Below are 122,525 nucleotides of genomic sequence, written 5' to 3' on the forward strand. Positions count from 1 at the left end.
ATCCTATGATCTCAGTCAAACCTTTAAATGACTGTAGCTATAGCCTTGACTGCAATCTAATGAAAGATCTGAAGCAAAAAAACCTGAAGTTGCTCCCAAATTCCTGGCCCACAGAAATTATGAAATAATTAATGTTCAGAAATTGAAATAAAAACAAAAATAAACAAATGGGACCTAATGAAACTTCAAAGCTTTTGCACAGCAAAGGAAACCATAAACAAGACCAAAAGACAACCCTCAGAATGGGAGAAAATATTTGCAAATGAAGCAACTGACAAAGGATTAATCTCCAAAATTTATAAGCAGCTCATGCAGCTCAATAGCAAAAAACAAACAACCCAATCCAAAAATGGGCAGAAGACCTAAATAGACATTTCTCCAAAGAAGATATACAGACTTCCAACAAACATATGAAAGAATGCTCAACATCATTAATCATCAGAGAAGTGCAAATCAAAACTACAATGAGATATCATCTCACACCAGTCAGAATGGCCATCATCAAAAAATCTAGAAACAATAAATGCTGGAGAGGGTGTGGAGAAAAGGGAACACTCTTGCACTGCTGGTGGGAATGTGAATTGGTACAGCCACTATGGAGAACAGTATGGAGGTTCCTTAAAAAACTACAAATAGAACTACCATATGACCCAGCAATCCCACTACTGGGCATATATCCTGAGAAAACCATAATTGAAAAAGAGTCATGTACCAAAATGTTCATTGCAGCTCTATTTACAATAGCCCGGAGATGGAAACAACCTAAGTGTCCATCATCGGATGAATGGATAAAGAAGATGTGGCACATATATACAATGGAATATTACTCAGCCATAAAAAGAAACGAAATTGAGCTATTTGTAATGACGTGGATAGACCTAGAGTCTGTCATACAGAGTGAAGTAAGTCAGAAAGAGACAAATACCGTATGCTAACACATATATATGGAATTTAAGAAAAAATAATGTCATGAAGAACCTAGGGGTAAAACAGGAATAAAGACACAGACCTACCTGAGAATGGACTTAAGGATATGGGGAGGGGGAAGGGTAAGCTGTGACAAAGCAAGAGAGAGGCGTGGACATATATACACTACCAAACACAAGGTAGAGAGCTAGTGAGAAGCAGCCGCATAGCACAGGGAGATCAGCTTGGTGCTTTGTGACCGACTGGAGGGGTGGGATAGGGAGGGTGGGAGGGAGGGAGACGCAAGAGGGAAGGGATATGGGAACAGATGTATATGTATAACTGATTCACTTTGTTATAAAGCAGAAAGTAATACACCATTGTGAAGCAATTATACTCCAATAAAGTTGTAAAAAAAAAAAAAAAAGCCTGTCAACCTATAAGCCTATATTCAGCAAAAATAATCCGCAAAAATTACAACAAAATAAAGCACTTTTCAGATAAATAAAATCTTAAAGAATTTATAGTCATTATATGCACATTAAAGAAATAAGAGGATACTCTTCAGGTTAATGGAAATGATGGTAGAAGGAAAGGCATTTGTATAAGAAATGCATCTATAAAAAGAAAGTTGTGAATAAATATAAAATACTGTTTTTTTGTTTTTTTTTTTTTGCGGTATGTGGGCCTCTCACTGTTGTGGCCTCTCCCGTTGCGGAGCACAGGCTCCGGACACGCAGGCTCAATGGCCATGGCTCATGGGCCAAGCCGCTCCGCGGCATGTGGGATCCTCCCAGACCGGGGCACGAACCCGTGTCCCCTGCATCGGCAGGCGGACTCTCAACCACTGCGCCACCAGGGAAGCCCTAAAATACTGTTTTTTTAATTAAAGAAATTAAGTCTGTAAATTCTATAAATTTATAAATTCATAAATTCTTTCTTAAGAGAAAATTGTAAATTCTGCTCTTAGTATGAAGTAACAGGGGTTGCATATACCCTCCCATGTGAAATAACAATCAAAAAAGACAAAATACATGAAACATGGCTTTCAGGACACTGGACATGAAAATAATGAAGGACAGTGATTCTTGAAATATGGGAAACAAATGAGGTATACCCAATGATTTCCCCAGCTTACTGCATTGAAAAAATTTCTAGGCTACAGTGCAAGGAGGGGGATTTCAGGCAGAGCCTGGAAGATACCCTAAGTTGAGGACACAGAGCTGAGAGTCCAGGGAGACTGACTCATCTAGAATTCACAAGACAGAGAGAGCACTAGAAAGGAGAAGATGGTACAGAGAAAGAATTCCAGAGATCTGCAGAGATTGCCCCTTGAGTATTCAGCAGAGTACTGATCAGCAAATTCATTTGAGGAAACTACCTGAGGCCGGGATTGGAACCAACCAACATGATTTGAAGGAACAGTGCCTAAATTTCACACAGGGCTGAGATCAGCAACAAGGCAAGTGTGCTCACTTTCACCACTCTAATTCAACATAGTAGTGGAAGTCCTAACCAGAGCAATTAGGAAGAAAGGGAGAAAGAGAGAGAGAGAAAGAGAAAGAAAGGGCATCCAAATCAGAAAGGAAGAAATAAAATTGTCTTTGTTTGCAGATAAATATGATCTTATATACAGAAAATCCTAAAGACTCCACCAAAAAGTGTTAAAAGTAAGCAATGAATTCAGTAAAACTGCAGGTTATAAAATCAACATACAGAAAACAGTTGCATTTCTTTTTTTTTTTTTTTTTTTTTTTTTTTTTTTTTTTTTTTTTTTTGCGGTAGGCGGGCCTCTCACTGTTGTGGCCTCTCCCCTTGCGGAGCACAGGCTCCGGAGCGCAGGCTCCGGAGCGCAGGCTCAGCAGCCATGGCTCACGGGCCTAGCCGCTCTGCGGCATGTGGGATCTTCCCAGACCGGGGCACGAACCCGTGTCTCCTGCATCGGCAGGCGGACTCTCAACCACTGCGCCACCAGGGAAGCCCAACAGTTGCATTTCTGTACACTAACAATGAAGTATCTGAAAAAGAACTAAAGAAAACACTCCCATTCAAAATAGCACCAAAATCAATAAAATACTTAGGACTAAACTTAACCATGGAGTTAAAATCTGTACACTGGAAACTACAAGACTTTGATGAAAGAAATTTAAGAAGACACAAACAAATGGAAAGCTTTCCCATGTTCATGGTTTGGAAGAATTAATATTGTTAAAATGCCCATCTATATATTTAATGCAGTCCCTATCAAAATTCCAATAACATTTTTTCACAGAAATAAGGAAAAGCAATCTAAAATTTGTATGAAATCACAAAAGACCCCAAATAGCCAAAGCAATACTGAGAAAGAACAAGCTGGAGGCATCACATTTCCTGATTTCAAAGAATACTACAAACCTCTAGCAATCAAAACAGTATAGGACAGACATAAAAATAGACACATAGACCAATGGGACAGAATCCCAGAGACCAGAACTAAATCCTCACATATATGGTAAACTAATATCTGAAAAGGGAGCCAAGGATACTCAATGGGGAAAAGACAGTCTCTTCAATAAATGGTGTTGGGAAAACTAGATAACTGCGTGCAGAATAAAATTAGACCCCTATTTATACCACTCACAAAAATTAACTCAAAATGGATTAAGACTTATACAAAAGAACCCAAACTGTAAAACTCCTAGAAGGAAACACAGGGGAAGAGCTCGTCGACATTGGTCTTGGCAATGATTTTTATGATATGAGACCAAAAGCACAAGCAACAAAGCAAAAATTAGTAAGTGAGACTACATTAAATACATCAAACTAAAAAGCTTCTGCACAGCAAAAGAAACAGTCAACAAAATGAAAAGGCAACCTATGAAATGGGAGAAAATATTTGCAAATCATATATCTGACAAGGCGTTAATATCCAAAATTTTAAAAGAACTCATACAACTCAATGGCAAAAAAACAAGCCAATTTTAAAATGGGCAGAGGAACTGAATAGACAATTTTCTTAAGAAGACACACAAATGGCCAATAGGTACATAAAAAGGTTGTCAACATTACTAATTATCAAGGAAATGCAAATCAAAATCGCAATGAGCTATCACCCCACACCTGTTAGAATGGCTATTACCAAAAAGTCAAGATAACAAGTGCTGGCAATGATGTGGAGAAAAGGGAACGCTTGTGCATATATATAATGTAATATTATTCAGTCGTGAGAAAAAAAGGAAATCCTGCCATTTGTGACAATGTGGATGAGTCTTAAGGGTATTATGCTAAGTGAAATAAGTCAGACAAAGACAAATATTGTATGACCTCACTTATATGTGGAAATTAAAAAAGCCGAACTCACAGAAACAAAGTAGAGTGGTGGTTGCTAGGGGCTGCAGGGTGGAGGTAATGGAGAAATGTTGGTCAAAGGGTACAATCTTCCAATTATAAGATGAATAAGTTCTGGGGATCCAATGTACAGCATGGTGATTACAGTTAATGATACAGTATTATATAATTGAAAATTGCTAAGTAGCTCTTAAATGTCCTCACTACAAAAAAGAAATGGTAATTATGTGACATGATGGAGGTGGTAATCATTTTGTAATATATAAGGGTATCAAATCAATATGTTGTACACCTTAAACTTATACAATGTTATATGTCAATTATATCTCAATAAAGCTTGGGGGAAAAAATTATACAGGTTCTAGCCAGTCCAATTAGGCAAGAAGAAATAAAAGGCAACCAAATCGGCAAGCAATAAACAAAACTGTTTATTTGCAGACAACATGATGGTCTATGTAAAAAATCTGATGGAATCTGCAAAAAAGCTAGAAGATTTAATGAGTTTAGCAAGGTTGCAGGATGTAAGGTCAATAATATATTTAAAAATCAGTTGTACTTCTATATATTGGCAATGAACAATTGTAAATTGAAATTTAAAAAAATATCACTTATAATAGTATTAAAAAATAGTATAAAAATATAAAATACTCAGGGATAAATCTGATAAAATATGTGAACACCTGAACATTGAAAACTGCAAAATAATGCCAAGAGAAATTAAAGAAAGGCTAATATTGTTAAGATATAAAATATCCCAAAATTGGTGTGTAGATTCAATGCAATTCTAATCAAAATCCCAGCAGGGTTTTTAGTTGAAATTCACAAGCTGATTCTAAAATTTGTATGGAAATGCAAAGGAGTTAGAATAGTCAAAACTACTTTGAAAAAGATGAACAAAGTTGAAGAGCTAACACTACTTGATTTCAAGACTTACTATAAAGCTAGGGCAATCGAAACAGTGTGGTATTGATATAAAGACAGACAAATAGATTAATGGAACAGAATAAAGAATCCAGAAATAAACCCACACATAGATGGATAACTGATATTTTACTAAAGTACAAAGGCAAATCAAGGGACATGAGTTAGTCTATTCAACAAATGGTGCTAGAAAAACTGTATGTCCATATGCAAAAAGAAAAAAGAAAAAAATGGAGTTGGATCCCTACCTTGTACCATGTACAAAAAAGTAACTCAAAATGACTCATAGACCTAAATGTAAAACCTAAAACTATAAAATTTCTAGAAGAAAACATAGAGAAAATTCTTTGTAAAAAAAAAAAGAGAGATTTCTCTGATACACCACCAAAAACAATCCATAAATGAACAAATTGATAAACTGGATTTCATCAAGATGAAAAACTTCCAATCTTTAAAAGGCACTATTAAGAGACTGAAAAGTCAAGCCACAGACTGGGGGAAAAATTTTTCAAAGTTTATATCTGATAAAGGACTTAATACCCAGAATATCAAATCTAAGTAATAAGAAAAGAAATAACCAACTGAAAAATGGACAAAAGATTTAACCAGATGCTTCATCAAAGAAGATGATACAAAAAGTACATGTAAAGATGCTCAACATCATTAGTCATTAGGCAAATACAAATTAAAACCACAATGACAAATTACTACATACCTATTAGAATGGCTGAAATTCAAAAGACTGACCATGCCAATCATTGGCAAGAATGTGGAGGAACTGGAACCACCATGCACTACTGGTGGGAATGTAAAATGGTGCAACCACTTTGGAAAACTAACAGTTTGTCGGTATCTTAAAGGTTTAAATATACGCCAGTGGTATAATCCAGGTATTCCATTCCTAGATATTTACCCAAGAGAAATGAAAGCATATATCCATATGAAGACTTGGACACAAATGTTCATGGCAAATTTATTTGTAATAGCCCCAAACTGGAAACAACCCGAGTGCTCATCAACAGATGATTGGATAAATAAATTGTGGCAAATCCATACAACATATTACTACTCAGCAATAAAAAGGAATAAGCTATTGATACACTCAACAACATGGATGAATCTCAAAATAAGTGTGCGGAATGAAAGAAAACAGACAAAAGAAGAGTACATATTGTATGATTCCACATTTATAAAACTGTAGAAACTTCACACTAACGTGTAGTGACAGAAAGTAGATCAGTGTTTGCTTGGCAGGGATGGAGAGGACAGGGTGGGGTGGGTGCAAGAGATTACAGAGTCACAAGAGAAAACTTTTAGGAGTGATGGATATGGTCACAACCTTGATTGTAGTGAAGGTTTTACATATATATCTCCAAAATGAATGTTTTTACATGTTAAATATGTGCAGTTTTAAAAATGAAGTTTATTACTTGTCAATTATATTTCAATAAAGCTGTCTAAATTTTTTAAAGTATATGCTATGGTCCATATGTACAATGAATCTAAGTTCATATTGATTTATTTGATAGATTTGTTTGCCTTTTATCTTATTGCTCAAATGTAACCATCTTTTTAATTATCAATTTTGTACTGTAATATGTAAAACAAGTTTTTCTTAACGTATACGAAAAAATTGTTGTTGCCATATTAATATCAGACAGTAGCCTTCAAAACAAAAACTATTACCAGCAATAAAGAGAGAGATTGCATCATGATAAATGGTCAATTCATCAAGAAGACATGATGCTACTAAATGTTTATGTTCTTAATAATGGAGCTTCAAGACACACAAAAGCAAATATTCACAAAATTAAAGGAAGAAGTAGAGAATATTCCAACACTAGTCTTTCAGCATTTGATAGAATAAGTAGGTGAAAACTTCTCTAAGGATAGATTGGAACAAAACTATCAATTTGTTAGTCGTTTTCAACTAACAAACTACCTAATTGACATTTGTAGAATATTACAGTTAACAATTACAGAATGCACATTATTTATGTGTATTTATTATTTACAAATGCACACAGCATATTCATCAAGACAGACCATATATGTTCATCCAGAAAACAAATTCTAATAAATTTTAAAGGATTGAAATCATGAAAAGTTTGCTCTGTGCCCACACTTGAGTAAATTAATTATCAATGACAAAAGGGTATCTGGAAAACACAACATATTTGGAAATTAAACAGCACATTTATAAATAATTCATGGGTCAAAGAATAATCCCATAGGAAATTAGACAGTTTTTTTAACTAAATGAAATTGATTTGAGATCCTTTTCTCTTTTCCAGTGCAATAATTCAGTGTTATAAATTTCCTTCTCACCACTGTTTAAGCTGCATTTCAGAAAATTTGATATATTGTATTTTCATTGTCACCCAATTCTAAGCATTTTTAAAATTTTTTTTGAAACTTCCTGATTGACTCACATATTATGTAATTATTTAATTTCCAAGTGTTAGGAGATTTTTCTGTTTTTTTTGTTTTGTTATTGATTTCCAGTTTGATTCCATTGTGGTCAGAGTACAGACTTTTTATGATTTCAATTCCTTTAATTGAGATTAATTTTATAGTCTAGAGTATGGTATATTTTTGTGACTTTTCCATGAACACTTGAAAGAATGTGTATTTTACTGTTTGGGATGGGGCATTTTATGAATATCAGATCCTATTGGCTGAATGGCATTGCTCTGTTTCTCCATAACCTTGTCGATTTTCTGTCTAATAGTTCCACCAGTTGTTGCAAAAGGGATGTTCAAGTGTCCAACTATAATTGCAGATTTGTCTATTTCTATTTCTCCTTTCAGTTTTATCAGTTTTTGTTTCATATATTTTGAAGTTCTGTTGTTTGGTTCATACACATTTAGGATTTCTATGTTTTCTTGACATTTTGTCTCTTTTCTCAATATTTAATGTCCCTCTTTGTCCATGGTAATTTTCTCTGCTCTGATGTCTACTTTATCTGGTATTAATATAGCCACTCCTGCTTTCTTAAAATTAGTGTTTGCATGGCATATTCCACCCCCCTTTTTTTTTTTTTTTTTTTTTTTTTTGCGGTACGTGGGCCTCTCACTGCTGTGGCCTCTCCCGTTGCAGAGCACGGGCTCCAGACGCGCAGGCCCAGCGGCCATGGCTCACGGGCCTAGCCGCTCCGCGGCATGTGGGATCCTCCCGGACCGGGGCACGAACCCGCGTCCCCCGCATCGGCAGGCGGACTCGCAACCACTGCGCCACCAGGGAAGCCCCCACCCCCCTTTTTACTTTCAATCTACCTGTATTGCTGTATGTGAAATTAGTTTCTTGTAGGCAGCATATAGTCATTTTTTATCCACTATGCTAATCTCTGTCTTTTAATTGATGTATTTAGATTATTTTTATTTAAAGTAATTATTGATATGGTTTCAGTCTGCCATTTTATTGTTTATTCTGTTTCTCATTCCTTTTTTTCCTTTTTTTTTTGCCTTCTTGTAGGTTACTTGAACAAACTAAATGAAATTAAAAACAAAACATATCAAAATTTATGAAATGCAGCTAAAGTGCTACTAAAATACAATTTTAAATGCTTATGTTAGATAGGAATAAAGACTTAATGATCCAAGCATCTACATTAAGAAGTAAGAAAAAGAAGAGCAAGTTTACTCCATACTAAGTAGAAGGAAAGAATTAATAAAGAGTGGAAAACAATGTAGAAAATGGAGAGATAATAGAAAAATTCATCAAAGACAAATTTGGTTGTTTGAAAGATTGACAAAATTGATAAACCCTTAGCTGGATTAAATCAAAAGAGAGAGAGAGCAAGAGGGAACTCAAATTACCAATATCAGAAACAAAAGAAGGGCTATTACTATAAGTTCCACAGACATATTAAAACCATATACAAATAAATATGACAACTTAGACAAAATGGATAAATCCCATCAAAGTACAACTTCCCAAAACTGGCCCAAGAAAAAATAGAAAATATTAAAAGCCCTAAGTGTGTTAAAGAATTGATAATTAAAACCTTCCAACAAAGAAAACATTAGTCCCAAGCGACTTCACTTGTAAATTCCATCAAATATGTAAGAAAGAAATAATACCAATTTTACACAAACTCTTTTCAAAACTGGAAAACGAGATAGCATTCCCTACTCATTTTGTGATATCAGCAGAACCCTACATCTAAACCTCAAAAAAATATTACAAAAATTAAAGTTATAAACTAATATCCCTCATGAACATCATTGCAAGCATCCTTAACAAAACATTAGCAAATCAAATCCAGAAATATATAAAAAAGATATCATGACTAAGTATTGTTTTTTTCAAGAATAAAGGCTAGTTTCACACTTGAAAATAAATCAACATAATTCACCACATTAAGAGAAAAAGAAGAAAAAATGTATGATCATCTCCATAGATGCAGAAAAAGCATTTGATGAAATCCAATACCCACTCATGATATTAAAAAACAAACAAACAAACAAAAAAACCTCAGCAAAGTAGGAATAGAAGGGAGTTTCCTCAATATGATAACAGATAACTATGAAAATCTGACTGTTAACATTATACTTAAGGGTGAAATATGAATGCTTTCCCCCTAAGATCCAGAAAATGGGAAGAATGTCCATCTCACCACTTCTGTTCAACACTGTACTGTAGATTTTAGCCAGTATAATAAGGCAAGAGAAATAAATACACTTCATAACAATTGGAAAGGAATGAGTAAAATGTTTTTTATTCATAGATAATATGTTTGTGTATGTATAGCATCCAAAGGAATTGAGAATAAAACAACTAGTACTGAGTGAATTTAGTAAGTCACAAGGTCAGTATACAAAGTCAATGATATTTTTATCCAAACAATTAGGAAATGAGCTAAAAATATTTTAATTGCACAAAAACCTATAACATGTATAGAAAGAAATTTAATAAAAATGTACAAAGCCTCTACACTGAAAACTACAAAACAGTGCTGAAAGAAATTAAGAAAATGGAGAGGTATGCCTGTTTGTGGGTTGGAAAAAATATCAAGACATCAATTCTCCCTAAATTGATCTATATATTCAATGCTCTCATCAAAATCCCAATGGTTTTTGTATGGAAATTAACAAGATGATTCTAAAGGAAATGGAAATGCTAATGATCTAGAAGAGCCAAAATCATATTGAAAAAGATGAACAGGGGTAGAGGGCTTAAAAATTAACTATAAACCTATAGTAAGAAAGATGGCGTGGTATTGGGGTAAGGATAGACAAATAGATTAATGAAACAGAATAGAGGATCCAGAAATAGATCCACACTTAACACAGTCCATTGATTTTGATAAAGGGGGCAAAGCAATTCAGTGAGAAAGGGAAAGTCTTTTCAAAAAGATGGTGCTAGAAAACTGGATAATCATATGGGAAAGAAATGAACCTCAACCTCTACCTCACATTATACATTTTTAAAAAATTGGAGACTAAATAAAAAGGCTAATTACTATAAAACTTCCGGAAGGAAACAGACTATCTTTATGACAGAAAATGCAGTAACCATAAAAGAAAAAAAGTATAGAAATGTCTTGATCAATGTAAAACATTGGCTCTTTGAAACACGCTTTACAAAATGAAAAAGCAAACTATGGGAAAAAGTTTTCACAACACATATGTCTGACTAAGGATGTGTATTGAGAATGTTTACGGAACTCCTACAAATCAATAATAAAAAGACAAACATCTCAATAAAAATTGGGCAATAGGTTTGAACAGATCCTTCATGAAAGAAGATATACAAATACTTAATAAGCACATGAAAAAGTGATTAGCACCACTAGTCATCAGGGAAGTGCCAATTAAAACTAAATTGAAATACCACTTCACACCCACTGGCTAACACTAAAAAGACAGGCAATATCAAATGTTGGTGAGGAACAACTGGAACGCTCATCCTTTGAAGATAGGAATATAAAATGTTATAATAACTTTGGAAAACAACTTTGGCAGTTTTGTATAAAATTAAACATATACTTACCTGATGATCCAACAGTTTCACTCCTATACATTTCCTGCTGAAAAATGAAAACATATGTCCACAAAAAAAATTGCTCAAAAATATTTTCAGCAGCTTTATTCATACTAGACTAAAATGGGAAACAATCCAAATGTCCAACATAAGTGAAGGGATAAACAAATTACCCAGTGTTCAAATAATTAATCCTCCCAACAATCTCAAGGAATGAACTTCCATTTTACCACAACAACACAGCACCCTGGAATGAACCTCAGCCATTATGCTGTGAGAAAGAAGCCAGACACAGAAGACTACATGTTATTGGATACCATGTATGAGGCATTCAAGAATAAGCAAAACTAGTTTCTAGTGTTAGAAATCAGACCAGTGGTTGCCCCTGCAGGGTGAGGACTGACTGGGAAGGAACAGGAGGGAATTTTCTAAGATGATGGAACTATTCGAATCTTGATTGGGATCATGGTTACTAGGTGTTTTCCCTTACCAAATGTCATGGAATTTTACGCTTAAGACCTATGCATTTTGCTGTATGTAAATTACACCTCAATCAAATTTTTTTAAAGAGAGAGAGAAGAGGACGCACTGGGCAGGAACATGGGTGTGCTAGTTCTTTAACTGCCTTTCCTCAAACTTGACCTTCTTCACCATTGGGCTTTCCTGGTTCCAGCAGATGACGCCAACCAGGTAACAGCAGTCTTAAGTCCTGATTTCTGCACATCTTTGGGTGATGATGTTCTGGGTAGCAGCCACTGGAATTTTTAATAGCTCTCTTAATTTGGAACTGAAGTTTTCACTTGTTTAAAAGTCTCTCACCTGGGCTTCCCTGGTGGCGCAGTGGTTAAGAATCCGTCTGCCAATGCAGGGGACACGGGTTCGAGCCCTGGTCCGGGAAGATCCCACGTGCCGCAGAGCAGCTAAGCCCGTGCGCCACAACTACTGAGCCTGCGCTCTAGATCCCGCGAGCCACAACTACTGAGCCTGCATGCCACAGCTACTGAAGCCCGCATGCCTAGAGCCTGTGCTCCACAACAAGGAAGCCACTGCAACGAGAAGCCCGTGCACTGAAATGAAAAGTAGCCCCCATTCGTTGCACCTAGAAAAAGCCTATGCACAGCATCGAAGACCCAATGCAGACAAAAATAAATAAAATAAATACATTTATTTAAAAAAATCTCTCACCATACAACTTAACCAAACTACTTGAAAGAAAAGGTAAAACTCTCAAGAAACTTAGCCATGTTAAGACAGAATATGTATATCTATGTAGGCATTCACACTGACAGCCTCAAGTCCTGCTTAAAAGATGCCAGCAATGATAGAATCATCACATATATACACTAATATGTATAAAGTAGATAACTAATGAGAACCTGCTGTATAGCACAGAGAACTCTACTCAGTGCTCTGTGGTGACTAAAATAGGAAGGAAATCCAAAAAAGAGGGGATATATGTATACACATAGCTGATTCACTTCACTGTACAGCAGAAACTAACACAACATTGTAGAGCAACTATACCCCAATTAAAAAAAATGATAAAGAGTCATCAGGAACAGCAGCTCTAGAAGCAAACAATGAAAGCTAAATAGGTCCATATTTGTAGTTCAGAGTGGAGTCGATTTTATAGCAAAGATGCAGAACAAAGAGAACCAGATGAGTTGATGGCTGATACTGCAAGAAAGAGCAGAGGATCAGAGGACCTGACAAGGAATGCTCCCCATAAGGAGAGGTTTTCACTACCCCTCCCCTTATACACACCCTCTCCTATGGGGTTTCTTTCCTTTGCTTCTTCCTGCAATTAAGATCTTTCTTGCTGATGCATCCCAGGGGGCAGAGTTCACAACTCAAGGACCTCTTCTTCCTCCTGGTCCTGTGGAAAGCTTGTATGCTCAACCTCAAGAATCCTTTTCACTGTAGGGTTTCTTTGGTGTGTATCCTGAAAACAATAGTGAGTTATCTGCAGTGTTGACTCAGGCTTCAAAAGAACCTGCTCCTAAAAGTCCACAACCACAAAAGAAACGCGGAAATTTTGCCTCTCTTCCAAATTAATTTTGAATTCTCCCTCAGTCTTAGTTTAAGGAACTGCTGTAACTAAAGTGGTCATACTTTTGCCCAAAAGAAAGCTTTACAGAATTATAATTATCAAGATAGTGTTTTGTAAATAAAGTTGATTTAAGTATTAATCTCAGTGAGTGAATTATGTAGTCGCTGAATAGTTTAAATATTGTGTTTAATTTGATTAACCGTCCTTATTATATGAACAATACTGGAAATGTCACATGAGCAATTCTGAAATTAGACATATTTGGGTTTTTTTATGTTTTAAATTTTTATTGAAGTATAGTCGATTTACAATGTTGTGTTAATTTCTTCTGTACAGTAAAGTGATTCAGTTATACATATATACATTCTTTTTCATATTCTTTTCCATTATGGTTTATCACAGGATATTGAATATAGTTCCCTATGCTATATATAGCAGGATCTTGTTTATTCATCCTATATATAATAGTTTGCATCTGCTAATCCAAACTCCCAATCCTCCCCTCCCCTAACCCCCTCCCCCTTGGCAACCACAAGTCTGTTCTCTATGTCTATGAGTCTGTTTCTGTTTTGTAGATATGTTCATTAGTGTCGTATTTTAGATTCCACATATAAGTGATATCATATGGCATTTATCTTTCTCTTTCTGACTTACATCACTTAATATAATAATCTCTAAGTCCATCCATGTTCCTGCAAATGGCATTATTTCATTCTTTTTTATGGCTGCATAATATCCATTGTATATATATATTCCACATCTTCTTTATCCATTCATCTGTTGTTGGATATTTAGGTTGTTTCCTTGTCTTGGCTATTGTAAATAGTGCTGCTATGAACATAAGGGTGCATGTATCATTTTGAATTATAGTTTTGTCTGGATATATGCCCAGGAGTGGGATTGCTGGATCATATGGCAACTCTATTTTTAGTTTTTTAAAGGAACCTCCATACTGTTTTCCATAGTGGCTGCACCAATTTACATGGCTACCAACAGTGTAGGAGGGTTTCCTTTTCTCCACACCCTCTCCAGCTTTTGTTATTTTTAGACTTTTTGATGATGGCCGTTCTGACTAGTGTGAGGTGATACCTCATTGTAGTTTTGATTTGCATTTCTCTGATAATTAGCGATGTTAAGCATCTTTTCATGTGCCTATTGGCCATCTGTATGTGAAATTAGACATATTTGAAATGGCAAAAGGCATTTCTATATGCCAAGGGCTGTATTCTATAGTTTTAAAACAAATGTGAAGTGCTTTGATGTTTTTATTAGACAAAGTAACTTGATGTTTACCTGAATACATTTAAATTGGAAAGTTTATAACAACAGAGTATGAGAAAGTTTAGAAGGTCCATCTTGCTATTTTATAATCTCCCTATTAGATTGTACCCTCTCCTCTTCCTCTTCCCTGTACATCAATAATTTCCCACTGAATTCCAGAGAGGATCTGGAACTGGTAGTGTGGACTGGTCATAAGAATGTGGGTTTAAAGCTCAGAGTCAGTACTTACCAGCTGATCTTAGGCATGTCCCTTTCCCTCTCCGAGCCCCAGTTTCCATTTTAATGGGCCCATGATTAACGCCTACCTCCAAGAAAAATGGAAATGAACAAAGGGAAATCACATTGTTATGATTTTTAAAAAAAACTACACCCAGGGGATTTGTTGGATGTACAGGCTCTGGAACCAGGCTGCCTGGGTTTGGATCTGACCTCTGTCTCACTAAGTGGGGATAATCATGGGGATAATCATAGCATCAATCTCACTGGTTACCACAGATTGAAGGAGCTAATTCATGCAGAGCCCTTGGCACAGTATTTGGCTTGCTGCAATTGCTTTAGTATACGTTAGCTGGCTTTGTTATTTTTCAAGATGGTGACCACTCCTGTAATCACTGGTCAGTGCTGCCGTCACAGCTGTGTGCTGGGAAGTCCATAGGCACCTCTGACTCACCACGTCAGGACCTGGACCCACTACCCCCAATCACACCAGCCACATTCCTGACCCTAGGCCTTCCTCACAAATGTTCCCTCTGCCTGCAATGCAGTCTTCTTTCATGTTTACAGTTTCCTTCTCACCCCTCCGTCTAGCCCCCAGCGCTTCCCCTTCAGAGCACTAAGTAAGCCCCCTCGACCAATGCAGGCAGGACCAAGCCATGGTGGCCACAGTCTGCAGCCTGTTCCAGCTCTGGCTTCACCTGCCTTTTCTGTGCCCCATAACCCACAAGCAGAACCTACTGCATAATTTATGGGACCCGGCGCAAAATTATTTTGAACAGGGCTCCTTGTTCAAAAATTATTAAGAACTTTAAGATAGACAAATCCCAGCTGAGGGGTATTCTACAAAATACCTTATGAATAATACTCAAAACTGTCAAGATCATCAAAAACAAAGAAAGTCTAAGAAACTGTCACAGCCAAAAGAAGCCCTTAGTGTCCTGACTACTATGTGTAATGTGGGATCCTGGAACAGAAAAAGGACATTAGGTAAAAACTAAGGAAATCTAAATGAATATTAGTTCATAATAATATTTCAATATTGGTCCATTAATTGTAGCAAATCCACCATACTAATGTAAGTTATTAATAATAAGGGAAACGGGTGAGGAGCATATGGGAACTTTCTGTACTATGTAATTTTTTCATAAATCTAAGACAGCTCTAAAATTAAATTTTTTAAAAAAAATTAACAACAGCAAAGAATTTTGAGAAGACAACAGCAGAGTAAATTGTCCAAGACAGAGTCAGGATTTGAACCCGGATCTGCCTGACCCCAGAGCTTTTGTGAATGACTGCTTACACTGCTTGAATTCCAGGGAGAAGGCCCTCCCCTGGAGGTAAGAGAAAAGATGTGTATGGAGTGGGGGAGGAGGTGGAGGGTTGTCACATTATTTAGTAGAGAGGTTAAGAGCCCAATCTTGATGACTCAGGCCACATAGTGTGTGATTCCACTTATATGAAATTCCCAGAATAGGCAAATCCATAGAGACAGAAAGTAGATTTCCTGATTGCCAGGGGCAGGGGGAGGGGTGGGGAGAATGGGGAGTGACTGCTTAATGGTATGTGGTTTCTTTTTGGGGTGATGAAATGTTATTGAATTAGATAGTAGTGATGGTTGCACAACCATGTGAAGATACTAAAAAACACTACATTGTACACTTTAAAATAGTTAAAATTGTAAATTTTATGTTATCTCGATTAAAAAAAAAAAGAGTACAAGCTTGAGATCCATTCTGCCTGGATTTGAATTTCCAGGGTACCCTTTACTAGCTGTATGCGACCTTGGGCAAGCTACCTCTCTCTGCCTCAGTTCTCTCATCTGGTAAATGGGGTAGTAACAGTAGCCATCTCATAAGGTTGCTGTCAGCAAGGTCCAGGCGTTTGGGGTCCATCCTGGCCTTGATGGGTCAGGGGAGGAATTATGAACTCATCCCCAAACCTTCCCACCCAAGATCTTGCAAACCGAGTGGTCTGAGAGCCCCCTCCCCTGTCAACCTGAAGTGGAGACCCACTCCTGGGCGGCCCCACTCCCTTCCAGACCCACTGCTTTGGGATGCAGGCTGAAGCGGCCGCGGAGGAGGTGTGCGCTGCAGCGCGCCTCCTAGTGGAACCTTCGAGCATACCAGTACCGGCCGCAGGGGGAAGCGCCAGCCAAAGGCTCCAGCCACGCCTGCAGGGCACCCCGACAGCTGCTCCTTATTATAAAATAAGTGGCTTGTATTCAGCCAGATTAGGGGCATTCTGTATGTTCTTTTTAATCCCACGAGCTAGTTATTGTTCCCATTTTATAACTGATGGAACTGATGCTTGGAAAGGCTCAGCAGCCAGCCCAAGTTCTCCCAGCAGGTAAGAGCAGCCCCACGTCTGGTTTTCCATCAGCTCAGCTCCAGATTCCAGAACTCTGTCTCCGACGCTCACTTGTGATTTGGGATAAATGAGGGTAGCCCATGGAAGCACTACAGCCCCTGCTAAGTGTCAGAACTAGCTCTGAGACTGATTTCAAAGCTGCTGTATTGCACAAAGGCTGCCCCACTTCCAGCCTCAGGCCCCATAAACCGCCTAGGAAATGGAGGGGAGGTGGGAGGCTCCTTCCAGGGCTCATTTGGCAAGGCTGCAGGCCCTTGAACCAGTAACCCCTCTTTCCCCAGCCTCACTGATGCATCCACTCAACCAATATTTATGTATGCTTACTATGCGCGGGACAGTCTGAGGTGCTGGATATATCATGGTGAGCAAGAAAGGGGAGGCCCGGCCTCCGAGCAGCTCACTGCCTCATCCTTATTCACTCATTCATTCATTCATTCATTTTTAATTAATTTATGTTTTGGCTGTGCAACGCGGCATGTGAGATCTTAGTTCCCTGACCAGGGATGGAACCCACACCCCCTGCATCGGACCACCAGGGAAGTCCCTCATCCTCTTTCTTAACTCACAGCAGGACCTCTTTGCTGTGAGTCTGATGGCACTGGGTTTGGGAACACCCTAGTAAGTCTTAATCCAGCTGCTCCAGTGTGTCATCCCAGGGCCAGGGCCTTGCCCATTCTTCACCCATACTGGGGAAAGGTGTGGGCTCAGGGCAGTCTGACTCCCTCTGAAGTCCTTTCCCTGGCCCCAGCTGAGGGCCAGCACTTGGAGATGCCCAGGCTGGGAAGCAACCACACCTGCAGTGGTTGCTTAGCTGCAGGTGACTGGGGAAGGGGCGTTCTGGACACTGGAACACTGGAACAGCAGGGGAGCGGGTGCAGGGGAGTTATGGAAGGATCCCAATGTGGTAAATCCCCTACCCCAGTATGGGAGCCCTGGAGGGAAAGCAGGGTCTAGGACCTCCCATGGGCATATTTCTATGCTGGGGCTTGGGGGAGATGGGACGAGGGCCAGCAGAAGACAGGGAAATGGCCACTCCCCTTTGGCCTGCACCCCCCTCCCCCATCCCCCTTCTCTCCAGTTAGGAATTAAAGTCATGAAACCTGACATTAGGACTAGAAGGGCCTGCCTGGTGCAATTACTGTCTGAACAGCAAAGTTCTGAGCACTGGAACTTTTTTGAAAAATCTCCAATAACCCACTGTCCTTCTGGTTAAGAGAGAGAATGAGAGAGAGAGAGTGAGCGCGCCTGCCCTGTGGTCCCTGCCTGCTGAGGTTCTACTGAGGTCCCTGCTGAGTTATCCAGCATAAAGCCCTTGACCTTGTGCCTGTGCCAGGTGTTGACAGTCAGATGCTGGGCCTCGGACGTGTCCCTGTATGTGTTGCCTGGTGAAAGTTAAGCATCTAAGTATCTATTTGTCTTTAGCGTCATCTGCCCAAGAGTGTATTTGTGCTTTTGGATGTGCGTGCCTGTGTGTGTGTTCGTGTCTGTGATGAGGTGTAGGTGTGTGCTTTTTAAAAATCCTGTGTCTTAACTATGTGGGTGTCTCTGCGGTTGGGTGCCCCAGTAATGTTTCTGGGAGGGTCATTTTGCACCTGTATATGTTTGCTGTATGTTTGCTTGTGTGTACCTTTCTAGGTGTGCCTGTAACTGTCTAGGGCTGCGTGTGCGTATGTGTGCTTGTACTTCTGTGGCTGGGTGGGGCTGGCTGGGTGTGATGCGCTGTTGACTCCCTCACCCACTGCCCTTGCCTGGGCCAAGCTAAAAATAACCCACCTATCTTTGCCCACGGGTACCTTTCTCAATTGGCCTAAGTTCTTCCCAGGGAGTCCCGCTCACCCATATCCACCCTCCTGGTCCTGGGTGCCTGGCCAGGGAGGGCTAAGGAGGTGGATTGACCATATGCACACTCCCCCACATGTTCCAGACCCCAACCTGTGGGGGGAGTGTGTGTGGAGGGGGGTCCTGGGCAGTCCTGCCTTTCTCTCTTCTCTGGGGAAACAGCTGGGATAGGCCCTTGTTGCTTCTCTGCCCCCTCCAGCAACCCTTCCAACCTGCAGTTCTGGCCCCCAAGTCCTTTCTCCTCCAGTCTAGGAAGCGCCCCTGGGGACACTGACCCTATTCCAGCCTACCCCCCTACTGACTCCTGGGCCTGGCTGGACCTTTCTCTGCCTTCCTTTACCTCTTCCTGAAGCAGCCACTGCCTCTGTATTTGAGGAATGATTCCAGATCCCAGTTCTGGAAACATCTCAAGTAGTGAACAGATCAGGGCTTGGGGAGGAGGCATTGCTGTTGGCTGCCAGTCATTTCTCACCTGCCAGCCCCAGAAGAGGTGTAAGCATCGAGGATCCCCAGCTCAGAGGGTTTCTTTCCAATCCTATCTCTCCTGCCCTTTTCACTCACCCACTCATTCACTCAAAGCTGTGTGATCTTGGGCAAATGGCTTTACATCTCTGTGCCTCAGTTTCTTCATCCATAAAAGGGGGATACAAATGGTACTTACCTCAGAGAGTTGTGAGGATTAACTGAAGTGATGCATATAAAGTGTTTAAAAGTGCTTAACCCCATGCCTGGCACATACAAGGACCCTGCCAGTGTTAGCTGATCCACCCCTTCTAATGTCACTGGGTTTCAATCTCAAGATATCGCCCACCACCCAGCCTCCACCTGACTCCACACGCCCTTTGGCTCACCCTTGGGTGGTCAGGATTTTCCACCAGGAATCAGATTGGCTGAGAGGGGAAATCTTGGAAAGAGAGATTACTGACATTTGTGCTGCAGTTTCTATATATATATATATTTAAAAATTCAGTTCTACATTCCCTTATAAAATTGTTATTATCATTTTTTTCCATTTTGGAGATGATGATGAAGGAAGCATCAGAATGGTTAAGTAACTTGTTCAGGGTCACACAGCAGGTAAGGGGCAGAGCCCAAATTTACACCCACCCGAGCCAAAAATGGCTTCCCTATGCCCCATTGTCACTTGCGGGGGGTGGGGGTGGGGTGGGGGGAGTAACATCCTAGGCCCTGGGTGCTACAGGAGGTTCAGAGGGGACTAGTCAAACAGTTCTGCCCAAGGTCATACCCACAAGTAGGGCCAAACAGGATGATCCAAATCCATACCCAAGTCCACATAGCTGTAAGCCCCTGCTTAACACGGACTTGAATGTTTGAGATTTCCTCATTGAAGGAGCTTTTTTGGGAAAGACCCCCCTCATCCCGCCCGCCCCCTGTAGAAGGCGTAGATTCTACGTAGTACAGACAAGGGAGCCAAAAACGACAGAGTCCTGAGTTTAATCAGAGGAGAAAGCTGACACAGCCTGACACAGCCAAGTCAGAGGAAAGCGCCAAGATACATTTCTTTAGTTTCTGGAAACAAAACTTGGGCAGACTCCGCTTCCAGCTACGATCTAGCGGCCGGGATTTCCAACGCTCCGGGCCCAGAGTTTCGCGCGGACCCCCCTGAAGGGGCCCCAGCTCCGCCGAGGCCGCGCCTAAGGGGCCGTCGTTACCCCCTAGAAAGGCCCTCCGCCGGCTCCGCCCTTGCCCGCCCAGGCCCCGCCCCGGCCGCGCGCTGTCCCCCCCCCTCTGCTCGCGGACTCACTTGGGCGTGAGAGCGGCAGCGCTCGGCCTTGTGGCAGGAGGTGGGGGCCGGCGAGGGCGCCGGAGCCGCGGGCAGCGGCGGGGCGCAGGGAGGCGCGCACGGGGGCTCGGACGGCGCGGCGTTGGCCGCTGCGGGCGCCGCCGAGCGCTCTCACCTTCAGTCGCGCAACTTCGAAGCCAGGACGCGGGAGCCAACGGAGCGCTCGATTCCCGGAGCCTGAGGAGCGCAGAGAGGGGCGCGCCGGAGCCTGGCCGGAGAGTGGGCGCCGGGTACCCATCGCGCTCCGAGCGCCGGGCAGCCCTCTGCGAAGCGTGGCTGCCTCTGCCCCCACGGAGGGCACGGGCTGGCGCGGCCGGGCGCCGGGGAGGACGGCGAGGAAGAGGCGGCGGCGGCGGAGACGGCGGCGGCGAGGCTGGGGCCAGGGAGAGAGCCCCGGGGGAGAGGCGCCCGAGCCGGGCCGCGGGAGCATGTGGGCCCGGAGCGGAGCGCGGGGCGCGCTACTGCTGACACTCCTGCTCTGCTGGGACCTGAGGCTGAGCCAAGCAGGTAGGGAGCGATCGGGCATGGGGGAGGGGAGCGAGGGGACCCTGGCGCCTCACTCTGCCCTGAAGTTGAGGTGGTCCATCGCTCCGTCAGTGCGCACAGGGAAAGCGGTAAGGGCGCCCAAGTTAAAAGGTAGATTTCTCTGCCCCAGCAAAGTGGGCGATGGCGCAGCCATCTCGCGGGGCGGGGCGGGGCGGGGGTGTTGCTCAGGCCCTCCAGCTCCCGCCTGGAAGGGAGAGATCGTTTCTTTTCCCTGGAACGGTGTCCAGGTCGGGGTGTGCGCCTCCCGGAGTACCGGCCTCCGGGGGACCCCTGGCTTCGCGCGCGCCTATCAGCGGCGCCGAAAAACCACAGTCGCTGCACAGGCCAGGTGTGCGCTCGCTTGCCGTTCGCCGGCAACTTCCTAGTCCAGGTCCCTGCTCGCCCAGACTCCTAGCGTGGCACAGACCCGAATCCGCAGATGAGAAGGAGGGAGCGAGAAACCTGGGGAACACGGGAAGCGCGGGTCCGCTCCGCCAGCCAGATGAGGCCAGCTTGCAGGGTTTTGTTATTGAAGGGAATAGGGCTGTCTTGCACGTACAGCTTTCCTCGAGATCTTGGGATCCGCAGGCCTGGAAGAATTTTTTTTCTGGGTGTTGGTGTTGTGTGTTGGGGGGAGGAGTACGTAGTGATCCTGACGAGTTTCCTTTTAAATGAGTCACTGAGACTCTCCCCGTCTGGGCAGCCGACAAGGTGCGCTCTCCACGCTCCTACTCCAGACCCAGCAAGATGCCTTAAGGGAGTCGGTGGGCTCCTAAAATAAAGTCCCTGTTCCCCCTCTCCCGCCGTGGTTGTGTACACGTCTCTCTGGTCTGTAGCTGGGCCGGGTGTAGCTGACTGGGCTGCGTCTTCCCGGGGAGCGGGTGGACACGGGAGCCAACCCATCTCTCTCTCTCTCTCTCTCTCTCTCTCTCTCTCTCTCTCTCTCTCTCTCTCTCTCTCTCTCCTCTCTTCTCTCTCTCTCCTCTCTCCTCTCTCTCTCCCTCCCTCTCCCCAAAAACCAAGCACCGGGCTTCCGAGGTTGGGTGGGCGTGGGCCGCATCCTGCACTGACTCTGTAAACTGGTGCACAAAGTGGACAGATGACGCAGCCCTCCCCGCTCTACCTTCCGCTTGGATGTTGACGTCCGCCGCCCTCCTCGCCCCCGCCCCGAACGTCCCACGCCCGCCTCCCCCACTTATAGTCAGCTATTCCTCACTCTGGAATTGATTCCCATGGCCGGGGAGTGAGGGCTTGGTTTTAGCACATACCCCACTTTTTTTTTTTTTTTTTTTGCCAGCCCTGTGTTGTAAAGTTACGACACAATCATTTGATCCACGTTAATTATGATTTGGGCAGACTCTGTTATTTAAAGCAGTGTTTTGAAGTTGGAAGGTAATGATGGGGGAGGAAGCAGGCTGCTGAGTGACCAACTTTGTTTTAAAGAGTGCAGTTGGGTGTGGGAGGTGCTGGGTTGGGGTGTTGGTTTCTGGTTTGGGGGTGTTTGAGGGGAGGTGATCGGAGGATTGGGTGAAGTCTCTGTAAATGGCATATGGGCAGGATTGGGAAGCTGTGTTTGGACCAGCAGGGCAAGGGTAGCAGGAATAAATACTGGGGTTACTGAGGGTGGGGAGCTGGGGAGGCAGGAGAAAGACAAGACTGGTTGGCCTAGAGTTCTCCAGAGCTGCAGAGTAGGCTCTGCTGGGGAGGCTGGGGGTGGCCTGCCTTGCCTGCTTAACAAAGCCTCTGGCCCCCACTTTCCCCAGAAGAAATGCCAGGCCCAGGGCTTTGATGGATTTGAGCATGATTGGTGCCCAGCCAGAAATGGGTGGCTAATACCGGGCTTTGATTTCTCACTAGCGAGCAGAACTGGCCTTGGAATTGTGCTCATTACTTAGCGCAGCAGGGGTTGCCTGTCCACCAGCCTGGAGAGGGGCCAACTGGTGGGGTCAGCCTGCTGCCTTCCCTTTGCCCTCAGAAACCTGCCTTCAGGAGAGAGAACATGCCCTTTCCTCCTACACAGCCCTTGTACTCTAATGCCACAGGCACAGAACATTTTTCAGAATGTTCTCTAGGTCTTCCCAGTGATTCCTCATGAGCTCCGTTGCACAGATGGGGAAAACAAAGTCCAGGATGTGGCCTTTCCTCAAATCTTGCCTTCACGTGACCGCAGATCCCAGATTTGTATCCAGGGCTCCTGTCCAATAGCGGGCTGATTCAGGCCACTTTGGACTCCTCCTTGTGGTCCCATCCATGGGAGGGGGAAGCTCCTTCTTGGGCGTGTCCAAGCTCTCCTCAAGGGGCAGGCACCTCTCTCTCCTTTCCCCTACCCCCATTCCCAGTGAATATGGGAATGAGTTCCCTTTCCAGCACTGAGAATTTTTTTTTAAGCCATAAAGTTTGATGGTGGAGAAATCAAACCTGGAACCATAAACCCGAGACTCTTAGAAGATTTCAGCAAGTGACTGGCCGGGAGAAGCCACTTCAAAAGCCCAGGCTGGCCCTGGGAATCTCCTCCCACCCACCCCTCAGCCTTTCCTGGAGCTTTTAATGAGCCTTTCCTTGGCCTCCGGCTGGGATGGTTGAGAAGGAACCAAGGTGTCATGATAGCACTTCTTTTTAAGGTGCAATTAAAATCGGAGTTTTCCTAGTGTCTCTGCTGTGTGTGTGTGTGTGTGGTGGTGGCCTGTCCTTGTCTTCCTCTACTCTGTACCAAATGCCCATTTCACTTAAACAAATGGAAAATCAAGAGCTTCTTACTGGGTTTTCTCATTAAAGTGAAAGTACCACTGCAGGGGAGGAATTTTGTATGTAATTTCTCTCCCCACCCCACAAACTGGGAATTCCATAGGACGAAACAATTCCTGTCTCTTCCAATCCACTTATTTAACTGCTGAAGCTTTGGGGCAGGCCCTGACTTGCCCAGGACTACACTGGGACTCAGGGATAGAGCTGACATTTGAACTCAGGCCTCATAAACCTCATTCTAGTTGTGGCTCCTTTATTCCACCTGGGCTGCAGACTGGCCTCATGGGTCTGGGTTTGAGATTCTGAAATCAAGGCCCAGCTAAGGTAGGCAGCTAAAGATGAAGTAGGTTTGTTAGCTGAGTTAGACTGGGACTTGCTGGGGGATGGTGGAAAGAAGTTGGGAGCAGGGACCTGGGAGAGGTGCAACAGGGCTGGACCAAAGGTCAAGGTGAGACCCTGAGACCAGGCAAGTGCCCAAGGGTAGCCTTCCAACACTGATCCTCTCAGCAAAAGCCCCCACCTGCCCCAGGTGAGATAAATCACAAGCCAGCCTCAGAGCTCTGTACCCATTTGTATAGTCGGGGGCAAAATCGGTTTCTACTTTTTTATTTTGAAGCTTTGGGGGCTCATCTCCTGCGCTTACTTTGTTGTTGAGTTTCTCCTGGACTGAGGTACTATGACCTGTTCCTGGCTGTCAGACCACGTCGTCAGGTCTGCCTACCACTTCCCCTTCCCTTTTACCAGCAATGTCTTCTAAGGAGTGTCTGGGCTGCCTGGGACTTTGGGGATGAGGCTGGAGGGAGGTGGATCTCTTACATTCCAAGTGCTTGGTTGGTGATTCTCATTGGCCCATCCTGGAGCCTCCTCCCGGGCCTGCTGGCCAAATATATGGTCATTTGAACCTTATTGCTGGGGTTGGAGTAGCAAGGAGGCACCTTGGAGCACCCTGAGGACTGGAGGAAAGGGAGGAGAGGCAGGGGTCATAGGTTGGGGTTTAGGGGTTGCCCCCGTGGGGCTGGGGAGTAGAGGGAAACTGCTGCCTAGGCAGGCTGGCACCCAGGGGCAGAGAGGAGGAAGTTGGCCACTGAGGCCAGAGCTGGTGATTCTGGCCTCTTCCTCCTCCCCAGTTTTCTAAACAGCTTCCACAAACGGAATCATTAAAGCTGTGAAGGCAAAATGAAACCAAACAAGTGTGTTCTGTGCTTTTCTGTTTCTTTCCTTTTTTTAAAGGAAAATTTAGAATACCATAATTAGGATAATATGAGGAAGGGCAGTTTCAGAAGGGTGGAGGGAATGTGTGCCCTCCATCCTTTTGATTTGCTTCTGAAGTTGGGCCTGGGCCACCACCTCCTGCCCCCCTTGGGCCTGCACTCAGCCGGGTGCTGCTGGAGCCCGGGGAGTTTCTCCCCGACCCGACCTAGTGCATTTTGGCGAGCCGGGGCCAGGTGAGACCCCGTCCTCCGTGCCAGCCGCTGCCCCCCACGACCCTGCAGGGCAGGCAAGCCCTGGCGAGGCCCGACCACCGGTAACCTGTGGCTCCCCTTTCTCTCCTATCCTCAGCTTCGGCGAGGCTAATGGCAGCGAAAATATTTGCCGAAGTGCTGGCATAAATCAGCCGCCTCCCCGCTCCCCCCACCCTGCCCCTTTTGTTTCCTCTTCCTTCTCTCCCAAAGCCCTGGGTTGCGGGAAGCTTCTGAGAATTTACCCTTGCGGACACAGCGGCCCGTTTAGCATCTCCGCCTGGTGGGCTGATTCAGCGTGGGTGCCTGGGGGTTGCACACACCTCGGCACCGCCCACTCCCCCTTCCCTTCCTATCCAGAGCCACCCTGATCCCCCTCGGTCCCCTGGCCAGTCGCCTCCACCCCCTCCCCTGCGGAGCTAAATCAGTCTTCGGGAGTCCGCAGCTCTCAGGGCAAGGTTGGTTAGGGAGTGAGCTCGCAGCAGAGCCTCCCTCCTTCTCACCTCCCAGAGCAGGCTGCCCCCAGTGCCTCACAACTTCCCCGCCGCTGGGCGGCTCTTTTCTCGAGGAAGGCAGGATGTGGGTGTGAGAGCGTGCATGGAGGAGTGAGTGGGGTGAGAATGTGTATGGAGGAGGTGGGCGGGGGCGGGAGTGTGCAGTGGGAGGTGAGGGTAGGTGTGGTGCTGCATTGGGTGCTGGGCGTGGAGGTGAAGTGTGCAGGAGGAATGAGTGTGTGCTGAGTTGTGCCTTTTGCATATGGGATGTGTGGTGTAGGTGGCTGTGTGTGTGTTTGGGTGGGGGAGGTATGCAGTGTACATATGGGTGCAGCTGTGGTGTGTTTGTGTGTAAATAGGAATGTGTTGTGTGGGGACGGTGAGTCACCACCAGGCTTGGGAAGCTCCTCTCTTGTATTCTTAGGGATGCCTGTTTGAGGTGGGACCCAGGTGAGCAGGATTTGGTCCATTTGGTCTGAATGCCGGGTTGTGGAGTTGGAAGGGAGGAAGCTGGCTTCCCCCACTGAGGGCAAGTGGGACAGACTGGCCACAGACAAGTCCTGAAGCCAGTCCAGGAGCTTCATTACCTACCCCCAGGAGGACAGGGGTCCGAGTCCTGGCGTCTCCTGCAGTCAGCTCCCAGCTTCCCTAGAACAGTGACAGGGCCTGTGGTTTGAAGATCTGCTCTGATCTGGGTCCGGTTCATGCTTCAGCCCTCCAGGGGCAGTGGAGTGTCCACTGGAATTTGCCGGAGAAGAGGCAAGCAGAGCTTGGGTGAGTGGCATCCCTCATGGAGAGCGACATGGGCAGGCATGGCTGGGCCTGGGACTCTCGTGGATGCAATTAAGAGGATACATGCACACATGGACACATACATGAGCCCTGGACTCCACTGTTCCTCATTTCCATGGTCACAAAGGGCTCCCCTGCTTTCCCAGTTCCCCTGCCTTCCTTAACTCTAGGATAAGGTGTGCTGTTGTGGACCAGAGAGACCTATAGGAAAATCACAGCTCCACCGACATACATACTGCTTTACAGATTATAAAACCTTCATACGTAAGACCTCAGTTTGTCCTTGTAAGAACCCCACTGGGGAGGTGGGTGCCACTTAGGAAGCCCATCTCAGACCTGGGTCAGAGCCAGAGCAGCCCTGGCCCCAGCCCTCAAGGTGGTCACTGTGTGTGAGGGATGCTGATGTCCACTCCAAAAAATGGTAAATGACATTCCGAGAGCCCCTGTATGTAGCAAATGAGAGCAACGACACTACAGCTGACCTTTGAACAACTCGGAGTTAGGGGCGCTGGCTCCCCAGCAGTTAAAAATCCTCTGTCTGCTATCTCAGCCTCAAAAATAAAGGAATTGATAAGCGACTCACCCAAAGGCAGGAAGCTGAAATGGTTTGGATAGAATCAGGACTCAAACCCTAGTTCTTTTGATTCCACCTATTGTAATCTCTAATTGAACATAAACTCATCCCCACAATTAATTTAAAGATCTGTAAAATGAAAATACAGGTACTATGTTTATTGAAAAAAATCTGCCTATAAGTGGACCCACACAGTTCAAGCCCGTATTGTTCAAGGGTCAACTGTCTATTCAGGGAAGAGAGCCTTGGGGCTTCCTGGAGGAGGTGATGTGAGCCAGACCTCTTGACTCTCTTTTTTGGGTCTTTCTAAGAGCATTTCTGAAGAGGAGACAAGATGGGGGCGGGGTGAAGAAGGCCCGAGACTTCTCCCACTCTTGAGAAGTTGGCCCTGTCAGCATCTGCAAGGCCTCTATCCTGCGTGGACACCAGTCCTTGGTGAGCCGACCATCCTGGCCTTCCCAGGCCCAACTGAAGGCGTGTGCCTTGGGGGACCCGCCCCTCTCAGCTACCTCTTGCACTGGAGATGAAAAGATTTCCTATTCTTTGATTTGCTCTCTGTGGTTCTTGAAGATGGAGTGTGCCCAGAAAATGCTTTTTAAGAAATGGTGGGGATTATGTTGGGGATAGAGGCATAGGGAGGTATACTTCTTTGCCTTCTGCCAGGCCCCCACCAGAGAACACAGAGTGGGTAAGAAGGGAAGCACACACTCCTCAGCCCAGCTACTTCCATGAGCCAGTTGGAGGGGGCAAGCTCACTTCTCATCACCTCCAGGAAGCCCCAGCCCCTCTACCTACGCCTTCTCACAGAGGCCCCTCCCCAGGGCCTCAGCTGTGGGTGCATGGTGTGGCCAACTGGGATTCTGAGGAGTTTAGCATAGCCCCCCAGCATTGCCACTTAATAACTCTGTGGCCTTGGGCAGTTCACATAACTGTGCTCTGCCTCAGTTTCCTCATCTGTAAAATGAGAATGATAATAATACTATTGTCCCCACAGGGTTGTTTTGAGGATCACATGACCTGATATATTATAAAGTACAGGGCCTGGCACACAGTGAGCTCAGGGAGTGCTCAGGCAAAGCCTCCTCAGCAGAGAGCCGTGTGATGCCAGAGATGTCCTCCTCCAGGGGAGTGGGGGGAGGAGAAAGCAGGGAGGCTCAGGGCCTGGAGGCCCAGCAGCTCCTGGCCTGCTTGTTAGGGGACTCTGGTTTTTGCTCTTTCTCTGCTGTGTGACCTTAGGCAAGTGCCTTTCCCTCTCTGGGTCCCATTTGTAAATTTGGGATGGGGGAAACGTGGAAGGATGATCCTTAGGGGCTCTGGGGTTTTTGTCTGGTTCCATGTGAAGAGGCCCCAGCAACCAACAAGAGAGAGGTAACCATGGCCCAGAACCACTGTGTTTACAGAGGCCCCTCCAGAAAGTCAATATATCGACTAGAATGCCCTTGTGAGCATTATGCGGCCCTGGGTCTCTCTCTCCAAAGCTATAAATCACCCTCTGGGACCTCGGTCCCTTTTTCTTGTTTCATGAGCATCTCCTGCCTCACAGACTGAGAGCCCCAGATGCCAAGCAGGGCCCGGGAGGCAGAGAAGGACCCCATCGCCAAAGGCAGCCTGGGCCTGTGAGCAGAGAGGCACTTGCTGCCCCACCCTGCCACCGCCATAAGGCTCAAGGGGGCCCTCTGGAGGGTGTGGCAGGAACATACTATCCAGACCTGGCCATCCCATCCACTGTTTCGTTTCTCAGGGGTGGAGGGTGGTTGAGCACAGGGGTGGGGAATGAGGACTCCTGTCACCACACTGGGTGTTGGAAACACACCAAGCCCTAAAACTTGGTGCACGTGGACATTCATTCAATCTGAGCATGTGCTGGGCTCTGGGGTCAGAGGTGGGCAAAGTGCTGGCCTGACCCTTGAATTGATTTGTGTCTCTTCTTGAAGCATGAGCCACGTGCCAGGCCTGTGATGCTGGGGTGCAACAGGAGTGTATGATGGAGCAACAGAGAGGAGCCCTTTTGAGGACGAGCCAAGATGTGTGTGTACTGGGAGGGGTCTGGCATGGTGCTTAGAGGGTGGACTGTGCAATCAGACTACTTGGGTTCAAATCCTGGCTATTCCAGCATCTGGCTATGTGTCCTAGAGCAAGTTGTCTACCCTCTCTGAGCTTTAGTTTCTTCATTTGTAAAGGGGGAGTGGTAGTAGCACCAATCTCATCAGATCCTTGTGGGGATGAATGAGATAATGTATGCAAATGCTTTGCACATTCTAAATCGCTCAGTAAAACTCACTGTCCTCCTCCTCCTCCTCCTCATTGTTATTGGTGCCAAGTATTGGGTGATAACAACAGGAAATCCTTCAGCTGTTGAGAGAAGCTCCTGTGGGCCTGGGTGGTTGGTCAGGGAAGGCTCCCTGGAGGAGGGGAGGATGGTGCTTGACTGGCTTTGGAAGGATGAGCAGAGCTTGGGTGAACAGAAAGGGCCTTCTTGGTAGGGGGTGTGTATGTGAAGGCGTGGGGTGGGAATGTCTGACACATCCACCCAGGAAACGGATTCTGAGTTCAGCCATCTGATCATCTGGTAAAACAAGACTTCTGGAGCCAGGGGTCCCTTCTTAGTCGAAAGAGCCAAGGCTTTGGAATTAAAAGGATTTGACTCTTACTGAGTGCCTGGGCCAGGTGGTTCAACCTCTGTGTACCCCAGCGTCCCCATCTGTGGGGTGGGGATGACCCCACTGACTTCACTGGATGGTGATGTGATGTGAGATAAACATGCAGTCCTGGCACAGAGTAGGTTCCATTGATTCCCCTTGGCCTCCCTCCTACCTGCCTTTCCCTGCCCCCACTCTGGCTGACCCCTTGGCTGGGCCTGGGCCCTGCTTCTCTCCCTGTACATCTCTGGGAAGGAAAGCAGGGGGACAGAGAGTTCCTGGTGGCAGTGTCCTCGTTGACCAGAGAGCCAGGGAGAGGGGCCAGAAGGAGGAGGCTGCCTTTTCTGGTCCCTGATGCCCACCTGGGCCTGGTGGATATCAGGAGGCATCCCTAGGGTCTGGGAGGAACGTCTTCTGCTGAGATCACCCAGGAGGCTGTAACCCCCAGAGGCCCTGAGTGGTATCTGGAGTCATTACTGGCGTCAGGAGACAGAGCCGAAGGCAAGCAGCTCTGTAATGCAATCAGAGGCGCCCGCCTGCCCAGCCGGGCCTGGGCACCCATGGAGGATGCAGAGCTTATAAGAAGTTGAGTTGGGATTCTGGGAATGTTGTTCCTGGCTCCCCTCCTCCATCCCACCTTTGGTCATTCTGTGAAAAAGCAGGACAGAGACTCAGAGACAGAGGAGTGAGCTGGGGTGGGGTGGGGTATGTCTTATGGGGCAGGTTCCCACCCTTCTGTTTCCTGTCACCCAAGCCAGGGCCCTGGGGGCAAGGAGGCAGGGTCAGCGGGTGGAGACAGGATGGGGTTGAAACAACTAGATGACAGGAGAGCAACTGTGACACGAGGTGCCTAGGGAGCCTGGGTCTGATTTGTCTGATTTTGCTCACTCGCATGTCCCTGGCACTCAGCACAGTTCCTGGAACACAAAGAGTGCCTGATAAACACTTGTAGAACAGATGAATGAGGAACTCACGCAAGAGGTTGCTGTGATTCACTCCCTGCCACGCTTTGGACTTGCTACTGTAGATGCGCAACCAAAGAATTAGAAGATTCTCCTTCCTCTGCTTACAGCCCCACCCCTTCCCCCCGCTCTGCCTACCTCTCTCCCTTCATTCTCTCCTGCTTTCCATCTTTGATCACTTACTATGCACAGGGTACCATGGATGTCAGAGCCAAGTCTTCAGTGGTCAGAGCCCTAGGTAGCAAAGCATTTACTCACTAAATCCAGTGGAACCACAAAGAATTAATTGAGGACTGCCGTCAGGTGCCCTCTGCCCCTTTGTGTGGAGAAAGCAGACTAGCAGACATTTGCTGGGCTGGTAAACTTTGTACTTATCTGCAAGGTGGCCTTCACAAGCCATGGCTGGCTGGTCCAGGCCCTTTAAAGATGTTTGTTTCCTGGGAATTCCCTGGGGGTCCAGTGGTTAGGCCTCTGTGCTCTCACTGCTGAGGGCTCTGGTTCGATCTCTGGTTACGGAACTAAAATCCCACAGGCGATATGGCCAAAGAAACAAACACAAACAGACAAACAAAAAAAAATGTTTGTTTCCTGTTTGCAGTCCCAAGCGCATTGATCATTCCCCTCCACCTTGCCTTCTAGTGGCTCAAGAGAATGTCTATTGCAGGGACACTGGCCCTGGGGCCTGGGAGCAGGTGTGGGCTGAGACAGTATATCTGAAGGTTCATGGGCAGGGTCTGACTGGAGGCCTCAGCCCTCCAGAGCAACTGCCAGCAGCGTCTTGGCAGGAGCTGGTTTTGATACAGGGGAGCAGTTTTGGCTGCAGAGTCTGGCTAAGCCAGGCTCTCCTTGGCACTGCATCCAGTGTTAACATTCAGGGAGCATCCCTGGGAGGTTAAACACCCCCAGGCCCTTAGCCGAGGCAGCAGTAGTCTTGGGCCCACTGCCACGCTCACAGCTGGGCACCCTCCGGACCTTGCCAGGAGCCCCTAACACAGGTTCATCTGGAACTCCTGCCTGGCAGCCTGAGATAGCCGGAGCTGATGGACACAGCAACCCCTGCTGCAAATGTGAGGCCCCACATTTTCCTGCTGGTTCGTCCCACTCTGTACAGACACACACATACAGAAAGAGTCCTAAGCTGAGGAGTGGGGAACCCAGATTCTACTCCTAGCCAGCAGCTAATCTGCTGTGTGGCATTGAGCTAGTCCCTTTCCCTCTCTGGGCTTCAGTGTCCTCATCTGTCCAGTGGAAGAGGGTCTGCCCTAGAATCAGTAAACTGGGTTCAAGTCCTGGCTCCGACACTAGCTGTAATTCCCCTAGCCTGCATCGCCTCACTGTGAAATGGGGGTCCTGAATGGTTGTTGGGGAGATGAAAACGAGATGAGGCATGGTCAGTAAATGTCAGCTCCCTTTTCTTTCTACCTGGGAGGAAATCAATCTGCAAATCGCTGGTTACACCCCTCCTTTCTTTCCAATATTCCCCTCTTGACATGGAGAGTATTAGACATAAAGTTCAGGATGGCCCACAGGGTGACTTGGTGAGCCGCCTGAGGAGAAGTCTGCGTTGTCATAGCATTTGGAAAGAGCACTGGACTAGGAGTCTGGAATCTTCAGCCCTAAGGTCAACTGTGTCTGTACAGAGTGGGATGCACCAGCAGGAAAATGTAGGGCCAGATCTGTCTTTGTGTGACAGGCAAATCACTCACCCTCTCTGAGCCTCAGTTTCCCCATCAGCAAAAGGAATAAAAGAAGCTGAACACTAGGTAGGGCCCAGGGAGAAAAGGCCTGGACAGGTGCTTTGGAAACTTCTCCAAACCCCAGGGGCCACTGATCTGAGGTGGAAGGAGGCCGGCACAGCAGGCTCTGTTCCCCCAGGGGCTGTGCAGAGAGCTGTTCGCTGTGGGGCAGGCAGGAGAGGGCCTGCGTTTCCACTTCCCTGGCTGGAACCTCCCGCTGGCGGGTGGGCCGTGGCTTCTCCCCGTGGCCTAGATGGCCACGGCTATTGAGGTAGATGACAAGAGTTTGGGTCGCTTCCCATCCCTCTCTGCTCCACACCCCAGAGTAGGGGAGGCCGGGGTGCCACGTCAGGGAAGGTTAGTGTCAGTGCTGGGTTTGAGGTGTCCAAGCCAGCACGCCATCTGCTATGCCCACCAGAAGTTACATAATCCCTCGGCCGGCTGCCTGTTCTTAGAAAACAGGACAGTCAGGACCAGCAGGGAGTGGAGGTTAGGGTTTTCTTCCCTCTGCTTTGTTCCCTTACAGCCCAGTACCTCCCTGGACCCGTCTTCATTCTCCGGGTTGTTCCCACACTGTCTGGAGCCTGAGACATAAATGCTGGGACCGATCAAGGCTGAGATTGGAAGGGGACGTGGCAGGCCTTGAGGGCTGCTTGCTGCCTGGCCTTGGGCAGCAGCCCGCATGGTCGGTAGCCCTCACAGCCCATCACAACCTTCCTCTGCTAACCTCGGGCAGGATGGGCTGAGGAGGGCAGCTCAGGGTTCTGGGAAGTAGGGGCAGGCCTCCCCCCAGTACCTCCAGAGGTGTTCCCCTTCTAACACCTTATCAAATAATAAGCATTTTTAATATATCCAAATAACAGCTAAATAATGCTGCCTATGTAGTACTAAGGCCTTTGGAATCACTGAGACCCAAGATCCAGCCCTGTCTCTTATTTGCTAGCTGTGTGATGTTGGCCAGGCTACTTCACCATTGTTTTGTGTTTTTTTTGTGTGTTACGCGGGCCTCTCACTGTTGTGGCCTCCCCCGTTGCGGAGCGCAGGCTCCGGACGCGCAGGCTCAGCGGCCATGGCTCACGGGCCCAGCCGCTCTGCGGCATGTGGGATCTTCCCGGACCGGGGCACGAACCCGTGTCCCCTGCATCGGCAGGCGGACTCTCAACCACTGCGCCACCTGGAAAGCCCCTTCACCATTGTTAATCTCAGTTTCCTCATCAGTGAAATGGGGATGATAAAGCCTGCTTCACATAGGTATCTTGAGGATTGAATCAGACAATAATGCATACAGAGGACAGAGAAATCGTTCAGTAAATCGTAGCTGTCATCATTGGTATCCAATTCCATCCTCCCCTTTTTTTGAAGAAAATAATATATAATGACTAAATCTTACTTATTCTATTTTGTAAATTAATTAATTAATTTATTTTTGGCTGCGTTGGGATCTTTGTTGCTGCGTGCGGGCTTTCTCTAATCGCGGCAAGCGGGGGCTACTCTTCGTTGCGGTGTGGGCTTCTCATTGCGGTGGCTTCTCTTGTCGCGGAGCACAGGCTCTAGGCGCACGGGCTTCAGTAGTTGTGGCACACGGGGTCAGTAGTTGTGGCACGTGGGCTCAGTAGTTGTGGCTCACAGGCTTAGCTGTTCCGCGGCACGTGGGATCTTCCCGGACCAGGGCTGAAGCCCATGTCCCCTGCATTAGCAGGCAGATTCTTAACCATTACACCACCAGGGAAGTCCCCTTATTTATTCTAGGAAAGAAAGGTTTGTTCAAAATTAATCTATTAATATTAATAGCGTGTGCCAAATTAATATCATATACCATATTAATGAATCTAAAGAAACAAAATCATATTATATCTATAAATGCTGAAAAAGCCTTGGACAGAATTCAACACCTATTCATGATATAAACATTCAAGGAAATAGGGATTAAGGGATACTTTTAAGTATAATAAAATACACATACACACACACACACACACACACACACACATATATATATATATATATATATATACACACACACACACACATCCTAGTCCTAAAGCCAGTATCTTATTTAATGAGGAAACGCTAAAGGCACTTCCATTAAGATCAGTAATAAAGCACGGATGCTCACCGTCTCTTTTACCATCCAACACTGTGCTGGAAGTATTATCCAATGTAATTAAACAAGAGAGATCAATTAGAGGCATAAGAATGGGTAAAGAAGAAGTAAAACTATCCCTACCAGATATTAAAACATACTATAACGCCTCTATAATTAAAATAATGTGGAGCTGGTGCCTGAATTGGCAGATAGGCCCCTCAAAGATAAGAGAAAGCCCAGAATTAGACCCAAATGCATGTGGAAATGTGGTATATGCAAGGGTGGTATCCCAGATCACTGGGATAAAGATAGACTTTTAAATAAATGGTGCTGGCCATTGCGTCCCTCTCACCTGCTTCTTAGAATACAGCTACCCTTAGTTATAACTTGTTGATTAGCCAATCACAAAAGTGTTGGGAACAAGATATTGCCCACTCTGTATTCTGCATGATATTAAAATAAATAACACTAGAAAACTCAAAAAAAAAAAAAAGGTGCTGGGACAACTGAGTAGCCATTTAGAAAACGATAAACTTTGATTCATATTTCACACCAAACAGAAAAATAAACTTTAAATGGATTAGGGATCTAAATGTAAACAGTCATACCATACAGGTAGTACTAGATGGAAACTCAGGTGAATTTCTCTTTAATTTGGGGACAGGGAAAGGCATTCTAACTGTGGCTCAAAATCCAGGATGATAAAATTAAAAACTGATAAATTTTATTACATAAAATTAAAAAAAAATTTACAATAAAGCACCCTAAGGAAAGTCAAAGGACAAAATATTTGACAAACTAAGAGAAAATGTTCATAACATATGCCACAGACAAAAGACTAATATCCCTAATACATAAGGCACTCTAAAATATTGAGGGACAGAGGACCCAAAAATCTGATTAAAAAGTGGGAAAAAGACATGAACAGACAATTCACAAAATAAGATGTAACAGTGACCCTCAAACACATGAAAAAAATGTTACAACTCACTCATAATTAGAAAGACGCAAATTAAAACAACTCTGAGATACCACTTCTTACGTACAAGACTAGAAAAAATTAAAAATTGTGACCACACATTCCATTGGGGAGGCTATGCGGAACAGGCACTTCCAGACACTGCTGGAGGAAATGCAAATTGGTAGAATCCTTTGGAGAACTAATATGGCAATACTTAACAAAACTGCATGTACACTTTATTTTCTGGCCCAACAATCCTATTTCTAGAAATCTGCCCTTAAGATATACCTTTATCAATACAAAAATGCTTATGAGGATGGTGATTTATTACAGTGTTATTTATAATGGCAAAATATTGGAAACAACCGAACAACCCAGTAGAGGAGCTGAATAAACTATGGTACAACCACACACTGGAGTACTACGCAGCTCTAAAAAATGATGCTAGAACTCTTCAAGAACTGATATGGAGAGATTCCTAGGACATACTGACAAGTAAAAGAAGCAAACCACAAAATAGTATCTATAGGATGCAACCTTTCATGTAAGAAATGGATATAAGACCAGGCCAGACCCAGACCTCTCTTCTCATTCTTTTTTCATGGCCTCTTGAATACATTCTGCTTCCTCATCAGATGCCCCTTCCCACTGTGCTTATAGATCCAAGCAGTGAGCCCTGTGTGGGGAGACAGATTCTCTGTGCTGTCCCCGAGGAAGATGGAGAGGAGAGGGACAGGACCCCAAGTGCCATCCCTGCCCTGGCTTAAATTGTGACTCCTGGCTTCGTGTGGTCCTACAGCCCTCTGCGCCTTGCTTTCCTCTTCTGTCAAGTGGGGGATAATGAATCCTACACCACTGGCCACACAGACAAAAGGTGGGACCAACATCATAATTAGTTCATGTGTGCAAAGGGCGTTGCATGCTGTGGTATATGTTATTTATTATTTACTTACAGGCTCTGCACGTTGCTCCTTGGGACTCAGATGGGTCTTGGATCCTCTTTTCCAGTCCCTTGGAACACACACATGCATGCACACACATATAAACACACACACACACTGCATTCTATACAGAACTGTGGAAGATGCCGAGGTGGTTGCTTTATTTGCTGTTTCCTTTACCTGTGAGGTTCCCATCCACATATACTCCTTCTGCCCGCCAGGTGTGTTTCAGGCCCTCTGAGCCCCTGGCCTCCCTGCTGCTCTGGGCCTGCTCTCGTGCCCACATTGGCCAGTTCAAACACATTGTGTCATTTAGGCTTTGTAATGACTCTGGGAGGAAGGTCCTAGCAGAGGAGCAAAATGGGGCTCAGGGAAAGTGAAGTGACACCCCCCCCCCGCCAGCCTCCCAGCTTTTGGGTCAGGGTCTAGTCTAGGTCTAACCCGAGCCTCTGGACTCCAAATTCAGTGCTCTTTCCAGGAGCCCACTCTGCATCCACTCTCCAGGGCCGGAATCAGGGCTTATCCCCTGTGTGCCTCCCTGGATGTCCCCGTGAGCGCTAGCTGCTTGATAACTGGTGGAGTGATTGGGTGGTGAGTGAACAGAGCTTGGAGCTGCTTTGTAAAATACAGAATTCCCCACTGATGTGATTCTGGCCTCAATAAAGCGCTGTGGATTGTTGGGCAGAACTGGGCTCTTCCCACAGGCTGGTCACAGCCAGTATGACCAGCCGGCCGCTCTCTCCACGGCCTGTGCCATTTTAAGGATCGGTCCAAGAGGGTGTGTGTTCATGTGGGCGCCTGGGGAGGAGCATTAGCAGCTGCAGGGGGTTGTCTGCACCCCTCAGGCCCCTACAGGTCCAGTGGTCTGGGGGGGAGGGGCCAAGCCAGACCTGAGTCTCCGCAGAGCAGGAGGGGCCTTGGGCAGGCGGTGGAGGGCATAATTGCCGGAAGGTCATACCCCGAGTCCTGAGAACTCTGCTTGCCAGTCAGTAAGTCGCTTATTACACCCTTGACGGCATCCTCCTCTGCCCCACCCTGGGTCCTTGCAGCTTGCAGAAGGAAGGGCAGGGCCAGCTGAGAGTCTGGACTCTCAAGGGAGAGAGGCCACTGGGAGCCTGAAGTAAGCCAACCTCTCCGCCTCCCCATCACGGCCCACTGGACCAGACAGATTGCCCAAGCCCCCAGGGGCCCTGATCACTGATGAAAAGAGCTGGCTACACAGAAGTTCCCAGGTGCTTGGGCATCTCCAACACACTGCCCTGGACTTCCTTTCCAAGGCTCCTTCCGGGGAATTGTAGTGCTTGCCAGGGAGGGTGCAGTCCTTAGAAGGCAGGTAGCAACAAAGCAAGTCCAGAGATGATGTGGGCAAATCAGTCCCCTCCCTCTGCCTCAGAAGCCTGGCAGACCTTATAAAGGGGCACGTGAGGGCCCAATGTCCTCTTTGCTTGAGCAAGAGCTGGTCGTGAGAATCAGCCGCGTGCTGTCTTTGACTCCCCCACCCACCATGCGTCCAGCTGGTGCCCATCGCTCGCAGGTGTGGAGCACTTCATGCAAAAAGCACCTTCACAAGTGAAGCTGAGCTTCTTAACAACCACAGGACATCGTCTGGGTGAGTGCTTGCACCACCACCACCCCGGCCCCTGCTTACAGCTGGGGGGACTGAGGAAGAGGGAGGGGGTTGACTTGCCCACATCATCTCTGGACTTGCTTTGTCGCTACCGGATTTTCCCCACTTACCGGCCCCTCTCCACTCTTAACGTGGCTGAGAAAGATTATGAAGATCCTCCTTCCAGGGCACCCTGTCTTACCTACAGGTTTTACCCAGGAAACTCAGAGGGAGATTGAGAGGAGCTGTCGGGGCTTTAGCTGTGGTTGGTCCGAGAGGGTAGCGGGTACAGCTGTACAGGGAACAGGAGCTCTCACTCCATGGCCCTGTGAGGGAAGGTGCTGACGCAGCCCCTGGCCTTGCCCTCCTGTCCACATCACATTCACGGTGGAAATAAGGGCTGAGCAAGAACAAGCAGTGGCCTCTTTCAGTGGTCTGTCCGCAGAGTGACCTGGTGACCCAGCTTGCCTCTCCTGGGCAGGGATGTTCCAGAGACAGCTAGCCACCTTCTCTCTGCCCACCCTGCCCTCCCCTCGACGTCAGTCCTCTGACCCTGAGTGCCTGGGCCACCCGCCCCCTCCCCGGAATATGCCATACCCTTCCCTTGTATGCTCGCCAGGGGTGGACAGCGGGGACCAGCCTTCCACATAGGGAAATTCCAGCTCCCACTAAGTTCCAAATTCTATGGCCTTATCGCGCACCATTTTTTCTGACCTTTGATGGGCTTCCCAGTGTGGGAGGAAGGACCTCCCCACCCTCAGAGAGACAATGTGGGGAGGCCCCACTTTCCCACCACCCAAGCCCCCTGGGTGTATCATGGCCTTGTACCTGGAACACACAGTTTGTTGATACAGGGAGAAAGAGCAGCAGGGACTTTGGGGGAAGGGTGGACATTGGGCCTGACAGTGACTCACGGTGGAGTCATGGTCCCGTTGAACCCTTTCAGAACTGAGATGCCGCACCAAAGTAAATCACTGCCTCTTGCTGAGCCTCAGTTTCCCCATCTGTTAACTGAGGAAGCTGGACCAGGGAACTCTGAGGTCCCTGACAGATGTACATTTTCTAAAATCCCTTTATTCCAGCCACCTGTTGAATTTCCTGAGAGCCAGAGAGGGCAATTGTGACACCACTGGCCTCTCCTCAGCATTTCCTGTGTAGCCAGGACCTGTAAACAGGGTTTTTGATGAGAGTGTGGGTCTGCAGCTGACAGGAGGCTGCAGCTTCCACGTCAGTAAACATGCCTCTGCACGGGGTGCTCTCACCACGGACCTTGACGTGGCCTGCTCCTTCCTGTGTCTGGGTCCCAGCTTGGACGACCCTTGCTCGGAGAGCCCTTCCCCGATCCCCCCTGCCTCGTTTATTTTTCTTCTAGCGCTATTACCATCGGGAATTACGATTTGTGTATGGACTTACATGCTTGCTGGCTTATTGTCGGTCACCCCTCTAGCATGTCAACTCCACGAGGACGGGGCCACGTCGCTCAGTCCTGTACCCCCCAGGTCCGGGACAGCTCCCGGCACAGACTGGGCCCTCGATGTCCAGGTGCTCCGTGAACAAATAACCAGGGTTGTACCTAAGAATCTCCTAGAGTTTGTTTTTTGGTTTTTTTCAAAATTCGTATGTCTGGTCTTTGCCCCTAGCAGCTCTGGTTTAGGAAGTCTGGGCATATGAATTTTGACAGCACCCCAGGTGATTCAGATGCACACCTCTTGTTAAAAAGAAAAGGGCTTGCTGGTTCTTAGCCTTGGCTGATCAGTGGGATCACCTCTGCCTGGTTCCCGCCCAGAGATTCTAACTTAACTGGGCTTAGGGTCTGGCCTGGCCATTGGGAGCTTTAAAAGTGACTCAAGTGGTTCTGTCGTGCTGCTAATGTAGAGGCCCAAGGATCCAATCATCGCCAAGGCCTCTCTGGTCCAAAGGTCTGCCATTCTTGCAAAGCCCTGCAAAGTTAAGCCACTGTTTCTTCCAAACCTCCAACGGGGGTCAGCTCCTTGCCCTACCCTTCTGCACAGATAAAGAAAGTGACACCCTGCTTGACCCTCGTAGGTGAGTTGGGAGCGTTGCCCAGGGCCCCATAGCCCCTCTGCAGTGACTTCCCAGGAGCGACTGGTGGCTCTCTGCTCTATCCAACCTCCTTTTCCCGGCAAGACGGCTGAGCTGTGTTGGAACCTGTCTCTTCCTCTCCCCTGATAGCACACAGTTTTAAATAAGATCTTCATTTACCAGAAGTTCACACCACAGCTTATGTGTTATATGAGAAGCCGCAGTCTTGTGTTGATGGGGGAAATGCTCTGGGACGCGATCAGGGGGCTGGAGGAGAAGCGACGGCAGAGGGGGTGCAGGAGGAAGGAGGAACCTGGGGAATCCGAGCTGGCGCCTGCCCTGGCCCTGGCAGTGCCATGCTCCTCTGGGCTCTGCATGGTGGCTGGGGGGAGGTGCTACCACTCCGCAAGCTGACCTCACAGCTGCTAGAAGGCTGGGAGCTGGGGGGTAGGGAGGGAATGTGATGTCCACGCCAGCTCTGCCAACTGGTGCCCGCAGTGCTGTTCCAGGTCATTTATGCATCTTCAGTTGGTTAAGCGGGTGCTATTGCTGTTGACGTGTCAGCTGCCTCCCGCCTTGCCTTGGAGGCTAGGATTAAGAAGGGATTTGGTGGCCACGGACAGACACCACTCCTCCCCCATGGCCATCCTGCCTCACTTCTTCCCAGCCCAGCCTGTGCAGCATCTAAATCAATAAACAAATTCCAGTTGTACAGCACTTTACCATTTCCAGTTTTTTTTCCATGCAATCCTCCCAGCCACTCTGTGAGGTGGGTGTGATCACCTTGCTTGTACAGAGGAAAAAACTGAGGCCAGGGGGTGGGGGTGTTGAGTACCTTGTAAAAGGCTCCTGTGGCAAAGCTGACCTTGTGCCAAGATTCCTCTCTGCTTTACCTGCACCTGGCGGGGGACTGGAGGGCAAGGCGCTGTCCCATCTCGCCCTGTGGTCTGTGGTACTTTTACTGCAGCAGTGTTTGTTCTGGGGGCCTGAAAGCCGAGAGATCAGGGATCAGGTACCAGCAGAGTGCCCTGTGACCTTGAGCAAGGCTGCTTCTCCCTCTGGGCCTCAGTTTCCCGAAAGGTGAACCAAAAGAATTGGATTAGGTAGTCTTTTGGGAAGGTGCTGCCCTGCAGCTCTTCTTTGCAGGTGTTCAAGTGCCCTGGCAGGGAGGAGATGTGGGGAGAGGGTCCTGCGGTGGCCCCGTCATGGGGTCCGTGGTACAAGGCCAATGTGCTTGTAATAAATATTGAGCTGACAGATGCTAAGCCACATCCCCAGCCTCTGAATAAATAAAAAGTTGCCCAGAATAACAGCCCGGAAAATGCTGGGGCTCCAGCCAGCTCTTACCTTCGCCCCTCCCACTGGCCACGCCTCTGTGCTTCCTCCTCCCATCCCCCTCCCCATCCCCTGTCCATCATTCACTCCAGCCCCAAAGGCGGGCGCTGTCCCAGACTGGCTTTAATTCACAGCCTGCCCCCAAACCCACATCCCACCCCCCCAGCTGCCACAGCAGCTAATGAGGACCAGGCCTTGCCGATGACAGCTGGGGGACAAGCCAGCCAGGCCCTCATGGGGCTGGGGACGGGTGGGGCACAGGGGAGCATGCCTTTAATCCTCTGTGCCTGCCAGAAGCCTTTCTTCATGGACACTCCCTGGCATTTTTGGCTTCTACCCTGGGAAATGAACTAGCCGAAATCCAACAGGAAGCTGACCCACTCTGACTGCTCCTGGCTGAGGCCACCAGGAAATTAGGACAGGGTGCACATAGGTGGCCCCAGGGTGTTCCCAGATACATGGCTCACACTTAGTTTGATGCTTCTCTGATATGTGTATGATTACGTGTTTCGTGTCCCCCAGCTGCTGGGTCAAGTGTAAAGTCACAGAATGTTAGAGTGAAAGAGACATCTCCCTCATTTTACGGAGGAGGAAACCGAGGCCCCAGGGTGGGGATTGGGGGGTGAGGACACCTGCCCAGGGTCACATAGCCAGACAAGTGACAGAGCCTGGATTTGAACCCACATCTAGGGCCTGTGCCCTTAACACCCACTGACATTGCCCTTCTCCAGGGGCCTTTGTTAGGGCCTCACAAAGTTGACGCCTCACCCTTGGGGTTTAGCCCAGCCCCAGAGGAGAATGTCCAGGCCAGGAGATCATGGCTCCTTGATCCTATTCTTGGTTTATGGACCACCCTGAGAAAACACTGCGCCATCAGAAAACCTGCTTTCTGCTTTGTGAGAGGGACCGCTGCATGTGGGGAGCCAGTGCCGAGAAGCAGAACCCCCTGCCGACTTCTTTTGGGCTCCCAAGCTGTGTGAGAACCGGCAGGGAAGCCTCCTGGGTGGGGAGCACCAGGCAGAGCACAGCCCCCACCTTTGCACGGCCCTTGCTGGTTTCCACAGACATCTCTGTGGAGGATCCCAGTAGTGCAGTGCAAGAGGCAGCGGGGGTTTTAATCCCCATTCTACACGTGAGAGCGCTGAGGCATGGCCAGTCAGGAACTTGGCCAGAGTCTTGTGGCCCAGCCAGTTTTGGGCCACAGGGTCCGGGGACTCACCTCAACCCACCTCCCTGGTTCTCTTGGGGAGGTTCCAGGGCCAGTCTGAACAAGTAGGGCCTGAGAGCTGGGCTGGTGAGGGGAAGATTTGGTGTCTAGACCCCCTCCTAGGCAAGGCCAGATTCCCTTTGGTCCTCAGGCTCTGCTGGCCCAGAACAGACCATGCCGGCCCCCTCCCTCCCCAGTGCCCAGGGCGGGTCTGCCCTCCCCCTCCCCGGCTGCAGCTGCAGGGCCTCCTCTGCTGCAGGACTCCTGCCCTGCTGCTGCTGCCTCTGACATTCCGCCCCAGAAGATAAGGATCCTGTCTGGCGCCTGAGTGCTTTTTTTCCTCCTACTTTCCGAATCTGTTCCTTGATTATCTGCAGACAACCCCTCAGTAGGGGGGCCACCTGGGAGGGGGCTCAGAGCACAGAGAAAGGCGTGGGGGAGGGGGACCAGGAGGCATGCAGCCACCCACCTGGGGTCTTAACGGCCATTTACTAAGCCCCCACTGCAGCCTGAGCCCCCAGCTCAGCAAAGAGCCGAGGACTGGTTTCCCTGGGTGGACTGACCCACTTCAGTGGGAAGAAGAGGTATGTGGGCTAGGAGCTGGGATGGGGACAGAGGGTGGGGTCAGTTCCGTGGTCAGCGTTCCTCAGCATTGGGCCTGGACAATGCCCAGAGGGGATGTGGTGGAGGCTGCCGCCAGCCAGACGGCCACATCCTGTGGGAGATGCTGGCCCTTCCCAGGCCAGACAGGGTCTGAGGACACTTAGGGACAGGGGAGGGAGGGTGCTGGAGGGCTCCCAGCCTCCAGCTCTGGGGACTGGTCTCAGAGAACTGCCAGGGCTCGCATGGCCTCCTGGCCTCAGCCTGAAAAGGAGGGGCATCCCCATCCCCTGGGCCTAGGACTAGGCACCATCAGAGAAGCCCAGCCTTAGCAGGCCCGGGCTCCCCCTGGAATGCATCTGGTCACATTCAGGCAGCGTACAGACAAGGAGGTCCGTTCAGAGTGAGAAGGGATCATGCCCACCTCACCCCCCTGGCAGGTCAGATGCTCTTCCGTTTTCCAGGGGTCAGGAGTTTGCATCATGGGCTCCACTTACTGGAAGTTGGGAGTCCACGCCTTACCACTAACATACTGTGTGATCTTGGGCAAGTTTCTTTCGCTCTCTGGGCCTTACATTCTTCAGCTGTACATTGTGGGGTGGGGGGAGGGCAACCTGTGTGAATGAGGACACACAGCCTTCTCTCAGTGGGGGCGGGAGGTGACAGCGGAGACCCAAGCCCGCAGATACCACCTCTCCAAACCTTGTCAGACCTACCAGGGTTGTTGTGAAGATTAAATGAGATGTAGGAGGTGATACCCTGGCTTGGAGTCGGTGCTCCATGAATACAAGTATGGCCAGCTGTTAGCAGCACAGGCTGGGGACCCCAGGACTGGCAAAGCTGCTGCAGGAGCCTGGGCCATGGGGTGTCAGGAGGCTGAGGGGCCAGCCCTCTCTCTCCATGAGTATTTTGGAAAAGGCCCTACACCTTCCCTGCCCCCCAACCTCTGCTCACCGTCCCCTCCCCCACACCCCTAAAACCATCTGGGGGAAGGGAAGCGATGCAAGATCATTTTTTATGGCTTCCTGGCCCCGGAGCCAGAGGGCTGAGGATGGGGTGGTGTGGGCTGGATTCCTGAGCCTCCCCCTCAGAGCCTTCAGCTCGTAAATATGAAGCCGAAGCTGGGGCTGGGAGGAGCTGGCCGTTAAGCTGTCAGCAGAGCGCCCACTTAGAAAGTCGTAAAGTGTTTCTCGGAGATCCTCCGAGCTGGGCCCAGGGCTCTCCCACCCCACCCGGATGGACAGCGGCCTCCTCTCCCATGTGTGCTGGGCTCCCTCTGCCTGAGCCCCCATTTAAACCCACCAGCCACTCGTGCTTCCTCCCCATTCCCACCACTAGCTGTGCCTTGGTTTCTCCTCTGTGCAAGGGAAGTATGGAGGGATGGATAGGGAGGCTTAGGCTCAGGGGTCCCTGGAGCTCTTTGAAGGCCAGTGGAGATTTCAAGAGGCTGTAGAGGGATCTGCTCCAGGATTTCTCCTCCTGAGAACATTGAAGCCCCCATTATTTCTAATTCCCTTCTCTGTGCTTAGCCTAAGGGGACCCAGAACCTGCCCCAAGGAGCTCTCAAAATTGCGGTTAAGGAGAGAGCTCATGTTTTCTGTAGCTCAGAGGAAGAGGGGTCTCCATGGCTGGGATAGAGGAAGGCTTCCTGGAGGAAGCAGGAATGTAGGGGCAAATGGGCTTGCCTGGGGTGGAGCACAGCTCAGGGCCCAGGGTGGGTATGGAGTGGCAGAGGCCAAGTAGCCAGGACCTGAACTTTGGGGCTGTGAGAGCCATGGAGCTTTGTGAACACATCCCCCGAGGACCCCCTGTCTCTTGGTCACCTAGACTCGTGCTTATGTGGACAGGCTCTGGCAACAGACTAGGTTCAAATGCCACCTTCCCCACTCCTTAGCCATGTGTCCTGGGACAAGTTAGCTATCTGAGACTCATCTTCAACCTCGAAATGGAATTAATAGCATCCATCCCATAACGTCCATTGTCATAAAATTTAAATGAGAGCATGTGGAGGGGGAATATTGCTCAGTGGTCAGGGGTCTTTGGAGTCTGGTAGCCTGGATCCCAAACTCAGTTCTACCTCTTAACCAACCGTGTGACCCTGGGTAGTTATTTCACCTCTCAAGGCCCCAGTTCTCCCATCTGTAAAACGGGGGTAAGAGTAGTGAAGATTCCATGCGAGCTGCTACCATGTGCAGCGCGTACACAGTGGCTGGTAGAGTAGGCGTAGGGTCAAGTGTGCGTTGGGAGCCCCCGCCTCCGTCCTCACTCAGCCTGCTGCCTCTATAGGTTTGGGAAGGGACAGCTTTATTGAGAGCAGGAATGATCTTTACCAGGGCTCCTTAAGTCCTTTTTTATGTCTTAAGAAACATTTAATGCTTACCCTAAGGCAAGTAAAAACAGTAAAACACCAGCCAGTCCATTTTCCTTGTTCATGGAGAGGGAGTTGGGGGGTGGTGGTAACCTGAGCTGGGAAGGCTGGGGAAGGTGGGGAGAGGCCCCTGTCGGGCAGGTAATTGGGGATGGAGGGGCCTCCTCTGTCTTCCCACAGTGGGGTGGGAGAGACGTGGCTTCCACTGCGTCGCCTCATTAACTTCACCGCAAACAGCCCAACTGCCTGTAACCCCCTCAGGCAGAAATCAGGGACCGTTCAGAAACTAAATAAATAGGAGTGTGATCATTAAAAATAAGACGGCACTGGTGGCCCCTGCCCCAGGTGGGAAGCTTGCTTCCTGTTGGAAACACCAGTCTCCATTTGGAGTCCTGGGAACGGACTGCTCAGGGAACCCAGGGGTAGACTGTCCTGGAGGGTTCTGACTGCTACTGAAGGGGGCGGACACCCTCCAGACAGGCTTGGTCCCTGCCCAGGGAGTAGGGAGGCAAAACTGATGGGGGATCACTTCTGCAGAGTTGCTGTTGTCTTCCCCAGGCTTCCGGTGACCCCAAGCTTTGCAGCTCCACTCACTCTTGTCCTGAGTCCTCCCCACCTGCCTCGACCTTGCCAGCATGTGAGGCCCCTGCTCCATGCATCTCCCCTCCCCATGGCATCTGCAGTCTCCCACTGGGCCTCCTCCAGCTCAGACTTGGAAACTGAAGCCTGGCAACTTATTTCCCTGCCCTTGAGCCACCCTAGATGGTCGATGGTGGGGGAGAGGGTGGGTTCAGGTTTGAGTGGCCTGTCCTCCAGCCACCCCAAACCCACACTCTCTACTCCTGGGGTGCCTGTGACCCAGGAGAGGCTGAGTTACCACCTCCTCTCACCTCGCAGACACCTAGCAGTCTGGGGTTCACACAGCAGCGATGACTTTGGGGGTAGTAGGGTGGGTTTTAGCAGCAGCCTGGGAAGGGGGACCATCTTCCATAATCTAGGGTCAACAGAGACTCCCTCCCCCAGGAAAGCCTAGTCAAGGGGAAGGAGTGCTGAAGCGGCATCAGGTGCAGGGAATGAATGAGACTGACAGTAGCCATCTCATCTGTGGGGTGGGTGGGACAAGGGAAGGCAGGCTATGGGTCCCTATCCTGCCGAGCAGTTAGGAGCTCCCCCCAACCCCCATGAGTCACCCGGATGCCCGATCACTTCACCTGTGCCCCATTTCCTCCCATCACCCCTGTTGCTACTGCCTAGGAGCCTGGGAGGGTCTATTGAGGATCCCAGAGAAGTGTCTGGCTCAGGGCTGGTAAATTGTTACTGCTGGGAAGTGTACGCTGTGCCTCTCCTGATGCTAATACTAGTATTTGGTGCTAAGCTGGACTCCACCTCCACCCCACCCCACCCCGTTCTCTGTTCATCAGTGCAAGAGCAGGGCTCCCCAGGTGGGCAGTGGGCAGCAGGCTCCTGGGCCGTGAGTGATAGCGAGTGCCAGAGGGTTCCTGGGTGAGCCTGAAGCCCAGATTTCTCAGGTCAGCTTCGCAGGGTTCTCTCCTGTTTCTTCAGGTACACCCTGTACATAGAAACCACCAGACCTGCCCTATGGAAGCTGCTCGCTCCAAGGGGGAGACTGGCCTCCGGCTCCTGAAGAAATAAATAGGTGTCCTGTGTGGGGTGCTTGGAGGTGGGAACGGAGGGGCTCTGGGGGCTTCAGACAGGGCGAGAGGGTGGCATGTTCGATGCTGCGCCTGCTGAGCCTGCCTCCCTGCCCCCACCTCCCCCCCCCATGGTCTCTCCTCCTCCCCCAGAAGCTCTGCCCCACAAAGAGCCCCAGAGCTTGTAAGCCGTACGTCTCACATGCCAACCTCTGCTCCTCATCCCGAGTGGCACTGTCACTCTCCTGCCGGAGGCCTGCTCCATTTGGGGATGACTTGAACGGAACAAGCCTAAATCTGCCTCCTCTGGCTTCCACTGGCTGGAAGCAGGCCAACCACTTGCCACTAAGGAAACAACAATTCCTCTGCTGACGTAACCTCCTGAGTCTTCATTTCACCTTCCCCGAGGACCCCAGTAACCCCAGAAAGGAACGAAGGCTCTCAGGGCATGGGCAGTGCCCACAAGAACCAGTGTCCCAGATGTGGAGGTGACGGTGATGCATGTGGCCTGCCTCTGCTAGGCTCCAGCGTGGGCACAGGGCCAGCAGGGTTGGCGTGGGTGACGAGGTTTGGAAGGTCCAGTCTTCATCCCTCGTCCTGCATTCTCTTCCCTCAGGGTCCAGCCTTCTCCAAGGGGCCCACTCAATCGCTTCCTGTTAGGGTCACAGCTAAGCAGAGGCCAGCAGCAGTGATTTCCTCCCTGCCTGGTGGACGCCTGTCTCCTCTCTGACCAAGATAGAGACCCAGCCCCTCCTGTCCCCCCCATCCATCCCCCACTACTCCTCCAGGGGCAGGGGAAAGCAGAAGGCATATGTGATATTTCTGGCCACTCTTCTAGCCCGAGGACACCTGTGGCTGAGGAAACTGAAGGAGGTTCCTTTGCCAGCCCTTAGAAGTTAAGAGGAGGCCACTAGCTCCTCGGTACCAGTCCCCAAGGGCCAAAGAAGACTTTGGCAGGAATTCCTGCCTGGAGGGGAGTTCAGGATGGTCTGCTTCGCTTCTTTTCACTTAACAGCCTGGGAGTCCAGGACTCTATGATGTTTTTGCTTCAGGGCTTGATGCTTCTAAGAGTCTGTCATCTTGGTAACTTCCATGTATGGCAGGGACAGCTCTGTGCTCTCTGTTTATTTTGACTCCATCACTCCTGAAAGCCTCCGTAGGTGGAAACCCTATCTCCATCTTCCAGAGAAGCCAAGCATCTAGCTGGGGTCTCATACTTTGGTGGCACACCTGCAGACCCCACACCCGTAATCACAGCGCTACCACCGTTGCCTCCATGATGCCTGGCTGCCTTCTACAGCTCTCAGAGCCTGTATCTTGAGGCTCTGGGGAGAGGTTGCCCAGGCAACCCTGAGAAGCCTGAGGGCTCACAGATGCCCAAGGGGCCCCCTAGAGAGACTAATAACCACATGCGTGCAGCAAGAGCTCCCCACGCACGTCCTCGCCATTGCCTTGGCTCGTTGCAAAGACGTTTGAAGGGTCCCTCAAACACTCCACGTCTGTACTGCAGCTCAGCCCTCTGAAGTCAGAGGACCTGCGTCATGGAGCCTGGTGGCTGACCATGTCCAAGGTTAGTGTGGGCCCCAGTGGCCCTGGTCTGCTCAGGGAATGAGCCAGAGGCCACAGTGAGCACATGAGCCCTAGAGCCAAGAGCTGCCCTTGGGAATGGCCTTGCTGTCCTTCCCCACCCGTGCCGCCCCCTGCTGAGCACTGCGCAGGTAGCCCCATATTATCTGAGTAGGCGGAGGGCTGGGAGGAAGGGGAAATGTGCTTATCGGGCATATCTAGCTTTGTCCCTGGGAGCATGGGCTGGACTTGAACAATAACAGTAGTAACTGGGCCCAAGACAGGCCCGTCTTCTTCTTGGCCTGGCACCTCCTCAGGAGATCTCTATCTTTAAATCATAGGCTGTCAGAGCTGGAAGGAGCCTCCCATTACCATTGCCCAAGTCCAGGCCCAGAGCCTCGAAGTGCCGCCCGAGGACACAAGATCATCATGGTGCTCCTGGGCCTGTTAGAGTGGATTAAGGCCAGGTTAATCTTAATAATAAACTTCTAGCCATGAGGCTAATCACAGCCCAGGCCACTGCCCTGTTATCCTGTACATCACCTCCGATGAGGTTACAACCCAGAGAGGATGTGGGGCTGGCCTGGAGTCACAGAGCGAGGAGGTGAGGATTGCCCCGGAGTCCCTGGCACTAGTGAAATGCTCACACATGGCCTGGTGCTCCTAGAGGCTGCAGAGAAGCCCATCTTGCTGATCTGCTTTGCTGAGGCCTCAAGCGCTTCTTCCTGGGCTAACCACAGCCAGCGCCCGCCAGCCGCCATAGAATAGAGTGGGGAGGGGGTGGGGTTCAGGGGGCCACTTTGCTTTCGGCCCTGCCTGTCTCCCTTCCTGTGTAGCCTCCCTGACTGTGTGCCAGGCCCTGTGCTTGGTGCTCACACACATGGGCTCACCTGACCCTGCCGCAGGCGAGAGGATCGCCTTTTGTGCCGCTGAGGGAGCAAAGGCTCTGGGCGCCCCACACGACAAGGCCAGAGAGTAGTGACATTGAGGGCGAGGTGCCGTGAGGTCCCCCAATCTAGTTCAGCCGGAAGAGGAAGCCCGCTGAGGGAGAGGGGACACTGCCCTGGGCTCCTGAGGGGCGGCAGCATCTTTATCTGGTTCCTGCAGCATCCAGTCTGGACTCCCCTCTTCTGCCTGGGGGGCTGGGGGGTGAGTGCAGAGGGGCTACTGTCTGCCTGGCCAGCCCTCTGAGAGTGACAGACACAGCGCGTGGGCACCAACCTTCCAGGACGAACGCTTTGCAGCTGGGATGTGGCGAGGCCACCTCTCAGGCCCTCGTGTGGCCATTACCTCCTGTGAGACCTGACTGTCCCCCGGCGGAGGGTGGGAGCTCTAACCTGCAGGCCAAGGGTGCCCGCTGCCCCCTCATGCCATGTAGACCCCTGGGTCTCAGCTCTTAGGGGCTCCCAGAATCTCACACACACACACATACGCATAGGAGGCACCTCGGTGAGGCCTGGGGGAGGGGGAGCGAGCCATGTGTGCCACCCGCTCTGTCCTGGGCTTGGCCCTGCCAGCAGCAGAGCAGCAGGTGGGATCCTGTCCAGGACGGTAGCACTGCTCCATGTGGCTATTGAGCGCTGGAATTACAGCTGTGCAACTAAGGAACTGGATTTTTCATTTTAATTAATTCAAGATTCAACAGCCACATGTGGCAACTGTCTTAGCACAGCTCTGAAGGTCCTGGGATGATGCCATCCATCAGGTGTCCAGCACCACAGTAGGCACTCAGCCAGGGCTAGTCCCCTTCCCTGCTCCCCCGAGGGGCTCCTCACAGACCACCTCTCCAGGCTGCCCCACCCGAATGGCCAAGGCAAGAGGACCAGAGTCCAGGGTGGGCTGGAATGCTCACTGCTTGTCTCAAAGCCTTCTGCAACGTAGAGGAAAATAATGACTATGGCAATGTTGATCACGCACAGTGGCCACTTATGTGCCTTGTAATAACATTTATTGAGTGCTAATCAGGTACCAGTCACTGTGTGAAGAGCCTGACATTCATGCTCCTTAACCCTTGCAGCTAAGAGTTGCTCTCCCCAGTTCGTAGTTGAGGACACCGAGGCCCAGAGAGGTGAAGCAACTTGCCCAAGGTCACACAGCTAGTGTGACCAGGATCTGCACCTGGGTGTGTCTGTCTCCAGAGTCTGTGCCCTTTTCACAACTCCATGTTTATTTACTGTCCACCTATTCTGCTGTGGCCAGTATTAGGCCAGGCATCTTTGGGGACACAAAATTGCATAGGCAAGGTCCCCACCCTCCAAGTCTCCTTCATACATCACTCCCTGAACAGAAATGGTAAAGGGGGCCCCAGTGCCCCATCAGCAGGAGTCTCTGAGCCCCAGCCTTCACAGGGTGTGACAGGTCTGTCCCTGCAGCCTGGCTTCCCGCCCTGGGACCACTCAGGCACTATGGCTACACCCTAAACCTGGATGCTGAGGTTTGAATCATAATCTCTTAAAATGACACCCAGCACCCGGCAGCTTTCTGGCTCGCAATAAATATCAGCTGGATGGATGTTCTCTAGTGTTCTCTGTCCAGTGAGCCAGGCAGGAGAATAACATCTCTCATTTTTCAGAGGAAACTGAGACCTGGAGGAGCCTTGAGACTCACCCTTGGCCACACCGCTGCTCAGAGCAGAGCAGGGTGGCCCCCCATTCTCCTGATGCCTGCTCCAGGGCTCTCTCTGCCTCCCGTGGCTGCTTTTCTAGGATAACCCGGCAGCAGGTGGAAGGAAAACACTCAGCTTGCATACTCAGAGGGGCAAGTCATAAATATAATAGCATCCAAGAAGGGGGGGAGGGGAGGCGGATGCTGAGAGCAAGGATGTCCGTTTCCGAGAACCTGTGTTCTCAGCCCCGCTGTGAGCAAGGGTCCTGGCGGTCACTGGGACTGCCCCGTGTGCGCGTGTGCATGTGCGTGTGTGCGTGCATGTGTGTGCTCCACGTTGGCCGGCAGGCGCGGGGCTTGCTGCCGTGTCAGCATGCGTCTGTGGGTGACCACGGCACACAGACAGTCTCCAGCTCCCTCTGGCCCTCCCCAACCCCTTCCCTCTTCTCCGGCAGCCAGATGTCTCCCAGATGTTTCTCACTTCCTGCATGGCTCCGTGCAGTGTGTGTGTGTGTTTATTTTGGACAGCCCACTAAATAATAACCATTTTAAGAAAAGCTTTCCATAACCCCGTTCCCACGAGGAGTCAGAGTTCAGGAAATAATCCCAGCTCTATTCACTATTGTCCCCAGGCTCTCTTCTTTCTGACCTCTACTCCCCCCACCCTCAGGGACCACTTTTGAAAAGATTTCTTTTTATTCTGCATGACGTGTCCTCTCTCTGTGATGCTGGCTCTCTGGGAAGCTGGGGCTGTGTGTTTTTGAAGAGTGGGGTGAAGCTGGAGCAGAACAGGGAGCCCATTAGAGCTCTGCTACTCAAAGTGTGGTCCCCGGACCAGCATCCCCTGGGAGTTTGTTAGAAAAGTAGTCTCAGCCCTACCCCAGGCCTTCTTCATCAGGGTCTACATTTCCACAAGGTCTCAGCTGATTCATACCTACTTCAAGTTTGAGAAGTGCTGATCTGGACCCAGGTCTGCCTTGTTGATGAGGAATGGGGGCTGACTCTGAGGGTGGAGGGCCCTGCCGTCAGGCCTTCCTTAGCAGAACCGAGGTAGGGTCTGGTGGTATAGACTGAGAGGCTCTGAGCTCCCAGAGGTTGGAGCCTGGGTGGGCTGAAGGAAGAAGCAGCTCAGCGAGCCCCTGGTGGTGGGAGCCAAGGAGGTAGATTCATCCCCCGAATGTCATCCCAGCCCTGCCAGCCAAGAGGGCAGCAGGCTAAGTGCTGCTCGGGCCTGACCACACATCATGGTAAAGTGGTTTCCAGCCAGCCCAACCTTCTGCTGCTTGGGCTCTGTTAGTCCCTGCTCTGTACCCAGGTGACCTGGGCTCTCAGATGGGGTGCCACAGAGTTTGTGTTCTCCTGTCCCTGTGTGACCCGGCTTGTGGTCCTGCCTTCTGTGAAAACAGAGCAAATAAGGTTGGCTCTGCTCGCCTCACGGGGACCTGAGGAGGCTGGGGCTGTGACTGCCCCATAAACTGTCAGACCCGACACCTGCCCCTCGTTTCTGTCTTCCCTCCACTCCTTCTCTCACTGAGGGTTTGCGGAAGGCGTGGCACGCTTGGCTCAGGGTGGGCACAGTAGATGCCCGGAGAGGCCTGAGACCCAGGCTTGGGCTTGACCACCAGCTTAACCAGGGAAATAAGACTCCCACCTTTGGAAGGTTAAGGAAAAATCAGACCCCAGTGCAGGAGACCACCAGCGAGCAGAGGCTGCCTCTCAAGCAAGGATAGAGCTGACAGGAGTTCCTTCATGGATAAAGTGGGGAGGGGGGTGCTACAGGCTTGGAGGAGAGAGATTCTGAGGAGAGTGAGGGAACGTGGAGGGGTCCCAGCAAGGTGGAGACCCCAGGGGAAGAGGATCCCAGAGGGCTTCTTCCAGAGAAATGGCTTTGTGGATCTCCAAGCCTGGGAAGGCAAGATCCTCATGGGGTGGGGGTCAGGACGGTAGAGGAGTCCTCCCTGAGGGAAGTGGGGACCAGACAGGGAATGCCCTTGTGTGCACTCTGAGCTCCTTCACTACAGAAGGTGACCAAGTCACATGTCAGAGTAGGTACACATTAAATATTTCTTCATAAGAAACAGTAGATGAGTGATTAGGTGAGTGATGGGATGGAGAGAGGGAAGGGAGGGAGAGAGGAATGGATGGAGGGGGGGAGGGAGGGAGGAAGGAAGGGAGGGAGGGGAGAAGAATATAACCGTCCTAGCATACTGCATTTGTCAAAACCCTTTCACATCCACCGTGCTTTTGATCCCACTTGCCCTCTGAGGGAGAAAAGGCCACAGTATTTCTCCATAGACAGGATCTGTAAGACCAGGACCCAGACCCAGGGAGCAGCTGACCAGCAGCTGGCAGCCTTCCGTGAAGACTGCCTCTTTCCTCATGCTCCCCGCAGTGGGGCGGGCTTGGCACCGACGCATCCACACTCCCCTGCCCGTTCCCTCTGCGATCAGGGACCCACCCTGCAGGCTGTCCAGGACCCGTCTGATCATGCTTGGAGCACGCCGATGCCAGCCTTTCCCCAGGTGCCAGCGCAAACCCAATGAAAAAGTCGATGGCCCTGATTGTCCACCAAAGGCATGTCCAGGCCCAGCAGGGCTGTCCAGGAAGCTTGTCACTGAACATTTATTGAGCACCAGCTGTTTGGCGGTGGTTCCTTGAGACAGTAAAGGTGTGTTCCTGCTGCAAAGGTGCTCATGGTATCTGGGAACAGAGAGGTCACACAGAGGTGGCAGCAGCTCAGGCTGTGGCATGAACATCCCAGGCACGTTGGAAAGGCTTCCAGGGCAGGTGCCGTTGGAGCTGGGCCTGAGGGAGGGTGCGGGCCCATGGAGAAGGCGCTGTCCCATGTGGCCAGCCTGTCCAGTGGTTCCCTACCACCCCGACCAGGTACCATGCTGGAGAGGAGCGGGGGGGGCGAATTAACAGGTCTGGCTTGTTTCTCTTTCGTGCACTGAGGGCTCCGCTCTTAGACGAGCTGCCAGACGTCGCCGACACTGTCAGCTGGGGGCCTCGCCCTCTGTGCGCCCCCCAGACCCGACCTCTGCACTTCTAACCTGATGCTCACTCCCCAGCCCAGCGGACCTGTTTCAGGGACCTGAGCCTGGGCCTCTCCTCTGCACCCCCAGCTCCCAGGCCCTGGATAGTGTGAGCAATACCTATATTCTCCTAACTGGAGCCAGTGCAAGGTTGGGAGTTCTGTGCCACAGGGGTCTATGGCAAACCAGGCAGCAGTTTCCATAGACATCAGACAGAGGGCCTGAGGAAAGACATGCTTCCTTTGGTTTGCCCTGGGGTCTGATGCCAGGGGAATTAAGGCTCTCTAGTGATTTGGGGACCGACTTGTATCTGGAGACCCCTCTGGAGACCTCAGGGAATGGAAGGGGGGACAGGGAACACCACACATGCTATTGGCTAGCTATGATCACCCTCCTTCTGTGTGCCTTTATCTTCTTCCTCTGTGAGATGAGGGATGGACTCAGTGGCCCCCGCCCCGAGCCCCTCTTCCAGGGCTGCCTTGCCATGTGTGTGATGTCTCAGGGATAAAGATGCCCTTCACACTGGGGACCTGTCCAAGGGCCCTAGGCCCTTGGACCAGCTCGCATTGTCCTGATGGCAGAGCCTTTGAGAAGCAGAAGACAGGCTCCCCTGGCCACCCTCCCTGGGCAGGCAGCCTTGCTTCTTGCCTCAGCAGTGCTTACCCAAGCAGGAATGCCCTGGGAGGCTGCAGCTGGAGGGGAGGAAGGAAGAGGGGGAGGCAGACAGTACAGACGGAGCCCAGGGAGAGGAGTCCTGGAGCAGGAGGGCCCCCCCTTCCCTGGGCTCCACCTGGGGCTGGCGCATCCTCACCCCCAGCCGGGAGGGATGAACCAGTGGAGGCCCACCCTTCCCTTCTTCCCCTGAATTGGCACTTTTTCCTCTAGGTGTTAAACTCAGCTCTTCCTCCCTTTTTCTCCCATTCCTGACTGCCTGTTAAATAATTTAAATATTTGGGCCTAAAGGGCTTCAATTATGCTTTAATTTACATTAGTAATTTATGTATTAGGCAGAATGGATACGCAGTGAGTGTAACAGCCCCCAGTAGACTGGCTAGTATCTGCTGCACTCGCTGTTCTTAGGAATCTCATCATTTTCCTTTGCAGCCCAGGGTCTTTGTTTTAAAAATGGCTCCTGTACATGCACATTTGCACAGACCTGGACACATGTTCCTGTGTGCACACAGGAGGATGCCTGAACTCACAGTGAACATGGACATGCACCCTCTTACACGCACGCACACTGAGGCAGAGGACACACACACACGCACACGCACAAGCACACACACAAAGATATAAAGCACATGCCCCGTTGACCTACCTTCTCCACTCCCACCTGTATATTCTTCCTTATTCCTCCAGGCAGTGGTGTACACATAGGCCTGTATGTGCATCGGTCGGCCAGGTGGTCCCAAACATAGCTCCTTCTGGCAAAGAGGCTGGGGGGCCCCAGATGGTGTTCAGGTGGGCCATTCTGTGTGCTGGTTTTCTGTCCCTCCTTGTGTAGCCCCACACGGGCGCCTGAGTGACCCCAGGGTGGGACGCACACATGAGAACATGATCTCGGCCACGTCTCCAGCCTGCTCACATGCCAAGGGCTGGCACCAGCTCCAAAGTCCTCCTGGGTGTCTGCGGCGTGCTATCCACCTGGCCTTGGCACCAGAGCCTTGCAGCCTGGGCACCAACAGCCTGAGCTCTTGCTCCGACACAGACAGGCTGCCAAGGGGAGCCCATTCGGGATTGCCAGCTCCTGGCTGCCCTCGAGTCCTGGCCCAGTTGCCCCAGCGCCAGCTTGCAAGGGCTGGGGGCTTCCCAGGAAGTGGGGACAGTAGTGACAGAGAGTGATGTTCCGATGTGTGAGCGTGTGTTTCCTAGCTCAGTGGCAGCTGAGATGGGCCCTTAGCCCTGTGGGAAGGCATCTTATAGCCCTGTGCTGAGACCATGCTCTCCAGAAAGGCTCTTAGGATCCAGAGCTGTCCTTGAGGGTGGCTTCCCAGCTGTCATTCCTAACTCCAGGAGAGCCCCCTGGCATGGTTCCTGGCCTCCCCTCCACATCACCCCTCATGCCTCCCCCATGGCCCCCAAAGCACAAGGTGGCTAAGGAGGCAGGCAGCCCAGTGGGCATTGCAGACATATGGTTGCTGTGATAGCCCATGATAGGCAAAAACCAAGGCCACAGGACAGAATACTTAGGCCTCTAGAAAGGTCCCTTGTAGGATACTGGCCACATATCCCGGTGTCTGTGGGGCCTTTTGGAGCCCAGATTTCTTGCTTACCACTCTGGTACCCAGGCTGTGGCCTTGCTGCTTTGGATGGGGTAGGAAGGTAGTTCCTTCGCCAAGCACATGCTCAGGCCCAGGAGAGCCAGGCAAAAAATGTGTGAGCCACAAGTGCCCATATCCCTGCCCCCTCAGGGGTCTGCCACGGCACAAGTACCTACCACTCCTGAGCAGGGCAGGGCCACTGGGAGCCCGTGGTACACCCCACTGGGTCCAGGCTTCCTGGCTGCTGAAGGCCTTTTACCTGTGGGGGCCCCAGGCCCTGCTCCCCAGGATGCCTTTAATCAGGGGGTGGTGCCAGTGGGGCAGATTTCAGAGCCCCTTTTACCTGGTCTCCAGGGATGACCCTGACCCTCCAGCTCTAGTGCTGGATCCAAACAGGACGCCTCTGCCTTGGTTGGCATGTTCTTGGCTCCTCCTGGGAATCCCTGCCATGGCCCCTCCCCAGCCCCAGCCTCTCTCTCTTCCTTATCTGTCGGTCTTGCTTGGGTGTTTGGGTGCTTCCTCAAGTCCCAGTTTAATTCCTTCCTCTCCCAAGAAGTCTTCCCTGATAACCCCAGCTTCCCCAGGCCTGTATAGCCTGTTTCTCAAAATCTAGGGCAACGGTGGCAAAAAACCCCACAAAAAACAAACAAAAAGAAAAAAAACGGTTCATCTTAGGTGGCTGTTTTTAAAGCCTGAGGGTGACTATGTGGTGTGTTATGTTGAGAAGAATTCTAGGGCCACATCATCTGCTGTGGGCACGGGATTGGAATATGGTAGCACTGACACCAGGTATTTGCAATCACTGATCCAGGGCTAAATCCCAAAGTTTTGTTATTACTCTCTAGTGCTTTCATGAAGGGTATCCCCCTTCTGACTCCCAGCACCCCAATATAGATTATAACTTTTCATGTGAGCAGAATCTGTTTCCCATAGATTCTAACATAAGTCCAGATACATGTAGAAACTGAAGAGGGGAATACTTACAGCATTCTAGAAGTGGAAGGAACTCGAGAGACCATCAAGTTCAGGGTTGGCAAATAGGTTTCCTCTTGCCTACCAACTCTGAACAAGCAATAATGATTTCCAGGAGCTGTGCTGGTTCTGAGACTAAGATCAGGCTCCATCAGAAAGAGTGCCACAATTGATTAGTGATGCCTGTCATGGGCTTAGCCATGACAGCAATCATACCACAGTATTGCTATCTCTGTTTTATTTCAGTCTTCCAAGTATATTGATGTGGAAACTAGGACCCAGGGAGAGGTGATCTGTCAGAGGTCATTCCATTGCTTGGTTGGACGATTAGAGAATCCTGGCTCCTGCTAAGGGAGTCAAGGTAAGGAAAGCAGGAGCTTTTCCAACACTTGCTCATAAATTTCCACTTGTGCTTACATACTCGCACTCTCTGGAAACACATATACTCACGTACACACATACTCCCAAACATATACACGTACACACACGTACATAAAACACATACAGACACACACACTCTCTGCCTTTTCACCTGGCAAGCCTCATCCTTTCTCAGCTGGTGAGCAGGACACAGTGACAGCTCAAGGAAGCCTGGACAGACACACCGATGATGTGTCTGTCTAAGGCTGAGCCCTACATCTGCAGTCTTCATAAGTCTTCATGCAGTTTTTAAACTTTTAAACTTTTACCTTTTCCCCTTTAATATTGTGGGTGGTTGGTGTGATAGAAACATTCTGTAAATGGCATTTAAAGACAAATTGGATTTTCTTCTGGCAACTGCCCTGGACTTCAGACTCACAGGGCACAGAGCCCTTCCCCATGGGCGAGAGCGATTTTCCATTTGCCCTTCAACGGGAAATGAGAATCCATCATGTGCCGGTACATGGCAAGCGTGGCCTGCACTTTAATAAGTTTGCTTTTAAATACTGTGTCTCCAGATTGTTTCGCTTCTGCCTGCAAAGTGATGGAAGTTGCAGAGTGTACACGGTCCCTACATCAGCTCCATCCCCGTCTGAACCCCCTGCCCCACAGTCAGTCCTGAGCAGGTAAAGGAATGAATGAACCAAGAAATAACTCCTGTCCTGGGAGAGTCTCACAGCTGCAGAGTGGTACACAGGCAGGGAAGAAATGGGGATTATTTATTTTTCTTTAAGTTTTTCTTTTCTGAAAAACACAGGCTGAGGTTGTGTATTTCAAGCCAGCCATTTCATTTGCTCTCATAACGACCTTACTTTTCTGGGACTTTGCATCTTTAAGTATACCGGGTGTGCCAGTTTTATAAGTAAACAAAGTGAGATGTGATGCTTTTTTTTTTCCCTCCCTTAATAAAAAGGTAACTTGAGATCTGGGTTAAAATAATTATCGTATATCTTACAGTATTTTCCCAGTGTCTGTACTCTCTGTCCAGTGCTCTCTTCAGTGGTGTCTGAATCTTGAGTTTCATTTCTCTGGGTCTAGTTCCTTCAGAGTTGTGCATTCACTGTGCTGTGTGACTGTAGGCTGGTCTGTTGCCCTCTCTGGGCCTCAGTTTTTTCATCCATCAGATGGGATGACTTAGGGCCAGGGCAGCAGACATGGTGATAGAGCTACAGAGGTGTAGCTACAGAGATGTGGCTACCAGGCTACAGCAGGTGGCTCCCTTTGTGGCTCTGTATCAGGGCAGGGCAAGGTTTGACCTGCTGCCTGCAAGGGGCCCAGCATCAGCCCCAGGGTGCTGATAACAGCAGCCTCATGCCCGAAGCCTCACCCACTTCTGTTTACAGAGTGCATTCATGTCTCTCATCCCTTTCTAATCTCACAATCACCCTGTGAAGGTAGGACTTGTATCACATTGTACGAAAGAGGAAACCAAGGCTCCAAGAGGTTGCTAATAATAAAACCCACTAGCAGTTTTCCAGCTCTTATTATGTGCCAGACACTGTGCTGAGCTTGCATTAACTTGCCTCCATTTAGTCCTCAGAACAATGCAAGGGGTGAGCGCATCTTTCCCATTTTTCAGCGGAGGAAACAGGCTCAAAGTGGTGAAGGGACTTGCCCAAGGCTGGACCCCTTCATGGGAACTTGCCTCAGTAGACAGCACCTGTGGGTGCTAGAGGCATTAAAGTACACCCAGAGGGGGGAGGAGATGGCTGAGAGCTCCGGAGACAACCAGGGCCTGAGTTAGACCCTAGCAATCTATTCTGCCAAGGGAGTAGAGTGCAGGCAGGGAAGGGGCTGGGGGTCAGGGGAGCAGAGAGGTTTTCCTGGAGAAGTCAAAGGGGGGGAGGAGGGCAGGGCATTAGCGCCAGGGCTCCAGGGTCTAAGGGCGGCCCACCCTGTCCCTCTTAGCTCTTTGGCTCTTCGAAGCTCAGAGCCCTAACTCCTCCCCCTCCCCCATCCATTCCCTCATCAACTGTGGGCTCTGGGCCTGTGCCCTCTGCTCCCCACACTTGCTCACTGTAGACCCCAGCCTTAGGGGACCCCCAAAGGCTGAGTATCAGAAGGGCCACACCCCCACCCCAGTACCACCATACTGGGCACCCCACTGCACAAGGTGCAGGTGCCAGAATAGGCAGTTTCCTGAGTTTTGGCATCCTGCCCTTCCCCCAACACTGTGCCCCAGAGATCCTGATGCAAGGAGAAGCAATGGCTGAGCTTCCCAGGAATGAGGTTTTTTTTCACCACCTCCTTTTCCATTGCCCAGGAAATACCTGCAGCAGGTGATCAGGCTCTCAAGGAAGGCCAGGGTGGCAGATGTCGGGAGTGACACTGTTTTGGTCCAGGCTACAGTGGTGGTGGTGGTGGTGGTGGTGGTGGTGGTGGTGTGTGTGTGTGTGTGTGTGTGTGTGCACGTGCAGCAAGTCCTCTCAATCCCTGGATAGCCAGGGGCTTTGCCTCCTTCTTCCTGGGGCCCTGCCAAGCTCCCTGGCACTTGGTTCAGTGCATTTCCAGGGTGTCAGAGCTGTTGCATTCCCAAAGGCTGCCAAGTTGGGGAGGGCCAAGGGAGCTGGGCAGGGCCATGAGCACCCTCCCCTCCCAGGGACCCATCAGCCTGGGGATGGTCTGGGGGCGGCCCAGGAGGCCAGAGCATTGGCTCAGGGATGTCTTTCAGGAGGTGTTCAGAGAGGACCTGTCCTAGGTAGGGGTCCCTACCTGGGAGGGGGAGGTCCCAGGGGCCTCCTGCTTGCTCCATGTGTGTCCTTACTGCCCACCATGCCATGTCAGCTTACAGATCTGTGGTGCCATCCCCAGTTCAACATATGGGAGACTGATGCCTAGAGAGGACAGGATTTGCTCAAGGTCACATTGAGTCAGTAGTAGTGTTGGAACTAGACTCCAGGGTTTCTGACTCTTGGTTCAATGCTCTTTCCACTATAGCAGGTGGTTATGCAAATTAATGTAAATCATATGCAAATGTCCATGGCTCTCTGCACCTAGCATGGGGGGTACATTTCCTAGGGGGGCTGATGGGGATCTCCACCCTTCACAGACTATCAGATCTGATAAGGCCCATGGAGATCATCTTACCCGCCCCAAGGCCTGGGTCCCAGCGGGCTGTGGTGATGGGGGAGGAGTGCAGGTCGGCTCTGAACTGTGGGTGCCTGGCATTCACTGGCTGTGGGGCTGACAACGCCAGGAAACAGCCAGAGGAAGCCTCCAGGATGGGCCCCCAGAGTCTACAAGACGCCGTGGGCTCAGCACAGGGAAGTTTTCTCACGCATCCTGGGATGGCAGCTCGCTCTCCCCAGAGGCCCTGGGTCTCCATCAATAAGCTGGCCTGAACGGAGAGGCCGGGTTGGGGGAGAAGATTTATTTCCTGGCTTTGGAACCAGCCATTCTCCCTGCCCCCCCCCCCACACCTTCTTCCTGGCCAGAGAACAACAGGACATCCCCAGAGAGGCCTTCTTGGGGCAACAGGTGCACAGAGCAGGATAGATGGCCACTGGCCTCCACAAGCTCCCAGCCCCAAGGCTATTAGGCATTTGATGAGCCTAGACTGTTCGATCTGCTTCCAGAACTGCAGCCTGAAGGTCACTTGCCCTGAGGCTCTTTGAAAGAACACCAGGCTCTGGCCCTCTCCCCAGTACCTCTGGGTCTGAGAAGCATTTGTTTGTTTGTTTATAAAGGCCAAATAATGTTACCATATCTCCCCAAATAATGGAAAACAAAGGTCTGAAAAATAATCAGCCATCATCCCACCACCCAGACCCAACTACTGCTTACATATTAGTATGCTTCCTTTTAGGTTCAGGCCCAGGTTTGTTTCATGGTGTAATCCAAGTTTATGCTTCCCTTCACACTCTGGTCTCCTTACTTAACATGGTTACATGGACCTTTCTCTTGCGATTACATAGACTACATACACAGCACTGTTGATACTTGAGAATCATCCACACTCGGGATATACTTTAATTTATTCAATCCATTCCTCCCCCTCTATTTACCCTGGTAAATAACACCACAGTGAACATCTCCACGCACACAGCTTGGTTGAGCTCCTCGGGAGAGCATCCCAGAAGTAGAATTCTAGGTGAGAAGACATGCCCTCCTTGACACATGTGTCTGTATTGTGGATTTGGAGCAAAGTTATTCTCAATTCATCCTAAGTCCCGGCAGATATGCATGGGCATGGGAGGTGGTAAGAAGTGTTTCCCAGACAGTGCAGGCTTGCAGACTTCACCAGGTGCCCCTAATTATGGGGGCAGGGAATGTGAATTGGAGACAAAAGGAGCTCAGGGCTCCTGCTTCCAGAGTCCCTAACACGGGGCCCCCAGGGACCTGTCTTACGGAGGGGGCCACTCCTTGTTGGTAATTAGCGCCATCCATCTGTAGGGAGATCTGCAGCTAGCGGAAGCCCTTTAAAGCAATTTGCTCTTTTAATATCACCCCTGTGATCTCATTTAATTTTCTCAACCAAACTCTGTTTACTGAGGATGCCAAAGACTCCTGTGTTCTCCCAGCCCGGGCTGAGTTCTCACCCTTTCCAAAGGGTGAGTCTGACTCCAGCAGCTCTGCTGAGAATTGTTTTGCCTCTGGCAGTTTGGATTCCAAGCAAAAGAGCTGTCCCTGTCCAGCTTCAGAAGGAAAGAGTATAGTGTAAGAGATGTGGCTTTAAAGGTATGCAGACAGGCCACCACGGCTCCCAACTCTGAGCCCACACAGGGGGAAGGCAAGTGATTATTTACTGAGTCATACTCTGTGGCATTTTGTGTATATGTCGGCAGGTCCCAGGTAATCCTCCCATGAACTCTGTCGGGTTGGTGTATGACCACCCCATTTTACAGACCAGGAAACTGAGGCTCTGGGTCATGATGACTTGCCAAGGAAGGTCCCTACCATGTCCCCTTCCTTGAGTGATCACCAGGTGACACTCTGTAGGGACCTGGGGTGCTGCTATCACAATGTAATACACCAGAGGTTATGGGGTAAGTGGCTGTGTGCCTGCCATACGTTTGTGCCACTGCCCCTCACAGAGCCACTCCGGGCCTGGCCCCAACTCCTCTAGGAAGGGAGACTCAGCTGAGCCAGCAGAGCTTCCAGGCTGTCAGCAGCCAGGCTGGGAGAGAGGGAGCCACTGTGATTTATGGCCACCTCATCCCCCAGTGCCCTGCCCGGGCTGTTGTACGTACTGACTAATGGAAGCCCAGCACAGAGGGAAATAATTCTGCCAGGAGCAGGCTCCAGTGACGGGGCAACCACCATTGCCATGGGGTGAGGACTGGATAGGGAACAGAGGGAATTGAGGCAGAGGCCAGAGACAGAGGCACATTGAAGGCTCTGAGAAAACAGATGGAGCCAGGCAGGGACTCGGGTGCAGAGGGTGGTACCGCCTGGCAGCCCAGTCCCTGGACCAGCTTCTCCAGGGCCCCAGTGGGGAGCCGAGAGGTGAGCCAGGAGCCCAAGGTCCCAGGTGCCCACCAGCACACCAATCTGAACATTTGGTAGTTTTTTTTTTTCCCCTATCTGTCTATTTATATTTGGCTGTGTTGGGTCTTCGTTGCTGTGTGCAGGCTTTCTTTAGTTGCGGTGAGCAGGGCTTCTCGTCTTTGCGGTGCGCGGGCTTTTCATTGTGGTGGCTTCTCTTGTTGCAGAGCACAGGTCTAGGTGCGTGGGCTTCAGTAGTTGTGGCACGTGGGCTCAGTAGTTGTGGCTCGCAGACTCTAGAGCGCAGGCTCAGTAGTTGTGGTGCACGGGCTTAGCTGCTCCGCGGCATATGGGATCTTCTCGGACCAGGGCTCGAACCCATGTCCCCTGCATTGGCAGGCAGATTCTTAACCACTGCACCACCAGGGAAGTCCCATTTGGTAGGTTTTGATATTCAAAGAACCTCAGAACTTCTCACCTAACCCCTCAATGACAGATGGGCAAGCAGGGGCCCAGAGAGAGTCAGGGACTTGTCCAAGGTCACACAGCAGTCAATTACTGAGCTGAGACAAGAGCCCCAGGTTCCCTGCCTCCTTGGGATGTCACAAGAACACTCCAGCCAGCGTGGAGCCTATTGATGTGGAAAGGAAGACCATGAAGAAGGCAGAAAGGTTGAGGCAAAGCAGAGAATGTGGAGTTGGTGGCTGGGGGGCAGTGAGGGTCCAGGGAGAAGGAAAGGCACGGGGATTAAGGAGGTTTACTAAGAAGGAGGACTGAGACAGCCCCAGGAGTGGGAGGGGAAGGGGGTCTAGTGTCCTCTGTCCTGGCAGTGGCAGGTTAAGGAGGGACCCTGGAAGACCACACCCTGATGGAGCTCTCTGTTAATTAGCAGGTGCTCCCTGAGGTTCTTTGTCTAGCACTGAGGGGCGAGCAGGGGGAGAGGCACCCGTAGATCTCGCCTTGTTCTTCTCCACTGGCGTCTGCCAGCCGATGTGCCTGGCCTCACGGTAGGAAGAGAAAAGCCCTGGGGTTGAACCGCAGCTTTGCCACCAACTCAGCCACCAGCTCACCAGGCCCACCATTCACCTCTCTTGAGCCTCTGTTTCCTTATCTGTTAAATGGGATCATTCTGCCCAAAGAGAAAGTGAATCGGGCAATTTGGGCTGAGAGGAAGTCTAAGTGAAGAGGAGGCGCTGGCCTCAGGTCAGGGGTCTAAGGACCCCCGGTGCCCCTTTTGGACCCTTCTCCACTCCGGACTCACCCAGACCAGTCACATAGGTAGCTAGTGCCTCCGTGATGGGCCCCATCTGTGAAATGGGCAGAATCAGGCCACGTCCCCGGGCTCCCGCCTCCTCATGCCAGGTGCTGCACAGAGGGGCCACGTGGGTTTGGAAGGTGTTGCCCCTGGCTGGGGGCCCAGCAGCCATCTGGGGCCTGACAACCAGGGCTGAGCAAACAACCCGCATGTGTTGCAGGGCTGAGATGTGGCTTGGTCCCCTCCCTGGAACCAGGGTGGGCTGTAGCCAGGTGTGTGGGGGAGTCTGCCAGGTCACCTGGCCGCGGCCGCTTCCACAGACACCTAGCAAGCCTGCTACGCACCAGGCCTGTGCCGAAGCCTCTCATACATGTGACCCGTCGGAGGTGAGGTCCTGATGCCCACTTTACAGACAAGAAAACAGAGGCCCAGGGACTTGAAGCAACATGTCCAAGAACAGTACTACTTTACTGGGGAATTGTCATCGTACTAACTATTCTACACATAGTCCCACTCATTCTTCCCAGTTATCCTCTAGGCTAGGGGCTGATACAGGTGAAGAAACCAAGGCCCAGAGAGGTAAAGCCTCATGCCTAAAATCCCACAGCTGTTGATGCTGAGTCTCTCCTGGGTGCATGGGGCTCTTTCTACCTAGAGCGAGGGCCTCACCCTCCCGATGCCTCAGCTCAAGCCGGGGCTCCCTGGTTCTGGGTCTAGGCTGGAGGAATCTGTGCGTTGCCTCATGCTGGCCTCTGGCTGCCAGCAGGGCTGGGGTGCAGCCCTCGTGGTCTCAACCACTTTTGCATCTAGAGTGTTCAGAGGCCACCCCATGTCCCTCCCAACCAGCCCTGCGGCCCCTCCAGGATACCTGGCCTCTCACTGAGCTGTGTGGAGGGGCTGGCTTCCCTTGTGCCTTTCCCAGAACCCTCCACTCCCACCAAGCCAAGAGCAGCAGGATAAGCCATGTACTTGAAGAGTGTCATTTCAGAGGAAGAAGTACTTCCAAAGAGAGGAGGGGACTCGTCCAAGGTTACACAGCTGGGGGCATTCCAGGGAACCTTGCTGGAGTTCCCTTGGAGAAAGGGCAGGAGGAACCAAGGATGGGCTTTGCCCAGCCAGCTCCCACCCATGCTCGTCTGCCCCCAGGGTCCCCTGGGTCCCCACCCCAACATTGCCTTTTCTCTTGGGGTTGATGCCCAGCAGAGGATTCACCTAATAGGTAAAGACTTCTTCCCCAGATAACTAAGCATCCATAGCCCCCCTTTGTCCTCCCTGCCCAAGGACCCTCCAGTCACCCCTCTGTCCAAGAGGCAGCTGGCAGATAACAAAGAATAAGCTGAACCGCAGGGCAGGCGGCCGCATGGGGCCACGTGAGCCAGATGGCACCAGACTCACACAAGTGAGCTGGGTTAGAAATCGGCCAGCCTCACCTCACGGACAGGGTGGAAGAAGGGTAAGTGTAGTTGTTCATTAGAAAAATCACAATGACTAATCTTAGACTTGGACAGCCCTTTATAGGTTATAAAACACTTTTACATCTTTAAGAAGAATGCACTGTTCACCCACCCGAATGTTAAGAAACTGAGGCCCAGAGAGATGAATTTAGTATATGGGCAGGTCTTCAACCCTAACCAAGTCCAGCATGAGTTTTCTGAGCAGCCCAGCCAGGCCCTGTGCTGATTACTTTCCCATTTGTGACTCTGTTTACCTGAACAACAGGCCTGGGAGATTCACATGGGTCTCCCCATTTTATAGAGAAGGAACTCAGGTCACAGAGAAAACCTGTGGGCACAGAGCCTCAGCCACAGCCAAACTCAGCCAGCTCAGTGGGCCTGGGCCCTCTGCCCCACTCCTGACATTTAGGGGCAGACAGCCCTGGGCAGCTCCAAGGCTGCCCATCTGAGATGTGGGAGAACACTGTCTCCTGGGGAGAACGCCTGGAACAACATGGTTTGGGTTTAAGCCAGAGCCTCTAGGAGACAAGCAGACCTTTGTCATTGTCCCTACTGGTGGACAGAGGTAGGGGTACACAGGGTCAGGGGTGGAGTCTCCGGTGCCCAGTCCCTTTCGTGGCCCAGCATAGGGGTGGCCACTGCTCCTGCCTCCTGCCTGAGGATGGCTTCTCCAATTTTGCCAACCATCTTCAGCACCCTTGTTTCCATGCCTGAGAGCCACACCTCAGCTCAAGCAACCACACCTGAGACATCCAGTGTTCCTTTCTAGGGGCCCCACCATGGGGGCAGCGAACAGGGCTGTTCAGGGATCTCCCCTCCCCACAATCCCAGGGAGGAGGTGGTAGTAGGTGGAGGCTAGAGAGGAAGGCTGGGCCTGGTAGTTTGGAGGCCTCTGACGGCTCCGGGTGTGGCCTATAATCCCGCTGGCTGGCCTCCCTGTTCCCTAATTAAAGTGTCCTTTTGAAAATGCCCTCCGGTCCAGGCCTGGCACTGCTGGGTGAGGCAGAGGCACCTCCCAGAAAGCTCAGCGGCTCTCACAGCTTCCCTGGGGGACTTCTGAGCTCAGGACCTTTGGTCATCCTGGTGAGGCTAGGGGTGGGGGATGGGGGGTCACAAGAAGGTGAGGACCTCAGGGTTGTGCCTGTCCTGTCATGGTCACCGTCCTCCCACACCCACCTCTTTCCAACACCCTTTGCTGAAGGCAGAAGGCCGTCCTTGTTTAAGAGGCTGGAGAGCCTGGATCAAAGGCGCTATTGAAGAGGCTTGTCAGAGCGGGGGATGCCGGGGGCAGAAGACATGGGGAGGAGGAGGGGGAGAGGTAACAAGGAGACTGAGTCACCACAGGCCAGTTGTGGTGAGTGGGCAGCGCGTGGCTGGAGCCAGCTTTTTGGGCTGGGAGGAGAGCCCAGCCAAGGGGCCCAGGAAGGGGCATGTGGGCAGCTCGGGGCCATGTGGAGAGGTTTCCGCTGCTGCATCTGGGGCACCTCCACCAGTGAGCAAACCTGTTCCCCCACAGTCCTTTATGAAAGCCACCTTGTGGTCGGAGCAGCAGATCAGCCAGCTGGGTGAGTACTGCAGGGCCTGGAGGGAGCCTTAAGGGAGTCTTTCCCACACAGGAAGCCCCGAGTTGACAAGGCTGGGCTGAGGGTGCAGTGGGAAGTGGCAGGTTGGCATCCACAGAGGATGGGTCATTAAGGAATAAGAGTCACCCCATTACTGGGGCAAGTCACCCCAGATCTCTGGGCTCCATTTTCCCCTCGAGTAACTGAGGGTGAATGGGAACTAATCAGATCAGGGATGGTGGAATCTTCTTCATTGCTTGATTGGTATGGCTGTGTGGTCCTGGGCTGAGAAGGAATCTGAGGCCCTGTCCAGGCCTGCCATGATTGCTGATCAATTAGTGATGTCTGTCACAGCCTTGGGATGGGCCAGGCTGCTGTGTATTTGCCCCTAAACTAGATTTTCTCTATAGCCCTTACATACTAACATCCTGAGATTCTGAGACCAACAAGGTCACCCACATCCTAGCTCTGCCTCTGGATCCTGAGGCACCAGTGGAAATCAGAGTCTCTATTTCTCCATCTCTGAAAGGGAGAGGACTCAGCTAGACCTCTCAAATGATGTGCAAAACTCATCATTCTCAGGACTCACTGAGCCCTTCCTTGTGCCCCACCCCATGCCCAGTGCAGTGAGGGAGCTCAAGATGAAATGTACCTACCCTCTAGAACCTTCTCCCTGTGTGGGCCTGGCTCAAGCCCTGGGTCTGCTTCTTACCGGCTGTGTGATTTGGGGAAAGTTAGTTAAGCACCGAACCTTGGTTAGTAACACAGAGGTGATATTGGCTGTGCCCATGAAATACGACTGTGCGGGGAGCCATTAGCCTGGCCTGGCAGAGAGCTCAGCCCCAAGATGGGGGCGCGGATGAACGCATTGCAAGGGCAGCCTCAGCTGGTTTCTTTGCTCATTCCCAACCTCGGCTTTGGAAGGGCATTTTTGATGAGGGTGGGACCGGGAGAGGTGCAAGGACAGTTTCAAAGCAACACAGGCCAGACTTTGGGCTCTCCTCGGCTTTCCACTCTTCCGAAACCGCAGCTCCAGCCTGAGCTGGCTTCTGTCAACTCCCCGGTCCCTCCCTGTAACCAGCCCCATAAAAAGGGAGCGGGGCAGGAGGGAGTCCGGCTGCAGACTTTGTAATTTGGTTGGCTTGGGGGCGGCTCCTGTTCGCTTTAACCAGGCTGTAATTACGGCTGGCACCCAACACCCCTCATTACTGGAGCCTGGAAGGAGGACTCTAATTATAGCATGCTGGGTCCTGGCTGGGGCAGTAGGGGGCCCGGCAGAGCTGGGGGCTTCAAGGCCAGCAAACAGCCCTTGGGGGTGGGGCCATCCTGGGCCGTGGGTGCCTTCCCCAAGGCGCCTCATTTAGGGTGGGGCATAGGTTGAATCGGGGCTCCTCCCTCAGGGAGAGGAGGAACCAGAGGAGCCCAGAAGGTTCACTCATTCATGTGAGAAGCGTCTATTGAACATCTGCTGTGGGCCAAGCTGGCACTGGGGTCAGCAGTGGGCATACACGTGTCATCCAGCCAGGGGTAGTGTCCAGGCAGAAAGTGCCAGTTAGGCCATCTTGCTGCTGAAAACGGCTGAATAGGTCGACTGTTCTGAGCCTTGAGTGCCCCCAGCCACTCCCCCGGGACCCCCAGTCTCCCCTGGCACGGCGGAGCTCCAGGACCCTGCCCCAGGGCCCACACAGGTGGTTAAATGTTGTATCTGCCCCTGGGACCCCAGAATCTGGTGGGGACTTGGCATTAAATAAGGAAATACACCATGAGTACCTAACTAAGAAAAGGTGATGAGGGCAATAAGGAAAAGAAATACCGGAGGAAGAGCCAGGGCCCCGGTATAGCTGGGAGGGTGCAGTCAGGGCCGGGCTCCCCGAGGAGGTGACCTTCAAGGTGAGACCTGAGGACGGAGGGATTCAACCAGGTGAGGGGGGTGGGGGAAGGGCAGGTGTCTCCACTGGAGGCCAGGAGAAAGAGAGGCCTGCAGTCTGGGGTCTCACAGTCTGAGGTGTCCCCATGCTGGGTGGAAGCTTAGACAGCGGTGGGATTTCTCCTGCACCTGGTGCCAAGAGCACTGGGCTGTGCTTAGGTCGGTCACACCCTCTCTGCGCCTTGCCTTCCCCGGATCTGTCCACAGAGGGCCCCTTCAGGCCACAAGCCCTCCTTCTCTGCCCCCACCCCTGACGAGGTGAGGAGGGTGAGCAGCAAGTCCTGTTGCAGCGACGCATTTTGAGATGCCCTGACTATGAAGCCAGGGGGCCAGGGCGGGGGAAGGGGCCTGAGAGCTCCAGGCTGTCCCCATGAGTTATTAAGAGTCACCCGGAAGCAGACACAAAGGGAATTGTCCTTAGCTGGAGTCAGCCCCTAGCCCCCCGGCCGAGAACAATCGGGGAGGAAAACCTAGGCCATTTGTCTAGCTCACAGTGCGGCAGTGACGGCAGCTGGGAAAATGCCGAGTATTTCTCAGCTAAAATTAGCCACCTACTGAACCTTTACCTCAAGGGCGCCCTGAAGCCTCCATTGTTTTGAACTGGGGATCCCGGTGGGGGGGATGGGGGCAGGGAGTCTCAGGAGAAACAAGTGACCATCCCCTCTCTCCCAGAACCTGGACCAACCAATGCCAAGCCAACCCTCGCACCTCAAGGGTGCCCAATACGGAGGAGCAAGCAGGGGATAGATGGACAGACACAGAGGGCAGGGGTCTGGCCGCCCAAGGTCACTGAGTGTGGGTGGCTGACCCAGCCTCTGGTTCCGTACTGGAGACATTCTCCCTTCACGGGTGACACTGACAGAACCCTGGGCTAAGCTTAGGGGTTTAGAAGGAAGCACAGGAAACATAAGTAAGAAAATAACTCTTCATCCTTTCCGGAGGAAGCAGCCAGAGTGGGCTTCGCTCTTTGCTCGTGGTAGACAGTTTCTACCACTGGAGTCCCAAACCCGGCTCAGAATCTTCCCTCTGCTGCTCAGCGACTGTGTGACTTGGGCCAGTTACTTATCCCCTGAGCGACTGTAGGTAAACAGTGGAGGTGGATAGACATTGTTGGAAAGGTAATACAGATGAATTAGATAGTAACAATGGTAATAATTTTTAAAAAAGTAATGCAGCTTATACTCAATAAGCCCTTTTGATGTGCCAGGCACTGCTCTAAGCAACTTGTGTGTATAGTGTGTTTCCTAGAAATATTATTACTCCCGTTTTGCAGATAAAGGAAACTGAGGCCCAGAGAGGCTAAGTAATTTGCAAGAACACAGGTGCAGGTGATGGGTATCATGATCTTGATTACCACACACCGGGGCCTGATTCAAGCTAAAGCAAGCGGCACCAATGCTGCCATGTAATTCCTCTAGTTCCTCTTGAAAGGTCTCCAGCTGAATCATAGAAGTGCTCAAGGAAAGGAGCTGACCTGCATTAAGCACCATTATGTGTGCTAAGTGTTTTATATTTCTGTTGGGAGGCATGGGCGAGCAGTGGACCAGCGGCAGCACCTGGGAACTTGTTAGACGTGTACGTTCTCAAGCCCCGCCACAGACCTGCTAAGTGGAAACTTCTGGGTGGAGGCGGAGGTTTTACCGAGCCTCCAGCTAATCCTGGGACGTGCTGCAGTTTCAGAACCACGGGCATAGAGGTTAATGAGTATGGTCTTCGAGTCAGGGAGATTCAGATTGAAGTGCTGACAACCCTGTTCTGTGACCTTAGGCAAGTTACTTAACCTCTCTGTTTCTCAGTTTCCTTACCTGCAAATTGGGGATCAGAATAAGAGTACCTGTCCCGAAGGTTGTTGGGAGGATTCAGGTAGGTGACGTACTCCTAGTGATCTGCGCAGCGCCTGGGAGTGGGTTGGCCTATAAACAGTAGCTGTGTTGGCTAAAGGGAAAGATGGGCCTTTGTGGCCAGGGAAGCTCACAAATCCCAGCTGGAGTGCAGCCCCCCATCCAGTGCAACCAAGTAGGACTGAGGGCCCAGTTAGGAAAGGTAACCCCTCTCTCCCAGGCTGAGGAGTTGGGCGCGGCTGAGATGGACATCTCTTCCCCACCTGGCTGGTTCCTGTCTTTTTGCCTTCAGTGTCAACCAAAAAGACACATGAACTATGTGAGGCTGTTTCCTCCTCCACCCTTTCTCAGGGAAAGAGCAAAGGCATCGCCAGGGAAACCAGATTTGAGAATTATGGTCTGGAGACAGGGCAATCCCCAGCCCCTGGGCTCGTGGGGCGGGGAGCCCTCGACTGCATGCAGGTGGTCTTGCAGTTTCCAGGAGTGGGTCCTGGCTCTGGTCCTTGCCACCTGTGTGTTTTTGATGATTCCTTGGAGGCCTCTGGGGAGGTGTGTGCTGCTCTCCATGCCTTTCTCCCCAAGGGGAAGCTCCTGAGGCAAGGCAGAGTGCAGAACTGACAGCCCCACCTCCCTTACCCAGCCTCTGGGAGCCCCAGGTTCCTGGCAAAAACCTCTCCCCAACTGTCCCCAGGTCCCCCGAGATATCCACATGCTTTAGTGTCACGTCACACTTTGACACCTCCGGCCCCAACTCTGTGAGGTGGCCTACAGAGATGTTGTGCCCATTTTATGGATCAACAAGCTTGAGGCCCCAGGAAGTAAGCTGGTGGCCAGCCCAGGACTATTCTGGTGTTTTCTTTCCACAGAACCACGCCTCCATCCTTTCTCTTTTCCTCTCTCAGACTTCCTTATCCACCTTGAGACATCCCTGGAAGACAGTGACAAGTTGAGTGCCTGTTATGTCCAGGCTCAGAGACATGGGACCAGTCCCCTAAAGTGGCACAGTGGCAGAGCTGGGGTTGACCCAGGTCCTACTTACTTCTGAGCTGTGCTCTTATTCATGCTTTTTTTTCTGGCTCTTTCCTCCCCTCTGCCCTCACTGGGGCCCAGTCACCACCCCCCCCACAAGAGAAGAGCCCTTTCGTGGTGCACGTGGCCGTGACCTCACACCCTTCTTCTGGCTCTGAAGGCCGAGGTGAGCAGACCTAGCCCTGAGCCAAGGAGGACCAGCAATTACATCAGCAGGTGCAAACAAGCAGTCAGGGGCCGGCCCGGCATCCCATGGGGCTGGGGGTGGCGCTCCATCCGCCCCACTCAAGTCTGTTTCATTCCCTTCTTCCAGCTTGCATCAGCCTTTTGCAGCTCCATGTTATCACAGAGTGGGCTGGGCAGCAGCTGGAAAGCCGGGGCAGGGTGGGAGATGGGGAGTGGGGCACCTGGCCGGGACCTCAAACCCAGAGGGAGACCCTGGAGCTGTTGGTCGAGATGTCAGCCAGCGCTCCTGCCAGCCCAGCGAAAGTACGCCTACTGTTTCTCACTGCACAAAGCAATAATAAAAATTAGCAAATGCACAGGGCAGCCCAGCTGGCAAAACAGTTTCACACTTCTGACCTTGATGTTCCCAACAACCCTGGAGGGTGAAGCAAATCAAAGTGGCCCCATTTCCCAGAAGGGAAGATTGAGGTCCAGGGGGAAGTGGCTTACCTAAGGTCACCTCATGGGCCAGTGGCAGCACCAGTGTGCTTCAGCCTAAGAAATACGAGGGATTTTAGGAGCCTGAAGAATGAGAAATCCCTACAGTCGTCAAGGCAGAAGTAGTCAAAGCCTACTTCCTGGAGGAGGTGCACTGACTCCTTGATGGAGAAGGAGGGAGCTACAGACAAAGCTGTAGATTTATTTCTGCACCGATGGTGGCTCAGCAGGCAGAAGGACCATCACATGGCTGTGGGGCTAGACTGGAAGCAGACTGAGCATGAGTCTGGGAGTCAGGCTGTCTGGGTCCTTAACCTTGAATCTTCGTTGTGAGCTTCTTGTTGGTGGAACTGAAGCTTGGTTGTTGCTCTCCAGATCCTGCTATAGGCATGATCAAGGGGAAGCACTCAGAAAACGTTTGATGAATGAATGAAGGAATGGGGGTGAATCCCTGCCCTGTTTCCCTCAAGGTGCACCTGCGCGGCCACCTAGGCCTTCCCCTGGGCCAGTGCCACCTGTCTCCCCTCATCTCCACCCATGACAGCTCAGCTGCTCACCCAAGCTCAGGGCAAGGGTCTTCCCCACTGTTGGAACCAGAGAGAGGCAAGGGCAAGAGTGTTGGGCTGAGTGCCCGGATGCCCACATTCCAGTCCTAGCTTTGCTTCCAACCCTCTGTGTGACCTGAGACCAGTTACTCCCTACCTCTGGTCCGCAGGGTATTCCTGGGAGCCTAGTCTGCAAGGTCTGCCTTCCCTGGGGCCCATGGAGCCTTAGGGCTGGTGCCGGCCTTGTGGAAGAGGCAGAGCTGAGTGTGGAGGAAGGCCAGAGACGATGTCACCTTCTTCCCTTGCCTCCAGGGCCCCAAACAGGAACCCAAGCGGGTTCCAGGTTCAGAAAAGTACAAGAGACCCCCACAGAGCCCCTCTCACCCCCCGCCACTGCCAGGTGCTCTCAGATTTCTCTTTCTCTGTCCTTCCTGCTGTGACTCTCCACCTCTCTGTTCACCTCTCCCAGTTTGTCCCATGGCCCATTTCACAGGTTGACAAAGGCCAGAGTCCGGGCACCCCTCTTCCCCTCTCCCTGTTGTGATTCTCTTTATGCCAATGTGATGCCAAGATACCAGGGGTACTGCAGCCACCGACCGGCTGTTTGCACTGGAACAAGGCATTGCTCCTCTCTGGCTTCAGGATCCCCCTCTGGAAGTGAAGGGCTTGGACTTAGTTCTAAGGGCCCCACAGCCCAGGGTCTGAGCCCCCTCCTGGTGCCTGCCAGGGGGCCCACACCAGCGCTGCAGTGGGGTCTGGCCAGGTGTGGTGACGGTGCTGACGGCAGCTCGCAACGATCGCACAGGTTTTCCACTTTGCAGTGTGTTGGCAGCCAGCTCCCCTTTGCGAGGAGGGGTGGCTCAACCCTAGAGCATGACGCTGGGAAGGCAGGGGAAGTTTATGCCTCCGGGCGCTCTAAGAACAGCCCTGACCCTGAACTTCCCAGGGCGGCCTGGGAACACCTCACCTGGAAGGGCAGCGGGGACGTAACTCGTCAGGCAGCCCCTGGGCCAGAGGCTGTACCCATGGGCATTTTGACTTTTCTGGGAGACAGGGATAGGACACTGGCATCTTTCTGCCCTGCGCCCAAATGTGCAAAGAGATCCTGATGTCATTGCCTAGCGGCTCCCACACCAGCTCTGCACCCTGCGGCTCCTCCAACAACCCAGAACGCTATGCAGGAGCAGTCAGCCCAGCTGGCATGTGCCCCTGTGACGTGTGTGACTGTGAGAGAGGGAGAGGGAGATGCCTGGTGCACACTCTGTAGTTTAAAAGTCCTCAGTTAACAACCTTGAAAGAAAGCATAGGATACACAGACTGTGTCTGGCAAGACCCAGTAAGTAACAAAATATGTGCACATCTAAAAAATGTCAAGACCAATGTCCAGTGTTAATTCTGGTCACCTGGGGGTGGGAATGGGTGATTTTTATCGTCATCCTCATTTTTTCCTAAATTGTTATCAAAAGAGGTCAAGAAAAAAATGTAGTTTCACTAGAAAGAAAAGGAGGATTTTAAAAATAAAGTCCTCACTCCCCCTGGAGTCTAGAGGCCAGTTTCTTTTACTCGCTCTGCTGCTCAGGTGCTTTGTGATCTAAGGCTAGCCCACCCCTTCTCTGGTCTCCATCCTAGAGGACAGTAATTAGATGGACCCTGAGGTTCCATCCGTTGGTGGCATCCTACAGGATGGGGTTTCCAAAGCGACTGGTTCCCATGGCCCAGGTCAGCCCAACCTATGCCCACCTCCTCTGGCTGCTCCCTCCCACCCCCACCTGCCACCCCCGGTGTTTCCAGAGAGGCTGGGCGGCACAGATGGAGAAAGTCTTGTGTCCTCAGTGGGCCCAGCTAAACGAGCAAACAGGATTTCCAGGCTCTCAAGGAGCTTGCCTTCCAGAGGGTAGACCTGTCCAGACAGACATCAAACAATCAGGTACATGGAGATGGTAATTCCAGAGAGAGATGAACACTGTCAAGAAAAGCAAACAAACCAGGACAATGTGAAGATAGCATCAAGGATGGTGAATTTACGCTGGGTGGTCAGGGAGGGCCTCGCGGGGGAGGTGGCACTGGTATTTGAGCTGAGATCTCAGTGACAGAGAGTCAGCCCAGGAATATCAGGAGACGGGCGGGGAGGGGTGTATTTCAGAAGGAGAGAGCAGCGAAGGCCCTGGTGTGAGAATAAACCAGGCATGTACAAGGGCAGGAAACACACCTGGGTGGCCTGGAGCCTCTGAAGTCTGGGGGTTCGGTGGTGGCTCGGACTTCATTCCAGTTGCAAATGGAAGCCATTGGAGGGTGTGGGCAAGGAGTGATTTTTTGTATTTTACAAGATCACCCCAGCTGTTGTGAGGAGAGTGCATTTGAGGGGGCAAGAGAGGAAGAAGGGAGCACAGTGAGGGGGTTCTGGGCCGGGCGCCGTGGGCTTGGAGACGGTAGGAGGTGGTGGTGGGCAGTCATGGAGTTTGAAGCACATCTTGAAGGTTTACCTGGCAGCATCCGGGTTCGTCAGCATCATGGGTTGGATGCAGGGGAGGGAAAGGGGTGTCTCCCCATGTGGGGACCTAAGCTATTGGGTGTTTGGTGGAGTCTGATATTGCAACTCAAGCTCACCCCATCCCAACTCTGGATGGGGGAGAGATGACCAAATAAAACAGCAGGTGTCCCACAGGCCAGAGTCACTGCCATTGCCTTAAAGTTGACATCAGCAGCCCTAAGAAAGGAGCCACTGTCCCAGCCTGGTTGGGGCTCTCTGGGTGTCCAGGGGGGTTGGTTGTGGATTGTGACCTTGAGCAGGGCTTAGGTGGGTCTGCTGGTGTGAGCATGTGTGTCTGAGTGTGACGTCTTAGGGGCTGCACCAGGCTACCAGCGGGCCCTCCCCAGGCTAGGATGAATCTCTGTTTGGCTGGGGCATCCCGTACAAGTCCAAGACTTGTCAGGCCCACAGAGGAAGGGGGGCCAAGTGCTGGGGTCGGGAAGCTGAGACCCTCTTCCCCTTCAGCAATCTAGCGAACTCTGGAGAGACTTCATTTGTTCATCTGCAAAATGGGCAAAACAATAGCTGCCACCTGCTGGTCCCTCAGGAGCATCGTGGGCCAAAGGAGGCCTTGTGCTTTGATGGGAAGAGCTTTGTTTCTTGGTAGCTGAGAGCCTGAGCATGTCTTTTCACTTCTTTGAGCCCCAGGTTCCTCATCTGTGAAGTGGAATGCCTACTTCACAGGATTTTTATATTGTCGATGATGTTTATTATCACATTGCGTGCTGGATAAATGGTTATTATCTGGAGGGTGATGGATGAGAGGGTTTTGCGTTCCTTGTCTAAGAGAAGAAGAGGAAGCAGAATGCCCCCTCCTCAGGGCCCAGACCTCCAGGCACAGTGAATAGGACTTGGAAGGGGAACAAAAAATTGGCCCTAGAGGGACCGAGGCCCAGGCCGAGGGAACCCAGTGGCCAGAGGAAGGGTCTGAAGGGAGGGTCTGGGCCCGTGGGAATACAGCTTCCCCAAGTACCACTGAGAGTCTACGGATAGACCCAGGAGCTATAGTGTCCTCTCTCTGTTTTGTAAGCAGTGTGGCCCCTAGACAGTGGGGCCCGGGCTCTGCACCTGCCCTGGGGCCTTGTCCCCAGCCTCGCATCAGATCCTTCACTTGTCCCAAGTCCTTCCAGGGGAAAGATTTCTCAGCGTCAGCCAGACACCCCTTCAGGATGCAGGCTCCTGCCCCAGCTGGCCATCTTGGTTGAGGCTGTTTCCTGTGGCCAGCAGAGGAAGTGACATCATGGGCATGGGCAGGTCTGCAGAGGGTATGGGAAAAGGGCTGTGCAAGGGGCCTCCTTTGTTAGGAAGGAGGCCCCCCAAGCCCACCAACCCCCATTTGTCATCAGTAACGGCCATTGTAACCACCTCTGAGGGGGCCCCAGCCTGAACTCCACAGCCGCCAGAAGCCAGGGCCAGATGGAAGAAGGGCTTTGTGTCCAGGGAGGGGTCCTTCCATGTGGGGTTTGTGTGTTTTTAAAACATAATAATAAGCGGGGGCTCCTCTCCCCGCTCTCTCCCCACTCCCCACTGAGCACATCCACCTCACGGTGAATGGAAGAGATTTTCCATGCAGTGGGAGGTCAAGTCTGGCGAGAATTAGCCGGTGTCCAGGGGCTAGACTGTGATTGCGGATGATAAATGTGCCCAGCGTGGGGCGTTTCTCTCTCCCTCACCTCCCGCCTGCCCCCCATCCTCCCCTCCCAGGCCTGCTCCTCAGTGTGGGCACCGCCTCGCACCAGCCAGCCCTGCTCATCTACAGATGCCCACCCCCTGCAGTTGAGCCCAGGGTGGGGGGTGACCCAGGCCTGGCCTTGTCACCCACCTGGGGACAAAAACCAAGGGGCAGGGGTATCGAGGCCTTCTCTACTAAACCACTGCAGCCTCTGAGGTCTCTGCCCTAGTGGCCGGGGGTGGACCTGGCTGAGATGGATGGTAGTGAGTTTCCATCCCAGGCATGGGAAAATACAGAGCCCAAGCTTTTACCCATAGCCATGCCATGCTGTGCTGTCTCCCACCTCAGCCGTGAACCAGAAATGGGGCTCCGGTCCAGCTTGGCTGTTAGTTTGCTGTGTGATGTTGCATTGGTCACTTCCCCTCTCTGAGCTGGTAGAACAGGGTTCCAGGTGCCTCTGCACTCGACTTGCTGTGCTTCTGGCCTACAGGGGCTCAGGTGTCTATAGGCCGAGGAGGCTGCCCAGTGCGGGGTTTCAGGACTCCCCACACACAGCTCAGCCGGTGAAGCTTTCCTGCCTGGTGCCTCTCCCTGGGGCATGGGCTCTACCCAGTTAACAGGGCACATTTGCATCTGTTTTCTCAGCTGACCTTCACAACAACACCTCAAAATTGACAGGGCAGTACCTATTAGCCCCTTTTTCATAGATGGGGAAACTGAGGCCCTCTCAAGGTCTCAGTGGCAGAGTGAGGATTTGAATTTGAACTGGTCTGCTGGCTCTCAGGCCAGCCCATTCCACCATGCGCCAGTCCAGTCTGGACCCCAGGCTCAGGGTCACCATAAGGGAATCACAACCCCTCTGGCCTCCCCTAGCAACCAGTGACAGTCTCCCATCCAGGGATGTCTGAGCGCTGTAGTTTTAGTCTCCCCCTCCTCTCAGGGGTAGTTCTGGGAAATATGGTTTCTTTACCTTTGTCCTGATCCCACTTCCTTCATCTCCAAGGCCCCTGGCTTCTGCTTATTCTAGTGGCTTAGATTCTGGTACGTCTTAAATAAGCCCGTGACCTTGACTTCCACCCCATCAGGACATCCCACCTGCCAGGTGTGTCTCCGCACTAGGCACTGCCCAGGCCCAGCCCCTGGGAAGGAGCGCGCGGCCTGGCACGGGTCCTGCTGTCGGGTGGCGACCGGGCTCAGACTCCTCGCTCTGTCTTGCAAGCTCCACTCCCGTCCCAGGGGACGGGTACTCTGTCCTGGACCCCATGGGGGACACCAAGAACCATGTGGTGTGCTCCCTGCTTTCTAGAAGCAGCCACCCACAACTGCCAAGGAGCCTTCGAGCTGCCAGAAGCAGGGAGGCGCCACCAGACCCCCACCCTGGTCACCTCCCCTCCCTACATTTTAAGCGGATTGTGAGCAACATGGAACTTGCCCATGAGGAAGCCAGGTGTTGAGGAGATGCCAAACGGTGTCTTGTGAATATTTGAGAGAAAGGCTAGACAGCCAGGGCGGGCAGACTGCAACCTTCAGAGGCTGGGACGCTGTCGTGGGGAAGAGGAAGCACACTGTTTTGTGTAACCTCAGAGGCTGAAATTATAGCGATGGCTGGAGCCTCCGACAGCAAATTTCAGCAGAAAGTAAGGAAAGCTTTTCTGTTAGATCTGTCTAAAGGAGAGCCTGGCTGAGAAAGGCAGTGGTGAGCTCCCTATCCCTGGAGGTATGTGAGTCAAGGTTGGATACGGAGTTGATGGGCATGGGGATGTTGTACGAGATGGCCCTTGCAGTAACCTTTATCCCTGTGATTCAGTGCATCCAAGTGAGCCCCGCTGACAAGACACCCCATACAGGCAGGAATAGGTAAATGAGAAGCGAGGGTTTGAATGGTGCCCACCAGAGAGACTCCAGTGGTCATTTTCATCCAAGGCCGGGGTGGGTGGGCTGCGGCATGGTTGGCAGAGCCCAACAGCAAATAGTTCCTCCTCCGTCCTCCCAGCCCGCCCCCAGCGCTGTGCCTTAGGATCCCATTAGGTGCTGGGTCTTTGCTCCAGGAATAACACTGTCAAGAAAGGTGACCCCACTTTAAGCAAATTTGCTTCGTGCAGAAAAACTTTACCCAACAGCGCCCTGTCCTACATGAAGAGATTCCCCATCAGGCATCTTCAAATCTCAAAGTGTGAGAACCATAGTGGGGCTCAAGAGATGGACTCTGCTAACTTCCCGATTTGACAGATGGAGGCCCCGAGGCCTGAGAGGAAGGCCACACAGCAGTGCCCGTCCCCAGCTGGGGTGAAAACCCAGGGCTCCTGACTTCAGTGGTTCTTTCCCTATGTTTGACCATCTTTAGTTACATCTGTGCAGGGATGTGTTCTCTTTCATACCTTCATTTTGGATTAGCTAGGCCATTCATGTATGCAGCTGTAAAGGCAGGTTGCATTTTTGCAACTATAGTTTCAAATGAATTCTGCTATTGGAAAACCACACTTTATGTGGGCCATTTTCCCACCAGGGGGAAATTCATATCTGGCCTGGCAGTGGCAAAGACTCCTCCTCCTAGGGGACCTCTTCCTAGGTGTTTTATTCTCCTCTGTGAAGATGGGGCAGTGGGGAGAGCAGTAGTGAAGCCAGGGAGACAGGTGACCGAGGGATACGGCTCCAAGCCTGGCTTCCTCCCGCTGATCAGGTGACCTCAGGCAAGTCCCTTGGTGCCCCATGTCTTCATCTGTAACATGGGAAGATAATGCTCACCTTGGGGGTTGTGGGGAGTAAATTAGATGAACTATTTGAAGCATCTGGCAAATAGTGGACATAAATGCCAATTCCCAGTTCACAAGTCAGATTCAGGTTTCTACCTATCTGGATGTGCTCCCCAGCTCTGCTACATACTAGCTTTATAGCCCTGTATCAGCACTTAAAGTCTCTTGGTCTCAGTTTCCTCATCTGTAGTATGGGGTTAATAATAGTACCTAACTTATAGAGATGTGGTTCCCAAAGGGATGTGGTTCCCAAACTGTGTGCCCAGGCACCCTAGGATGCTACAGGGGGTGCTGTGGGATATTTTTAATCTCCATGGAAACACAGCAATACTGGACAGCTGCCAGATACCGCAACAACTACTAGCTCAAGATAGCTTACAATTTCAGCGTCACACACACTTCTTTCCTTTAGATGGCACCATACCTTTGCAAAGCTGGGAATTTGGCATTTGGGAGTACTCTGAGACAAACTGTGAGCGTAGCAATGTCCACTATGATTCCAAGACATCCCCATTATAAGTCACTGTGGCTATATAGGAATGGAATACAAATATTACCTTTCTTTCAATTTACGTGAGTTATTTTTTCTAATGGATACTAAGTTGTTAGGATATACACACACACACACCCACACACATAAGCTGGTTGGGTCTAACTACTTAATAAACAAAACCACTAGGAATTTCTTTTGGCCTTGGGGTAAAATTACTGGGTAAAAATTACCAAGACATTAAAGACCAAAAAAGTTTGGGAACCTCTGTTCAAGGATTGCCGCAGGGCTCAGTGAGTTAATATAAAATAACCCTCTGAAGGCCTCTGGCAGAGGGAGCACCCAGGAACCCCCAACTTCATGATTCTTCCTCCTCCAAGCTGGAGAGGGAAGGCTCAGGTGGTCCCCCTCCAGGACACCTGAAGAACCTTCCTCAGCTGCTAAGGCCCAAGCCAGGGCCAAGGAGGAGGGGACATGTCCACCAGTCAGGGCAGGGGCCCAACTCAGTCACTACCCAGGCCCTGGCAGCACCTCCCACACACCTTTAATTTGTGTTCACTGAGCACCTACTGTGTGCCGGCCAGCACGTAGTCCATGGTGGTCCCTGTGGGGAGGAATCTCAGGTCGGCTCTTGCTGCTGCTTCCTTGTTTCCTGCAGGACGTCTGGGGGATGGGGATGTGGGCAAGCGGGCAGTGGCTGCATAGAGAGCCACCCAGCACTGCCCTGAATGACAGGGAGGCAGTGATGAGGACGCCCAGCCGTCCTCCTGCCAAGACCAGGGCTGAGTCTTCATGCCAGGGCTGAGAGGAGGGGTGGGGTGGCAGGGTGGGGCACGGGGCCGCCAAGACTCGGGCCTGCTGCCCTAATGGATGTCTAATGTTGACTTTCCTCAGTCGAGTCTCCGCCTGCTTTGTAAATGAGCCACATTAGGGTTATAAAACAAAGTCATAAATGCAGCCCACAGTGCCACAGAGAGCAAGGCGGCCGTCACCTGGAGGCTGTGTGGTTAGAAGGTAGGGCAAGCCTGCAGCTGCATCCATGGGTTCCCATATACCTGCTCTCATGGCCACCACCCCCAGAGGGGGGTCCAGTCCCCCCATTTCACAGATGAGGTGCCTGAGGCCAGTCACGACTGGTTCACACCCTGGGGTGCCTGAGTCTGAAGCCTGAGCCCTGCCCTACACTCCTCAGGCCTGAGACTGAAGCAGGGATGCTGGTGGTGGGAGGTGGGCCTGGAGTCCTCTTGGCTCCACCCTGCTTTCCCTAGAACTGCCTGCCTGGCGGGAGGGCCACAGTGAGCAGCTCTCAGGCCACCGGGAGACCCATGTCCAACTCCCTGGGCACTGTGTCATCTCGCCATCAACCGCCCACATTCCCAGACCCTAGCGGCTGCCAGTTTACCTGCAGAGAAGTTGTCTCCCTGTCTGGCAGAGGAAAGCAGGTGTTTGGGAGCCCTGGCCTGGCCTCGGGAATCCTCGGTACTGTTCTTAGTTTAGATGCCCACTAACCAGGTGACCTTGCATCAATTTGATGGACTTCAATTTCCCCAGCTTTGAAACACGAAAAACAGTCCCGGCCTTGCTGGCCCTTTGATGAGCGAGCCCTCATAATTGCAGAGACCCGGCCAGTGTCAGGGTCTATTAGGAATCTCGGGTATGGGGACACCCACAGTGTTATGGAGCTGCTCCAAAGATAGGCAGTGTGGAGCCCTGGGCAACACTGAAGTCTGGTTTCTTGGGTTCAAACCTTGGTTCTGCCTCTTGCCAGCTGTGTGACCTTGGGCAAGTTGCTTAACTGCTCCGAGCCTCAGCTTCCCCATCAGTAAACTGGGGACCAGTATAATATACCTTACAAAGTTGTTGCAAGAATTAGGTAAGTTAACTATGTAAATGGAAACATAGCAGTTAATTCCAGGGAAGCATTAGTTGCTATTTTGATGCAGCAATTTGTACCTAGGCTCCTCCTAGGCACTCATGCATGTTTATCTCATATGATCCTCAAAAGATCCCAGAGAGAGGAAGAGTGCTCACTTCCCAGCCCTCTTCAGAGACAAAGTAACGAGGTCGGAGTTAAGGGCTCTCCATGGGTCACAGGGAACATGCTGAATTCATCCTCTTTCTTGCTGGCTTCCCCTTCGGTCCCCCAGGTCACGCACACATACCCCACCCACAGCCCAGAGCTTGGAGCCAGTGACAAGCCATGCATTTTCTCAGAGCCTCCGTCTTAGCAGAAGCTGTGATCCACAAGGAGATGATACTGATAAAGCATGTTAGGCACGTTTTGTTCATTCTACTCTTGAAGAACCATGTGTCCCTTTGGCCCCTCTGCCCAAAGGGGGGCTCCCGAGGGCAGAGCGTGTCTCACCCGTGGCCTCCTGGGGCCCCAGCTCCACTTGATGGACTGGAGCTCTGAGACAGTGACAGGACTGCGGCAGGCTGGCGAGGGGCTGGGCAGGCACATGCACCCCTGCAGCTTAATTCGTTGTTTCCTCGGGAGCAGTTAGCAGAGGAGGACAAGCCCCCTGCCGCTTGTCCCCAGCCACCTGATTGTTTGGGGCTTGGCATTGGAAAGTCAATTTTCCTACATGGATTGTAAACCAGTAGCCTGGCCCAGCCTGGTTCCCTCCCTCCCCACACTGGTGGTGGCCAGGCCCCTCTCCCTTCCTGTTTGTCTCACCTCCCGAGGTGCTGTTCTTTCCAGGGAGCCGGGCGGGGCCAGGGTTTCCATCTGGCCCCTTTGCAGGAGGAGATGGCCACCTGCACAGCCTCACTGCCTTCCCAGCCTCCCGAGTGCCCTCATCCATAAGGCCGAGGGTGTGGATTTGGCTGAAGTGGGAAAGGCTAAGGGGGTGGATCAGAGCCACAGACCAGAGGAAGGGAGGGTCTGGGGGGAGGCTACAGGGAAGGTGGTCTCCCCTGCATGCTGCTGCCTGCCGTGGGCTTCCTGGAGGAGGCAGCACTCTGGGAACAAGCACCAGGGAGCCCAGGCCTGATGCTGCCACCCCACCTCAGCCCACCCTTGCCCCTGTGGGCCCTGACTTGTCTCCCTGCTTCCATCAGCCTGGCTGGCTGGGGCTGCACAGGGCAGCTGTGGCTTCGGGGCAGAGCTGGCCTGGTTTGAGCTCCAGCCTCAGGCCCATTTCCAGCTCTTCACATACTGTGGTATCGCCGTGGGAAACTGGAGGGAGGCCGGGGAGGGCCGTTGAGGAGGGCTGGACTCTGACAGGTCACCTCACCTCCCTGGGCCACCCTGGCTCCTCCATCTGTAAAAAAGGAGAATCACACAGCATCACAGGGCTGGGACTGGCTCCAAAACACAGCCTCTTAAAAGCAGGTCACAGTGGGGAAACCGAGGCCACAGGAGTGTCAGACCTCGCCCAGGCCACAGAGTGCGTCCCAGCAGGTCTCCTCCAGCTGCCTACCCTTCCTCCTCCCCCGGCCTCCTCTCTCTGCCACAGCCCCCAGGGGTTGGAGGGGACCCGGGCCTCCCAGCCTGTGGCCTCACGGAGCCCTCCCACCCTCCACCCTCTGCAGGCACTGATTCTGGCAGCGAGGTGCTCCCAGACTCCTTCCCGTCGGCGCCGGCAGAGCCGCTGCCCCACTTCCTGCGGGAGCCGCAGGACGCCTACATCGTGAAGAACAAGCCGGTGGAGCTGCGCTGCCGTGCCTTCCCTGCCACGCAGATCTACTTCAAGTGCAACGGCGAGTGGGTCAGCCAGAACGACCACGTCACGCAGGAGAGCCTGGACGAGGCCACCGGTGAGCCCACCCCACTCGCCGGGCACCCCCGGGTCACCCCAGACCCAGAGGGTCCTGGGCCTGGCTCCACCCTGGCTCCACGTGAGACCTCATACAGCCACGGCGCCCCCAGGCCTCAGTGTCCCCTCTGAGGTTCACCCTGGACCAGTATTTCCCCAAGGCTTGGCGCTTGCCCTGTCTGACTAGGTGACCAGGTGAAATAGCACCAAATCCCTTGCTGAGAGCTAGCTCCCTTTTCCAGTTTCCTTCCGTCCTCGGCTTACATTAGAGAGCAGGTCCAGTTGGGGACTAGGGCTCTTCCCCACTCCCCCAGCACCTGCTGTGCTCCCTGTTTAAGGAAGAGGAGCCGGCTCTGTCTTGCAGCCCTGCCCCCAACACCCAACCAGAATTCTAGACCATTGCTAGTTCCACAGGTCCTCTGTGTTGGTGAGAAGTGATACTGTTTTTGTTCACAATAATGATGCAACGCTTCCTTCATAGAAATCAGTTGGCTTCGGTTTTTTTAAAAAAGGCCTGTAATATTAAGTAAATAATCATAGAGGTGGTGCTAGGATGTAGCCCAAGTCCTGCAGGAGAGGAGAGTGGCAGAAACGTGGGAAACTAGGAGGAAGCGTGGGATGTGTGCAGGTCCCTGGGCACCCCCCACCCCGGGCAGGAGGCAGAGCCTGGGGCTCCTCACATCTCTCAGAGCCCAGCCCCTGTTTACAGTACAGGACCTTCGGGGGTGGAAATCCTTTCCCCGACTCAGGCCAGGGAGGGGGGCCACCCACTGCGGGTCACCTGCAGACGGCCAGCTTTGGGCAGCCCCAACCAACCCCAGGCTCGGGGTGGCTCCTTTGCCCCAGAGCCTGCCTTGGCTTTGATTTCGTTTTTACCATCTCTTCCCTGACCTTTTCTTTCTCTTCCTTTCTCGGTCCTCTCTTCTTTCCTTCTGTCTCTCCTGCTTCTCCCTTCTCATCCCCGTCTCCTTTTGTGTCTCCTTTTGTGTCTGTCTTTTTTCCCTTATGTCTCTCTCTTTCTCTGCCTCAGTCTCATTCTTGTGTCTCTCCCCTGACATACTCTCTTTCACTCTCTCTCCTTTCTTCCTCCTTCAACTTCTATTTTTCTGTGAAAAGCTGACAGATTTCAGAACCACTCAGGCTTAAAATCATACCCCGGAATGTACTTAATGTCATTCAACACTGTACCCTAAAAATTGGTTAAAATGGTAAGTTGTAGGGTATGTATATTTTACCAAAAATTTTAAAGAATTCCAAGAATTTTAAAAGTTAGAGCTGGAGTCTCATTCTCACTCAAAATCTAAAAATAAAAAAACGATTTTAAAAAAAAATATTTATTTATTTATTTTTGGCTGCATCGGGTCTTGGATGCAGTGTGCGGGCTCTTTGTTGCCGTGCGCGGGCTTCTCTCTGGTTGTGGTACACGGGCTTAGTTGCCCCGTGGCATGTGGGATCTCAGTTCCCTGACCAGGGATCAAACCTGCGTCCCGTGCATTGCAAGACAGATTCTTAACCACTGGACCACCAGGGAAGTCCCAAGAAAAGGATTTTTTATCTGATTTTTTTTTCTTTTTTTTGGCCGCGCCGCATGGCTTGTGGGATCTTAGTTCCCCAGCCAAGGATTGAACCTGCGCCCTCGGCAGTGAAAGCATGGAGTCCTAACCACTGGACCACCAGGGAATGCTCCAAAAAAGAAACTTTTAAAAGGAAAAAAACCCCATATCCCAGCTGCCCACATGCTCTGGCTGTGTGACCCTAAGGAAGTCACTCAACCTCTCTGAGCCCCAGTTTCTCTCTTTGTAAACTGGGATATTAACAGATCTTGGTGAGGATGGAACAAGGTGGTACCTGTATAGCGTTGAGCACAGTGCCAGGACCCAGCAGGTGCTCAATAAAAACCTGTTTTCCTCCATCTTCTTTCTGGGTTTTTGTTGGCTTCTTTCCTCTTGAAACCTATTCTTACTTCTCTGTCCCCCTGAGCCCCTCTGGCCCTGCAGAGCAAGGGGACAGTGTATCCTGCTAGGGCCCCTCACAGGCCCTTTGATTATTAGTAACAGGGTGGCTCTTACTCCCCTGCTACCAGGCACACAAGTCCTGCCAGTCCTAGAAATCAAGACACTGTTGTCCCCATTAGCTACAAAGAATGGACAGTGGTCCAGCAGGCCACACCCTTGGCAGCAGTGTGGCTGGTTCCTCCTTCTCCCCACCCCTAGCCCTCCCTGGCACTCTCTGAAGCCTTGAAAACAGGATGGGGGCCAAAAGAGGTGAGACGAGCCTACCCACTAGCTCATGCCAGGTCAAGGCAGGCAGCCCAACTCTGGGTGTCCTGGTCCAGGCACTGCCTGCCACTTGGCCATCATGCTGAGGGGGACACCTAGTCTGGGGCCCAAGTCTGGGAGACCAAAGGCCCCTGTCCTCCTCTTTGCCTGCTGGTGACCATTGCCATGGTGTCAAGCCCTGCTGGGTGGTAGTTTATCTGTCCAGCTGTTGGGTGTTCCTGAAACATTCTGGATGGATGACCCCCTTGAGAGGGGCCACTCCTCCAGGCTCCCAGCCTGGTGAATAAAGGGCAGGGCCCCACTCTCCTGCCCCAGACCATGCAGCATCGCTTGTAGAGCAAGCAGTCCAGGCAGCCACTGCCAGCAGGCAGGGCCCCTGTCCCCCAAGAAGCCTCTTCCCTCCTGGTGCTCCACCCACAGCAGACACCAGCCCCCTCCAATTTAGATCCCTGGCCATCAGGAGGGGTTCCTCACTGTCTGGGCTCCCAGTGCAAGGGCCCCCCTCCCTCAGGATGCAGGACAGTTAAGGCAATGATTTCACTGGGAGAGGTCCAGAGAGGTGTCATTCATTACTGGGCAGAGCTCTAACTGGGGCAGGACGCCAGATAGCTGATCTCAGCTCTGCTGCCAACTTGCTCTGGGACTCTGGGCCTGCCACCTACCCTCTCCAAGCCTCAGTTTCTCCAGATGAAAAAGGAAGGGGCTGGATGAGATCCAGATGAGCTGCCAGATTAGATTTGTGTCCAGCCTGGGCTGGGTGCTGTAATTGCCATGATTCATTTAGAATTTACCCTGAGTAATTTACTCTGATGAGGGAACCGAGGCTCAAAGAGGCTACGTAACTTAGCGAAGGTCACACAGTTGGGGAGTGAAGGTAGGGCCAGGATTCAAACCTGTCAAGAAGCAGTCCAGCCCTCCACCTAACCACCATGCCACAGGACTACAATGTGTACACTCAACAGTCCCGCCCTTGAGGGGCTTATCAGAACCCACAAGTAACCATGAGAGGATGAGCTTAGATACACGATGGCGAGGAGGAATAGCTTTAGGAATTCCGAGACCAAGGGGGTAGTCAGGGAGGGCTTCCTGGTGGAGGAGGCCTTACAGTTCTCCCACAAGCTTTGGGGAGGAGCTTTGGATGGATGCCCTCATCCAGGAGGGTTCATCCCTTTCCTGAATTTAGAGGGTTTTGTCAAGGGAGGATTGGCAAAGAGTGAGTGATTCCTCCTCTGTGGGCTGGTGGATCCAGTCATTCAGGGAGGCCCTTGGGCCCTAGCAGGGAGTCATTGAGAGGTTAGGGGTTCCCAGGAAGAGGGGCCTTCCCTCAACTCCAGCCCCACAGGCTCCTGAGCCATGACCAGAGAGAGGCCACATGCTTGCCTCATATTTGTTGAGCCCATTGTCTGTGCCAGGCCCTGGGCCACGGCAGTGAACAGGGCAAAGCCCCACCTCATTCTCCTGCAGGAGATACAGTTAACACATGAACACGTCAATAAATAATACAGTTCCAGGCAATGGTCAGTGCCATGAGGGAATCAGGCCTGGTGGGGAATGATAACTGTACAGACCAATGTCCAGTGCAGTGGTGGGAGTGCTGAGCGGTACTTTGACAGCTGGTGGGGGTGGGCCAGCATCAGGGGGCTTCCCTCCGAAGTGAGGCCCAGCCCAAAGCTGACGGTGACTGGGAGTTCACTGGACACAGAAAGGACAGAAGAGAGTTCCAGGCAGGGGACTGGATGTGCAAGGGCCCTGTGGCTAGAGAGGCCAGGAAACCATGAGGGCCTGGAAGACACCCGGTGAGGCTGCAGTGGGTAGATCGTGCAGGGCCTGGAGGCCACATGGAAGGTCTGGGTCTTTACACTGGGATGACTGGAGACATAGCAGGGGAATGACATGTCATTTGTGCCTTTTGAAGAGCTATCTGCGGGGTGGAAAGTCAATTGGATGGGGGCAGTGGCTTGGGTTAGCCACTGAGTTTCCAGGTGAGCTGCAGTGGTGGCTTGGGCCAGGCTCAAGGCAGATGAGATGAGAAAAATGGAAATGTGAGGCACTTGGGAGAGGGGCCCACAGGACTCAGCGGGTTGGAAAAGAGAGAGAGGTTATGGTCCCCTGTCTGGTGTCTTCTGTCCTCAGACCTGCCCCCTGATGGCGTCTCTCGCCTCCTCCCAGGCCTGCAGGTGCGAGAGGTGCAGATCGAGGTGTCGCGGCAGCAGGTGGAGGAGCTGTTTGGGCTGGAGGATTACTGGTGCCAGTGCGTGGCCTGGAGCTCTGCGGGCACCACCAAGAGTCGCCGGGCCTATGTCCGCATTGCATGTACGCCACCCTGACACCCTCACCCCGTTCTCCTGGGCCCTGTCCCCTTCCCTGTGGATCCTAAAGAGAGAATTTCATGCACAGACAGCAGGGCACAGGGATGCCAGCTCAGAAGGCTCCATGACCCAGAACCTGTGCCACCTTGGGCCCCAGGATTTCTAATGGCCCTTTTTTACCTACTTTTATATAAGGAAGCTGCCAGCTTCCTCACCATCCCCGGCCACCATGTGCATAGGATCCCAGAGTCAGGGAGGGAAGCTTGTTCCCCCGTGTGCACCTGGTGAGGCCCCCATCTTGGAGAAGTTCTCCAGGTAAAGGCCGGGTGTCCCTGTGAACATTCCCTTGGTGTGCACTGCCACCTAGTGGCTAGAATGGGGCCCTTCAGGATCCAGCTCTGCCTGACTGGCCTCCTCCCTGCACCGCCTGACTGTGCCTTGGAACACTTTTCCTTCCTTCTCCCAGACCTGCGCAAGAACTTCGATCAGGAGCCTCTGGGCAAGGAAGTGCCCCTGGACCACGAAGTTCTCCTGCAATGCCGCCCACCAGAGGGGGTGCCTGTGGCTGAGGTGAGTGGGGATATGGGGGACTTTGGGCATGGCAGAGGCCAGCCAAGCATGGTATTTACCACCAACCACAATGCCTCAGCCTTCCAGAGCCCTCGCATTTCACAGATGGGGGTATCAAGGCTAGAGACAGAGAAGGGAGCTGCAACCTCTGTAGAACTCAGCGCATGCCAGCCCCCAGCTGGGCCCTCCATAGGCATAACCCCACAGGATGGGGCAGAGCTGGGGCAGGAACCCCCAGGGCTCCTTGGGTTGACCCCAGGCTCAATCTCCTGCAAGAGAAGTGGCCATATACACCATTTTCCCCCACCCCACCCAGAACCCAAGGCCCCAGCTTTATGTGTATCATAGTATGTGAGTCTGAGCACAAACTCAGCCCACAAGCTGATCACCCCTTCCTGCACCACATGGCCTGTGCATCCCTAGGTGATGCCCACCTGTCCTCTTACTGCCCTGCTTGTGTTCCAGACCTGCTTCCTCTCTCCCGCTCCCCGCACTGGTGGTCCTCTAGCCAGAGCAGGGCATGGGGAAACATCTCAGCTTTGTTGCCGGGGACCTCAGTAGAACAGGATTGGGGAAGATGGAACCCTGGGCTTCCAGCTCAGAACCTTTGCTCTAATCACTTAGCTTTCCCCCAGCCCAGGCCCCCATCTGGAAATGAGCTCAGACAGACGCCTTCTGTAATAGCTACCCCTCATGGCTCACACATGTGCCTGGCACTCGGCACGCTGGTCCTCATAGCAGCCCTTCAAGGTGGATATTGTCATCCCCTCTTACGGCTGGGAACACAGCACTGGGACAGGTGAAGCGGTCACCCAGGGTGACCCAGCTAGTGAGTGGCAGAGCTGGCATTTGCACACCCAGGTCGGCCAGACCAGGGACCATGTTTTTAATCACCTGCCAGGTCTCTCATCCTGGCTAAGGGAGTCGGTTTGCGGAGTTAATGATGAAGACATGTTCTTATTTAGTATCAGTACTTACCATGAGCCAGGCCTGGCCTCCACACTTGCCATATACTAATTCATTTTATCCTCACGGTAGTCCTATGGGTATTAAATACCCTCTTACAGTTGATGAAATTGAGGCCAAGTGGAAGTCCCTTCCCAAGACCCCTCAGCTGGTGGGTGGTCATCTTAGCCACTGTGTTCTGTAGTGTCCAGCACAGTGCCTGGCCCGTGGAGGTCCTGCCCCCTGTGTCACCACCATGGGTGGACATGGCTAGAACTGCAGTCCTGTTTATGGTCAGGCCTCCCTTCCCCCAAAGAGAGGGCCCACTCCTGGAGGTGCGGGGGGTCGGGCCCTGGGCCCTCACAGCTGCAACCGTGCCCCTGCAGGTGGAATGGCTCAAGAACGAGGACGTCATCGACCCCACCCAGGACACCAACTTCCTGCTCACCATCGACCACAACCTCATCATCCGCCAGGCTCGCCTGTCAGATACGGCCAACTACACCTGCGTGGCCAAGAACATCGTGGCCAAGCGCCGCAGCACCACCGCCACCATCATTGTCTACGGTGCGGCCCAGAGTGGGCTGGCAGGGGGGACACAGTCGAGGGAGGGGGAGAGCCTGGGGCTATACGGCTGACCCTTTCCTACCCAGAAGCCAGCAGGACCTTGGTGAACAGGTGGGGAGGAAGAGGAGGCCCAGAGAGGGGGGGTGCCTTCACAAGGTCACACAGCAAAGCTAGTGGTAAAGTCAGGGACTCCTGGGTCGCCAGCCAGGAGCACTTGCCCCTTCTCAGGCCCTTTGCTTATCCCTGAAGGGGAGAACCCAGTTCTCTGAGAGTCAGGGCTAAGGCAGGGCCCAGTCGGTATCCCCATCCCCAAGCCTGTTGTTCTAGCAGTTAGGGACCACTGCTCAGGCCCGTCAGCTGTTCCTTGCTGTCCCCTTGGGTGGGAGGGCCAGAGCCATGGCTGAAATGAGTGTTGTAGAAAGAGCCCTGTACTGGGTTCCAGTTCCAAGCTCCCCATTACTCACGGGGAGACCTTGTGTAAGTGTCAGCCCTCTCTGGACCTTTGTTTGCCATTGTACAATGGGGCGTGGAATAGACAATGACCTCCTGGGTTGCCTCTGGTGCTGACAGATGCAGCCCAGGTCTGCCCTCTGGTATCTGAGTCCCCAGCCCTGGAGGCAGGAGGGGTCCAACTAGGAAGGGCCAGGCCTCAGCAGAGGCGCCTCATCATGGCTGGAGGATGGGGCTTGGGGGGCCCACGGGGCGAAGAGCCAGGCCAACCTGCTGACAACTGCTACCCCTGCAGTGAACGGCGGCTGGTCCAGCTGGGCTGAGTGGTCACCCTGCTCCAACCGCTGTGGCCGCGGCTGGCAGAAGCGCACACGGACCTGCACCAACCCCGCCCCGCTCAATGGAGGTGCCTTCTGTGAGGGCCAGGCCTTCCAGAAGACTGCCTGCACCACCGTGTGCCCAGGTGAGGCCGCCGGCCAGGCGGCAGTCCACCCATGCCCCAGCCCCATGCCAGCCCCAGCCCTGCCTTCTGTGCTCTGGTGTCTGCCAGTCAGGACAGCCGATCTCTCCCTGTTGGGGTACGGTGGGGGCAGAAGGTGCTTGTCCCGGGCCCCCGAGCTGGCTCACCAGGCGGGACTGGATGTTATGCCCGCTGACCTCCTGTTCTGCCCTGGCCTGTGGGAGAGACAGAGGCAGAGGTTCTGAGCTGCGGTCTGAGGGGTGGGCGGTCTGCTCTCCAGGCCGAGGGTTCTCAGCGTCAGCCCCCAGGCCGGGACCCCAGAGGCTCCTGGGATCAGAGAGCCTGTGCTCCTGCCCTTGACTGCTAGACACACCTGGCCGCTGACCCTGTCTTGCTGCAGTCCTCTCTTCCTTCTGTGTTACTCTGTGGCCCCATCGGTTCGTCTGTTCTCTCTCTTTGGTGACATGTTTGTGTGACTGATGTGGTGTTTTTCACCCTGTGCCTCCGTGTGTACACTTGTGCCCTGGGCTGTATCTGCGTCAGTGACCTTATGTGTCTGTTTGGGCTGTCTTCGCCCACCTGGTGCTCCTGTCTCTGCACTGGCATGAGGCGTGGATTTCTCTGGATGGCATGCGTGTGTCTTGGGTTCCTCTTTCCCTGCTGCACTGTGTGTGTGTGTGTGTGTGTGTGCATGCACTGCTAAGTTGTGCACACATAACTGTGTGTGCATTCTATGCATGCACGTGTCCCCATGCACCACATGCTGTGTCCCCACAGTCGATGGCGCGTGGACAGAGTGGAGCAAGTGGTCGGCCTGTAGCACCGAGTGTGCGCACTGGCGCAGCCGCGAGTGCATGGCGCCCCCTCCCCAGAACGGAGGCCGGGACTGCAGCGGGACCCTGCTTGACTCCAAGAATTGCACCGACGGGCTGTGCGTGCAGAGTGAGTCCTTGGAAGGCAGGGCCCAGGGTGGGGGCTCTGGAGCCAGATAAGGGCCCCCTGCCCCGCCCCCAGCCTGCAGTGGAGCAGCCCCTCGGGGCCCCTGCCCGCCTGCCACTCTGTCATCTCATCCACGCATCTCCCCGTCACCGCCTCTACCACCCTTTCCCTGCCCTCTGTCATTGTCTTTCCCTTTATTTCCCTCAACAGATAAGAAAACTCTAAGTGACCCCAAAAGCCACCGTAAGTCCCATTTCATGGCTGTTCTCTTTCCTCTGGGGGGATCCCTGGTTTTCCTCGGCTGGCTTTTCCAGGGGGTGGGGGGCAGGGCAGGGCGAGGGGCAGGGAGAGCTGAAGGTGCCCACTACCAGCCCTCCACGGGGTTCCCAGCACCTGACGCTGCATGTGGCATGGTCCTCATCACAGTCAGACAGGCAGACCCTCGGCTGACAGAAAGGCCCTAGGATGCCATCCTGACCCCTCCCATCATAGGAGGAGAAACTGATTCTCAGAGAGAAGGGACATACCCAAGGATCCAGCCAGGATTCGAACCTAAGTATTTGGCCAGAGCTGGTGCTCCGAGCCCCACCCCTTGGTTGTCCTCTGTGGGAGGGGGCCAGCAAGCAGGCCCACACCTGCCTCTCCCGGTGCCCCCAGCAGCCGACTGAAGCCTCCTAGGTCCTTGGGATGCCTGCTGCTCTGCGTCAGACCCTGGGGGCTCATCATCCATCCCCCAGGGGCTATGCTCCGCTGTAGTAAAGCTGCTTGGGCAGATTGGCGTGTGGTAATTAAACCACCATTTCCAAATAATTCTGGAATTATCAAATCAGTAGTGAGGCCTTCAGTGCAACTCACAGGGGGGCCAGACTGGTGCCTGATTAGATATTGTAAATCACCAGGCACGTGACCCCCATGATTAATGACTATGTCATGAGGCGAAGCCCCCAGAGAGGTGGGAGCCCAGCCCTGGGGACCTTCTCCGGCAGCTCTCCTGGGGAGCCCAAGAATGAGGCGAGATGGGGGTCCAGAAGGTGGTAGAAGCAGGCAAAAATGAGGGCTGAAAGCCCTGCCCTACCTTGCTGAAGCTCAGGCCTCCACCAGGAAGGAAAGCAGGCCTTCCTCTCCGAGGGTCCCTGGGGAGGGGAGGGAGTGGACAGGGGCTTCCCGGAGCTCCCAAAGGAAGCAAGGGGGAAGGGCTTGGCCAGGCTGTGCTGTCCAGTGTAGTAGCCACTAGCCACGTGTGGCTTGAAAATTGTGTATATCTTAGCTGAAAATAAATATATTTAAAAACGCATTTCCTCAGTCAAGCCAGCCGCATTTTAGTTGTTAAATAACCCCCCGCAGCTAGTGGCTGTCATGGGGGACAGTGCAGACACGGGATGTGCCATCATCATAGAAAGTTCTGTTGGGCAGCCCTGCTTTGGACCCTGCCTCTTGACCCCGACACTTCCTTGCCTAGCTATGTGGAGTCACTTCTAGCTGAGCAGCAGCCTGCCCTGCCCCTCACCCAGAGCTGGGCCTCCTCCAGCCCAGCAGCCTGTCTGGGGGTGGGGAGTGTCGACATGGGTTGCCTCCCTGAGCCCCTTCCTTCCCTTCCACCTGCTCCCCTCCTCTCCATCCCATTGCCACGCATCTCATTCCCCTCGTCCTGTTCCCCCTCCACCCCCCACCCCGCCCTCCTGCCTCCTGCCCTCAGCACAGAATGGAAGGTGAGCTCAGAGCGGCTACTTGCAGAGATTTCTGGGAACCAGGGCCTTGGGTCCTATAGAGATTGCTGCAGGCTGCTAGTAAGGCACTAGGTCTTAATCCCAGCTCTGAGAGGACGCTTAGTGGTCCCGTGACTCTGAGCCACAGGCGCCTTGTCACCTCCTGGGCAGAGAGCAATGAGTTAACTCTTGGGAGTGTTAACTCCAGGAGTCCCTTTGCCTCTCCTTGCCACACGGGGAGGGAAGCAGGGCACGGGGGCAGGGACATTTAGACCATTTTACTTATAGAGACTGATGCTCAGAGAGGTTCAAGGCTTGCCTGAGGTCACCAGCCTGTCTGGCAGGGCTCAGATTAGAACCTAGCACAGCACCAGTCTGTCCCAGGCCCTGCCTCTCCCCGGGGACCAAGGGAATCTCTGGCTCCCTCAGGGCCAGGGTTTCTGCCCCCTGGCCCTCACTCAGCCCTCCTGTCCCCACAGTTCTGGAGTCCTCGGGGGATGTGGCGCTGTATGCAGGCCTTGTGGTGTCCATCTTCGTGGTGGTGGCCGTCCTCGTGGTGGTAGGGGTGGTCGTGTACCGCCGCAACTGCCGCGACTTCGACACCGACATCACCGACTCGTCCGCCGCCCTCACTGGCGGCTTCCACCCAGTCAACTTTAAGACTGCAAGGCCCAGTAAGGACCTGGGAATGCCTAGGGTGGCGGGTGCAGGCAGGGTTCCCAGGGGGTGTGGCAGCCAGCCAGGCCAGCCAGACCAGAGCAGAGGCTCCTGACTCCCTCAAGAGGTTTTCCTGGAGTTTTCTCTAAAGATCACTGGATGCGTTTGGTTAGAGAGATGCAGGAAAGAAGAAGTAACCCAGGTGGTGAGTCCCTAAGCTTCCTGCCGCAGGTGGCAATGGAACCTTTCAGAGCTGGACGTTTGGGTAGGATTTTGTAAAAGAAGGCCCCCCGGCAGGTGCAGACGGTGGGACAGGGCCAGCGAGGCACGGCTGGTCTGACTGCAGCCCCCGGCCCTGCAGACAACCCGCAGCTCCTGCACCCATCTGTGCCTCCGGACCTCACTGCCAGTGCGGGCATCTACCGCGGACCCATGTACGCCCTGCAGGACTCGGCCGACAAGATCCCAATGACCAACTCACCCCTGCTGGACCCCCTGCCCAACCTCAAGATCAAGGTCTACAACTCTAGCACCACCAGCTCTGGGCCAGGCCTGGCAGACGGGGCTGAGCTGCTGGGAGTCCTGCCACCCGGCACGTACCCTGGTGATTTTGCCCGGGATGCCCACTTCCTGCACCTGCGCAGTGCCAGCCTCGGCTCCCAGCAGCTCCTGGGCATGCCGCGTGACCCGGGGAGCAGTGTCAGCGGCACCTTTGGCTGCCTGGGCGGGAGGCTCAGCATCCCTGACACAGGTGGGTCCCTGCTCTGCTCACCCATCAGTCTGGCCTCAGCATGTCCCCTCTAGACAGTCCCAACACTCATCCAGCAGAAGATAGGGCTTCCCTGGTCCCATTTCACAGATGGGGAAAGTGAGGCCCAAGGGGAAGAAGTGATTATAAAATAGAAGAGTCCAGGCCTGCCTCTGCCTCACAAGGGCAGGGGAACTCTCTAAACCTCAGTTTCACCATCTGGTGAGTGGGAAAGAATACCCTGATGTAGTCAACAAACCTACAGAGTGCTGTTGAAAAGGCAGGGCTTCCCAGCTCAGGTTGCAGAGCCGCAGTTGACAGTTTCCCAGCGTCTTACACTGATCTAGGCTGGGGCTGGCACTGCACCTTCAGACTCCAGGTCTTTGCCCCATCTCTGCACCCCATCGCAATGCCCGTGGCCCCTGTTCTACTTGACAGCCCCTCTGCAGTCAGTGACCTGGCCTTTCCTTGCACCCAGTCCCCTCTCCCCATTCCTTGCTGGTGACCACCAGGAGCTCAGATGTCTTTCTCTCCCTGCTCCAAGATGGGGGCCAGCCCCCCATCCCCTGTTCTAAGCTCCTGGACTCCCTCCAGCCCCTCCCTACTGACCTCCCTCTCCCTCTAGGGGTCAGCCTGCTGGTGCCCAATGGAGCCATTCCCCAGGGCAAGTTCTACGAGATGTACCTCCTCATCAACAAGGCAGAAAACACCCTGTGAGTATAGGGACCCCAGCCCCAGCCCAGCTGCCCCTTCCTCAGCCTCTCTCTCCCTGCTGCTTGCCCACCTTGGGCTCAAATGTCACCATCTCCCCTTCTAAGTCCAATCCTAAGGCAGAGGTAGTTCTCCAAGGAAGACATTGCTAGATCTTATTATGTTCACATTTAAACCATGCAAAACCAGCACAACAAATCATAAAACTGAAAGCCAGTTGACCATCTGGCTACAATATGACAAAGGGCTACTATCCTCACTATGTAAAGAGGTTTGGGAGACCAATAAGAAAAACTGAACATCTCAGTACAAAAATGGACAAAGGATATGAACAAGTGATTCACACACACTGTCTTTTATCCTCACAGACACACACACACACACACACACACAGCGGCCAATAGGTTATGAGAAAATGTTTGACCTAATTTGTAGTCAAAGAAACAGTCATTCAGACAGCCATAGATACTGGAAGTTTTTTTGCTTCATCAGCTTGCAAAGATATTTTCAGATGTCATAATACCTTCATACTGGTGAGAGAATGGGAACACAGCCCTCCCACGGTGTGTCCGTGGGAGCGTGGATGGGTGCCAGCTTTCCAGAGGGCACTTTAGCAGCACCTATCCACAATACCCCTGGAGTGCAGAACCTTTGAAAATGGGAGCAAAGATTTGGCTATGAGAATATTGCGGAGTAATAGCAAAAATTTAGAAACGATCTCAAGGCCAGTGCCATTTTTCCTTAACCCGTGGCCTCTGGGAGCCCCCAGGGTGCAGTCCTGCCTTCTCCCATCCCAGGAGCTGGGGCAGAGCGGGGAGACCAGCACCGCTCCCTCACTGCCTCCCTCCTGCCCTCCACCCCACCCCAGCCCGCTTTCAGAAGGGACCCAGACAGTACTGAGCCCGTCGGTGACCTGCGGGCCCACGGGCCTCCTGCTGTGCCGCCCCGTCATCCTCACGGTGCCACACTGCGCTGAAGTCAGTTCCGGTGACTGGATCTTCCAGCTCAAGACCCAGGCCCACCAGGGCCACTGGGAGGTGAGGAGCCAAGGCCGGGGGGGGCCGGGTCCCCTAACCCAACCTGCCCCTTTCCTCCTGGCCTAACCTGGTTGGACCCTCTCCAGGGCCTTGGCAGGTGCAGGCACCTCACCCCCACTGTCACCCTGCAGGAGGTGGTCACCCTGGATGAGGAGACCCTTAATACCCCCTGCTACTGCCAGCTGGAGGCCAGGTCCTGCCACATCCTGTTGGACCAGCTGGGCACCTACGTCTTCACGGGTGAGTCCTACTCCCGCTTGGCAGTCAAGCGGCTCCAGCTGGCCATCTTCGCCCCCGCCCTCTGCACCTCTCTGGAGTACAGCCTCAGGGTCTACTGCCTGGAGGACACGCCCGTAGCACTAAAGGTAAGGCTCGGCCATGGGTACCCACACGGGCCTGCACACTGCGGGTACCTCACCCACAGCTGGCCAGCTGCATGGTACCTTCCATTATCCCCCTCCCCAGGATCATGGTACCTGCCAGGTACCCTCTGCCACCATCAGCCTCATTCAGTCATTCATTTGTTCCTCAAACATTGAAATCGCATCAGATCCTCGAGACACAGAGATGAGTTGGGCACAGTTCTGCCCTCACCAAGCTGCGGGCTAGAGGTGGGAGACAGACCAGGGGATCACTGACGTAGGGCCAAGGGAACATCAGCCTGGGAGGGGCTGGCAGGTCCTGGTTGTTGGGGAGGGTGTCTGAGAAGGCTTCACATCAGGGCTGACCTTAGACCTAGCTCCAAGGGACAGGTGGGTGTTCCGGGCAGAGAAGGAAGAAGCGCATTCCAGGAGACAGAGCGGCTTATGCAGAGTCAGGTGTGGTGTTCTGTGTGCCAAAGCGTGCAGGGGTGTGAGAGGTGGGGCTGGAGAGACAGGCAGGGCTCAGCCTCCCAACAGCCTTAGGGTCATGGCAAGGAATTTGGAACCTATCCAGTGGGCGGGGGCAGAGACCCGGTGGACGCGTGTTCATGGGTGCTCTTTTGAAAGCTATGCAGTGGGGATGGGTAGACAAGAGGCAGGGAGACCAACTGGGAGGCTGCAGCTGGGCCCTGGACAACAGACAGTGACAACAGCTGGAGAGGGGCCTGCAGTCTGTTTAGTCAGTAGAATGGACAGAAACAGTGACTGATGGGAGGAACGGGGGGAGGGGGAGAGGGTGAGGGGGCGGCTGACAGCCAAGCTCCTAGTGTGTGCAAAAGAACGGACAGTGCCCTTAAGCGAGGGGGGCGCGTGGCAGATGAGAAGGGGTTCGGGGCAGGAAGAGAGAGAAGGTGAAGGGACCGGATTTTAGCACCTAGAACCTGATAACAGCGGGTGTTAGTACCACCCTGTCCCCCCAGCCTCTAAGACCCTGCCATTCTCTGCCCAGCCCTCCCACCAGTTCCCAGGATCTCAGTCTCATCCTGACAAACGGTGGAAGAGCACAGAGCCTTGGCCCTATTTAAACCCCTTTTCCTTCTCCATCCTTCCATCCCCTGCTGCTGTGAAGCCTTCTCCTTTCCTGTAGCTCCAGTCCTCCTCCCGCCCACGATCTGTGGGCCTTTCTGTCTCCTTTGCCTCTCAGTCTCATGTGACTTGTCTCAAACTCCAAGTTGCCGACTGATGCAACACAGGTTAAAAGGCCTTGTGGGAGAGTGAGTGTCTTCTGCTGGGACCAGACTGACCTGAACTTGCAGGAGGCCCATAATAGGTTAGAGGCTCCTGGGAAATGCTCTTGCAGCCTGGATCCCTTGGTATTAGGGCATTGGCTAACATCTAGTTATAGTTAGAGAATGGAATGGAGATCAAGAGGGAAGTTGCCACATATTGGCTTGATGGCGTTCTTTATTTATTCAATCCCCATCCATCCGTCTGTCCATCCATTCATCCATTCACCCATCTATCCATGCATCCATCCATCCACCCAACTTTCTGCCCATCTGTCTGTATATATTCATTTAGTCCATAATCTGTCTATCCAGCCATCACTCATCCACGCATCTATCTTTTCTTCCATCTGTTCTTCTGTTTCTATACCCATCCATTTGTATATTCATCTGCACATCATTTTGTCTGTCTGTCTCTGTTGATCTGTCTATCCATCCATTTGTCAACCCATCTATTTATCCATCTACTTAACCATCCATCCATCAGTCCATCTATTCAGTCACCTGTAAATCCATTCATCCATCCACCTGTCCCACCATCTGTCCATTCATCCATCTGTTTTTCCCTCCATCCATTCATTCATGCATCTATCCACACAGTAAGTCTTCTATGAGCACTTACCAAATCCCGGCCCTGTGGCTCAGATGGTTCCCTGCCTTCAATGTTACAGCCTAGTTCCCTCTGCCCACGTGTGTCCCCAAGCCCCAAACTTGCAGAAGGAAAGGGCCCTTTGGCCAAATGTGATGGGCTCCCCCTTCTCATTGCTCCCTGGCCCACAGGAGGTGCTGGAGCTAGAGCGGACCCTGGGTGGCTACCTAGTGGAGGAGCCAAAACCCCTGCTGTTTAAGGACAGTTACCATAACCTGCGCCTCTCCCTCCACGACCTGCCCCACGCCCACTGGAGGAGCAAGCTGCTGGCCAAGTACCAGGTGAGGGCTGGGCCGCAGGAGGGGGAGGGATGGAGCTGGGCAGGGGCGCACTCCCCTCCCTGCCTCCTCCCTCGGTCCTGCAGCCTTGGTCCCCACTCCCACCCCTGTGTCTCTCTCTGTCTCCCTCCCCCTGCCACCCCTGTCACATACTCCCACACACAAATGTCTGTACCCGTCATCTTTAAAGAGACCTTACCATCTCTAAGAGCGTTCATGGCTGGCAGATTGTCCAGACTAATCTCTGATGGTCACATCCCTCTGCCCACGCCCGTCTGTGACACCATTGAGTCCACAAGGCTTCCCAGACCCAGACACATGCACACACACGTATTCAGACTTGTGCCTTCTCACCCATATGCTACCTTCCTCAACTGAAGTGCCCTTGCCCAGCTCTTCTTCCTCTGCCCACCTGGAGGGAGAGGTCCCAGCCCTCCCTGAGGCTGGCCCCCTTCCCTGCCTCTGCCTCCATTCCCCGAGGGCAGGGTAGGCTGGCCTCGTCTCCTTGACCCTGCCCTTCCTTCCCCAGGAGATCCCCTTCTATCACATTTGGAGTGGCAGCCAGAAGGCCCTGCACTGCACCTTCACCCTGGAGAGGCATAGCCTGGCCTCCACGGAGCTCACCTGCAAGATCTGCGTGCGGCAGGTGGAGGGGGAGGGCCAGATATTCCAGCTGCACACCACGCTGGCAGAGGTGAGGGCCAGAGAGCGGATGCCCCACGGGGCTGGGCGCTGCAGCGTGCAGACCCCAGGCTCCCCCTCATCTGGAGGAAAGGCCACCTCCCACAGAGCTGTGCCCCTCACCTCCCAAGTCTGAGCCGGGACTTGGTCACTCTTTGCTAACAGCTGTGACTTACTGAGTGCCGAGCCTGGGCTTGGCCTGTACCAAATCTCACCAAATCTGTACAACCACCAGGGAGGCAGATACGAGGATCCGCACCTGGGAGATGAGAAAGAAGGTTTTAGGGAGGACAGGTATCAGGACCTCGTATCAAGCCAACACTTGGCCCAAGCCTGTGGCTCTCCACCACTATAATCCGGATTGAGGTTTATAAAACTTAGGCCACCCAGGGAACAGTGCTAGGCCCTCCTTGCAGTGCAGTGTAAAGAGCACTGGATATAGTCTAGACCAGCGGTCCCCAACCATTTTGGCACCAGGGACCGGTTTCATGGAAGACAGGTTTTCCAGGGACAGATGGGGGTTGGTGCGGGGGATGGTTCAGGCGGTAATGCGAGCGATCGCCGGACTCCGCCGCTCACCTCCTGCTGTGCGGCCCGGTTCCTAACAGACTCCTAACAGACTGCGGACCGGCTGCGGACCCCTGGTCTAGACCTAGCTCTACCACTAAGTGGCATGTGACCATGGATTAGTCACTTCTCCTTTCCAGACTTCATTTGCGTTTGTGTAGAAGTGGGTCCACGTGGATTAGACTGGGGCTGAGGCCCCTCGTGGCTTTGTAATCATGAGATGCAATCAGCACTGGCCCAGGCAGTGCATTAGCATGTGCACCCCGAGGGCGGGGAGGGGGGTGTGCAGCCCTGGCCCTGGAGAGCTGACCTTCCAGGGGAGGAGCCCTTTGACTGAGCAGCTGGAGCCTGCCCAGAGGCGGGGGAGCGGCCGGAGCCTCCAAGAGCTCACAGTCCCCAGGCAGGAAGGCTGGAGGGGCAGATGCCCAGTGAGCTGTACACAGGGAGCCCTCTGCCCCTCTCACCCTTGCCCCCTGCTCTTCCAGACACCTGCTGGCTCCCTGGACGCCCTCTGCTCCGCCCCCAGCAGCGCAGTCACCACCCAGCTGGGACCCTACGCCTTCAAGATCCCCGTTTCCATCCGCCAGAAGATATGCAACAGCCTGGACGCCCCCAACTCGCGCGGCAATGACTGGCGGTTGTTGGCGCAGAAGCTCTCCATGGACCGGTGAGTGTCGGGACTGCCCGCCCGGCCTGGACCACAGCCGCCCCCCTCCCTCTGTCCCCGTGGGGCAGGTGGGGCAGGCAGCCTGACGGTCCAGGAGCGGATCCGCCATTTGCGGTAGACCAGGAGCTCAGGCTTGGGTGTGCTAAGTCTGAGAAGCTGGTTCCTTGAGGAGCATCGTGCTCAGAGTGCTGGCCCTTGAGAATCAGGTAAAGCCGGGATACCAACCAAGTGTGATCACTGTCAGCAGACCTGTGTCCAGGACAGAGCAGGTGTTTTGGAAATGCTTGCTGGGTGACAGAAAGCATCCTGGTGTCAGAACTCTTCTGGAGAACTTAAAATGCTGGATAAATATAATGGCAATTAGTCATCATTATTGTTACGGGACACTAACTGAGAAACCATTTAATAAACCTGCATTGAGCAGATGCCATGTAGAAGACATCTTACTAAAAATGGGTGGGATCTATAAGGATGTCAAAGGCTTTGTTCCTGATTTCAGGGCAGTGCATGGGGCGGGTGAGAGCAGGCAGAGAACGAATGTGGGATGGAGAGAGAATGGAGTGCTAGGTTTGGACAGCCTCTCCTGGGGCCAGTGTCTTTCAATGATAGTAATAACGATGATGATGACTGATGATGAGCAGGACAGTTTCCATTTTACAGATGAGACTGGGGCTCAGAGAGGAGCAGTGACTTGCCCAGGGCCACACAGCCTGCAGGCAGAGGGGCTGGAATTCAGACCCAGGATTGTGGGAGCCCAGAGCCCACTGTCCCGGTGCTCCTGGGATGTACCCCCAGTGCTCCCTCCACCCCCAGGCTCCTGGGAGGGGCTGAGCATTTTGGGAGCCCAGTGTCCTTCGCCTTCCCTCCATCAGGTACCTGAACTACTTTGCCACAAAAGCGAGCCCCACGGGTGTGATCCTCGACCTCTGGGAAGCTCTGCAGCAGGACGACGGGGACCTCAACAGCCTGGCGAGTGCCTTGGAGGAGATGGGCAAGAGCGAGATGCTGGTGGCCATGGCCACCGATGGGGACTGCTGAGCTGCCCCAAACCCGCGGGCTGTTAGGGACCAGCAGGCGGCTGGCACAGGCAGGCCCAGGGCAACCTCCTGTGGGGCAGCTGGGTCTCCTCTGCTCCCGAGCTCACAGCCAGAATCGCCCTTCCTCCTCCTCCTTCCCTTGCCCCCCCAACCCAGACCACGACCAGCCTTAGGAAATCCATGGACGTTGTTGTTGGGAGGACCCAGCGGTCCTTCTCCACCTCCTGCTGTCTCTCCTGACCTCAGACCGCTGTGCAGGAACTGGGGTGGGGATGGGGCCTCTGGAGGCAGCTAGGGGAGCAAGGAGGTGGCCCTCCCACCCTCTGCCCCAGGGTCTCTGGGGTGCGTCTGTTTTAGTTGTGCTCTTCATTTTCTTCCTCAGCTATTGATTTCTCCCTCCTCCCTAAGCCCCTTTCTCCTTTCACACTGTTTTCCTCTTCGAAGAGTCAAGTACAGTTCAGACAAACTGCTTTCTCCTGTCCACAAGCAAAAAGGAAGAGGAAAGAAAGAAGGAAAGAAAGCTTCAGACTGCTAGTAAGGCTCAAAAAAAGAAGAAAAACACCAAAATCACAAGGGAAAAGAAAACCCAGTTTCTTAGGAAACGCAAATGATTTATCATCCAGATACTTGGATAAGTCCTTTTTAAGAAAAAAAAGAAAAAGAAAATGAAAAAAACAACACAAAAAAAATAGAAAACGCTTTTCTTGAGTATGGGTGAGTGTGGGCATGCTCGTGGTTCTGGCCAGGAGCGTGTGTGTGTGTGCATGTGTTGTGTGTGTGTGTGTGTGAATCAGGGAGAGAGAGACTGAATAGGGAACACTTTGCTGCTAATGATTTTATCTTAGAGTAAATTCTTACAAGGCCTCAGCTTCCACAGTTCTACAGGGTCAGATGAGGTTTGAGCTGTGGTCCCATGTTTCTTTCTAAAATCTTAAGCAGATGCTGAATCAGTAAAGCCAAGGAGCCCTGAGATCTGGCTTGGGGTGGGGTCCTGCCTCCCTCTCACAGCCCCAGGCAGGTGCTCCAAGTCTCATCTGGGCTCCCAGGAATCCAGATTAAGAGGCCCTGGGATGGAAAATGTGGGCGGGCCAGCCCAGCTGTGAGCCAGGGAGAATTTCCAGTACTGTGGTCTGGTGGCTTCTGGAGAGGGGGCATGGCCCAGAAGGGGGACCCTAACAGAGAGAGAGAAGTCAGGGATGAGAATCCCCCATGGACACATCTCTCTCCCGCATCCCAGGGTGGGGCCAGCCAGGACACGCCCACCCAGCAGCCTCTAGACCAGGTGGGCTGGAGCAGGCGGGTGTTCTCTTAATGCCTGGGATCTGCCCTTTCCCAGGCTTGGTTACGTCTGTAAAACAGAAGGGGTGGATAAGAGGGCCTCTCTAGCTGCAGAAGCTTGAGCTTCTGGGGTCAGTGTGGTTTTGAGGAACATGTTAGCAGCCATCCCTGCAGGTGGCACGGGAGGCTGGGAGGTGGCTGCTTGGCTGTGCTTTACACATTGGCCCGGAGTGGAGGAGGAAGGGTGGAGGGCTATTTTCCCAGCTCTGATCTCCACAGGCACCTCCCTGCAACTTTGTCACCCTCCCTCTGCAGTCTGACAGAGTTTGAAGGAAGGACAGGCAGCGTTGCCAGGGTGGAGGGCCTGGCACCCCCTCTCCAGCCTGTTCCAGGATGTTCGAAGGGGCCATCAGGGTCCCTTTTTGGCCATCTGGTGATGGCTGGAACCAGAATCTTGAGCTGGCACAGAGGCCACATCAAAGGCCTCTCCTCCTTGGCACCTAAGCCAAAGCAAGTGCCACCTCTGGGCATTGACCCCAGGGCTTGCCCCAGCAGGTCTATGAGCATCCTGGCCTTTAAAAGTCTGGTCTCCTGGGAGGAAAGCAGGTTTGGGGGCTGTAGTCCCAACCAATGTCCCCAGCCTGGCTTTCCTGCCAGGCACTAGGGGGTTTATGGGGATAGTGGGATTCTCACCACCCACCAGCCCCCCTGGGCAATGGGTTGGCTGTGGGCAGTCAAGGGCCTGCTGGGTTTGTGAGAGGGTTCCTTTTTATCAGGGCTGCTGAAGGGGCCAGGCCTGCATCGGGCTTGGGCCCCTGAGGCTGAGACCATGGCTCTTCATTACCCCAGTGCCTGTGTGGACGTTGCCTCAGACAAAGGCAGTGAGCCTTCCCTGCCAAAGGTGCCTGTCCACTACAGGCTCGGCATCCCAGCTCGCTCCTAGTCTGAGCTGTGTGGGCCTGTGTGGTAGCTTGAGGGCAGCCTGGAGTCCAAAGACCAGCGTTCAAGCTCCAGCTTTGCCATTAAACCTCTGTGTGACTTCAGGCATATGACTGCCTTCTTGGGGCCTCTTTTCCTTTTTCTACCAAGGCCCCACAGCTGCTGTCTGAGGACTTCTGGGCTCTGATACGTCATTCTAGTCTCCTGATGGGAACGCTGGTGGGTAGAAGTTGACGGTGGTCTGCCATGTCCCTCCTCCGTGCCCCACCCTCAGAAGCGTGCTGCTTCCTCAGTGCCCAGGACGGGAGCTCTTGGTGGATGAGGCCAGGCCAGCCCCCCAGGTGCCATGTCTAATCGGATTCCCAGAAATTGTGTACCAGGGCCTGGAGCACAGAACCAATTGGCTGAAGTCTCCTGGGAGGGTTCAGACTGTCCAGCTTTATAAGAAAAGCCTGGAAAGGATTTGCTGGCTCCATCAATCTGCCACAGCTGCTGTGACTATGTCTGTAGACTGCCCGCCTCAGGGTGGGATGGACGTTCCTCCACTTATTCATGCCTGAGAGGCAGCCCCACGCAGCCGAGTACCTTGAGAACCGCAGATTAAGTGCCACTGCAGGAATGCAGGGCCCTCGCGCTCTGTTGACGTCTCTCTCATCTCTGGGGTGTGTTTGCGCATGTGTGCGTGTGTTGCGTGGGCTTTTATCCGCAGGCACATCAGCGTGCCTCTCTGGAACGTGACCCCACCTGTGTGAGCATGTGTGCCCTCCTCGCGTCCAGGCTGGGCCATCTGGAGGTTGGTGTGCCTGGTTTTGCCCTCTCTGAGTCCACAGGGTCAGTCGGTGTATCTTCTATGTGCCTCTCCCTCGGCCTTCCCTCGCAGTGCCCTGGGCTCCAGAGGGACCCTCCCCACTCCTGGAAGATCCAGGACCCTATGGTCCCTTTTCCCCAGCAACCAGGCAGCTGAGCCAGGTCCCTTAGCAGGCCCTCTGAGGAGAGGTGACCAAGAGCCTGGGTGCAGGGAGCAGCTCTCCTGTGGGCTAGGGGCTGGACCACTCACTCACCTGGGCCATGGACATGGTTCTATGCTCGGGGCTGCAGGGCTGCAGGGATGGCCCCAGTCCCACCTCTGTTTATTCTGTAAACTACAACCTGTAAATAACATTTAGCATTCCTATTGTAACAAAATTAATTTTTATGAAATAAATTATATTTCCTAGTCTAATAAAAAATTCAGGTTGTATTCTGTCTTTTTATTTTAGATTTTTTTGGTATGTGTGGACCTTTTTTTTTAAATTGTCTTTATTGAAGTATAATTGCTTTACAATGTTGTGTTAGTTGATGCTGTATAACAAAGAAAATCAGCCTTATGTATATATACATCCCCATTTCTCCTCCCTCTTGCGTCTCCCTCCCACCCTTTAGGTGGACACACAGCACCGAGCTGATCTCCCTGTGCTATGTGGCTGCTTCCCACTAGCTACCTAATTTACATTTGGTAGTGTATATATGTCCATATATCTCTCACTTCGTCCCAGCTTACCCTTCCCCCTCCCCGTGTCCTCAAGTCCATTCTCTACATCTACGTCTTTATTCCTGTCCTGCCCCTAGGTTCTTCAGAACCTTTTTTTTTTTAGATTCCATATATATGTGTTAGCATACAGTATTTGTTTTTCTCTTTCTGACTTACTTCACTCTGTATGACAGTCTCTAGGTCCATCCACCTCACTACAAATAACTCTATTTCGTTTCTTTTTATGGCTGAGTAATATTCCATTGTATATATGTGCCACATCTTCTTTATCCATTCATCTGTTGATGGACACTTAGGTTGCTTCCATGTCCTGGCTATTGTAAATAGAGCTGCAGTGAACATTGTGGTACATTACTCTTTTTAAAAAAAATTAATTTATTTATTTATTTATTTATTTATTTACTTATTTATTTATGGCTGCATTGGGTCTCCATTGCTGTGCACGGGCCCCCTCCGGTTGCGGCGAGCGGGGGCCACTCTTCACTGCAGTTAGCGGGCTTTTCACCACGGTGGCCTCTCCTGTTGCAGAGCATGGGCTCTAGGCATGCGGGCCTCAGCAGTTGCAGCATGCGGCCTCAGTAGTTGGAGCTTATGGGCTCCATAGCACAGGATCAGGAGCTGTGGCACATGGGCCTAGTTGCTCTGCAGCATGTAGGATCCTCCCGGACCAGGGCTCAGACCCGTGTCCCCTGCATTGGGAGGCGGATTCTTAACCACTGCACCACCAGGGAAGTCCCACATGAATCTTTTTGAATTATGGTTTTCTCAGGGTATATGCCCAGTAGTGGGATTGCTGGGTCGTATGGTAGTTCCATTTTTAGTTTTTTAAGGAACCTCCATACTGTTCTCCATAGTGGCTGTATCAATTTAACTTCCCACCAACAGGGCAAGAGGGTTCCCTTTTCGCCACACCCTTTCCAGCATTTATTGTTTGTAGATTTTTTGATGATGGCCGTTCTTACTGGTGTGAGGTGATACCTCATTGTAGTTTTGATTTGCATTTCTCTAATGTTTAGTGATGTTGAACATCCTTTCATGTGTTTGTTGGCAATCTGTATATCTTCTTTGGAGAAATGTCTATTTAGGTCTTCTGCCCATTTTTGGATTGGGTTGTTTGTTTTCTTGATATTAAGCTGCATGAGCTGCTTGTACATTTTGGAGATTAATCCTTTGTCAGTTGCTTCATTTGCAAATATTTTCTCCCATTCTGAGGGTTGTCTTTTCATCTTGTTTGTGGTTTCCTTTGCTGTACAAAAGCTTTTAAGTTTCATTAGGTCCCACTTGTTTATTTTTGTTTAAATTTCCATTTCTCTAGGAGGTGGGTCAAAAAGGATCTTGCTGTGATGTATGTGATAAAGTGTTCTGCGTGTGTTTTCCTGTAAGACTCTTATAGTGTCTGGCCTTACATTTAGGTCTTTAATCCATTTTGAGTTTATTTTTGTGTATGGTGTTAGGGAATGTTCTAATTTCATTCTTTTACATGTAGCTGTCCAGTTTTCCCAGCACCAGTTATTGAAGAGGCTGTCTTTTCTCCATTGTATATTCTTGCCTCCTTTATCAAAGATAAGGTCACCATATGTGCATGGGTTTATCTCTGGGCTTTCTGTCCTGTTCCATTAATCTATATTTCTGTTTTTGTGCCAGTACCATACTGTCTTGATTACTGTAGCTTTGTAGTATAGTCTGAAGTCAGGGAGCCTGATTCCTCCAGCTCCATTTTTCTTTCTCAAGATTGCTTTAGCTATTCGGGGTCTTTTGTGTTTCCATGCAAATTGTGAAATTTTTTGTTCTAGTTCTGTGAAAAATGCCATTGGTAGTTTGATAGGGATTGCATTGTATCTGTAGATTGCTTTGGGTGTATAGTCATTTTCACAATGCTGATTCTTCCAATCCAAGAACATGGTATATCTCTCCATCTGTTTGTATCATCTTTAATTTCTTTCAGCAGTGTCTCATAGTTTTCTGCATACAGGTCTTTTATCTCCTTAGGTAGGTTTATTCCTAGGTATTTTATTCTTTTTGTTGCAGTGGTAAACGGGAGTGTTTCCTTAATTTCTCTTTCAGATTTTTCATCATTAGTGTATAGGAATGCGAGAGATTTCTGTGCATTAATTTTGTATCCTGCAACCTTACCAACTTCACTGATTAGCTCTAGTAGTTTTCTGGTAGCATCTTTAGGATTCTCTATGTACAATATCATGTCATCTGCAAACAGTGACAGTTTTACTTCTTTTCTGATTTGGATTCCTTTTATTTCTTTTTCTTCTCTGATTGCTGTGGTTAAAACTTCCAAAACTATGTTGAATAATAGTGGTGAATGTGGGCAACCTTGTCTTGTTCCTGATCTTAGAGGAAATGGTTACAGTTTTTCACCAGTGAGAATGATGTTGGCTGTGGGTTTGTCATATATGGCCTTTATTATGTTGAGGCAAGTTCCCTCTATGCCTACTTTCTGGAGGGTTTTTATATATCGGTGTTGAATTTTGTTGAAAGCTTTTTCTGCATCATATGGTTTTTATCCTTCAATTTGTTAATATGGTGTATCACATTGATTGATTTGTGTAATTGAAGAATCCTTGCATTCCTGGGATAAACCCCACTTGATCATGGTGTATGATCCTTTTAATGTGCTGTTGGATTCTGTTTGCTAGTATTTTGTTGAGGATTTTTGCATCTATGTTCATCAGTGACATTGGCCTGTAGTTTTATTTTTTTGTGACATCTTTGTCTGGCTTTGGTATCAGGGTGATGGTTGCCTCGTAGAATGAATTTGGGAGTGTTCCTCCCTCTGCTATATTTGGAAGAGTTTGAGGAGGATAGGTGTTAGCTCTTCACTAAATGTTTGATAGAATTCACCTGTGAAGCCATCTGGTCCTGGCCTTTTGTTTGTTGGAAGATTTTTAATCACAGTTCAATTTCAGTGCTTGTGATTGGTCTGTTTATATTTTCTATTTCTTCCTGGTTCAGTCTTGGAAGGGTGTGCTTTTCTAAGAATTTGTCCATTTCTTCCAGGTTGTCCATTTTATTGGCATATAGTTGTTTGTAGTAATCTCTCATGATCCTTTGTATTTCTGCAGTGTCAGTTGTTACTTCTCCTTTTTCATTTCTAATTCTGTTGATTTTGAGTCTTCTCCCTCTTTTTCTTGATGAGTCTGGCTAATGGTTTATCAATTTTGTTTATCTTCTCAAAGAACCAGCTGTTAGTTTCATTGATCTTTGCTGTTGTTTCCATCATTTCTTTTTCATTTATTTCTGATCTGATCTTTATGATTTCTTTCCTTCTACTAACTTTGGGGTGTTCTTGTTCTTCTTTCTCTAATTGCTTTAGGTGTAAGTTTAGGTTGTTTATTTGAGATATTTCTTGTTTCCTGAAGTAGGATTGTATTGCTATAAACGTCCCTCTTAGAACTGCTTTTGCTGCATCCCATAGGTTTTGGGTTGTTGTGTTTTCATTGTCATTTGTTTCTAGGTATTTTTTGATTTCCTCTTTGATTTCCCCAGTGATCTCTTGGTTATTTAATAGTGTATTGTTTAGCCTCCATGTGTTTGTATTTTTTACAGATTTTTTCCTGTAATTGATATCTAGTCTCATAGCATTGTGGTCAGAAAAGATACTTGATACGATTTCAATTTTCTTAAATTTACCAAGGCTTGGCTTGTGACCCAAGATATGGTCTCTCATGGAGAATGTTCCATGAGCACTTGAGAAGAAAGTATATTCTGTTGTTTTTGGTTGGACTGTCCTATAAATATCAATTAAGTCCATCTTGTTTAATGTATCATTTAAAGCTTGTGTTTCCTTATTTATTTTCATTTTGGATGATCTGTCCATTGGTGTAATTGGGGTGTTAAAGTCCCCTACTATGATTGTGTTACTGTCGATTTCCCCTTTTATGGCTGTTAGCATTTGGCTTATGTATTGAGGTGCTCCTATGTTGGGTGCATAAATATTTACAATTGTTATATCTTCTTCTTGGATCGATCCCTTGATCATTATGTAGTGTCCTTCTTTGTCTCCTGTAATAGTCTTTACTTTAAAGTCTATTTTGTCTGTTATGAGAATTGCAACTCCAGCTTTCTTTTGATTTCCATTTGCATGGAATATCTTTTTCCATCCCCTTACTTTCAGTCTATATGTGTCCCTAGGTCTGAAGTGGGTCTCTTGTAGACAACATATATATGGGTCTTGTTTTTGTATCCATTCAACCAGTCTATGTCTTTTGGTGGGAGCATTTAATCCATTTACATTTAAGGTAATTATTGATGTGTGTGCTCCTATTACCATTTTCTTAATTGTTCTGGGTTTGTTTTTGTAGGTCTTTTCCTTCTCTTGTGTTTCCTGCCTAGAGAAGTTCCTTTAGCATTTGTTGTAAAGTTGGTTTGGTGTTGCTGAATTCTCTTAACTTTTGCTTGTCTGTAAAGGTTTTAATTTCTCCATCAAATCTGAATGAGATCCTTGCTGGGTAGAGTAATCTTCATTGTAGGTTTTCCCCTTTCATCACTTTAAATTTGTCCTGCCAGTCCCTTCTGGCTTGAAGAGTTTCTGCTGAAAGATCAGCTGTTAACTTTATGGGAATGCCCTTGTATGTTATTTGTTGGTTTTCCCTTGCTGCTTTTAATATGTTTTCTTTGTATTTAATTTTTGATAGTTTGATTAATATGTGTCTCGGCATGTTTCTCTTTGGGTTTATCCTGTATGGGACTCTCTGCGCTTCCTGGACTTGATTGACTATTTCCTTTCCCGTTGTGGTTTTGATTTGCATTTCTCTAATGATTAGTGATGTTGAGCATCCTCTCATGTGTTTGTTGGCAATCTGTATATCTTTGGAGAAATGTCTATTTAGTGGTTTGGAAAATTTTTAATGTGTTTATTGAATTTGTTGCAATATTGCTTCTGTTTTATGTTTTGGTTTTTTGGCCTTGAGGCATGTGGGCTCTTAGCTCCCTGACCAGGAATTGAACCTGCACCCCCGCATTGGTAGGCGAAGTCTTACCCACTGGACTGCCAGGGAAGTCCCATTGCTGTCTTCTTGAATGTCTTTCTGTCAGCAATTGGGAATGACCTTCTTGCTTTTCTCAAAATTCCACAAGTTAGGGGCCAGGAGGTCATTGTCAGAGCTCTCTGAGCTCCTGGAAATGATCAAGTTCAACTGCCTAATTTTACAGAAGGGAAAACTGGCCCAGAGAGGGATAAGAACTTCCCCATGGTCACACAGCAAGTCAGAGCCCATGCTACCTCTGGATCCCAGTCCCTGCTCCTCAGCCAGTGCTCTCAGTGTGTAAGCATTCATGGGACGTGTTCAGGAGTCAGTCATTTGAGCCTGTCATGGGCTAGGTGATGGGTGGGAGGAACAACAGATGTGAAGCCCTCAGCGTCCCTGTCTGCCTCTGAGAAGTTCAGAAGGGTGTTTCCCAGCTGGGGCTGAGGCGGAGGTCAGTTGAGAGCACTCACCTGAGACATAAGAATATCATGCCAGCAGAAAGGGAATGATGGGAGGGCTGGGATTGTGTGACTTTAGACCCAAGGCTGTCATGCATGGTTGGGCTTAATCACTGGACAAGAATGCCATATCTAAGGGGGAGGGTGGTGCTATTCCTACACAGATTGTACATTTATGTATTTACTGTGAGATATTTCCAGCAGATGGCAGTAAAAGGTCTTGTTCTAATAACATCAACACATTGGTTTTAATTTTCCTATAGATGGAAATGTCTTTATTTATTTATTATTTATTTTTGGCTGCATTGGGTCTTCATTGCTGCCCACGGGCTTTCTCTAGTTGCAGTGAGTGGGGGCTACTCTTTGTTGCCGTGTGCGGGCTTCTCGTTGTGGTGGCTTCTCTTGTTGCAGAACACGGGCTCTAGGCATGCAGGCTTCAGTAGTTGTAGCACACAGGTTCAGTAGTTGTGGCTTATGAGCTCTAGAGCGCAGGCTCAGTAGTTGTGGCACTCGGGCTTAGTTGTTCTACAGCATGTGGGATCTTCCCGGACCAGGGCTCAAACCCATGTCCCTTGCATTCGCAGGTAGATTCTTAACCACTGTGCCACCAGGCAAGTCCTGGGAATGTTATGGGGGGATTTTTTTTTTTCTAATTTGCACAAAGGTGTCATACAGCTGGCAGTGGCCCTGGTCCCCTCTACCCTGTAGACCTCAGGTCTCCCTGTGTGAGTTGAGTCTGGTCCCAACGTTGTCCAGCATGCATTGCCTGCTCTGTGGGTAAATTTTGTGATCTCTAAAGTTTGGGGTAAGAGCACCCTCTGGCTTCTTAGTAGAGAGTCACAGCACATTAAAGGCCCTGAGAAGGCCTGCGTGAAGAAGCTGGTCTCATAATCCAGGGCGTCCCACATGTATTTGGCCATGGGACCCTTTTTTATTTTTAAAATTTTTATTGGAGTATAGTTGATTTACAATGTTGTGTTAGGTTCAGGTGTACAGCAAAGTGAATCAGTTATACATATACATATATCCACTCTTTTTTAGATTCTTTACCATATAGGCCATTACAGATTATTGAGTAGAATTCCCTGAGCTAGACAGTAGGTCCTTATTAGTTATCTATTATGGGATCCTTTTCTAAACTTTTCATGCCCTGAAGGGCCCTGCCAGCTCTGACTTTCAGGGACCTGTATGCCAAGGATGGCCTGGCTGTCCCACTGTGGGTAGGGAGCACCTGTGGGCTGGGTCCTCTGCAAGTTTATGGACTAGTGGGGGAGGCGGGGGAGGCAAGGCACATACGCATACACACATACAGACCCACCACTCAGATTGTCATCATTTTCTGGGGACCCAGAGTACCTGGAGCCATCACATTTCGTGAATGTGTGTGTGTGTGTGTGTGTGTGTATGTAGGAAAGGAAAGGGGTAATAGCCTGAGGTGGGGCAGCAGCCCAGGGAGGGGGTGGGCAAGGTCAGGCAGAGGGAAGTTATTTTGTACGGGTAGCCCCCATAGGCAGGTAGATTATCTAGGGTACCCCCAGGAGTCAAGGGTACCCATTTAAAACTCCTCACCCTCTGCCCACCACCTAAGAAGGAGGGCCTTGTTTGCCACCTGCTCCTTGGTGGGGTGCAAAGAGTTCCAGCCTGGGAAGCAGGAGACCTGGGCTCTAGTCCTGATGCTGTGGGGGTCACTATCCCTCGCCAAGCCTCAGTTTCCCCATCCATGAAATGGAGGCCTTCGACCTGCTGCTCTGTAAGTTTTCTCTGGCTGCTGTAGTGCTGTAATTTGGGGCTGGGGCGCCTCGTTCTAGGCAGGGGTGTGACAGCCCCACCCCTTGGACCCTCCTCTGTCACTGTCCCAGGGTGGATGATGGAAAACCAGGAGCAGGTAGAAGATGGGCTAGTTCCATCCCCGTGACTGAGTAGCTGCCCAGTGAGATGCCCTAGAGCAGAGCAGTGAAGTGACAAGGCTGCCACACATGCCAGCCAGCCTGGCACAGCCAGCAATCTTCAGGCCACCTGCTGTTGCCCCTGAAGTGTTGCTGGGTGTGGACGGGCCACGGGCTGCCCCTTCCTCCACTAGGGGCCAGAAGGAGAAAAAATCTATTCCAACCCCAGCCAACGCCTTGAGATCAGACTCAGGAAGACCTCATCCACTGCTGTAGCAAATTTTCGAAATTTTTCCCAATTTAATTCAAAATATGATAATGCTTATGGTTTAAAAATTAAAGTACAAAAGAATAGGTGAAAAGTAGATCCTCTTCCTCCTGTCTCACCCCCTTCCCTCCTGCCCTCCCCAGTCCCCAGTCCTCCCCCATGGAGGCAATTGCTACTTTTCTTATATATCGCCTCAGGAAGATCTATGCATATACAAACATACATTTGTTCATGTAAATATTTAAATATAATGGGTTTGATTCAAGAGTCTCAAGCCCTTAAGGTATAAACATGAAATAGTTTTATTTTTCCAATAACTGCTCAGATACTCATTTTGTTGACACCATCTTTCCCCGCTGGATGGCAGCCTCCCTTAATGATGTCTCCATGGAGGTCCCTAACTTTTCTCTCCCTTGCTCTTGTTAAGACAGATTCATTTTTGTTGCTAAGGCTCCACCCATCCATCTTGGAACTCCAACCTCATCTTTAACGAAGGCCCTGGTAGCGCCCTCTACAGACCACTGGGGGCTGCGCTGCCTGTTCTCCACGCCTCCGCCTTGACCTCCCCTTGCACCCCCATTCACTGCCTCAGCCAACAATTCCCTGCTCCCAACAGCGGGATGTCTTTCTCCCTCCCAACCTCCTCCCTCGTCACTTCGTCAGAAAAGCTGCCCTCAAGCAAGATGTCTCCTCCTGCACCAGGTACAAGCATCTCACACCAAGGCCCTGGCCTTCTCTGAACTGGGCTCTTGGAGAGTTTAGGGACTGTTCTCAACAGGTTGCCGTTTCTAACCATAATCCCTGCCCTGGATCAACATTGCAGGGACAGGAGGCGCTTGAGATTAGGAACCGCCAGGCCCTGATATTTCAAAACACAAACTGGCGGGGCAGGGAGCGGCCCCCATGCTGCTCCCATCTCACTCAGCACAGTGCCCGTCACTGCTGGGTGCCAGGTCCGGGCAGCACACACTGCTCTCGGAGCCATGGCCTAGGGGGAGACAGGGAAACCAATGGGCAAGGGGACCACGGAAGCTCAGAGAGGCTCCAACTAAGCCTGGGGTCCACAGAGACTTTCTGGAGCAAAGATGTTTTAGAATGCTGGGGCTGGTTTCCCTCAGACAGTTTCTCAATTATGCGTTTTGTGGAAGATGCTTTTAGGCAAAAGTCAGCAGCAGTTTTCTTTTATGAAACTTCTTACAAAGAGTAGATGCTGTTGTCCTTGTAGCAGCTGATGGGCCAGATATGAAGGCTGCTGTCGCTGGAGGTGCTGAAGTGGCCTCAGGGCCCTATTTGGGTGCGTGTATGAGTGTGAGGGGTGTGTGCTGGTGTCCTCTTAATGACCCTAACCTGGAAGATGGGGGGGTGCGGGGAGGGGGCTGGCACCCGCAAGTCTGTGCTATTCCAGCAGCCCCGAGGGGCTGGCCCAGCCCAGGCCTCACTGTGGGTGATTTGAATCTGCCCATTCCGGTTCCTCGACCTAAGAAGCTTCCTCAAGGAGAGGGTCTGGATATCTGGAAATTCAGTCAATATTTGTTGATCTAATCCATAGACCTGCACAGCACAGGGAGTGCAGGGGGGAGTGAATCAGACCCGGACTCAGCCCTCAAGCCGCTCGGCGGAATAACAAATGAATTCTCGTACTGGGTACACCAGGACGGAGCAGCGGCCAGGCTGAGAGGGACACCAACAGAGCACGAGGAAGGGAGGGGTCACCCAGCTGGCCCGCCTTGAAAGGCGTGGAATCTAGGCAGGTGGAGATGGGGTGGAGGGCTGGATCCAAGGGACCACCAGGTGGCAGGAATGGCGTGATGACAAGTACGGAGGTGAGAAAGCCCATAGTGGAGCAAAGGGCTCGTGGAGCCAGAGAAGGGGCGGGGCCAGTCTGGGAAGGACAGAGGGGCCGTGCTGACCCACCTGCCACAGGGGCATGGCTCCCCATAAGGCCACCCACTCGAGGTTCACCCACGGATCTGCTCCCTGAGGCCAGGGGTCAAAAAGAAACGTCTCCAGGATCCATGCTGCTCGGTCATGTGAACAAGAGAAGCAGCCTTATTAACGCTTCACAAAGAAATGTGCCCTCTCGGCTGTTTCTTGAAACACAGGCTGTCTCAGCATACCGCCCACTTTCCACTGTTGTTAGCAGCACGGGTCTCGAGGAAACAGGAGGGTAAGTGTTCTGTTAAATGGCCTCTCTCATTTGGCCTCAGCACAACAGGGAGGTGATAGGGGGAAGTGGCGACTGTGGCTCACCCGAGACCCCACAGCCCACCAGAAAGGGAGGCCCTCAGTACTGGCTCAAACGGTGGCTGCCAGGCAGAAGTGAGTACCCAGGGCTGCTCCAAGCTCCTGCTCTTAGAAACCAGAAACCAGGATTAGGATTTGTGTGGGAAATCATTCCATTTGTAATTTTTTGGCTCAAATTTCTTTAAATACTGGGTAGGCCAAACAAGGCCACCCAATCTGTGACCTGCTAGGTAGTGGGAGCTGCAGAGAGGTTTTGAAGCAGTGGAGGGTCAGGCTCAGAACGGCTCTGGTTCAGGGCTCTGCTGCCTGGGACAGGGTCCCGAGCCCCTGGCCCTCTCCGCAGACTGCCGAGAGGCCCCTGTCTGGGCGCTGCTTTTCCCGAGCTGCATCAGAAGGACAGTGGCACTTGCCCCAGCCCCCCTCCTGCATCCCTCCATGGGATGGCAGCCTCGGCTGGTCCTCTTCCCAGGAGCCTCTCCTCTGCCTGATGAAACCCAGGGCAGGGTTAAGCTGCCAGCCCTCAGGTCCCAGCGATTCCCCTATGACCAGGAGCTCAGGGACAGATGCCCTGCACTCACACTGGTAAATGCTGTGATAACCCAAGGGGGTTACACTGGGCAGGGCAGCCCCTGAGAACTGCAGGGGCTCATTGGGATCCATTTCACAGACTTCTAGGATGGCAGAGGTGGGGGTCCTTGGCCATTATCTAATCCACCCTCACCTGATGCCAGAATTCCCTTCACAATGGCCCACACATGGGCTTGACCAATCCCTGCAAGCAGAATACTTGCAGAGTGAGGGAACTCATCACTTATTAACAGTAATAATAACAGCTGACATTTGAGTGCTTACTTATTTTCACTGTAGGGGTTGATTTTAGGAACGAACAGGAATAAGTCTAAGGCTTCTAGTCCCTGAAAGCTTATCAAATATTTGAAAACACCCTGGAGCCATTTCTCCCCCATCCACTACTGCAAAGGTCACAGATTCCAGCTCGTGTCACTAGTAATGTCCCATTTCTTAATCCGGGTGCTGGTGGCATGGATGCATCCATTGTGTAATCATTCATAAACTCTACACTTATGATTTGTACACTAGGCTATATGTAGGTTATACTTCCATCAGAAAACGTCAAACAAGAAAACAAAAGAAACCGTGGAAAGAATGCATTAAGGAGTGTGAGGTTGAAGGTGTAAGAAAGAGAAGGATCGATGGATCCTGAAAGGCTCCTGAGCTGGTGGGAGGGGAGGGGTTGGGATCTGGAGCCGGAGGAGGAGCAGACCTAGGACAGAGAGGGCAACTTTCCTGTTGTAACTGGAAAGATAGAGAGAAAAACAGGAGCAGATGGGAACATATTTGGTGCTGAGAAATTAGGAAGTTCCTCTCTGGTGGCTTCTGTTTTCTCTGCCAAGTAGGAGGCAGGAGGCAAGGCCATCTCAGGATGGGGTGTGTCCAGGTGTTTGAGGTGAGTGGAGAAGGAAGATGGCGGCCCTTCCTGTGGAGAGCAGGAACTAAGCCGTGTCGTCGGACTGCCGGTATCCTGGAGGCCCATCCCAGGCTGGTGACATGAATTTAGAGTGGAGCCACTGGCCTGCTGGGGACTTTCTCCAGCAAGGCTCTTCTGCTCAGGTGTAGGTGGGTTCACCTGGGGTTTGGCCGGCAGTGCCACTGGGAGACGAGGGGCACGGGAGTTGAGGGTATTGCCAAGATGTTACCGAAATGATGGACCATGGGATCTAAGCTGGCTCCGGCTGGAAGGAAGATGCCCAATGCAGGGAGGGGAGACAGATGGGGTTGGGGGTTGGAGCCTCCAGGAGTTCCAGAACATTCCCCAGAGGGAGCAGTTAAGCAAAGCAGAGGAGAGGTGGTTTGAGCCAGAGAGGTGGTAAGGACTTGAACTAGTGATGTGGGAGCAGAGAGTTATGGGTCAGCAGTTATGGACGATTCCTTATCTCTCAGGAGCCACGTGCCCTGCTTGGGGGCCCAGGAAATCCTAGAAAGCAGGAAATGCACGGAGCCAGCCCAGCCTGGGAGCATGGCAGTGATGGGGAAAGGCCACCAGATGGCAGCATCAGCCTGATGAAGCCTCCAGCCTCCACCTGGTGGCCTTCCTGCTGTGCAGGCTCTTCTCATCACTTAATCGCCTACAGGTTTTAAGGCTTTGGGTGAAATGAGGAGTTTATGTGAGCCTCCCCCGTCCCCACTCCCAACCTCCTTTCATGGAACCCCCGACTGAGTTCTGGAGGCAGAAAGGCGTTGATGTGAATATTGGCTCTGTCGCTTATCAGCTGCGTGACTCTGAACAAGGTACTAACCTCTCAGTACCTCGGGTTCTTCATACGTAAAATGAGGCTAACCAGAGTACCGACCTCACGGGGTTGTGTGTTAGGCTCAAGGAGATGGTCGCTGGGGGGAGGGAGAGGGCAGTCAGAGCTTTTTGAGAGCAGTTGTTCCTACTTGCAGGGCCCCCCTCTGGGCCTCATAGAAGGCTGTTAGGTTGGGATGATCAGAGGGGGAAACCCAGACTTGTCTTCCTAAGGATGCCTGAACAGCATCCAAGCCCAGGGCCATCTGGCTCCAGTTCTGTCCACCACACCAGGTGGCCTCCCCAGCCAGTCCTTAGCATCACATCCCAGCTCCCTGGGGCCAGGAGTAAGTCCCTTTGTAATAGTGAGATGGCTTCTGTCCAGCACTCAGAACTTTCAGGATATTTCCAAGCCAAGGAGTGACAGGATGCTTTCTCATAGAGCCAAGAGTTGTAAAGTATCAACCCAGTGGAGAGCGCTTTGGATGTTTTGAGTTTTCCTTCCTTCCTTCTCCTTTCTTCCTCCCTCCCTCCCTTCTCTTCCCCTTCCCTCCTTCTTCTTCTCCTTCTTATTCTCCCTCACCTCCTCCTTTCTCTCCCCCCTTCTTTTTCTTCTTCACGTGCATTTCAGAACAATGATGATGGCCAGTGGCTGTGCAGCAGTGTACTGTTTACAAATATTTCCCTGACATTCTCTGGCAATGCCTGCAAGCAGGCATGAACTCCGCCCACTTGCAATGCCTCTATGCCTCATCCCCACCCCAGACACAGTAGAGGGCCCTCCAGGCAGTGTTGCTACTCCATTCCTAGGCCTTATCAGAAGAGGCCTCCACAGCCAGCCCACAACAACATCGGGCCAAGGGAGAGGATCCCACCAATCACTGGGCCCTGCCCACTTGCCCAGCCATTCCCATCCCTTCCCTGGTCCTGGAATCGGTCTGCTCTCAAGTTGGCTGCAGCCGCAGGGTTTCCTGTATCCTCTGCCTTTGGCAGCCTGTCCCCCGCAGGGAGAGCACAAGTTCCTCCAAAGCAAGACCCCAGCCCTTGGCACCTTTGGGTCTTTGCACTGTTTTTACTCTCAACACTTCTGAAAACAAATGTGGTGGGTTTCTTTTTTCTTATATACATACCAACAACAAATTCTCCAACTCTCTGGAAACCAGCTAGGTGTCCTACAATTCAATTCAATTCTGACACCAACTCCATGGAGCCTCAGACCCCACAGGTTGAGGGCTCAGTCCCACAAGGTTGCCCCCACTTCAGACTCCAGTCACAAGTATGGGGTACCCAGGGTGCCCAATCTGCTTTCCAACTTGGTGACAAAATCGAGGGTTCCCGCACATCCCCTTCACTTTCAATAATTTGCTAGAACGGCCTAGAGCTAGAGCACTCAGGAAAACTGTTAACTCACTATCACTGGTTTATTCTAAAGGATACAGGTGAACAGGGTACCAGGTCCAGAGCTTCTGTCCCCATGCAGTTGGGGTGTGCCACCCTCCCTGCAGGCGGATGTGTTTGCCAACCCAGCAGCTCTCTGAACCCCCATCATTTAGGGGTTTTTCTGGAGGTTCATCATGTAGGAATGATTAATTAACTCATTGGTCATGGGTGATTATGTCATCTCCAGCCCCACTCCCCTCCCTGGAGGGGGCGCGTGGAGCTGAAAGTTCCAACCCTCTAATCCCTGGGTGGGTTCCTCTGGTGCCACCAGTCCTCTTCCAGAAGCTATCTGGAGACCACCAAGCCCACCTCATTAGCATAAATTCAGGTAAGGTTGAAAGGGGCTCGTTATGAACAACAAAAGACTCTCCCATCACCCCCATCACTCAGCAAATTCTATGGGTTTTAGACAGTCGAGTCCAGAACAAGGGAACAGACCAAATATATATCCCTGATTCTAACACAATATCATGGGGCCCCATTGCAGGACAGGACACAGAGTAGGTCTGCTTAATGAAGGAAGTACAGTGTTCTGTGAGCCTCACCATGAAACGAGGCTGCCACCTCTCTCGGCCCCGAGAGCAGCCAGCACTGAACCCACCCCTGTGGGGTCAGGGGCATTTCCGCAGGGGTTTTAGACCCAGACAGAGCTGGTGTTACATCCCAGCTCCATCTGGGCTTCCCACAAGCCCAGCTTTCTCAGGTCCCTCCGTAATAGGGGCACAAGGCAACGCCGGCCCCTCAGGGCATGTGACAATAATGAGACAGTGGATGTCAGGGGCACAGCAGAGAGAGGGTAGGATAAAGGTGGCTGTCTTGGCCTGTAATTTAGACAGGAACGTCTGGCGGCTGGTGGGAAGGCCTGGTGGGGCCGGGATGGTCCCGAGGACTGCGTGCTGCCGGCCCAGCTACGCCCCTGCCTCAGCCAGACAATGAGCCTCTGGAAGGTGTTGGCACACAGGAGGGTCCCTCAGGCGGCGCGGGGGGTGGGGTGCGGGGAACAGCAGGGGATCAGGGAGGAGCGGGTGAGACTCCGCAGGAGTGTGGGGGCAGGTGGAGAACTCTTCCTGGTTCTGGGGAGCAGGGCTCTGGGAAATGATGGGGTC

General features: G+C 51.7%; 1 protein-coding gene across 2 annotated transcripts; it reads left to right on the forward strand.

Moving 5' to 3' along the window:
• Positions 1-21,124: 21,124 nt before the first annotated feature.
• Positions 21,125-105,721, forward strand: UNC5B (unc-5 netrin receptor B; the record flags this gene model as incomplete). Of its 2 annotated transcripts, XM_079701355.1 has the most annotated exons (17): positions 21,125-21,203; positions 84,960-85,184; positions 89,632-89,775; positions 90,238-90,341; positions 91,673-91,853; positions 92,599-92,766; positions 93,541-93,705; positions 93,913-93,945; positions 95,888-96,082; positions 96,427-96,816; positions 97,439-97,526; positions 98,393-98,561; positions 98,693-98,926; positions 100,990-101,139; positions 101,666-101,830; positions 102,870-103,051; positions 103,924-105,721. In XM_079701355.1, the coding sequence occupies 17 exons, from the start codon at positions 21,125-21,127 to the stop codon at positions 104,087-104,089; spliced, it is 2,838 nt and encodes a 945-aa protein (XP_079557481.1). In that variant the 3' UTR covers positions 104,090-105,721. The 2 variants fall into 2 exon arrangements, with proteins under 2 accessions (XP_079557481.1, XP_079557482.1); XM_079701356.1 differs by lacking the exon at positions 93,913-93,945.
• Positions 105,722-122,525: the final 16,804 nt, after the last annotated feature.

Source organism: Hyperoodon ampullatus (genome assembly GCF_949752795.1).
Source record: "Hyperoodon ampullatus genome assembly, chromosome: 1".
Lineage (NCBI taxonomy): Eukaryota > Metazoa > Chordata > Mammalia > Artiodactyla > Ziphiidae > Hyperoodon > Hyperoodon ampullatus.